At 44.8% G+C, this 144,179-nt stretch overlaps 1 protein-coding gene across 1 annotated transcript; it reads left to right on the forward strand.

Moving 5' to 3' along the window:
- Window positions 1–15,055: 15,055 nt before the first annotated feature.
- Window positions 15,056–79,963, forward strand: camkmt (calmodulin-lysine N-methyltransferase). The gene is made up of 8 exons (XM_038975384.1): window positions 15,056–15,110; window positions 16,945–16,996; window positions 18,706–18,769; window positions 23,809–23,875; window positions 31,373–31,447; window positions 51,355–51,418; window positions 69,609–69,740; window positions 78,449–79,963. The coding sequence occupies exons 1-8, from the start codon at window positions 15,073–15,075 to the stop codon at window positions 78,548–78,550; spliced, it is 594 nt and encodes a 197-aa protein (XP_038831312.1). The 5' UTR covers window positions 15,056–15,072; the 3' UTR covers window positions 78,551–79,963.
- The last annotated feature ends 64,216 nt before the right edge of the window (window positions 79,964–144,179 follow it).

Consider the following 144,179-nt stretch of genomic DNA (forward strand, 5'->3'; position numbering starts at 1 on the left):
ATTGTCAGCAGTGTTTCCATGGAATATGTACATTTGAAAACGGGGTTGGTTACATTTCGTTGGCTGAAGACTGCATCCCTGTTGGATACACTGCTGCCGTATGAGTGACGGCATGTTTCCATGGAGACAGAGGGAACGTGTCAGCACTTTGCGCTACCCGTGGGAATGCGCCTCACAGGTGTGTCGTGTCTTTGACTATGCCAGATTAATTGCTATGACATGCTATTCTATAAAATAATTTATCCGTAATTAATATTACCTGATTGAACTAATCATGTAAATATTAATTAACTAGAGAGGGACACCACGAAATAATATTTATAGAGCTGTTATCTTCCGAATAAACTCTTAAAGATTTAGTAATATTTTACATCCATAGCAGTCACATTAATCGTCATTTTATTCAGTCTCATCTGAAAGTGGTAAATCCTTGTTATCTGCAAGAATCCTGGCTAACAAGTTGAATCAGCAATATAAAATTTGGTTTAATTATTTATTTACTAAATACCTAACTAATCACACAGAATCACACATACACAATGAAATCATAACTTGATCACAAATTACGTCATACAGAAAAACGTCCCTGGCGGGCGGAATAGATATGACAGCTTGTTACACAAAGAAAAGGGGCGGGATTTTAGTGAAAGAGCGGGAGACTGGAACATAGGCGAAGCTGTACCATCGTAAATACAGTATCTTATGCATTCTATATTACCGCCCATTTGAAAAAGGAAAATGCAATAAATATTTACTCTGAGCTGCGCTTCAGTAGGTTGGTGGTAGATGGACGACCGTATCGCCAACCCGAGTCCTCTGTCCTTTGAAGAATGTCTCTGGTGGTCACTGGATTCGTTGGAGTAGCGTCGTGTGTAGTAGACGGGATACTCTAACTGTCCTTCCTAACCTGCGTTTGTAGCGGCTGTTGCTAACTCAACGGCTAGGCGGTATCACTTCTGTAGTGAATACGAGTTCAAAGTTCATACCATTTGCAACCAAAGTCCATGCTGATGTTGGCTTAGTTCTGTAGTTATTATCTGAACCATTCTGACATCGGATCGTCATCCTAGTGTCCCGGAACAGGAAGTTATATTTTTGTCAATGGCTTTTATAGTGGAGGGAGAGGGGTGTGTCTGAAAAGTTTATAACCCATGTCTCTTCACAGGGGCGGGCCCCTAGTTGAGCAGAAGCCCAAATTTATGAAAATCCAAATCTCTCATTTGGAAGCTAAAATGACATTTAATCTCTTCACAAATAATTTCATATTCAAACATTTGAATTAAACAACAATTCCATGTGAATCCGATACCTCTGACGTTTAGACTTTCCACAGTAGAGTTTATGTCATTCTATCATTGATGAGAATGTGTCAGAGGGCAACCGAACTGACATAATATACCTTAAGTACCACCGCATATGTTCAGTTGGTCGGATTACCAGAATATAGTTCATTCCCCCCCACTTTCTGATGTCCCCAGAATCTCTATGTTAACCAAGGGGTTTTCTTATGTCACATCAGGAGGGAAGAGAAAAAGGGGGAAAGAGGTATTTATGACTGTCATAAACCTACCCCCACTGCCAACGTCATGACAGGTGTGTTTGGCACACACACACACACACACACACACACACACACACACACACACACACACACACACACACACACACACACCTGTCCACATCTATTAGCTCTATGTAACTATTCAGACGTTTGTAATAATGTAATCTCATGGATGGTCATTGGTCAGTCCTTGCTTTTGTAGCTATGAATTTGAGAGTGGTTACATTTGTCCAGCCCCATTCCTCAGCTGTTTACCTAAAATATGACAGGGTGGGCGATTTGTTGTTGATTAAATCTCAGATTGCCTCTTTAACATGATGTATTCTACTTCCGGCGCCGCCCGAGATGGCCGCCTCGCTTCGCGTTCCTAGGAAAATATGCAGTATTTAGTTTTTTTATGTGTTATTCCTTACATTGGTACCCCAGGTAATCTTAGGTTTCATTACATACAGTCGGGAGGAACTACTGAATATAAGAGCAACGTCAACTCACCATCGTTACAACCAGGAATATGACTTTCCCGAAGCGGATCCAGTGTTTTGCCTTCCACCCAATACAATGGATCTGATCCCAGCCGGCGACCCTAAGGGACGCCGTAAAAGGGGCAAACGAGGCTCCTGGTCAGGCTTCGGAGACGGGCACATCGCGCTCCACTCCCTAGCATACTACTCGCCAATGTCCAGTCTCTTGACAATAAGGTTGATGAAATCCGAGCAAGGGTAACATTTCAGAGAGACATCAGAGATTGTAACGTTCTCTGCTTCACGGAAACATGGCTCACTCAAGAGACGCTAACGGAGTCGGTGCAGCCAGCTGGTTTCTTCACGCATCGCGCCGACAGAAACAAACATCTTTCTGGTAAGAAGAGGGGCGGGGGTGTATGCCTTATGATTAACGAGATGTGGTGTGATCATAACAACATACAGGAACTCAAGTCATTCTGTTCACCTGATCTAGAATTCCTCAGTCAAATGTCGACCGCATTATCTACCAAGGGAATTCTCTTCGATTATAATCACAGCCGTATATATTCCCCCCCAAGCAGACACATCGATGGCCCTGAACGAACTTTATCTGACTCTTTGTAAACTGGAAACCACACACCCTGAGGCTGCATTCATCGTAGCTGGGGATTTTAACAAGGCTAATCTGAAAACAAAACTCCCTAAATTCTATCAGCATATCGATTGTGCTACCAGGGCTGGTAAAACCTTGGATCATTGTTATACTAACTTCCGCGACGCATATAAGGCCCTCCCCCGCCCTCCTTTCGGAAAAGCTGACCACGACTCCATTTTGTTGCTTCCAGCCTACAAACAGAAACTAAAACAACAAGCTCCCTCGCTCAGGTCTGTTCAACGCTGGTCCGACCAATCTGATTCCACGCTTCAAGACTGCTTCGATCACGTGGATTGGGATATGTTCCGCATTGCGTCCAACAACAATATTGACGAATACGCTGATTCGGTGAGCGAGTTCATTAGAAAGTGCATTGACGATGTCGTACCCACAGCAACGATTAAAACATTCCCAAACCAGAAACCGTGGATTGATGGCAGCATTCGCGTGAAACTGAAAGCGCGAACCACTGCTTTTAACCAGGGCAAGGTGACCGGAAACATGACCGATTACAAACAGTGTAGCTATTCTCTCCGCAAGGCAATTAAACAAGCTAAGTCCCAGTATAGAGACAAAGTAGAGTCGCAATTCAACAGCTCAGACACAAGAGGTATGTGGCAGGGTCTACAGTCAATCACGGATTACAAAAAAGAAAACCAGCCCCGTCGCGGACCAGGATGTCTTGCTCCCAGACAGGCTAAATAACTTTTTTGCTCGCTTTGAGGACAATACAGTGCCGCTGACACGGCCCGCTACCAAAACCTGCGGGCTCTCCTTCACTGCAGCCGAGGTGAGTAAAACATTTAAACGTGTTAACCCTCGCAAGGCTGCAGGCCCAGACGGCATTCCCAGCCGCGTCCTCAGAGCATGCGCAGACCAGCTGGCTGGTGTGTTTAAGGACATATTCAATCAATCCTTATCCCAGTCTGCTGTTCCCACATGCTTCAAGAGGGACACCATTGTTCCTGTTCCCAAGAAAGCTAAGGTAACTGAGCTAAACGACTACCGGCCCGTAGCACTCACTTCCGTCATCATGAAGTGCTTTGAGAGACTAGTCAAGGACCATATCACCTCCACCCTACCTGACACCCTAGACCCACTCCAATTTGCTTACCGACCCAATAGGTCCACAGACGACGCAATCGCAACCACACTGCACACTGCCCTAACCCATCTGGACAAGAGGAATGGACAAGAGTTCATCGACTACAGCTCAGCATTTAACACCATAGTACGCTCCAAACTCGTCATCAAGCTCAAGACCCTGGGTCTCGACCCCGTCCTGTGCAACTGGGTCCTGGACTTCCTGACGGGCCGCCCCCAGGTGGTGAGGGTAGGTAACAACATCTCCACCCCGCTGATCCTCAACACCGGGGCCCCACAAGGGTGCGTTCTGAGCCCTCTCCTGTACTCCCTGTTCACCCACGACTGCGTGGCCATGCACGCCTCCAACTCAATCATCAAGTTTGCGGACGACACTACAGTGGTAGGCTTGATTACCAACAACGACGAGACGGCCTACAGGGAGGAGGTGAGGGCCCTCGAAGTGTGGTGTCAGGAAAATAACCTCACACTCAACGTCAACAAAACAAAGGAGATGATTGTGGACTTCAGGAAACAGCAGAGGGAGCACCCCCCTATCCAGATCGACGGGACAGTAGTGGAGAAGGTGGAAAGTTTTAAGTTCCTCGGTGTACACATCACGGACAAACTGAATTGGTCCACCCACACAGACAGCGTTGTGAAGAAGGCGCAGCAGCGCCTCTTCAACCTCAGGAGGCTGAAGAAATTTGGCTTGTCACCAAAAGCACTCACAAACTTCTACAGATGCACAATCGAGAGCATCCTGTCGGGCTGTATCACCGCCTGGTACGGCAACTGCTCCGCCCACAACCGTAAGGCTCTCCAGAGGGTAGTGAGGTCTGCACAACGCATCACCGGGGGCAAACTACCTGCCCTCCAGGACACCTACACCACCCGATGTCACAGGAAGGCCATAAAGATCATCAAGGACAACAACCACCCAAGCCACTGCCTGTTCACCCCGCTATCATCCAGAAGGCGAGGTCAGTACAGGTGCATCAAAGCAGGGACCGAGAGACTGAAAAACAGCTTCTATCTCAAGGCCATCAGACTGTTAAACAGCCACCACTAACATTTAGTGGCCGCTGCCAACATACTGACTCAACTCCAGCCACTTTAATAATGGGAATTGATGGAAATTATGTAAAAATGTACCACTAGCCACTTTAAACAATGCCACTTAATATAATGTTTACATACCCTACATTACTCATCTCATATGTATATGTATATACTGTACTCTATATCATCTACTGCATCTTGCCATCCTTATGTAATACATGTATCACTAGCCACTTTAAACTATGCCACTTTATGTTTACATACCCTACATTACTCATCTCATATGTATATGTATATACTGTACTCTATACCATCTACTGCATCTTGCCTATGCCGTTCTGTACCATCACTCATTCATATATCTTTATGTACATATTCTTTATCCCTTTACACTTGTGTGTATAAGGTAGTAGTTGTGGAATTGTTAGGTTAGATTACTTGTTGGTTATTACTGCATTGTCGGAACTAGAAGCACAAGCATTTCGCTACACTCGCATTAACATCTGCTAACCATGTGTATGTGACAAATAAAATTTGATTTGATTTGATTTTTGTATCTGTTGTTTGCACGCTTGGTGGTTTATGGTGATCTGTTCTGATTGTGATAATGAGTGTAGGCCTAACTGTCCACTGTTGTGACTGAGGCAGGGGACAGACGACACAAGAGAAGTAGGGATGTGCATCTTTCCCTTTCAAGACAATTCAATATGTATCTAGATACATGGGCTCCGATACGATACAGGAACGATACATTTTAGTTCGAGGCGATTCTGTTTGATGCGATACGATTCGATGCATTAACATTTGTTTTATAAACACATTCATTTTCCATTCTAAATAAAAAATATAGAGCTGATTAGATGAATATATAGCACAACTTTGGTTTTCGCCTTATCTCAAAATCAAATGGTTTTGACCGTTTGGATGTTTTTAGTGGTCGTTTCTTCTTCTGTTTTGGCCATGCAGTGCACCTCCAAATCCTAATATTGAGTTTGTCAGGGCATGGACTCTACAAGGTGTCCAAAGCGTTCCACAGGCATGCTGGCCCATGTTGACTCCAAGGCTTCCCACAGTTGTCAAGTTGACTGGATGTCCTTTGGGAGGTGATCCATTCTTGGGGAAATTGTTACACAGGGGAAATTGTTGCGTGTGAAAAACCCAGTAGTGTTGCAGTTCTTGACACAAACCGGTGCACCTGGCACCTACTACCATACCCCGTTCAAAGGCACTTAAATATTATTTTTGCCCGTTCACCTTCTGAAGTCTCAACCGTCTCAATTGTATAAAAGGCTTAAAAATACGTATTTAAAACGACCAAAACTGTTGCTGATGGTGAACCTGAACAATCAAAATCAAATCTATTGCCAGCCCCTTTCAGCAGGTAGGCTATAGCCAGATGAGAGTTGTGTCTCTGGTAGCTTACTTTTATTCTGGTAAAACACCATTTTCAACAGCGCATAGATTACAATAACCTATTAGTCAAGGGATTCATCCACTCTTTCTCCATCCCACCATCTATTTTTCTCCCTCCCTATCTATCTCCCCTTCTCTCATTTTCTCTCCATCTCTCCCTTTCCTCCAGCCTCCCTCTCTCCTCCTCTCCTCCTTAATTGTTTATATGCATTATCATTAACCAAGTACACAGCGTTGGGTCCAGGTGACAGACCTGTATTTTGAAAGCTGAGCCTTCCTTAGCCAGAGGAAGGTAAGCAATTTAAGCCCTGTGCTGAGCCCTAATCTTGGGTTGTCAAAAGGAGCCCAGCCATTCTCCCTATGCTAATCAATCAATGACGCCCTGCACCTGTTCATCTGTTCAGCTTAGCAGCCAGGCCCCAGCTCTGATATATCTATTAACTTACTGTCAGGGGCCAGGCAGAGGTCTGAGGCCTCCGCGCGCCCAGCGCAGCTAGATGAGATTCCTCCAGCCCTGGCATTTGAAGGCAGATAAGTAAGCTATCAGAACAGCGGATAAATAGCAGAATAAAGATTTGGCGCTGCCCCTGAGAGTGAGGCGACAATGCAGCCGTGGCGAGCCAGATAGCCTCCCTCATTATCCTGCCACACCAGCCCGTAATCCAAAAAGTTGTTTACCGAGAGAGGAGGCAAGTGTTATCTGCGACCGCCACAGTGTTTTCTGTGTGTGTGTGGTGGAGTTTTTTGGGGGGGGGGTTAAAAAAATGCCCTCATGTGCGCAGTTGGGCGAGACCAATGTTTTTTTTACCCTGTCAGAGGTGTCTTCCCTTTTGTAGGGGGTTGTGTGTGTGTGTGTGTGTGTGTGTGTGTGTGTGTGTGTGTGTGTGTGTGTGTGTGTGTGTGTGTGTGTGTGTGTGTGTGTGTGTGTGTGTGTGTGTGTGTGTGCGTGCGTGCGTGCGTGCGTGCGTGCGTGCGTGCGTGCGTGTGTGTACTGTACTGAAATTACCATATTCCAATGTAAAATAGAGGATGACTGTTTCTCTGTCTCTCTGTCCTCCCATGTTGTCTTCAGTCAGAGCAGACAAAGAGCTCCTGGCTCTGCCAGACAGAACGGAGATCTCTGGGGATGATCACAGGTTTACTGCTTATGGATGTGTGTATAGTATAGGATCTTATGGATGTGTGTATAGTATAGGATCTTATGGATGTGTGTATAGTATAGGATCTTATGGATGTGTGTATAGTATAGAATCTTATGGATGTGTGTATACTATAGGATCTTATGGATGTGTGTATAGTATAGGATCTTATGGATGTGTGTATAGTATAGGATCTTATGGATGTGTGTATAGTATAGGATCTTATGGATGTGTGTATAGTATAGGATCTTATGGATGTGTGTATAGTATAGGATCTTATGGATGTGTGTATAGTATAGTATAGGATCATATGGATGTGTTTATAGTATAGGATCTTATGGATGTGTGTATAGTATAGTATAGGATCTTATGGATGTGTTTATAGTATAGGATCTTATGGATGTGTGTATAGTATAGTATAGGATCTTATGGATGTGTTTATAGTATAGGATCTTATGGATGTGTGTATAGTATAGTATAGGATCTTATGGATGTGTGTATAGTATAGTATAGGATCTTATGGATGTGTTTATAGTATAGGATCTTATGGATGTGTGTATAGTATAGGATCTTGCTGGTTTTATATTTGGATGTTTTATTACAGATTGTAAAAAATTATGAGTTAATGTTGGTTTGTACTATCACTCCTTTTATCTGTTCCTCCCTCTGTCCCAGTCCAAACTAGACAGACCCCCCCCCCCCCCCCCTCACACACTCTCAACCCTTGTAAACTCTTCCACCCCCCGTACTGCAGTAATCCTGAGGAGCAGTAAACTAGAGGTGTGAGGGGACAGATTGCCAGTTGATCATGCCGAAATGCGCTCTTATCCGTTATTGGATCTGAAATGGAGGAGGCTTAAGAATGATCTGAGTCCTCAGTTAATGTGGAGATCATCTGGAGAAAGCTCCGCCGGGCTGGACTGGGTTGGCCGGATGGTTAGCTGGCTGCTACGGTTACCGACGGCGTCTGGGACTGATAACCTGAGGGTGGGGGTGTATGCTCTACCCCTCTCATTGATGTCTTTTCCTCCTCCTCCTCCTCCTCCTCCTCCTCCTCCTCTCCTCCTCCTCTAACTCCTCCTCTCCCCCTCCTCCTCTAACTCCTCCTCTCCTCCTCCTCCTCTAACTCCTCCTCCTCCTCTCCCTGGGGCCACACTAATATGCCCCATGCTGTGCACTGGCAGGGCTCTACAGTGCGACCATTGTACTCGCGTATGCGCCTAAACATTTTTCTTTGCGACCTGGAATTTGTATTTAGGAGCATCAGTGCACCTAGAAAATGAAAGATTCTAGCTTGAAATGTTTTTCATTGTGCTCCTTCATTTCTTTGTGTGTGCCTACATTTTTCAACTTAGACGCCCGCTCCTTGTTAAAAAGATCAGCGTAGAGGTCTGACTGGGGGAGCTTGGACAGAGACAGAGGTAAAGTCTTCTAGAATCTGAAGCGCCTGCAGCTTCATAGCAGTGAGATGGATCATCATTCCTTTACCCCCAGTGCATAGGGTTAATCATTTCCACTGATGTAAAGCAGCCCATTCTTCTGAGACAAGGGAGCCGGCTAGATTGTAGGACACTGGATAGGTGGGCAGTGTAAGCAATTAATATGTCTGAAACTCCACCTAACTTATCAGAGGAGCTCAGAAGTAGACGCTACGTGCCTATAGGGGCTGGGGATCATGTGATTAGTGTCGGCCACTCCCGTTGGATTAGCCCGGTGCTGCGCACCATAGTTTGTGAGGTCACAAGTTCACCCCAGTCTTACCTCTACCCCCCTGTACACCCTGCTCTGTCCATGTCTGGTAGTGTGGCTTCAATTGGATCTATGGGGATTTTCCAAGTACTAGTGGACAGTAAGAGGATCCCATTACACATTCAGAGGAAAGCTGTCTTGATGCTCGGGGAATCTATCTGTTGCATCTGTCTGTTGGCACATCCTTAGTTGGGTAAAATACATGGCTCTGGTGTCATCTGAATGTATGGATATTGTTAGAATGGCTAGTTGCCATGGCTAGCTGGTACAGTGTCCGCTTTACCATTTGTAGACGGGTTAGCCTGTGTGGTAATTGTCTAATAAATAAAATGTGAACAATTATACTGCTTACTAAGCCCAGGCCTACTGACAGAAAGCTGGTCTAGTCCTCAGAACGCCTGTGTGAGAGTGTGTGTCTACCTTCACCTCTGTTTAAGATGTCCTTGTCTTCTCTAGGTCGTTTGTGTAACACACCTACATCATGCGTGACAATGAGTCCTGTGCCTCTCTATACACTTCAGTAGATGATGGGTCTAGGCTGTATCCTGACCACAGGGCGGGCGGTGGACGAGTCCTGTGCCTCTCTATACACTTCAGTAGATGTTGGGTCTAGGCTGTATCCTGACCACAGGGCGGTGGACGAGTCCTGTGCCTCTCTATACACTTCAGGAGATGTTGGGTCTAGGCTGTATCCTGACCACAGGGCGGTGGACGAGTCCTGTGCCTCTCTATACACTTCAGTAGATGTTGGGTCTAGGCTGTATCCTGACCACAGGGCGGTGGATGAGTCCTGTGCCTCTCTATACACTTCAGTAGATGTTGGGTCTAGGCTGTATCCTGACCACAGGGCGGTGGACGAGTCCTGTGCCTCTCTATACACTTCAGTAGATGATGGGTCTAGGCTGTATCCTGACCACAGGGCGGTGGACGAGTCCTGTGCCTCTCTATACACTTCAGTAGATGTTGGGTCTAGGCTGTATCCTGACCACAGGGCGGTGGACGAGTCCTGTGCCTCTCTATACACTTCAGTAGATGATGGGTCTAGGCTGTATCCTGACCACAGGGCGGGCGGTGGACGAGTCCTGTGCCTCTCTATACACTTCAGTAGATGTTGGGTCTAGGCTGTATCCTGACCACAGGGCGGTGGACGAGTCCTGTGCCTCTCTATACACTTCAGTAGATGTTGGGTCTAGGCTGTATCCTGACCACAGGGCGGTGGACGAGTCCTGTGCCTCTCTATACACTTCAGTAGATGTTGGGTCTAGGCTGTATCCTGACCACAGGGCGGTGGACGAGTCCTGTGCCTCTCTATACACTTCAGTAGATGTTGGGTCTAGGCTGTATCCTGACCACAGGGCGGTGGACGAGTCCTGTGCCTCTCTATACACTTCAGTAGATGTTGGGTCTAGGCTGTATCCTGACCACAGGGCGGTGGACGAGTCCTGTGCCTCTCTATACACTTCAGTAGATGTTGGGTCTAGGCTGTATCCTGACCATAGGGCGGTGGGTGAGTCCTGTGCCTCTCTATACACTTCAGTAGATGTTGGGTCTAGGCTGTATCCTGACCACAGGGCGGTGGGTGAGTCCTGTGCCTCTCTATACACTTCAGTAGATGATGGGTCTAGGCTGTATCCTGACCACAGGGCGGTGGACGAGTCCTGTGCCTCTCTATACACTTCAGGAGATGTTGGGTCTAGGCTGTATCCTGACCACAGGGCGGTGGACGAGTCCTGTGCCTCTCTATACACTTCAGTAGATGATGGGTCTAGGCTGTATCCTGACCACAGGGCGGTGGATGAGTCCTGTGCCTCTCTATACACTTCAGTAGATGATGGGTCTAGGCTGTATCCTGACCACAGGGCGGGCGGTGGACGAGTCCTGTGCCTCTCTATACACTTCAGTAGATGATGGGTCTAGGCTGTATCCTGACCACAGGGCGGGCGGTGGACGAGTCCTGTGCCTCTCTATACACTTCAGTAGATGATGGGTCTAGGCTGTATCCTGACCACAGGGCGGGCGGTGGATGAGTCCTGTGCCTCTCTATACACTTCAGTAGATGTTGGGTCTAGGCTGTATCCTGACCACAGGGCGGTGGACGAGTCCTGTGCCTCTCTATACACTTCAGTAGATGATGGGTCTAGGCTGTATCCTGACCACAGAGCGGTGGACGAGTCCTGTGCCTCTCTATACACTTCAGTAGATGATGGGTCTAGGCTGTATCCTGACCACAGGGCGGTGGACAAGTCCTGTGCCTCTCTATACACTTCAGTAGATGTTGGGTCTAGGCTGTATCCTGACCACAGGGCAGTGGACGAGTCCTGTGCCTCTCTATACACTTCAGTAGATGTTGGGTCTAGGCTGTATCCTGACCACAGGGCGGTGGACGAGTCCTGTGCCTCTCTATACACTTCAGTAGATGTTGGGTCTAGGCTGTATCCTGACCACAGGGCGGTGGACGAGTCCTGTGCCTCTCTATACACTTCAGTAGATGTTGGGTCTAGGCTGTATCCTGACCACAGGGCAGTGGATGAGTCCTGTGCCTCTCTATACACTTCAGTAGATGATGGGTCTAGGCTGTATCCTGACCACAGGGCGGGCGGTGGACGAGTCCTGTGCCTCTCTATACACTTCAATAGATGTTGGGTCTAGGCTGTATCCTGACCACAGGGCGGTGGACGAGTCCTGTGCCTCTCTATACACTTCAGTAGATGATGGGTCTAGGCTGTATCCTGACCACAGGGCGGTGGACGAGTCCTGTGCCTCTCTATACACTTCAGTAGATGTTGGGTCTAGGCTGTATCCTGACCACAGGGCGGTGGACGAGTCCTGTGCCTCTCTATACACTTCAGTAGATGATGGGTCTAGGCTGTATCCTGACCACAGGGCGGTGGACGAGTCCTGTGCCTCTCTATACACTTCAGTAGATGATGGGTCTAGGCTGTATCCTGACCACAGGGCGGTGGACAAGTCCTGTGCCTCTCTATACACTTCAGTAGATGATGGTTCTAGGATGTATCCTGACCACAGGGCGGTGGACAAGCTGATCTTTCCTGGAACCTCTCTGTGCCACACATAATAGGCTAAGTCCTAGTAATGCCTGTAATTCAGTGATGATCTGCAGTGGGACATGCTGCTGAATGAGGTCCTCATATGCTCAGGTCTCCTAATGCATCTTACAGCATTGGTCATTTAATGCTACAAATAAAGAGAGAGACGTGTTGTGGAGGGGGGTTTTGGGGGCCAAACGTGGTGGAGGTAGAGTTTATCCTGCCTACAGGCCAAGGCCAAGGCAGACTCAACAACCCCTGCAGCTCCTTTTCTCATCTGGTAATTGAAGGTGAGAAATGATTTCATTATCCTCGGGAAGAGAGTAATCTGGTCTCGCCTCATGATCCGCTCATTTCCCCGAGTGCATCTCGACCTGGAAAACACATGCGCAAACTCACATGCACACGTGCACACACACACACACACACACACACACACACACACACACACACACACACACACACACACACACACACACACACTAGGGGAGTCTTTGTTCTCTTCCCCCAGGATAGGCTACACACACACTCTCCCCTCTACCTATCTCCCACGGCTGTTAGTGTTATTGGAGTGAAGGATCAGTCATCAGATTCCACATATGCTTTATTAATGTCTCAATCAAAGCTTTTCTACTTGGCTCGCTCACTCACACACCACACTGTCCAACCACACACACCATACTGTCCAACCACACACACCACACTGTCCAACCACACACACACACACCATACTGTCCAACCACACACACCACGCTGTCCAACCACACACACCACACTGTCCAACCACACACACACCATACTGTCCAACCACACACACCATACTGTCCAACCACACACACCACACTGTCCAACCACACACACACCATACTGTCCAACCACACCCACCATACTGTCCAACCACACACACCATACTGTCCAACCACACACACCACACTGTCCAACCACACACACACACCACACTGTCCAACCACACACACCATACTGTCCAACCACACACACCACACTGTCCAACCACACACACCACACTGTCCAACCACACACACCACGCTGTCCAACCACACACACCATACTGTCCAACCACACACACCACACTGTTCAACCACACACACCACACTGTCCAACCACACACACCACACTGTCCAACCACACACACCACACTGTCCAACCACACACACCATACTGTCCAACCACACACACCACGCTGTCCAACCACACACACCACGCTGTCCAACCACACACACCACGCTGTCCAACCACACACACCACACTGTCCAACCACACACAGCACACTGTCCAACCACACACACCATACTGTCCAACCACACACACCACACTGTCCAACCACACACACCACGCTGTCCAACCACACACACCACGCTGTCCAACCCCATTCAGGAAGGCCAAACTGTTAGTCAAACACTGTAAACTTCATCATGGACCTTGAAAATCTTCTATAGAGTACCAGACTACCAGAGAAAACATTTAAAATACCATACGCTGCTTCAGGTTGGCCTCTTACACTTTTAAAGTGGCGTGATACAGGCGCCTGGTAAATTGTAGCATCTCTGGCTGTCAACGAGTTCATCAGGAGACAAGCAGAGTGTATTTGCGGGGTGAGGAGTGAGCAGGCCTGTTTTTAATAGGAGAGGAATATTTGGACGTTTTATCAATAGGCATTATTAAATCCTCCTTGGTTGAGCTAATCTTTGGGCCGCCGGTGCAGGGAGAGACGAGCTGTGTCGGCCCTGAGAGGTGGAGAGAGGCTGCCTGTAAGCCGCTTATTATATCGACTGCCTTTTCTCTCTCTCTCTCTCTCTCTCTCTCTCTCTCTCTCTCTCTCTCTCTCTCTCTCTCTCTCTGTTTCTCTCTGTTTCTCTTTCGAGAACACATTCTCTCTCTGCTACCTCTCGTCTGCAAGATACACACACACACACACACACACACACACACACACACACACACACACACACACACACACACACACACACACACACACACACACACACACACACACACACACAAAGAAAGTCAACCAGAGCTGAGCAGAGCCTCAGCCTTCCCATCAAAGCCAGCTGCTAAGGCTGAAGTTGTATTCAAATGAGTGTTTACTTCTTTCACTGCCAAGGAAGTGTGTGTCTGTCTCCTTCTCTCTCTCCCTCCTGTGTGTGTGTGTGTGTGTGTGTGTGTGTGTGTGTGTGTGTGTGTGTGTGTGTGTGTGTGTGTGTGTGTGTGTGTGTGTGTGTGTGTGTGTGTGTGTGTGTGTGTGTGTGTGTGTGTGTGTGTGTGTGTGTGTGTGAGAGACAATAGCAGCTTCATGGCACTTTCTGTACCTAACAGAAGGAGCAGGCTGGTAGTGGGTGATAAGCCAGGCAGACCGGCTCGCTCCTGGTGATTATCGCCCACCGGACCCCCTCTCTCCACACACACACATTTGCCCAGCTTACAAGTCTAAGGAGCCATAGTGAGGAGGGGGAGACAGATAGACAGGGGATGCTTGTATCACAGGCAAGGTGGCAGCTCTGTGGAAGGCTTTCAGAAAACACCACACACGCACACACACACTAGGTCTACGCCGCGAGGAGAGGAGACAGGCTTTATTATGTGTTGCTGTAGTTGAAACAGACGGATGGGTGTAAGGATGCTCCACGTTGAGGAGTTCTCTGGTGTAGATATGGAGGTTGTTAGTTTGGTTGTGTTGGCTAGTTGACCCCTGGTTGGAGGTTTTGAAATGGACATGTACATGGTTATGTACGGTAAACATTCAAATGATTGAGTTCCGTACCTGTGGGTTTGATGGTGGTGGTGGACTGAGAGTGAATCGATAATGCCAGTCAATAGTTGTATGTCTTCATGTTGTCCTCTGTTGTTTTCCCCAGGTGTATGGCCCTCTGAGGAGGTGATGGCCCACTACTGCCTCAAGAAACGCCACATGTTCAGGTGAGTGGTTCTGGTCTGGTCCCTGACCTCTGTCTCCCCCCTCTGTCCCTGCCAGGCAGGCATTACAATGTAGAATAGATTGTGGGCTCTGGCTCCTGCACTGCGTTAGGCTGCTGCGGCAGAGAGTTGAAAGGTGTGTGGGATGTTTGATTTGCACTCAAGGCAGTACACGACCCTTTGATTTCCTGTTTTTACATTCAAGAGGCAGGAGGAGAGGAAGAGAGGGATATTGATCAGGGCGCTGTGCTGAAGGTCAGCTAGGCCGCAACACTCAGGGAGGGAAAACCAGGGTGCCCCTGGCTGTGTGTGTTTTTTGTGTGTGCCTGAGATAGAGTTGTGTGTTTGTCAGCCAGATTGTCACTCTCTTTCTATCTCCCTGTTATCAGCCACTCAGCAAGAAAGAACGAGGGGAGGAGGATAAAATAAGAAAAGACTGGACCAAATAGCTACCTGTCACCGCCTCCTCAGCCCACTGTAGCTCATAACAGCAGCACTGGACAGCACACTGGTTTTTAATGGACCTTCTTTACTCCAATTACTGCCTTGGTTGTGGATATTGTGTCGAGGGAGAGAGGGATTCTGTACAGTAACGGTGTGTGGGTGGCAGTAATTGTAAAGAAGTGCATGTGTGTATGTAAGGAAGTGCATCTAATTGATGGTATTGTCTGTGTCAGTGTGTGACTCTGGTGTGTGTATCCAGTACACAATGTCAGCAGCACCATGGGGAACCCAACACCCATCATTACCTTAATGTCCCTGCTGCAATACAACTCCTATTTCCACCAGGAGATAAAGGCACAACAATGTCCCTGCTGCAATACAACTCCTATTTCCAGCAGGAGATAAAGGCACAACAATGTCCCTGCTGCAATACAACTCCTATTTCCAGCAGGAGATAAAGGCACAACAATGTCCCTGCTGCAATACAACTCCTATTTCCAGCAGGAGATAAAGGCACAACAATGTCCCTGCTGCAATACAACTCCTATTTCCACCAGGAGATAAAGGCACAACAATGTCCCTGCTGCAATACAACTCCTATTTCCAGCAGGAGATAAAGGCACAACAATGTCCCTGCTGCAATACAACTCCTATTTCCACCAGGAGATAAAGGCACAACAATGTCCCTGCTGCAATACAACTCCTATTTCCAGCAGGAGATAAAGGCACAACAATGTCCCTGCTGCAATACAACTCCTATTTCCAGCAGGAGATAAAGGCACAACAATGTCCCTGCTGCAATACAACTCCTATTTCCAGCAGGAGATAAAGGCACAACAATGTCCCTGCTGCAATACAACTCCTATTTCCACCAGGAGATAAAGGCACAACAATGTCACTGTCAACAGCCTCAATTCGTCGGGGCATGGGCTCTACAAGGTGTCGAAAGCATTCCACAGGGATGCTGGCCCATGTTGACTCCAATGCTTCCCACAGTTGTGTCAAGTTGGCTGGATGTCCTTTGGATGGTGGACCATTCTTGATACACACGGGAAATTGTTGAGCGTGAAAAACCCAGCAGCATTGCAGTTCTTGACACACTCAGACCGGTGCGCCTGGCACCTAGTACTGTACCCCGTTCAAAGGCACTTACATATTTTATCATGCCCATTCACCCTCTGAATGACACATACACAATCCATGTCTCAATTGTATCAAGGATCAAAAATCCTTCTTTAACCGGTCTCCTCCCCTTCATACACTGATTGAAGTGGATTTAACAGGTGACATCAATAGGAGATCATGGTTTTCACCTGGTCAGTCTATGTCCTGGAAAGAGCATAATGTTTTGTACACTCAGTGTAAATGTACAGTATCTCTCTCTCTCTCCTAGGGGTGCGGTGTGTGAGTTGGGAGGAGGGATGACCTGTCTTGCAGGGCTCATGGTAAGTGACATTTCTCCCACACACATTCAACCATACTACCCATATGTCACATTTCTGCACAACCGTGTCTGCTCTCTCACTAATCAAGTGGACCCCGTGTGAATCCATACACACACACACACTCGCACACACACACTCACACACTCCTACTGTTACGTGTAATTCCGTGCTGTGAATCCGTGTGTGTGTGTGTGCAGGGGGAGCAGAGCAGAGAGCCCTAGGCCTGCCCCTTGTGCTGACAGGTTGAGGGATTGTTAGCCGAGGTCTTAAGAGCCCCTCCACATCGACAGGCTTTAGCGTGTCATCGATCCGCCACCGTCTTCAGAAGACCAGCCTGCCTTTATCTCCCTGGAGTCAATATCCCGTGTTGTGACATTGCAGGCTGCTGCTGGAGACCTTCCCTCACACCTCTCCCCTCCTCCCTCCTTTCTTCCCAACCTCATTCCTTACCTCCTTCCCTCCTCCTCTTCTTGCCCATTGGCTTCCTGTATCTTTTTTCCTCTCCTCCATATCCCCCGCCTTCCTCCTAATCAGTTCCTACTTCCTCCATCCACACCTCCTCTCTCCCCCCTTCTCCTTTCTACTCCTTCATCCCTCTCTCTCTTCCATCATCTTTTCTCTCCATCCATATGCATCCTTTGCATCTCATCCTCTCCCTTTCATTCTCCCCTCTCTCTCCTCTCTTTCTTTCTCCCTGTCCCTCTCTCTGTGTAGTTCCCTGTAGGCGGTCTGCCTCGGCAGGGTTTCCAGAGTGAGTGGAGTCCTGCTCTTCTCTTCTGTATGGCTGGCCTGGCCCTGTTCGGCCTGGGGCTCCTTCTCCCCGTCTGGCCAGCTGGTGGGATAGGGCTTGCTGTCCCTTTACACCCCACAGGGAGAGAGGGGGAGGGAGCGAGCAGCCCACTAGGGCGAGAGGGAGGAAAGGAGGGAGGAAGAGGGGTGAGGGAATGTTCATGGCTCTCTCTGTATTTTCTGGTGCTGAATTGGAGTGGAGGTGTGTGTGTTTTGGGGAGGGGGTGGGGGTGACTGACATCTGATGGTCTTGTCAGTGTGTCATAGAGCATTTGACAACATTGATCTTATATGAATGTGCCACACACACACACACACACACACACACCAATGATACAAAAAAGGGAAGAAAAAAGGGTGCAAACACAGAAAAGACGGGTTGTAAAGAAGCTGAAGCGTGCAGCAGCACAAAGCACTCCATCGTCTGCGGTGCAAAGTTATATGAAGGGCATCTGGCAGGCCGAGAGCAGAGAGCAGAGTGACAGCGCGCGTGATGGCTCCGCCTGATAAACACAAACCGCCAAATGAAAGGCTCTCTGCTCGCCATCATCCCCTGTCACAATGCAATTACTGAACAGACTGATAGCAAGATAGAGGCCCACAGCTAACGGGAATGATAAAAGTATTGACTGATTTGATTGAATGATTAAAATAATGCAGACATAAAATGGAGGGAAAAAAGGATGACTGAGAAAAGGAGGGAGGGGAGGGAGGGAGAGAAAAAGGGAAGATGGAGAGAGGGAAGGAGAGGGAGCTGTTGAGAATGAGGCTTTGTAGATGAGGCGATGCTTCTGTCTTGTGTGTTTGGAGAGGGAGGGGGAGTGACTAACTCTCTCTAGGGGTCTTTTGCTTTTATTTTGGGTTCTTGTCCTCTTTTTGTCTCATCTTTCACTCTCTGATTTCTCTCTCTCTCTTTTCAGATTGCCATTTGTGCTGACGTGAAGGAAGTTCTGTTATCAGATGGGAACGAGAAGGCTATTCAGAGTATCCTCCTCTCTCTCACTCCATCAGAGACCCAAACACAGCACTCAGCCCTGGGTCATTAGCAACCCCATAGAGACACTGTGTGTGCGTGAGCGTTTGTGGGCATGTTGGTTGTCTGTATATGTGTGTGTGTGTGTTTTTTTTACAAGGTCAGAGAATATTACAGTTGTCTGAGAATGTGAGGGAATGTGCATTTTCACAAAGACACACTCGGCACTCTGGTGCCCAATATCACTTAGAATCCAGCAAAATGTCCCTTCCATACCATTTCAATCCTTCTACAGTTGTGTTATATGAGTGATTGAAAGTGGTCGGTAAGACCTTGCCCCATTTGAGTGAAATAATTGCATACTATCTCAAAGTATCTCCAAATGCATGTCTTTTCAACTCCCTCTCAGGGCCAAAGCCACAATGCTAGATGACTGAGCATTTAATTAAATTAAATTCAATTCAATTCAATAAAGGGGCATTCCATACAAGATTGTCACAAAGATATTTCTAATGTTTTGGATCTTCCTGAAATGAAATCCATAGAAAGGCCATTGGTGGAAGGATGCTTGCCATACCTTCGAAATCTGTATCCAAAATAGTTATTGGGAAAGAACTAATTAAAGTTGAGAAATGTGTGACATTTTAGTCTTACCCAGGCCTCCTTTAAGACACTACAATGATGGATGACGCTGATGCTAGAAAGCCATTCTAGGTGTCATTTAAATCTGTACAGTGTGCTCTGAAATTTGAGTAGTCTTCAAATATAAATGTAAATATCATAAAATTACCCTTTTTTGATATATATATATATATTGTTATATGTAACATATACTCTACAAGAACATCACATTTCCAGAGTGGGCTCTGTGCTGCATTTGAAGTTTTGTTACATTTTTTGATGGGATCAGATCCAGGTAGGAGTTGTTGGGGCATTGTTGTTGAGCAACTGGACTGCTTCAGTGATTAATGTGACTTTCCTTCTGTTTGTCTTGCTTGGGGCAACGGAACGGCCTACCCAGAGGTAATGGGTCTCGTGCCCCTTCACCTGTACCCACACTGCCAGCTCCCTGCTCTCTCACTGGTTTGAACTGCCAGCTCGCTGCTCTCTCATTGGTTTGCACTGCTAGCTCCTTGCATTCTCATTGGTTAGCGCTGTCTACCCACCCTCCCCAGCCCTCTCTTCTCCATTGTACCAGCACGATAAAGAGAAATCTGTGGCTTTTACAAAAGCAGGAAACCTACACACACTAAGCTTGGACAAAATACATGGTTCAGATTTAGCTGAAGAACTGCTCACCACAATGAGACGTCATTGAATATCATGGAGGCAGTAACAATAGCATCGCTGGGCCTCTGATGACGGAAACGTACACAATTCAGCGTTGACTGCAGCTTTGTTTAAAGAGAAAAGAAAGAAGGTGGCAGGAAAGGCAGCCACAGAGATGGACAATCAGCTGTGTTGCCCAATAGGCCACTTTCACAACATTCACAGGCTTTTTCCTGAGAGACTATTTTTGTGTAGTCGTTCTCATAATATAAATAGATGGAATGGTGTGATAAGTGTGAGAAAAGAGAAAGAATGGAGAGAAATAGATGAGCAGATATGGCTATTGAGAGTGGATGAAATAGAATAGGAGTTTCTCTCAATCAACACAAAACATGTACAGTAAGTACCCTCTCAAAGTCGCTTTTTCACGTTCTTAGTGTAAATATGTAGCAACTAGCATATATTATTATTTAACGGGCCTCGCACGTACACATTGTGCCATACAGCCACACGTACACATTGTTCCATACAGCCACACGTACACATTGTTCCATACAGCCACACGTACACATTGTTCCATACAGCCACACGTACACATTGTTCCATACAGCCACACGTACACATTGTGCCATACAGCCACACGTACACATTGTTCCATACAGCCACACGTACACATTGTGCCATACAGCCACACGTACACATTGTTCCATACAGCCACACGTACACATTGTTCCATACAGCCACACGTACACATTGTTCCATACAGCCACACGTACACATTGTGCCATACAGCCACACGTACACATTGTTCCATACAGCCACACATACACATTGTTCCATACAGCCACACGTACACATTGTTCCATACAGCCACACGTACACATTGTTCCATACAGCCACACGTACACATTGTTCCATACAGCCACACATACACATTGGGCCATACAGCCACACGTACACATTGTTCCATACAGCCACACGTACACATTGTTCCATACAGCCACACGTACACATTGTTCCATACAGCCACACGTACACATTGTTCCATACAGCCACACATACACATTGGGCCATACAGCCACACGTACACATTGTTCCATACAGCCACACGTACACATTGTTCCATACAGCCACACGTACACATTGTTCCATACAGCCACACGTACACATTGGGCCATACAGCCACACGTACACATTGTTCCATACAGCCACACGTACACATTGTTCCATACAGCCACACGTACACATTGTGCCATACAGCCACACGTACACATTGTGCCATACAGCCACACGTACACATTGTTCCATACAGCCACACCTACACATTGTTCCATACAGCCACACGTACACATTGTTCCATACAGCCACACGTACACATTGTTCCATACAGCCACACGTACACATTGTTCCATACAGCCACACGTACACATTGTTCCATACAGCCACACGTACACATTGTTCCATACAGCCACACGTACACATTGTTCCATACAGCCACACGTACACATTGGGCCATACAGCCACACGTACACATTGTTCCATACAGCCACACGTACACATTGTTCCATACAGCCACACGTACACATTGTTCCATACAGCCACACGTACACATTGGGCCATACAGCCACACGTACACATTGTTCCATACAGCCACACGTACACATTGTTCCATACAGCCACACGTACACATTGGGCCATACAGCCACACGTACACATTGTTCCATACAGCCACACGTACACATTGTTCCATACAGCCACACGTACACATTGTTCCATACAGCCACACGTACACATTGTTCCATACAGCCACACGTACACATTGTTCCATACAGCCACACGTACACATTGTTCCATACAGCCACACGTACACATTGTTCCATACAGCCACACGTACACATTGTTCCATACAGCCACACGTACACATTGGGCCATACAGCCACACGTACACATTGTTCCATACAGCCACACGTACACATTGTTCCATACAGCCACACGTACACATTGTTCCATACAGCCACACGTACACATTGGGCCATACAGCCACACGTACACATTGTTCCATACAGCCACACGTACACATTGTTCCATACAGCCACACGTACACATTGTTCCATACAGCCACACGTACACATTGGGCCATACAGCCACACGTACACATTGTTCCATACAGCCACACGTACACATTGTTCCATACAGCCACACGTACACATTGTTCCATACAGCCACACGTACACATTGTTCCATACAGCCACACGTACACATTGTTCCATACAGCCACACGTACACATTGTGCCATACAGCCACACGTACACATTGTTCCATACAGCCACACATACACATTGGGCCATACAGCCACACGTACACATTGTGCCATACAGCCACATGTACACATTGTTCCATACAGCCACACGTACAGTAAACACACGCTCACCAACCACCCTCACTCCTGACCTTGAATTACAAACTGAAAATCATTTGAAATGTTTCCGTTGTCTGATTCATGAATGTTGGCTGCTTCCCCCCTGTGTGAAGACCCAGAAGGAACAAATATTCCTCCGCTTACACACCCTGAACAGACAAAAAAATGCACTACTACTATACAATTAGCAGTAGGAATATGAGTATCTACTTACTGTATAGATGAATGTGTTTATGTGAGAACCTGTTGAATTCTTGACTGCTTGTTAAGTGTAACGTTATTTCTGAATGCCTGTCGGTTCGAGTACTGTATTTGTGTGAGTGACTGAGAGAGTGTGTACAAGCCTGTTAGGGTTGACCTTCATTTGAATTGACCCCAACCAAACCTGTTACACCACTGTGTGTGCATGGCTGTTACAGCTCTTGGTTATAAATATATAAATATATATATATATATATATATATATATATATATATATATATATATATATATATATGTGTGTGTGTGTGTGTGTGTGTGTGTGTGTGTGTGTGTGAGAGAGAGAGTGTGTGTACACCACTTGGCAGTGTGTAGGATGACCTCTCCCCCAGTGCGGTGGTACTGATGAGATTACCCTGTAAGCTCCTCTCCTCCTCAGCCCATGATCCCAGTGTGCTGACTCTCTTACTACACAGACCTGCCCTGTGTGTGTGTATGGTGTCTGTCCGAACATTTGTGTGTGTGTGTGGTGTCTGTCCGAACATTTGTGTGTGTGCATGCATGTGTATGTGTAAGGGCCCATCCCTTTGATCTAGGATTGGCTCTCCATCCATCCAGCAGATACCTCTCCCTCTCACCCCCCTCCCCCTCTCTTTCCTCTTCCCCTCTTCACGCTCTAGATTGGATTTGCTACAGCTCTTTGCTGCTTTAAAGACAGATAAATCCTAATTGAATTGCCTCAGCACCGGCCCTCCAGACAGTGTATTAATAGACAGGTTGACATCAATCAGCCTGTGTGTCATAGTGGTGATGTGGTGAGCTCCTCTCAGGCGTAGGCTACAGGTTAAAAGCCTTCTGATTGATCTGCTGGCCTCCATTAAGCCCTGCTCTGTTCTGTTCTGCTCTGTTCAGGTCTGTTCTGCTCTGTTCTGCTCTTCTCTGCTCATTTCTGCTCTGTCCTGTCAAGCATCTGGCAGCCTCTCACTTTGCCCCCAGAGATCAGGGATGGTGTGTGTGTGCGTGCTTGCGTGACCACAGCTGATAAGTTACCACCAAAGACCCAAAACCTGCCTAATAAAATGCTAGATCATGTCAGTAGCTGCATGTGACTAATGTTAGTTGTGAACGTGAGATGTTTAGTTGTAACCTTAACCAGGTCACCAGATGTGCGTGGAGTCATCGAGAGAAACAGGCAGGCCGGTGTCTTTGGCTCCACAGATGTTTCCAGCAGGTGAGACGTTTATCTGATAACACCTCCCTCTCTCACACTTCACAAATCTCTCTATCACTATTACTTTAATGAAATCCATATATGGGTTCAGCTCATTAAGTCACCTTAGTTATCATCTTTGACCAAGACCAAGACGTCATCTTTTACTTTCTACTTCTTTGTGACAAAGAAGGTAGATTGAGGAGTTTTACAAAAAGGAACATCACTGTGGAACAGTCATTCTTATTCCCATGTAAAATAGCCTTTTGAGTGACTAAAATATCACCCATAATATTTTGGGCAGATAGAAATGTAAATAAAAAATGTAAGTAATTTTTCTCATGGCTTGCAACCATAAATGTTTGAAAAGAGGCTGGCGTTGACTGACAGCTCTTTGAAACGCCTATGTCAAGAAACTTGGATGCAGTGTTGCAGTAACATCATCTCAAGCAAATGTGGTGAAACACAAAGCAACTCAAACAACATGGAAATTGCATCAATGATGTCAACTTTTTTAAACATCCCCCATTTGGCATGTCTCTTGTGATGCCATTCACAGCAGCACTGACTGATGTGTTGACATGAAAACTGCATCAGAGTTTTGAACAAACCATCCCCCCTTTTGTTCCATGCTGGCTGAACACCTAGCTAGCCGGTAACTAGCTAACACCAGACACAGATGAAAGGGGAAACATATAAGTATCTTTGCCAGAGATGAATAGTGTAAACTTTTTATTATGCTGAACAGAATTATAAAAGCAACATGCAAAGTGTTGGTCACATGTTTCATGAGCTGAAATAAACAATCCCAGAAATGTTCCATATGCACAAAACACGTATTTCTCAACAAAAAAGATTGCACACCTTTGTTTACATCCCAGTTAGTGAGCAGTTCTCCTTTGCCAAGATAATCCATTCACCTGACAGGTGTGGCATATTAAGAAGCTGATTAAACAGCATGATCATTACACAGGTGCACCTTGTGCTGGGGACGATAAAAATCCACTCTAAAATGTGGAGTTTTGTCACACAACACAATGCCACAGATGTGTCAAGTATTGAGGGAGCATGGACTTGACATGCTGATTGCAGGAATGTCCACCAGAGCTGTTGCCAGAGAATTGAATGTTAATTTCTCTACCATAAGCTGCCTCCAACGTTGTTTTCGAGATTTTGTCAGTACCTACAACCGGCCTCACAACCGCAGACCACGTGTAACCATGCCAGCCCAGTACCTCCAAATCCAGCTTCTTCACCTGCAGGATCGTCTGAGACCAACTGATGAAACTGTGGGTTTGCACAAATAAAGAATTTCTACACAAACTGTCAGAAACCGTCTCAAGCTCATCTGCGTGCTCTTCGTCCTCACCAGGGTCTTGACCTGACTGCAGTTTGGCATCGTAACTGACTTCAGTGGGCAAATGCTCATATTCGATGGCCACTGGCCCACTGGAGAAGTGTGCTCTTCACGGATGAATCCCGGTTGCAATTGTTTGCTGATGTCAACGTTGTGAACAGAGTGCCCCATGGTGGCGGTGGGGTTATAGTATATATTTTAAAGGCATCTGTGACCAGATGCATATCTGTGTTTCCAGTCATGTGAAATCCATAGATTAGGGACTAATGAATTTATTTCAATTGACTGATTTCCTCATATGAACTGTTACTCAGTAAAAGCTTTGAAATTGTTGCATGTTGTGTTTATATTTTAGTTCAGTGTATATTTGTTGACACAGTCAAATTATGTCTCCAGTAGAGTAGCTAACTAGCGATATAAACCACGCCCCTCTGCAAACACGCCTTCTCCGATGTTGGTTACAGGGCGGTACTTATTTAAATTTGGTAAGAGAATATCATGTTACCATTGGTGTATTAAAATGAGAGTTTGGGTCATCCTATCCCCTTAATAATCCACCTCCTGAATCCAAGTGTTTGACATGGAGGAGGAGACCAGTAACTTTATGATCAAACTTTATCAATGTAGAAGTAACAGTCATTTTTCAAACTTTGGTCATTATACTGGTTTCATCCAAATATCATCCAATTTCATGAAAAATATAATTTTGACTGTTCATGACCTTTTAAGGCAAATAGTTAAGTCTGGGTTAGGGTTAGCCATGCTTAACTGCTGCTGTTGGAGAGTCAGGGATTATTACATGGTTAAGGTATGTAAACGTCAAGGTATCACCCGTCCTGATTGAGGTAGAGGTAAAGGAGGTGTGTCTGTGTGTGTAAATTTATCAAAGCAGAACGATTCGGTCTAATTGGATGTCTTCATCCAGAAACCATCAACAGAACCCCCACGTCACCAGACATTCTGTTGTACCCTGGATACAGGGATAGTTCTAGCTGAAAAACACCATTCATTACCTCCCTAAAAAGTCATTTTGTCGTTCAGCGATCTCACTTACTTGATCCCAGTCTCCCTCGCTTCCCCTCCTCTACTCTCCCTCCCTCGCTCTTTCCCTTGCTCCCTGCACCTCTTCCCTCCCTCCTCCTCGTGTATTTACACGGGGATGATGAAGTGAAAAAGTAAACGTATAATTAGCCTGCATTACTTTGATTGTTTTCTTTTCAGATTAAACCTCCTGTCAGAACGCACGGTTTGAGAGGGGTGAAGGTCGCCCCGCGATTGGATGAGGGGGGATTGCTTTTCTCAAGTCACTGAATAAAAAGCAGGCGCGGGCCCCCTGCCGGGAGATGAGATTGTATTTCCACAAGACATAATTTTTGTTTACTGAGTGTTAATAATGGTTTATTAATAATCCCATTTGGCTGTCTGGGGCCTGGGCCCGATCTCTTGAGAGAGAGAGAGACAGACAGACAGAGACAGAGAGAAAAAAAAGAGTCAAGTGTTTAACCGGCTGAAGAGATGGGGAGATGGAAAGGAGAAGGAAGGAGGACGTAGTGACCACAGGCGGGGCGAGGATAGTGTATAGGAGGGGGCTGTCAGGAGCTGGGGGCTAGAGACTGTACATTAACATTAATAGCAGGAGCTATTAGACTGGGGGCTAGAGACTGTACATTAACATTAATAGCAGGAGCTATTAGACTGGGGGCTAGAGACTGTACATTAACATTAATAGCAGGAGCTATTAGACTGGGGGCTAGAGACTGTACATTAACATTAATAGCAGGAGCTATTAGACTGGGGGCTAGAGACTGTACATTAACATTAATAGCAGGAGCTATTAGACTGGGGGCTAGAGACTGTACATTAACATTAATAGCAGGAGCTATTAGACTGGGGGCTAGAGACTGTACATTAACATTAATAGCAGGAGCTATTAGACTGGGGGCTAGAGACTGTACATTAACATTAATAGCAGGAGCTATTAGACTGGGGGCTAGAGACTGTACATTAACATTAATAGCAGGAGCTATTAGACTGGGGGCTAGAGACTGTACATTAACATTAATAGCAGGAGCTATTAGACTGGGGGCTAGAGACTGTACATTAACATTAATAGCAGGAGCTATTAGACTGGGGGCTAGAGACTGTACATTAACATTAATAGCAGGAGCTATTAGACTGGGGGCTAGAGACTGTACATTAACATTAATAGCAGGAGCTATTAGACTGGGGGCTAGAGACTGTACATTAACATTAATAGCAGGAGCTATTAGACTGGGGGCTAGAGACTGTACATTAACATTAATAGCAGGAGCTATTAGACTGGGGGCTAGAGACTGTACATTAACATTAATAGCAGGAGCTATTAGACTGGGGGCTAGAGACTGTACATTAACATTAATAGCAGGAGCTATTAGACTGGGGGCTAGAGACTATACATTAACATTAATAGCAGGAGCTATTAGACTGGGGGCTAGAGACTGTACATTAACATTAATAGCAGGAGCAGCCCTTGCGGTACACTACAGTAGTACTGATGACGCTCCTGTAGACATGGAGAGTACCTGTCAGTGGTCACAGCAGTCGTAGTACTAGCAGTGGGATTCCTGGGCTGAGACAATCGAGCTGTTGATTTCAGGTGTCATGTCAGATAGGGCTCTCTCTGAGAGGTCTGACGAGGTGTGTTTTACCTCTGTGCACTGAGGCACACACACAGTGGGGGGCGTTGAGACGCCAGGGGACAACACACTGAGAGGGGAAGAAAGGAGGGAGGAAGGGAGCAGGACAAAGGGAAAGGGAGCATAACTTATGTTTAATGGAGAATGAGCATATTTGTACCTGATTGTGTGTCCGTAAACGATAGTTAGTTACCCTACAGTATGTTACTCTCCCCTAACCCCTTTGCCATTATAAAAATACTCCAGTATCCCTGCACATTGTAAATGTGATATTGGCACTGACCCTGTATATAGCTTCCTCTCTTATTTCTCATGTTTTCTTTATTATATACAATACCAGTCAAAAATAACACCTATGGAATCATGTAGTAACCAAAAAAGTGTTAAACAAATCAAAATATATGTTATATTTGAGATTCTTCAAAGTAGCCACCCGTTGCCTTGATGACAGCTTTGCACACTCTTGGAATTCTCTCAACCAGCTTCACCTGGAATGCTTTTCCAACAGTCTTGAAGGAGTTCCCACATATGCTGAGCACTTGTTGGCTGCTTTTACTTCACTCTGCGGTCCAACTCATCCCAAACCATCTCAATTGGGTTGAGGTCGGGTGATTGTGTAGGCCAGGTCATCTGATGCAGCACTCCATCACTCTCCTTCTTTGTCAAATAGCCCTTACACAGCCTATAGGTGTGTTGGGTCATTGTCCTGTTGAAAAACAAGTAATAGTCCCACTAAGCGCAAACCAGATGGGATGGTGTATCGCTGCAGAATGCTGTGGTAGCCATGCTGGTTAAGTGTGCCTTGAATTCTAAATAAATCACTGACAGTGTCACCAGCAAAGCAGAGAGACTGGTGTTTTGTGGGTACTATTTAATGAATCTGCCAGTCGAGGACTTGTGAGGTGTCTGTTTCTCAAACTAATGTACTTGTCCTCTTGTTCAGTTGTGCACCGGGGTCTCCCACTCTTTCTATTCTGGTTAGAGCCAGTTTGCACTGTTCTGTGAAGGGAGTAGTACACATCGTTGTACGGGATCTTCAGTTTCTTGACAATTTAGATAGACTGACAAGTTTCAGAAGAAAGTGCTTTGTTTCTGGCCATTTTGAGCCTTTATTTGAACCCACAAATGCTGATTCTCCAGATACTCAACTAGTCTAAAGAAGGCCCACAAAAGAGCTTTATTACAGACATAAATACTCTTCAACTTCATCAGCTGTCTTGATGGCTGGTCTCAGACGATCCCGCAGGTGAAGAAGCTGGATGTGGAGGTCCTGGGCTGGAGTGGTTACACGTGGTGTGCTATTGTGAGACTGGTTGGACATACTGCCAACTTCTCTAAAATTACGTTGGAGGTGGCATATGGTAGAGAAATTAACATTCAATTCTCTGGCAACAGCTCTCGTGGACATTCCTGCAGTCAGCATGCCAATTCCACGCTCCATCAAAGCTTGAGACATCTGTGGCATTGTGTTCTGTGACCAAAGTCTACATTTTACATTTTAGAGTGGCCTTTTATCATCACCAGCACAAGGTGCACCTGTGTAATGACCATGTTGTTTAATCAGCTTCTTCATATGCCACACCTTTCAAGTGGATGGATTATCTTGTCAACAGAGAAATGCTCTCTAACCGGGATGTAAACAAAGTTGTCCACAAAATTGGAGAGAAATAATATTTTTGTCTGTATGGATTTTTTTTTTCAGCTCATGAAACATGGGACCAACACTTTACGTGCTGCGTTTATATTTTGTTCGGTGTATATCTACACTGCTCAAAAAAATAAAGGGAACACTTAAACAACACAATGTAACTCCAAGTCAATCACACTTCTGTGAAATCAAACTGTCCACTTAGGAAGCAACACTGATTGACAATACATTTCACATGCTGTTGTGCAAATGGAATAGACAAAAGGTGTAAATTATAGGCAATTAGCAAGACACCCCCAATAAAGGAGTGATTCTGCAGGTGGTGACCACAGACCACTTCTCAGTTCCTATGCTTCCTGGCTGATGTTTTGGTCACTTTTGAATGCTGGCGGTGCTCTCACTCTAGTGGTAACATGAGACGGAGTCTACAACCCACACAAGTGGCTCAGGTAGTGCAGCTTATCCAGGATGGCACATCAATGCGAGCTGTGGCAAGAAGGTTTGCTGTGTCTGTCAGCGTAGTGTCCAGAGCATGGAGGCGCTACCAGGAGACAGGCCAGTACATCAGGAGACGTGGAGGAGGCCGTAGGAGGGCAACAACCCAGCAGCAGGACCGCTACCTCCGCCTTTGTGCAAGGAGGAGCACTGCCAGAGCCCTGCAAAATGACCTCCAGCAGGCCACAAATGTGCATGTGTCTGCTCAAACGGTCAGAAACAGACTCCATGAGGGTGGTATGAGGGCCCGACGTCCACAGGTGGGGGTTGTGCTTACAGCCCAACACCGTGCAGGACGTTTGGCATTTGCCAGAGAACACCAAGATTGGCAAATTCGCCACTGGCGCCCTGTGCTCTTCACAGATGAAAGCAGGTTCACACTGAGCACATGAGCACATGTGACAGACGTGACAGAGTCTGGAGACGCCGTGGAGAACGTTCTGCTGCCTGCAACATCCTCCAGCATGACCGGTTTGGCGGTGGGTCAGTCATGGTGTGGGGTGGCATTTCTTTGTGGGGCCGCACAGCCCTCCATGTGCTCGCCAGAGGTAATCTGACTGCCATTAGGTACCGAGATGAGATCCTCAGAGCCCTTGTGAGACCATATGCTGACACATGCACATTTGTGGCCTGCTGGAGGTCATTTTGCAGGGCTCTGGCAGTGCTACTCCTTGCACAAAGGTGGAGGTAGCGGTCCTGCTGCTGGGTTGTTGCCCTCCTACGGCCTCCTCCACGTCTCCTGATGTACTGGCCTGTCTCCTGGTAGCGCCTCCATGCTCTGGACACTACGCTGACAGACACAGCAAACCTTCTTGCCACAGCTCGCATTGATGTGCCATCCTGGATGAGCTGCACTACCTGAGCCACTTGTGTGGGTTGTAGACTCCGTCTCATGCTACCACTAGAGTGAAAGCACCGCCAGCATTCAAAAGTGACCAAAACATCAGCCAGGAAGCATAGGAACTGAGAAGTGGTCTGTGGTCACCACCTGCAGAATCACTCCTTTATTGGGGGTGTCTTGCTAATTGCCTATAATTTCCACCTTTTGTCTATTCCATTTGCACAACAACATGTGCAATTTATTGTCAATCAGTGTTGCTTCCTAAGTGGACAGTTTGATTTCACAGAAGTGTGATTGACTTGGAGTTACATTGTGTTGTTTAAGTGTTCCCTTTATTTTTTTGAGCAGTGTATATTAGTTTTTTAAAGAATTGTTTTAATTACTTTATTAGGTATACTATTTTGATATTGATAATTGCACTGTTGTGTAGAGCTTGAAAGTTAAGCATTTCACTGTACTTTTGCATGTGACAATAAAACTTGAACTTCTACCCATCCTACAGAGTGGTCAGGTGGGACTGTGAGACAGATGTCACAGCGCTGGAGGGACACTTTGACATCGTCATGTGCGCAGACTGGTAGGTACAGCCGCCAATGACCCCTGATGCCCCTGGCGAGTTGCAAGCGGGCTCTCGGCTGGGCACACCCACGAAGTTCACAACTTACCCCTCTACACACACACACAGAGACACACACACACACACACACACACACACGTACATACATACTGTACATACATACAGACGTACACACACACACCTCGTGGCAGCCTGACGTGGCCACTTTATTATTTCTGCTCCTGTGACAGTTATCAGAAGGGCTCCATCAGACAGCCCCTCTCCCCGGGTTATTTCCCCTAGGTTGACTCCGAGAGGCATTTCCATTTTGACAAAATTGCCTATTTTTCATGCTTGGCGTCCCAGCAAATGGATGACTTAGGCAAATTGCAAATAATTACGCCTTGGCGAAAAAGAGAGAGAGACGAGGAGAGAGCGAAAGACGGAGAGAGAATGAAAGAGAAAGGGAGTGGAGGAATAGAAAGGAGCAACACAAACATCTCAATTAGCTCCAGCTCCTTAACACAGATCTTAGTGCTGATCAGGGAATGAAGAGCTCTCCCTTTCTCTCTCTTTCTCCCTCGCTCTCCTCTCGTCATCTCATCTCAGTCCCATATCTATTTCTGTGTGTTTGTTTTCCCCTCTCCTCTGTCTCTCCTGCTCTCTGTCCATCCCGTTGATGTCAACTTTTTGGGGTCAGCTTTTTGTAGAGCTCAAAACGTAATCTTGTGGTTTCTCACGTTGTTTAGTTATACAGACTGGATTCAAATATGTACAATATTTTCAAATATATGAAATGTGCTTTATGGCCCTGAGACATCTTTATCCAACATACCTCTAGATCAGCAAAGGGAGTATCTGGAATTCCTGTCGCTCAGTGTTCCTCAACCCACTCAATGGAAGGAGCGCTATAGCTAACTCAAGTGTAAATGTAGCTGTGAATAATCCAGAAGAAGAGGGGATACTCTAATGACAGGGATCCTATGATAAAGATTCTTCCTGGTTCTTACACCTCACTTTTAGTCTCCATCATCAGTCTACATCATCTGTCTGCCACTCACATAGAGTAGTACGAGCTAGAAATCCCTCCAAAAGTGTCTGAAACGCTTGACCTGTGCCCACCCAGGAGGGGAACATGGCTCTCAGCCCATCTCATTTCTATGATACGTTTATGACCTCCTAGATAAGTGGAGCATTAGGAAAGTTAGCATTATTCTAATGTCACACAGATTTCAGGTAATGGGCAGGTGAAATGAACAGCTGTACAGAGTGGGTAATAGGGGATACTTTGTGTGGTGTGTGTGTGTGTGCGCGTGTGGTGTGTGTGCGTGTGTCTGTGTGCGTGCCTCTGTGTTGATGCATAATTTTTTCATGTGTGTGTTTGCATAAGTGTGTGTATGTCAGTGTGTGTTTGTGAGTGCACCATTGTGTAAGTGTGTGTGTCTGCCTGGTGTGGAAGTGGCCGTTTCGACTGTCGCTCTGTGCACCGGGCGACCGGTGTGTAATTGTCGTGGTCAGGAACGAGAGAGAGTGATGGCTGAGCGATTAACGAGCGGAGCGCGGCAGGCTGACGATCACATGCGAAAAGGTCAACAGCCACACTTCTCCTCCAATTAATTATAGTCTTTCAGACAATGGCGCTGCAGCAGAGAGCCCACTGACTGCTGGAGGAGAGAACAGACCTCTCACATACAGATATACTGTACACACACGTATGCACACAGTCACACACGCACTTACACACACACTTATGCACACACACTCGCACAAACGCAGACAATCACACATTCACACATACATGGAGAGTGGACGCTGACTGAGGAGAGAGACATGTACAGACACAGAAACACATGGCAACATACTGCACACATGTATAGCAGGAAGAATGGCACTGCAGAAGGCATGTGGTGTTTGGTGGAGCTCGTGACCTAAGAGGTTGAAATAGAATTGGCTTTGTGGATTGTTCATTTAAGGGAGGGAATGATCATGAAAAGTAGTGAAGTATCTGTAGCCAAACATTGTCTTTAGGGTGCATAGAATGAGACACCTGCTCACACAGACAACATATGTGAAGAGGTGTGTGTGTGTGTGTGTGTGTGTGTGTGTGTGTGTGTGTGTGTGTGTGTGTGTGTGTGTGTGTGTGTGTGTGTGTGTGTGTGTGTGTGTGTGTGTGTGTGTGGCACTGTAGAAGAAGAAAATGATCACACACTGGTGTGTTGTTGTGCTGGGATTCCTGCAGAGACATAGTGGGAGGTGTGTGTGTGTGTGTGTGTGACTATGTCTGCTTGGCGACTAGGACACTGGCACGTCTGCTGGCTCCTCTAAGCTGCCCATGTGTGGGCATGAAGATAAAGCCCTTTGTGTGTTCACCATTGCTCTGTGTTTGTGTGTGTGTGTGTCATCATTGTGTCTTATACAGTCACACACACAGTCTATTTTGTATCCTTTTTGAATCTCTGTTCTCCCTGATTTACTCATTTCTATCCAATACTGATAATTGACCCTACTTTGTTATATACATCCACCTGTGAGTAAGCCAGGTGTACGTGTTTGTCTGTCTGTATCAATGTGTGCGTGCATGTGAACATGCGTGTGTATGTGTGCAGGGACTGGGGTGGGGGGCTTACTTTTTAGAAATCCCTTTCATTTCACAAAAAGCATTGCATCAGCCGCAGCCACAGAAGAATTAGTGATATGCAATAAACAAATAACACAATGCAACATCTGTAAAAAAAAAAAAAAAAAAAAAAAAAGCCTGGCTCAAAAAAGGGAGGGCTTTTACTCTAATCGTCAGTAGCGTCAATCATCTGATTAGAGTAAGCAGCTAAGCAACACCCTATGATTTTCCACCAGTCATTTAGTAAATGCCTTCCTGTCACTGTGTCCTAATGGGTCAATGGATCCTTCAGGTTTCACTGTACAGATGAAGTTAATGCTGCCAGGATTAGTCCAGATTTAGTGCGGAAGTCGGGTCAGAGCCACAGTCCCCTGCCCGTACACATACACACACGCACACACGCACGCACGCACGCACGCACACACACACACACACACACACACACACACACACACACACACACACACACACACACACACACACACACACACACACACACCTCAAGCCTGGTCAAATGACACACACCACAGGGTAACCGTCCTAGATTATCAGCAGTGAGTTTAGTCACTGTCGGGAATATCTAAGTCACTCACATTCACTTCTCAGACCATCCCAAAAGAACCCAGACTACATCATTTTTTACATTTTAGTCATTTAGCAGACGCTCTTATCCAGAGCGACTTACAGTAGAGTGCATACATTTTATTACATTTTTATTTTATTATTATTTTTTTTTCATTACATTTTACATACTGAGACAAGGATTTCCCTACCGGCCAAACCCTCCCTAACCCGGACGACGCTATGCCAATTGTGCGTCGCCCCACGGACCTCCCGGTTGCGGCCGGCTGCGACAGAGCCTGGGCGCGAACCCAGCCCAGCCTGGGCGCGAACCCAGAGACTCTGGTGGCGCAGCTAGCACTGCGATGCAGTGCCCTAGACCACTGCGCCACCCGGGAGGTACATCCTCAATTGCTACATCCTCAATTGCTCCCTGCACACACACACCCATATTCCAGTCCACCCATTCCTGCTCTGTTGTTCTCACCATGTCATCCCATTTGGCCCACGGGGCGATAAGAGATGGATCTGGGTTAATATACTTCTGTAATGCACTACTACTGCTATTTATAGAGCCTTACTAAGTGGCCTTGTTTTTCTTGGAGCATCTTGGAGTGCCGGGAGAATACCTAGGACAGGACAGGACAGCCCTGTATCCAATCCAAAGAGGCTTTAGTGACGTGTCCAAAACACACTGGAAATACTGTAGTGCCCCATAAGGAGACAGATGAGAAGTATTGAGAGTATTATCCAGTCAATGTGTGATACACAGGGACATTGTGATTTGTTCTGTCTATAGAAAAAGAATCCCAAGTAATTATGCCAAGTAATTATGATTCCATGGTTCCTTTCCTATCATGTTAAGAGAGAGAATGTGTTCCAATAGGCCCAAATTACTTCCTCTTCATGTCTCCTTTTCTCCACTGCGACTGATAGGTAAAAGCACTAAATGCCTTTCCTTTATATAGCCTTTTCATTAATCAGGTCCTCTGAGCTAAGTGATCAGGAAGGGAAGAGGACAGAGAGAGGAGGCTATTAAAGAGTATTAGTAGACATGACAGATGTTGGACTTTAATTTGACCAGTTTCTCACAGCAGGAAAATAATCCTGCAGCAACAGGAAATGTGAATTATTGTGTGGAGAATTATAATTAATGGACAGGAAATGTCCTGCAACAACAGGGTGATCCAATTAAGATTCTATACCTGTAGATGTTATACGTACATTTCTATATAATTTCCTAAATGGACACTTTACTTGATTAGTCTAAGAGAAGATTGGATTGTATGTAGTGTTTATATGTATGTATGTATGTATACAGTACCAGTCAAGAGTTTGGACACACTTACCCATTCAAGGGTTTTTATTTATTTTGACTTTTTTCTACATTGTATAATAATAGTGAAGACATCAACACTATGAAAAAACACATGAAATCATGTAGTAACCAAAAAAGTGTTAAACAAATCAAAATATATTTTATATTTGAGATTCTTCAAAGTAACCACCCTTTGCCTTGATGACAGCTTTGCAAACTCTTGGCAAACCCACTAAGCTCAAACCAGATGGGATGGCGTATCGCTGCGGTAGCCATGCTGGTTAAGTGTGCCTTGAATTCTAAATAAATCACTGACAGTGTCACCAGCAAAGCACCATCACACCACCTCCATGCTTCACGATGGGAACCACACATGTGGAGATCATCCGTTCATGTACTCTGCATCTCACAGACACGGCAATTGGATCCAAAAATCTCACATTTGGACATCAGGGCAAAGGACAGATTTCCACCAGTCTAATGTCCATTGCTCGTGTTTCTTGGCCCAAGCAATTCTCTTCTTCTTATTGGTGTCCTTTAGTAGTGGTTTCTTTGCAGCAATTTGACCATGAAGGTCTGATTTACGCAGTCTCCTCTGAACAGTTGATGTGTCTGTTACTTGAACTCTGTGATGTGCTTTTACACCTGCATTGCTTGCTGTTTGGGGTTTTAGGCTGGGTTTCTGTACATCACTTTGAGATATCAGCTGATGTACGAAGGGCTTTATAAATACATTTGATTTGAAGCATTTATTTGGGCTGCAATCTGAGGTGCAGTTAACTCTAATGAACGTATCCTCTGCAGCAGAGGCAACTCTGGGTCTTCCTTTCCTGTGGCGGTTCTCATGAGAGCCAGTTTCATCATAGCACTTGATGGTTTTTGCGATTGCACTTGAAGTAACGTTCAAAGTTCTTGAAATGGTCCGTATTGACTGACCTTCAGGTCTTCAAGTAATGGCGGTGTCACGCCCTGACCGTAGAGAGCTTTTTATGTCTCTATTTTGGTTTGGTACGGGTGTGATTTGGGTGGGCATTCTATGTTCATTTTTCTATGTTTTGTATTACTTTGTTTTGGCCGGGTATGGTTCTCAATCAGGGACAGCTGTCTATCGTTGTCTCTGATTGGGAACCATACTTAGGTAGCATTTTCCCACCTGTGTTTTGTGGGTAGTTGTTTTCTGTTTAGTGTTTTGCACCTGACAGGACTGTTTTGGTTTCGGTTATTCACTTTGTTATTTTTGTTTAGTGTTCAGTTTAAATAAAAAGTCATGAACACTTACCACGCTGCGCTTTGGTCCGATTCCTCTTCATCCGACGACGACACCCGTTACAGGTGGACTGTCATTTCGCTTTGTTTATTTGAGCTGTTCTTGCCATAATATAGACTTGGTCTTTTACCAAATAGGGCTATCTTCTGTATACCCACCCCTACCTTGTCACAACACAACTGATTGGCTCAAATGCATTAAGAAGGAAAGAAATTCCACAAATTAACTTTTAACAAGGCACACCTGTTAATTGAAATGCATTCCAGGTGACTACCTCATGAAGCTGGTTGAGAGAATGCCAAGAGTGTGCAAAGCTGCCATCAAGGCAACGGGTGGCTACTTTGAAGAATCTCAAATATAACATATATTTTGATTTGTTTAACACTTTTTTGGTTACTACAGTACATAATTCCATATGGGTTATTTCATAGTTTTGATTTCTTCACTATTATTCTACAATGTAGAAAATAGTACAAATAAATAAAAACCCTTGAATGAGTAGGTGTGTCCAAATGTTTGACTGGTACTGTATATACAGTGTATTTGGAAGGTATTCTGACCACTTAACTTTTTCCACATTTTGTTACGTTACAGCCTTATTCCAAAATTGATTTTTTTAAAATCAATCTACACACAATACCCCATAATTAGAAAACAAAAACTGTGTTTTATACATTTTTGCACTCTTATTAAATGTTTTATAACAGATAAGTATTTAAACCCTTTGATATGAGACTTGAATTTGAGCTCAGGTGCATCCTGTTTCCATTGATCATCCTTGAGATGTTTCTACAACTTGATTGGAGTCCACCTGTGGTAAATTCAATTGAATGAACATGATTTGGAAAGGCACACACCTGTCTATATAAGGTCCCACAGCTACCTCTGCATGTCAGAGAAAAACCAAGCCATGAGGTCGAAGGAATTGTCTGTGGAGCTCCGAGACAAGATTGTGTCGAGGCACAGATCTGGAGAAGGGTACCAAAAAATGTCTGTCTGGTCCCCAAGAACACAGTGGCCTCCATCATAAATGGTAGAAGTTTGGAACCACCAAGAGTCTTCCTAGAGCTGGCCGCCTGGCCAAACTGAACAATCGGTGGAGAAGAGCCTTGGTCAGGGAGGTAATCAAGAACCCGATGGTCACTCTGACAGAGCTCCGGAGATCCTCTGTGGAGATGGGAGAACCTTCCAGAAGGACAACCATCTCTGCAGCATTCCACCAATCAAAAAAACTGTCTTTGCTTTGTCATTATGGGTTATTGTGTGTAGATTGATAAGGCAGTAACGTAGCAAAATGTGGAAAAAGTCAAGGGGTCTGAATACCTTTCGAATGCACTGTATACTTAACAAAAGATATAAACGCAACTGAGTTAAAGTTCATATGAGGAAATCAGTCAATTGAAATAAATAAATTAGGCCCAATCTATGGATTTCACATGACTGGGAATATGTTGGTCAGAGATACCTTTAAAAAACGGGCCTCACAATGGGCCCCAGGACCTCATCACTGTATTTTTGGGCATTCAAGTTGCCATCGATAAAATGCAATTGTGTTCAGTGTCCGTAGCGTATGCCTGCCCAGACCATAACCTCACCGTCACCATGGGGCACTCTGTTCACAACATTGACATCAGCAAACCGCTCGCCCACACGATGCCATACACACGGTCTTCGGTTGTGAGGCCGGTTGGACTTACTGCCAAATTCTCTAAAGCAACTTTGGAGGCGGCTTTATGGAGAGAAATGAACATTCAATTCTCTAGCAACAGCTCTGGTGGACATTCCAACAGTTCCAACAATCTGTGGCATTGTGTTGTGTGACACAACTGCACATTTTCGAGTGGCCATTTATTGTCCCCAGCACAAGGTGCACCTGTGTAATGATCATGCTGTTCAATCAGCTTCTTGATATGCCACACCTGTTAGGTGGATGGATTATCTTGGCAAAGGACAAATGCTCACTAACAGGGATATAAATACATTTGTGCACACAATTTGAGAGAAATCAGCTATTTGTGCATATGGAACATTTCTGGGATCTTTTATTTCAGCTCATGAAACATGGGACCAACACTTTACATGTCGTGTTTATATTTTTGTTCAGTATACTGTATAGCACACTACATGATGAAAAGTATGTGGACACCTGATCATCGAACATCTCATTCCAAAATTATGGCCATGAATATAGAGTTTGTTCCCCCCGTTGCTGATATAACAGCCTCCACTCTTCAGGGAAACCTTTCCACTAGATGTTGGAACATTGCTGCGGGAACTTGCTTCCATTCAGCCACAAGAGCATTAGTGAGGTCGGGCACTGATGTTGGGCGATTAAGCCTGGCTCACAGTCGGCATTCCAATTCATCCCAAAGGTGTTCAATGGGTTTGAGGTCAGGCCATTCAAGTTGTTCCACACCGATCTCAACAAACTATTTCTGTATGGACCTCGCTTTGTGCACGGGGGCATTGTCATGCTTAAATAGGAATGGGCCTTCCCCAAACTGTTGCCACAATGTTGGAAGCACATCATTCTTTAGAATGTTATTGTATGCTGTTAAGATTTCCCTTCACTGGAACTAAGGGGCCTAGCCCGAACAATGAAAAACAGCCCCAGACCCTTGTTCCTCCTCCACCAAACTTTACAGTTGGCACTATGTATTGGGGCAGGTAGCGTTCTCCTGGCATCCGCCAAACCCAGATTCATCTGTCGGACTGCCAGATGGTGAAGCGTGATTCATCACTCCAGAGAAAGCGTTTCCACTGCTCCAGAGTCCAATGGAGGTGAGCTTTACACAACTCCAGCCGACGTTTGGCATTGCTCATGGTGATCTTAAGCTTGTGTACGGCTGCTCGGCTATGGAAACCCATTTCATGAAGCTCCCGACGAACATTTCTTGTGCTGACGTTACATCCAGAGGCAGTTTGGAACTCGGTAGTGAGTGTTGCAACCGAGTACAGACGACTTTTACGTGCTTCAGCACTCGGCCGTTCCGTTTTGTGAGCTTGCGTGGCCTACCACTTCGCGGCTGAGCCGTTGTTACTCCTAGACGTTTCCACTTCACAATAACAGCACTAACAGTTGACTGGGGAAGCTGTAGCAGGGCAGAAATTTGACGAACTGACTTGTTGGCATCCTATAGCGGTGCCACGTTGAAAGTCACTGAGCTCTTCAGTAAGGCCATTCTACTGCCAATGTTTGTCTGTGGAGATAGGATGGCTGTGTGCTCGATTTTATACGCCTGTCAGCAATGGGTTTGGTGGAAATAGCCAAATCCACTAGGGGTGTCCACATACTTTTGTATATATAGTGTGTATCAGATGACTGGTGGGTTAGGTTCAGATAAAGGGGAAGTAGTGGAAGTGTCTCGGAGTATGTTTAGAGGGGTGGGGTGCCCCGCTGACCAGGGGAAGGGGACAGAGAGAGGGGCAGAGACAGGGTAGACTGCCCACCCCTCGCCTCCCCTCCCTAAGGCCCAACCTCCATTGTTCAGCAGTGACCCCACCCGCACAAAACAGGGGGGGTCACCAGTTCACCATATAATGAACCTGATTTGAGGTCAGAGGTCACGACCCCAACGTATGTTAGACATCGTCATTTCTAAACTCACATTCTTACTCACCACACACAATCTGCTCCCGGTACAAAAGACAGGTCAATGGAAGCATTATGTAATTGTGGTCAATAGACTAGAAAGTGTTTTTACAAACTCAAACTTGTATAACCTTCACATCTGTGTCCTTACAATGGATTTGTGAAGTGACATTTCTTGTAAGCAAGAAAATGAGTCTGAAACCATCTTAGATAAGTGCGGGAAGTGATTAGTGGAACAATGAGACTAAAAAAGGAGAGGGAAACTAGAAGCTTTATCTCATCTGTACAAAACAGTACAAGGGCCTTATCATCACCCATCTGCATGAAATCCCTATTCTCTACAGCGGCCTATCCCCTACACATCACCAACTATACCAAAGCCCTGTTCACTACATGTATTACCTCAGCACCCCACATAACACCCACATGGACTAAGGTCGGAGTTCACTCAGGAAGCTGATCTGGTGTTTTCCCATTGGAGGGAACCAGAGATACCTCAGAGATAGCGTATTACTACTGACCCTTACTGTATCTCCTTCTGCTGGTACAGCCTGCTTCCTGTTACCAGCACGGAGAGGGACTTTCTTTCTCCATAGATGGAGGTCAATGTATCCTTCCACATACAGTACATGTCCCCGAATGTACTCTCACTGTTTCCCAAAGCATTATTAATCCCATCACACTGAGGCTAAGTGCCCACTGTGATGCACTGTCCTGTCCCCTGTTTTGTTACTGAAATCAAGTGTATTTCTTTTATTGTTTTATTCCAGTCTGGAATTCTAAACCCAGGACACAATGTTCTGTGTGTGGTAAGGGACACAGTGAGGCCCATCAGTCGGGTCAGTCAGTCAGGCCATGCTGTGCACCGCTCCACTCCTACTTGCTCCGCTCCCCTCTACTCCAGCCCGCTCCGCTCCCCTCTCCTCCATCCCGCTCCGCTCCCCTCCATCCCGCTCCGCTCCCCTCTCCTCCATCCCGCTCCGCTCCCCTCTCCTCCATCCCGCTCCGCTCCCCTCTCCTCCATCCCGCTCCGCTCCACACGGATTTCCTACAGAAGAGACAGATTTGCATAGGGAAGGTCACCAGCTAACGTGATTGGAAAGTTTCCCCCAGATTGCAGCGCTCCGAGCCAGTAGGGGCTTTGTGTTGGATTATGCTAGATCTGAGTTGTATTGTTGCATTTAGTCAAATTACTTTAGCACTCATTTGGGATAATATTGGTCCTGACAGAGGCTATTGTGATTAGAGTGACGGCTGCTTTGGGTGTGATTGGAGGGGGAGGGTGAGGGGGGTGACTGAAGCCCAGCTTGGTGCTGATCTGACCGTGAGTGCGTTACCAGGGTGATCACCGTGGGCAACGAGGCATGCATGAACACAAGTCTGTTTCCTCTTCTCATCTCCTGCTCAATGACGCTCCTGTCACCCGTCTCCCCAAAGAGAGGACAAACATGAGTGGCCACGTTAACACACACACAGTCTCTGTCTGTCAAACTCACTCACTCACTCTCACTCATATTTGAATACAATTACACTCCACTTCCTCCACTCTCTCACACAGGTTTAATCTCATAAATCTCAATATCACCTTTATATTCCTTATATTTTCATCTGTATTTAAACAATTTCTCTTAACTACTCCTACAAACAGGCAGATACAGTATACTATCTCATTCCAACCCCTCCACCTTAGTCTTGCCATCTCTTTTTAAATCTCTCATTCCGTTTCATCTAAAGGAGTTTTACATACATTGCACTAGTGTTCAATGATCTGATAATGGTCATTGCTGAGTAATGACATATGATAGCTTGTTGAGTTCCCTTAGACTTGCAAAAAACTCCAACAATTATTCAAATGTCACTAGGTTTGTACAGTTTTATATCATGTCACTGTTGAGGTTTGGGGATTAAAATGATGGTTGTTACTTGTAAATTAGATAAATTGAATGTTTTTATCATTTTCTAACATTATCATATTTTATTTATATAAATACAATGAGCTCCAAAGGTATTGGGACAGTGACATTTTTTGTTTTCTTTTGGCTCTGTACTCCAGCACATTTGAAATGAAACAATGACTGAGGTTAAATTGGAGCCCCCCCCCCCCCGTTTTGCCATCAGAACAGCCTCAATTTGTCAGGGCATGGACTCTACAAGGTGTAGAAAGCGTTCCACAGGGTTGCTGGCCCATGTTGACTCCGATACTTCCACTGTTGTGTCAAGTTAGCTTGGTGGTGGACCATTCTTGATACACACAGGAAACTGTTGAGCGTGAAAAGCCCAGCAGCGTTGCAGTTCTTGACACAAAACCTGTGCGCCTGGCACTTACTACCATACCCCATTCTAAGGCACTTCAATATTTTGTCTTGCCCATTCACCCTCTGAATGGCACACATACACAATCCATGTCTCAATTGTCTCAAGGCTTCTTTCTTTAAAACCTCTTACAGCTACCCCCCCTTCTTTCAATTTCCGCCTGAAGACATACCCAAATCTAACTGCCTCTAGCTCAGGCCCAGGAGCAAGGATATGCATATTCTTGGTACCATTTGAAAGAAAACACTCTGAAGTTTGTGTAAATGTGAATTGAATGTAGGAGAATATAACACAATAGATCTGGTTTAGATAATACAATGAAAAAAACATACGTTTTTTCTTTTTAATTGTTGTATCATCATCTTTAAAATGAACAAGATAAAACAAACATTCAGATATGAATATGGGGACAATTTCAGTGAAAAACATAAGAGGGCAACAGTACTTGTGCAAAGTTTCAGAATGATAACTTCCAAAATGAGTGTGCTACATGACATTTATCATGAAGTCACCCAGGTGTCCCACACAAGTAGCCCAAATGTACCCGAGTGGCCAAATTGGTGAAGGTATACATTTTGAAACAAATAACTATATACAAAATACCAAAATGGTATTCTAACACACCCCCCCAAAAAATGGAGAAAAAATATATATAAAGAAAAAAAATATATACATTTACAAAATAACATGGGTAACTATCTACACACTTTCAATATTTGGAAGACCCTCAGTCCTCTATCAAATCAAATCTATTTATATAGCCCTCAAGAGTAAATATGAACAGTTTACCTCCTAGATGGCCCGGGAGGTGTGGAGCCAGAGACAGCAGGGGTCCAGCTGGATGAACCAGCTTCAGAAGGGGATGGACACACGTTGGGGATGGACACGTTGGCGGCAGACACACACATCTCGACCATGCTCCCTCTAATCCATAATATGTAGACTGAGTTGAGGAAGCATGCGCTGGAGGAAGTATAGCCAATGTGTACTTTACACATTTCATTACATTTTTATATATTGCAAATAAAATGTAAAAACAATCACAAATAATATTTTATATTATTAATTTCAAACAACGGCATTAGCATGAGAAGAACTTACCAGTCCAAAACAATGTCCTCTCCGTTCAAAAAATATGCTTCCATTTGAGTCATGGTCGCTAACTGAGTCGTCTTCCAAAAGCATATGTTTCACTTTCACGATCAATTTCCTCTATAATTTTGTCTACATTCGTATATCTAGTCTTAGATTTAGCTTTCCTTGACTTATTCGCCATGATTTTCGATATATAAACATCTGAAGATGCTTGTTACCGAAACAGTGCTGTGCGTAATGAGTTTGGCTACTTCCAGTATGAAACTTCAATGGCGAATGACGATCTTTACGCCGGAGTTTACTACATGGGTTGGTCTTCCAAAACACAAACATTAGATATTGCCGTTTACCTCTGCTCATTGGCTATCTACGCAGCTAGATTTCAAGACGATCAGTGGTCATTGGGTTAAAATACAGTCAATCAACGAAACAGCGGTCATATAATTGGTGCACAATGAGGTTGTTACTTGTTGTCTTCAATCGTTTTTTTGGGGTCAATACGTCCCGCGAAATGACCCATCAAGTTTGATTGTGTTACAAACAAACAGTTGATTGCAAGGAAACCAAACATGACTGGATAAAGTCAGGTTTAGTCTGTGTATTTACGTCGAATGTTTCGTCGAAAATTGAATGACACGAAATTCAACGAGATAAGCGTTCACAAAATGTTTCGTGTTAGGCTATAAAAATGGATTTAACTGAACAAAAGACCATTCATTGTGTAACAATGAGCCTTGGGATTGCAAACAGAGCAAGATCTTCAAAGGTAAACAATTTATTTCATTGCTATCTGTGATTTTGTTATGCCTGTGTTGGTTGAAAAAGTAGTTTGGTATGGGGCTCTGTGCTCAGATAATCGCATCGTATTCTTTCGCAGTAAATCCTTTTTTAAATCTGACAAGGCAGTTGGATTAGCAAGATTCTGAGCTTTTGAAACATGTGAGACACTTGTATTTTCAGGAATGTTTAATATGACTATTTGTGGCGATCACCGTATGTTGTCGAATTCAAACCCGCATCCGGTATCCGTAGATAAGAGAAGTTAACCTGTCTCCTCCCCTTCATGATTTAACAAGTGACATCAATAAGGGATCATAGCATTCACCTAGTCAGTCTATGTCATGGACAGAGCAATGTTTTGTCAAATGTTTTGTTTTTTATTCAGTATAGCCCAATTGAGACCAGGGTCTCATTCCCAATCGTATCCTGAGTAGAAACATTTTCCACAACAGGAAGAACAATTTACATTACATTTAAAACAAGAAGAATAAAAATAACCACAAGGCACAACCTCAAGACCACAACAAATGAACCATTAAAATCAAGCCTCAATTAATTAATTAATTCAACACTAGAGTCCTAAACTGCCCTAGTGGCACCAGGGAATCATTTTGTACGTTATTCCAACAATGGGGGGCACTAAAACTAAAGGAGGATTTACCTCAAGTTAACCAATCCTACGAGTGGGTTTGGTAGCTCATTCTTTTATTCATTAGCAACGAAGTTAGGTAAGTTGGAAGCTTGTGTAGTAGGGCTTTGTAAACAAAAAGGAAGTAAGGAATTGTTATATGGGACTTTAATAAGGACCAGCCAAACTTTTTGATACAGGATGCAGTGGTGAGTATTAAAACTGTCACCAGTGATCAAACGAATGGTGCTATGGTAGACGGCATCCAAAGGTTTAAGAGTAGTGGCTGCTGCAATCTGGTAAATGGTGTCGCCATAATCAAGGACTGTCAGGAAAGTTGACTGTACAATCTGCTTCCTGCTATTTAGGGAGATACTAGATCTATATATATATATTTTTTTTTAGACACACTTTAAATCTTAGCTTTTTAACAAACTCATCCATATGCTTTTTAAACATTGAAATGCCCAGATATTTGTAGGCGGGAACCCGATCAATGGGAGGACCATCCAATGAATACATACGTTGTCCATCTGAAACATTCAGGAGAGAACTAGAGAACATCATGTATTTAGTCTTGCCCGGGCTTTCTGTAAGATAACAAGGTCAGATTGCAGCTCTAACATAGCCTGGTCAACAGGTGGCTAATGGCATACATAACAGTGTCATCTGCATACAGATGAATATTAGAAGTTGTATTAAAGTAGTCAAAAGTTTAGTATTTGGTCCCATATTCCGAGCACGCAATGACTACATCATGCTTGTGACTTTACAAACTTGTTGGATGCACATACTGTTTGTTTTGGTTGTGTTTCAGATTATTTTATGCCCAATAGGAATTAATGGTAAATAATGTGTCATTTTGGAGTCATTTTCATTGTAAATAAGAGTAGAGTGCATTCGGAGAGTTTTCAGACCCCTTCGCTTTTTCCACATTTTGTTACGTTACAGCGTTATTCTAAAATGGATAAATTGTTTATTTCCCGCATCAATCTACACACAATACCCCATAATGACAAAGCCAAAACAGTTTTTTATAAATTCAGAAATACCTTATTTACATACTGTAAGTATTCAGACCCTTTGCTATGAGACTCGAATTTGAGCTCAGGTGCTTCCTGTTTCCATTGATCATCCTTGAGATGTTTCTACAACTTGATTGGAGTCCACCTGTGGTAAATCCAATTGATTGGAAAGGCACACACCTGTCTATATAAGGTCCCACAGTTGACAGTGCATGTCAGAGGAAAAATCAAGCCATGAGTTCGAAGGAATTGTCCGTAGAGCTCCGAGACAGGATTGTGTGGAAGCATAGATCTGGGGAAGGGTACCAAAAAATTTCTGCAGCATTGAAGGTCCCCAAGAACACAGTGGCCTCCATTATTCTTAAATGGAAGAAGTTTGGAACCACCAAGACTCTTCCTAGAGCTGGCCGCCCAGCCAAACTGAGCAATCGGGGGAGTAGGGCCTTGGTCAGGGAGGTGACCAAGAACCCGATGGTCACTCTGACAGAGCTCCAGAGTTCCTCTGTGGAGATGGGAGAACCTTCCAGAGGGACAAATATCTGCAGCACTCCACCAATCAGGCCTTTATGATAGAGTGGCCAAATAATATGTTTCTAAACACTTCTACATTAATGTGGATGCTACCATGATTATGGGTTGTCCTGACTGAATGGTGAATAATGATGAGTGAGAAAGTTACAGATGCACAAATATCATACCTCCCAAAAAATGCTAACCTCCCCTGTTTTTGTAGTTGTGAGAGGTTAGCATGTCTTGGAGGTATGATATTTGTGCATCTGTAACTTTCTCACTCATCATTATTCACGATTCATTCAGGATTATCCGTAATCATGGTAGCATCCACATTAATGTAGAAGTGTTTAGAAACATATTATTTTCTTATTTACAATAAAAGTGACACATGGCACTACATTATTTACCATTAATTTATATCGGGTACAAAATAATCTGAAACACAACCAAAACAAACAGCAAATGCATCCAACAAAATTTTTTGAGTCACAAGCTTGATATAGTCATTGCGTGCTATGAATATTGGACAAATACTTTTGACTACTTTAAAACTTCTTATGGCTGCATCCCGCTAACGGGATCGATATGACCACAGCCAGTGAAAGTGCAGGGCGCCAAATTCAAACAACAGAAATCTCATAATTAAAATTCCTCAAACATACATGTGTCTTATATCATTTTAAAGGTAATCTTGTTGTTAATCCCACCAAAGTGTCCGATTTCAAATATGCTTTTCAGCGAAAGCACTACAAACGATTATGTTAGGTCACCACCAAACCACAATAAGCACAGCCATTTTTCCAGCGAAATATAGCAGTCACAAAAAGCAGAAATAGAGATAAAATGAATCACTAACCTTTGATGATCTTCATCAGATGACACTCATAGGACTTCATGTTACACAATACATGCATGTTTTGTTTGATAAAGTTCATATTTATATAAAAAAATCTGAGTTTACATTGGCGCGTTACATTCACTAGTTCCAAAAACATCAAGTGATTTTGCATAGCCACATCGTTTCAACAGAAATACTCATCATAAATGTAGATGATAATACAAGTTATACACATGGAATTATAGATATACCTCTCCTTAATGCAACCGCTGTGTCAGATTTCAAAAAATCTTTACGGAAAAAGCAAATCATGCAATAATCTGAGACGGCGCTCAGAACAATAGCCAAATTAGCCGCCATGTTGGAGTCAACGAAACCAGAAAATACATGATAAATGTTTCCTTACCTTTGATGAACTTCATCAGAATGCAGTCCTAGGAATCCCAGGTCCACAATAAATGCTTGATTTGTTCGATAATGTCCGTTATTTATGGCCAATTAGCTACTTTGGTTAGCGCGTTTGGTAAACAATTCCAAAGTCACAAAGCGCGTCCACGATAACGTGACGAAATGTCCAAAAGTTCCATAACAGTCAGTAGAAACATGTCAAACGATGTACTGAATCAATCTTTAGAATGTTGTTAACATACATATTGAATAACGTTCCAACCGGAGAATTAGATTGACTTCAGTTGAGCGATGGAACGGAGCTGCCTATCACGTGAACGCGCGTGGTCAAAGCATGGTCAGCTCGTGGCAGTGGTGACTAATTCCTGTCTCCTTCGGCCCCCCTTCACATTAGAGTCATCAGACAAAGTTCTATTGACTGTTGACATCTAGTGGAAGCCGTAGGAAGTGAAGAAAACTCATCAATATCTCGCTGTAATTTCAATGAGAGCTTGGTTGAAAATCGGCCACCTCAGAAATAATCCAAACAGGAAGTGGAACTTCTCAGGTTTTTGCCTGCCATATGAGTTATGTTATACTCACAGACATAATACAAACAGTTTTAGAAACTTCAGAGTGTTTTCTATCCAATACTAACAATAATATGCAAATATTAGCAACTATGACTGAGGAGCAGGCCGTTTACTCTGGGCACCTCTGTGCACCTTTCATCCAAGCTACTCAATACTGCCCCTGCAGCCATTAGAAGTTAATACATCTTTAAGTGAGTTTGTCCTTATACTTTTGCTCCCCAAAAATGGGGAGCATGTACAAAAAGTGCTGTAATTTCTAAACAGTTAACCTGATATGGATGAGAATACCCTCAAATTAAAGCTGACAGTCTGCACTTTAACCTAATTTCAAATCCAAAGTACAGAGCCAAAACAACAGCTAGCTCACTGTACATGAATACAGATAATTACTTTGTATATGTAACGATCGTCTGTTGAAGAAGGAGTGGACCAAAGCGCAGCGTGGTAAGTGTTCATGATTTATAAATAAAACTGAACACTAAATAACAAAACAACAAAGAGAACGAACGAAACCGAAACAGTTCTGTCAGGTGCAAAAACACAAAACAACTACCCACAAAGCATCGGTGGGGAAAAGTTATCTAAGTATGGTTCTCAATCAGAGACAACGATAGACAGCTGCCTCTGATTCGTAGCGGGCCCCGGACTGGGGACCCTCGTTGTGGGGGCCGGACTGAAGGGCGCCTCTGGAAGCTCCGGACTGAAGGGCGCCTCTGGAAGCTCCGGACTGAAGGGCGCCTCTGGAAGCTCCGGACTGTAGGGCGCCTCTGGAGGCTCCGGACTGAAGGGCGCCTCTGGAGGCTCCGGACTGAAGGGCGCCTCTGGAGGCTCCGGACTGAAGGGCGACGCTGGAGGCTCCTGACTGGAGGGCGTCGCTGGAGGATCCGGACTGGAGGGCGTCGCTGGAGGATCCGGGCTGGGGAGACACACAGGAGACCTGGTTCTGGGAACAGGCACAGGACTCACCAGGCTGGGGAGACATACAGGAGGCCTCTTCCTTGGCCGAGGCACCGGATACACTGGGCTGTGGGGGAGCACTGGAGATCTGGTGCGTAGCCTTGGCACCACTCTTCCAGGCTGAATGCCCACTCTAGCCCGGCACCTCCAGAGCGCAGGCACAGGTCGAACCGGGCTGTGGGGGAGCTCTGGTGCTTAGCACTTGCACCGCTCCTCTTGGCTGCATGCCCACCTTAGCCCGGCACGTGCGGGGAGCTGGAACAGGCCGCACTGGGTTCTCCTGGCGAACTGGGGAAACCGTACCTAGAGCCGGCGCAGGACTCACCGGGCTGTGGAAGCGCACGGGACGTCTGGAGCGCCATGCTGGCACAAGACGTGCAGGGCTGGGGAGGCGCACAGGAGGCCTGGTGCGTGGGGCTGGCACAGTCTTCACCAGACGGCTAGCACGCACCTCAGGACGAGTATGTAGAGCTGACTCGGGTGACAACTCGAGGACACGCTCCGTAGGGCGAATGTCGTGCCTCATGCACCAACACAGCAGCTCTCTCATAGCTCTCTCCTCCAATCTCCCCATCAACTCCTTCACTGTCTCTGCTTCGCTCCCCTCGCTCACCTCCAGTTTCACCCCGACTGGCTCTGGTTCCATCCTCGGCTCCGCCGACCGTCCCGTGTGCCGCCCCCCAATTTTTTATTTATTGGGGCTGCCTTTCCTGGCCACGCTGCCTGGTCCTTTGGTGGTGGGTAGTTCTGTAACGATCGTCTGTTGAAGAAGGAGTGGACCAAAGCGCAGCGTGGTAAGTGTTCATGATTTATTAATAAAACTGAACACTAAATAACAAAACAACAAAGAGAACGAACGAAACCGAAACAATTCTGTCAGGTGCAGAAACACAAAACCGAAAACAACTACCCACAAAGCATTGGTGGGGAAAAGATACCTAAGTATGGTTCTCAATCAGAGACAACGATAGACAGCTGCCTCTGATTGAGAACCACACCCAGCCAAACACAAAGAAATGCAAAACATAGAAAATGAACATAGAATGCCCACCCAAATCACACCCTGACCAAACCAAAATAGAGACATAAAAAGCTCTCTACGGTCAGGGCGTGACAGTATACTTGTGTTCAAATCATTGTTTTGAAAAATCAAGATCTGTTAGCGATTTGAGGTGTGTGTGTGTGTGTGTTTCATATGTTTGATGATATCTGTGTACATTTTAGACTTTGATGAAAATAAAGGGAGGAGAATATAAATAAAAAATAAATGAATTTTACTCATGCAAATTGTTTTTCTTCCGTTTGTGGATTTATTTGTAAACAAAGGAAAATAAATAGCCTCCTAGTTTATCTTGAGTCACTATCGCTGGAATGCATTCTAATCTATCTCTTTCTCCCCCTCTATTTCTCTTCCCCCCCCCCCCTCCCTCCCTCCCACCCTCAGCTTGTTTCTGGACCAGTACAGAGGCAGCTTGGTTGATGCAATAAGGAGATTACTGCGACCAGACGTAAGTGTGTTTCAATTCACTCTGCAGCAACGGACTCCCCCGTAATTAGGCTTCACCCAGTGATTGAGACAGTAATGGAATGGCAGGATTAATATCATGTAATACTTTAGTAGTTATTGTGTACAACTTGAATGGAGTCCTATAATCTATTTAAAGCTTTTCCCCTAATCATAAAGCGGGGAACTTCTCATATTTGCCCCCGGTGATAAGAGACACGCTACGAGAGGCAAAGTAAATGAAAAAAGGCTTCAAAGATAATGTGTGATTTCTATTTATCTGTCTGGCTTTTTCAAGTATTGGCTTTGATAGGAAATGTCTTTCTATTAAAAGGGGAGGGTGAAAGGGAGAAGGGGAGGAAGTGAGGAGGGGGTGTGAAAGTGCTGACGTGGTAACGGTGGAGGGTCCATGATCTTTGTAATCCATTCAGAGACGAGGAAGTGGTACTGATCCAAAACACTACAGTTTGAACCCCTTGCCCTATCTCTTTCCTCCCTGGGTGTCCAGAGGGTATAGATAGATACACAGGTCCCCCTCTAGAGTAATGTTTTACTTACTTTTCCTTTAAGTTTACTGTAAATCATGTATTATGGCTGGTTTACCAGATGTACACGTCTAATGTATGCCGTCCAGAGCAGGTGAAATCAGCACAGCTCTCTATCCTTTATCCTTCTATTCCCTGATATATTGTTGGTTTGGAACTTTCTCCCTCTTTTTTTACAAGACCACCGTCCACATATTGACTACGCTCCCTTCATTTGAATGCAATGGCTTTTGATGCCTTGTTTATCTCTAGTTATAATGCAGATAATTGAGATTATCTCAAAATTAGTCTTTATACCTAATTTCCCTATTTAATCTATCTCACCCTAAAACCACAGTACCACAGACTGGCCCCTGAACAGATTCCACAACAGATTGACAAAACAATTCATTTCTACTACTAATGATGTTAATTTGTTTTTCCAACATGGAGGCGTGCCATCCCCATCCTAATCAGCCCATTACAGTGGAATTGTTTTTTGTTGTTGTTTTTTTGGGCTGATGTTTTTTGGGGGCGGGGGGGATTCTGACTCCTCAAACAGATGAAAAAACAGCTGTCAAAACCAGCTCATCCCCTGTTATTCTTGTTTTTTAGGTTTATTTTGTTTGTACTGCTGTGTGCCTTCCCATCCTCCAATTTAATTAAAACAAATAATATGATCAAAAATATCAAATAATATTTAAAGCCGAAGGATTTCAAAGAAACTTTGAACCTGGAGCTAATCCCCTTACTGCTGGTGGTCTGACTGTGCTAGCTATACTGGTTCATCTAGAAAGTGTGGATGCGTTTCAGCCATTGATTGGATTAGGTGAGTTTTAATATTTTAGTTTATTATCTAATATAATACCTGGGAGAAATCAAATAGAATGGAATCACAATAATACAGATGGCCACTCACTGGCTGACTGACTGGCTGGCTCCCTGTCTGACTCCCTGGCTGGCTGATTCCCTGGCTGGCTGACTGGCTGACTCCCTGGCTGGCTCACTGGCTGGCTGACTGGCTGACTCCCTGGCTGGCTCACTGGCTGGCTGACTCCCTGGCTGGCTGACTGGCTGACTCCCTGGCTGGCTCACTGGCTGGCTGACTGGCTGGCTGACTGGCTGACTCCCTGGCTGGCTCACTGGCTGACTCCCTGGCTGACTCCCTGGCTGACTCCCTGGCTGGCTCACTGGCTGACTCCGAGGCTGGCTCACTGGCTGGCTGACTGGCTGACTCCCTGGCTGGCTCACTGGCTGGCTGACTCCCTGGCTGGCTGACTGGCTGACTCCCTGGCTGGCTCACTGGCTGGCTGACTAGCTGACTCCGTGGCTGGCTCACTGGCTGGCTCACTGGCTGGCTGACTGACTGGCTGACTCCCTGGCTGGCTCACTGACTGGCTGGCTCCCTGGCTGGCTGACTGGCTTGCTGACTCCCTGGCTGGCTCACTGGCTGGCTGACTCCCTGGCTGACTCCCTGGCTGGCTCACTGGCTGGCTGACTCCCTGGCTGGCTGACTGGCTGACTCCCTGGCTGGCTGACTGGCTGACTCCCTGGCTGGCTGACTGGCTGGCTCACTGGCTGACTCCCTGGCTGGCTGACTGGCTGGCTGAAAGGAGAGGAGAGCAGAGTGGTCAGAGCTAAGAGTTCAGCCTGGCCACAGGAGAGGCAGGCCTCAAATAACTGGGTCCACACGCACATACATAAACACACACACAAACACACACATACACTGAGTGAACGGGTGCAGGGCGTCATTGATTGATTAGCATAGGGAGAATGGCTGGGTCCTTTTGACAACCCAAGATTAGGGCTCAGCACAGGGCTTAAATTGCTTACCTTCCTCTGGCTAAGGAAGGCTCAGCTTTCAAAATACAGGTCTGTCACCTGGACCCAACGCTGTGTACTTGGTTAATGATAATGCATATAAACAATTAAGGAGGAGAGGAGGAGAGAGGGAGGCTGGAGGAAAGGGAGAGATGGAGAGAAAATGAGAGAAGGGGAGATAGATAGGGAGGGAGAAAAATAGATGGTGGGATGGAGAAAGAGTGGATGAATCCCTTGACTAATAGGTTATTGTAATCTATGCGCTGTTGAAAATGGTGTTTTACCAGAATAAAAGTAAGCTACCAGAGACACAACTCTCATCTGGCTATAGCCTACCTGCTGAAAGGGGCTGGCAATAGATTTGATTTTGATTGTTTTAAATCAAACTTTATTTGTCACATGCGCCGATTACAGCAAGTGTAGACTTTACCGTGAAATGTTAACTTACAAGCCCTTAACCAACAGTGCAGTTCAAGAAGAGTTAAGAAAATATTTATCAAATAAACTAAAGTAAAAAATAATAAAAAGTAACACAATAACATAACAATAACGAGGTTATATACAGTTGGTACCGGTACTTAGTCAGTGTGCGGGGGTACAGGTTACTTGAGGTAATTTGTACATGTAGGTAAGGGTGACGTGACTATGCATAGATAATAAACAGTGAGTAGCAGCAGTGTACAAACACATCGGGGGTTGGGGGGGGGGGGGGGGGGGGGGGGGGGGGGGGGGGGGTCAAGTGTAATAGTCCGGTGACCATTTGATTAATTGTTCAGCAGTCTTTTTGCTGGCGGGTAGAAGCTGGTACCAAAAGGAGCCTTTTGGTCCTAGACTTGGCGCTCTGGTACTGCTTGCCATGCAGTAGCAGAGAAAAGAGTCTATGACTTGTGTGAGTGGAATCTCTGACAATTTTATGGGCTTTCCTCTGACACCGCCTATTTTATAGGTCCTGGATTGCAGAAAGCTTGGCCCCAGTGATGTACTGGGCCGTACACACTACCCTCTCTAGCGCCTTGCGGTCAGATGCCGAGCAGTTGCCATACCAGACGGTGACGCAACCGGTCAGGATGCTCTCGATGGTGCAGCTGCAGACAGTTTTGAGGATCTGGGGACCCATGCCAAATATTTTAAGTCTCCTGAGGGGGAAAAGGTTTTGTTGTGCCCTTTTCATGACTGGCTTGGTGTGTTTGGACCATGGTAGTTCGTTGGTGATGTGGACAGCAAGGAACTTGAAATCCTCGACCCGCTCCACTACAGCCCTGTTGATGTTAATGGGAGCCTGTTCGCCTTGCCTTTTCCTGTAGTCCACGATCAGCTCCCTTGTCTTCTCACATTGAGGGAGAGGTTGTTGTCCTGGCACAACACTGCCAGTTCTCTGACCTCCTCCCTATAGGCTGTCTCATCGTTGTCGGTGATCAGGCCCACCACTGTTGGGTCGTCAGCAAATGTAATGATGGTGTTGGAGTCGTGTTTGGCCATGCAGTTGTGGGCAAACAGGGAGTACAGGAGGGGACTAAGTACACACCCCTGAGGTGCCCCAGTGTTGAGGATCACCGGGGCAGACGTGTTGTTGCCTACCCTTACCACCTGGGTGCGGCCCGTCAGGAAGTCCAGGATCCAGTTGCAGAGGGAGGTGTTTAGTCCCAGGGTCCTTCGTGGGCACTATGGTGTTGAACGCTGAGCTGTAGTCAATGAACATCATTCTCACATAGGTGTTCCTTTTGTCCAGGTGGGAAAGGGCAGTGTGGAGTGCGATTGAGATTGCGTCATCTGTGAATCTGTTGGCTACCGACGTGAGTGCTACGGGGCAGTAATCATTTAGGCAGATTACCTTTGCTTCCTTGGGTACAGGGACTATGGAGGTCTGCTTGAAACGAGAGGTTGAAAATGTCAGTGAAGACACTTGCCAGTTGGTCCGCGCATACTTTGAGTACACGTCCTGGTAATCCATCTGGTCCCCGCGGCTTTGTGAATGTTGACCTGTTTAAAGGTCTTGCTCACATCGGCTACCGAGAGCATTTTCACACAGTCGTCCAGAACAGCTGGTGCTCTTGTGCATGCTTCAGTGTTCCTTGCCTTGAAGCGAGCATAAAAGGCATTTAGCTCGTCTGGTGGGCTCGCGTCACTGGGCAGCTCACGTCTGGGTTTTCCTTTTGTAGTCCGTAATAGTTTTCAAGCCCTGCCACATCCGACGAGCGTCAGAGCTGGTGTAGTAGGATTCAATCTTAGTCCTGTATTGACGCTTTGCTTGTTTGATGGTTTATCTGAGGGCATAGCGAGATTTCTTATAAGAGTCCGGATTAGTTTCCCGCTCCTTGAAAGCGGCAGCTCTAGCCTTTAGCTCGATGCGGATGTTGCCTGTAATCATCTGACCACTTCCGTATTGAGCGGTCACTGGTACTTCCTGCTTTAGTTTTTTCTTGTAAGCAGGAATCAGGAGGATAGAATTATGGTCAGATTTGCCAAATGTCGGGTTTGTATGCATCTCTGTGTGTGGAGTAAAGGTGGTGTAGAGTTTTTTTGGTCCTCTGGTTGCACATGTGACATTCTGGTAAAAATTTGGTAAAACTCATTTAAGTTTGCCTGCATTAAAGTCCCCGGCCACTAGGAGCGTTGCTTCTGGGTGAACATTTTCTTGTTTGCTTATGGCCTTATAGAGTTGGTTGAGTGCGGTCTTAGTGCCAGCATCGGTCTGTGGTGGTAAATAGACGGCTACAAATAATATAGATGAGAAATCTCTTGGTAGATAGTGTGGTCTACAGCTTATCATTAGGTACTCAGAAGAGCAATAACTCGAGACTTCTTTAAAGGTTCACCATCCGCAATAGTTTTGGTAGTTTTGCTTTAAACAATCAGAGTGTACAAAACATTAAGAACACCAGGTGAGTCCAGGTGAAAGCTATGATCCCTTATTGATGTCACCTGTTAAATCCACTTCAATCAGTGTAGATGAAGGGGAGAAGACAGGATAAAGGACAATTGAGACATGGATTGTGTATGTGTCCCATTCAGAGGGTAATTGGGCAAGACAAAATATTTAAGTGCCTTTGAACGGGGTATGGTAGTAGGTGCTAGGTGCACCGATTTGAGTGTGTCAAAAACTGCAACGCTGCTGGGTTTTTCAAGCTCAACAGTTTCCCGTGTGTATCAAGAATGGTCCACCACCCAAAGGACATCCAGCCAACAGCATCCCTGTGGAACGCTTTGAACACCTTGTAGTCCATGACCCGACAAATTGAGTCTGTTCTGAGGGTAAAAGGGGGTGCAACTCAATATTAGGGAGATGTTCTTAATGTTTTGTACACTCAGTGTATATTGTACATATAAATATATACATACAGTGGGGTCCGAAATGATTGACACTCTTAAAGAGGAGCAATAATGACTGTATAAAATATATAATACTGTATTGTATGCTCCAAAAAATTGGGAAGTTATATTATTTAATACTAATACAATTGGTCAGAGAAAGAGATTTTGTTTAACAAGTAATAGCACATTTTCTCAAAAAGGTAGGGGTCAAAATGATTGACACCCCGAAAGATTCTTATAAAAAAAAGTAGTAAAAAGTTTTTAGTATTTGGTCTCATATTCCTAGCATGCAATGACTACATCAAGCTTGTGACTTGCAGTTCTTACCATGATTATGGATAATCCTGAATGAAACGTGAATAATGATGAGTGACAAAGTTACAGAGGGTCAAATATCATACCCCGAAGACATGCTAACCTCCCCTGTTATTGGTAATGCTGAGAGGTTTGCTTGTCTTGGAGGTATGATCTTTGGCCCTCTGTAACTTTCTCACTCATCATTATTCATCCATTTTATTCCCCCATTGTAAAACAATAAAATGGGAAGAAATCCAAGGGGGTGTAGTCTTTCTAAATGCACTGTAAAATAATATATCATTTACCAAAATGTTTTGCATACAGTATAACTCAGTATTTGTATTATTTATTTTATAAAGTCATTATTACTCATATTTATTAAGGGTGTCGATAATTTCAGACTCCACTCTACATACATACAGTGCTAAAACATATTCACACACCTTGACCTTTTCCACATTTTGTTGTTACAGCCTGAATTTAAAATGGATTAAATTGAGATTTTCTGTCACTGGCCTACACACACTGAACCATAATGTGAAAGTGGAATTATGTTTTTAGAAATGTATACAAATTAATTAAAAGCTGAAATGTCTTGGGTCAATAAGCATCAACACCTTTGTCATGGCAAGCCTAAACAAGTTCAGGAGTAAAAATGTGCTTAACAAGTCACATAATAAGTTGCATGGACTCACTCTGTGTGCAATAATAGTTTTATATGACTACCTCATCTCTGTACCCCACACATACAATTATCTGTAAGGTCCCTCAGTCGAGCAGTGAATTTCAAACGCAGGTTCAACCACAAAGACAAGGGAGGTTTTCTAATGTCTCACAAAGAAGGGCACCTATTGGTAGATGCTGACATTGAATATCCCTTTGAGCATGGTGAAGTTATTAATTACACTTTAGATGGTGTATCAATACGCCCAGTCACTGCAAAGATACAGGTGTCCTTCCTAACCCGGTTGCTGGAGAGGAAGGAAAACACTCTGGAATTTCACCATAAGGCCAATGGTGATTTTAAAACAGTTACAGAGTTTAATGGCTGTGATAGGAGAAAACTGAGGATGGATCAACAACATTGTAGTTACTCCACAATACTAACCTAATTGACAGAGTGAAAAGAAGGAAGCCTGTACAGAATAACAAATATTTTTAAATATGAATCCTGTTTGCAATAAGCACTAAATTAAAACTGCAAAAATTGTGGCAAAGAAATTCACTTTATACTGTATCCTGAATACAAAGCGTTATGTTTGGGGCAAATCCAACACAAGAATAATGTGCAAATATGCAAATATTGTAATAATCCAGGTATGCAAAGCTCTTAGAGACTTACCCAGTAAGACTCATATCTGTGTCAAAGGTGATTCTAACATCTTTTGACTCAGGGGTGTGAAAACTTATGTCAATTAGATATTTCTGTATTTCATTTTCTAAAAATGTGCAAAAAAATATGAAAACATGTTTTCACTTTGTCATTATAGGGTATTGTGTGTAGATGGGAGATATTTAAATATATGTAATCCATTTTGAATCCAGGTTGTAACCCAACAAAATGTGGAATAAGTCAAAGGGTATGAATACTTTCTGAAGGTACTGTACATACAGTGGGGAGAACAAGTATTTGATACACTGCCGATTTTGCAGGTTTCCTACTTACAAAGCATGTAGAGGTCTGTAATTTTTTAGCATAGGTACACTTCAACTGTGAGAGACGGAATCTAAAACAAAAATCCAGAAAATCACATTGTATGATTTTTAAGTAATTAATTTGCATGACATAAGTATTTGATACATCAGAAAAGCAGAACTTAATATTTGGTACAGAAACCTTTGTTTGCAATTACAGAGATCATACGTTTCCTGTAGTTCTTGACCAGGTTTGCACACACTGCAGCAGGGATTTTGGCCCACTCCTCCATACAGACCTTCTCCAGATCCTTCAGGTTTCGGGGCTGTCACTGGGCAATACGGACTTTCAGCTCCGTCCAAAGATTTTCTATTGGGTTCAGGTCTGGAGACTGGCTAGGCCACTCCAGGACCTTGAGATGCTTCTTACGGAGCCACTCCTTAGTTGCCCTGGCTGTGTGTTTCGGGTCGTTGTCATGCTGGAAGACCCAGCCAGGACCCATCTTCAATGCTCTTACTGAGGGAAGGAGGTTGTTGGCCAAGATCTCGCGATACATGGCCCCATCCATCCTCCCCTCAATACGGTGCAGTCGTCCTGTCCCCTTTGCAGAAAAGCATCCCCAAAGAATGATGTTTCCACCTCCATGCTTCACGGTTGGGATGGTGTTCTTGGGGTTGTACTCATCCTTCTTCTTCCTCCAAACACGGCGAGTGGATTTTAGACCAAAAAGCTCTATTTTTGTCTCATCAGACCACGTGACCTTCTCCCATTCCTCCTCTGGATCATCCAGATGGTCATTGGCAAACTTCAGACGGGCCTGGACATGCGCTGGCTTGAGCAGGGGGACCTTGCGTGCGCTGCAGGATTTTAATCCATGACGGCGTAGTGTGTTACTAATGGTTTTCTTTGAGACTGTGGTCCCAGCTCTCTTCAGGTCATTGACCAGGTCCTACCGTGTAGTTCTGGGCTGATCCCTCACCTTCCTCATGATCATTGATGCCCCACGAGGTGAGATCTTGCATGGAGCCCCAGACCGAGGGTGATTGACCGTCATCTTGAACTTCTTCCATTTTCTAATAATTGCGCCAACAGTTGTTGCCTTCTCACCAAGCTGCTTGCCTATTGTCCTGTAGCCCATCCCAGCCTTGTGCAGGTCTTCAATTTTATCCCTGATGTCCTTACACAGCTCTCTGGTCTTGGCCATTGTGGAGAGGTTGGAGTCTGTTTGATTGAGTGTGTGGACAGGTGTCTTTTATACAGGTAACGAGTTCAAACAGGTGCAGTTAATACAGGTAATGAGTGGAGAACAGGAGGGCTTCTTAAAGAAAAACTAACAGGTCTGTGAGAGCCGGAATTCTTACTGGTTGGTAGGTGATCAAATACTTATGTCATGCAATAAAATGCAAATTAATTACTTAAAAATCATACAATGCGATTTTCTGGATTTTCGTTTTAGATTCCGTCTCTCACAGTTGAAGTGTACCTATGATAAAAATTACAGACCTCTACATGCTTTGTAAGTAGGAAAACCTGCAAAATCGGCAGTGTATCAAATACTTGTTCTCCCCACTGTACATACACACACACTGTGTAAAGTGTCTGTCTTTGTGAACAACGTAACTTAACTGTACATAACTGTATGTAATGGATTATACAGTAAAGCTGCTTGAAGCTTTCCTAAATTGAAACCACCAATACGTTGTACATAATACATGAGTCCGTTTCTGTTATGACATGGACTCTTACATTTTAAACAACGTGTTGAAACTTTGTTGCTCCTTTTGCTGAAACAAGCAACAAATTAGTCATTGGTTGCCTAGGCCTCCCACAATGCAGTAGCAGCACATATTGAAATATAATGAATAGAATGACCTTGGACCCTCTACTCTCTGGCAACTTGAAGGTCTTCACTATTTACCACAGCCACAAAGTCTCTCATTTCTAAAATGTAGCTTATTAAAATGTTATTTTAGATCTAACTTTAACCCTAACCTTAACCATACTGCTAACCTTAAATTAAGATCAAAAAGCATTTTTTAAATTATATATTTTTACGATATTGCCAATTTTGACTTTGTGATTGTGCTATCTAGTGGAAACCCAATTTGACTATTTATTTCACCTTTATTTAACCAGGTAGGCTAGTTGAGAACAAGTTCTCATTTGCAACTGCGACCTGGCCAAGATAAAGCATAGCAATTCGACACATACAACAACACAGAGTTACACATGGAATAAACAAAACATAGTCAATAATACAATAGAACAAAAGAAAACAAAAAGTCTATATACAGTGAGTGCAAATGAGGTAAGATAAGGGAGTTAAGGCAATAAATAGGCCATGGTGGCAAAGTAATTACAATATAGCAATTAAACACTGGAATGGTAGATGTGTAGAAGATTAATGTGCAAGTAGAGATACTGGGGTGCAAAGGAGCAAGATAAATAAATAAATACTGTATGGGGATGAGGTAGGTAGATAGATGGGCTTGTAGATAACCTGTAGCCAGTGGGTTTGGCAACGAGTATGAAGCGAGGGCCAACCAACGAGAGCGTACAGGTCGCAATGGTGGGTAGTGTATGGGGCTTTGGTGACAAAACGGATGGCACTGTGATAGACTGCATCCAGTTTGTTGAGTAGAGTGTTGGAGGCTAATTTATAGATGACATCACCGAAGTTGAGAATCGGTGGATGGTCAGATTTACGAGGGTATGTTTGGCAGCATGAGTGAAGGATGCTTTGTTGCGATATAGGAAGCCAATTCTAGATTTAATTTTGGATTGGAGATGCTTAATGTGAGTCTGGAAGGAGAGTTTACAGTCTAACCAGACACCTAGGTATTTGTAGTTGTCCACATATTCTAAGTCAGAGCCGTCCAGAGTAGTGATGCTGGACGGGCGAGCAGGTGCGGGCAGTGATCGGTTGAATAGCATGCATTTAGTTTTACTTGCGTTTAAGAGCAGTTGGAGGCCACGGAAGGAGAGTTGTATGGCATTGAAGCTCGTCTGGATGTTAGTTAACACAGTGTCCAAAGAGGGGCCAGAAGTATACAGAATGGTGTCGTCTGCGTAGAGGTGTACCAGAGAATCACCAACAGCGAGGGCCAACCAACGAGAGCGTACAGGTCGCAATGGTGGGTAGTGTATGGGGCTTTGGTGACAAAACGGATGGCACTGTGATAGACTGCATCCAGTTTGTTGAGTAGAGTGTTGGAGGCTAATTTATAGATGACATCACCGAAGTTGAGAATCGGTGGATGGTCAGATTTACGAGGGTATGTTTGGCAGCATGAGTGAAGGATGCTTTGTTGCGACATAGGAAGCCAATTCTAGATTTAATTTTGGATTGGAGATGCTTAATGTGAGTCTGGAAGGAGAGTTTACAGTCTAACCAGACACCTAGGTATTTGTAGTTGTCCACATATTCTAAGTCAGAGCCGTCCAGAGTAGTGATGCTGGACGGGCGAGCAGGTGCGGGCAGTGATCGGTTGAATAGCATGCATTTAGTTTTACTTGCGTTTAAGAGCAGTTGGAGGCCACGGAAGGAGAGTTGTATGGCATTGAAGCTCGTCTGGATGTTAGTTAACACAGTGTCCAAAGAGGGGCCAGAAGTATACAGAATGGTGTCGTCTGCGTAGAGGTGTACCAGAGAATCACCAACAGCAAGAGCAACATCATTGATGTATACAGAGAAGAGAGTCGGCCCGAGGATTGAACCCTGTGGCACCCCCATAGAGACTGCCAGAGGTCCGGACAACAGGCCCTCCGATTTGACACACTGAACTCTGTCAGAGAAGTAGTTGGTAAACCAGGTGAGGCAATCATTTGAGAAACCAAGGCTGTCGAGTCTGCCAATAAGAATGTGGTGATTGACAGTGTCGAAAGCCTTGGCCAGGTCGATGAATACAGCTGCACAATCTGAAACCAGATTGCATAGCGGAGAAGGTACGGTGGGATTCGAAATGGTCGGTAATCTGTTTGTTAACTTGGCTTTCGAAGACCTTAGAAAGACAGGGTAGGATAGATATAGGTCTGTAGCAGTTTGGGTCTAGAGTGTCACCCCCTTTGAAGAGGGGGATGACCGCGGCAGCTTTCCAATCTTTGGTAATCTCAGACGATACGAAAGAGAGGTTGAACAGGCTAGTAATAGGGGTTTCAACAATTTCGACAGATAATTTTAGAAAGAGAGGGTCCAGATTGTCTAGCCCGGCTGATTTGTAGGGGTCCAGATTTTGCAGCTCTTTCAGAACATCAGCTATCTGGATTTGGGTAAAGGAGAAATGGTGGAGGCTTTGGCGGGTTGCTGTGGAGGGTGCCGGGCAGTTGACCGGGGTAGGGGTAGCCAGGTGGAAAGCATGGCCAGCCGTAGAGAAATGCTTATTGAAATTCTCAATTATAGTGGATTTATCGGTGGTGACAGTGTTTCCTAGCCTCAGAGCAGTGGGCAGCTGGTAGGATGTGCTCTTATTCTCCATGGACTTTACAGTGTCCCAGAACTTTTTTGAGTTAGTACTACAGGATGCAAATTTCTGTTTGAAAAAGCTAGCCTTAGCTTTCCTAACTGCCTGTGTATATTTGTTCCTAACTTCCCTGAAAAGTTGCATATCACGGGGGCTATTCGATGCTAATTCAGAACGCCACAGGATGTTTTTGTGCTGGTCAAGGGCAGACAGGTCTGGAGTGAACCAAGGACTATATCTATTCCTAGTTCTACATTTTTTGAATGGGGCATGCTTATTTAAGATGATGAGGAAGGCACTTTTAAAGAATAGCCAGGCATCATCTACTGACGGGATGAGGTCAATGTCATTCCAGGATACCCCGGCCAGGTCAATTAGAAAGGCCTGCTCGCAGAAGTGTTTTAGGGAGCGTTTGACAGTGATGAGGGGTGGTCGTTTGGTCGCAGGGCCATTACAGATGAAGGCAATGAGGCAGTGATCGCTGAGATCTTGATTGAAAACAGCAGAGGTGTATTTGGAGGGCGAGTTAGTTAGGATGACATCTATGAGGGTGCCCGTGTTTACAGATTTGGAGTTGTACCTGGTAGGTTCATTGATAATTTGTGTGAGATTGAGGGCATCAAGCTTGGATTGTAGGATGGCCGGGGTGTTAAGCATGTCCCAGTTTAGGTCACCTAGTAGCACGAGCTCAGAAGATAGATGGGGGGCAATCAATTCACATATGGTATCGAGGGCACAGCTGGGGGCAGAGGGAGGTCTATAGCAAGCGGCAACAGTGAGAGACTTGTTTCTGGAAAGGTGAATTTTTAGAAGTAAAAGTTTGAATTGTTTGGGTACAGACTTGGATAGTAATACAGAACTCTGCAGGCTATCTTTGCAGTAGATTGCAACACCGCCCCCTTTGGCAGTTCTATCTTGGCGGAAAATGTTGTAGTTAGTGATGGAGATTAAGGTATTTGGTGGTTTTCCTAAACCAGGATTCAGACACGACTAAGACATCCGGGTTGGCAGTGTGCTAAAGCAGTGAGTAAAACAAACTTAGGGAGTAGGCTTCTAATGTTAACATGCATGAAACCAAGGCTTTTACGGTTACAGAAGTCAACAAACAAATGCAGTGCTAGGTCTTAAAGCATGTTTAGACATGGACCTCATCAAGCTAGTTTTATCAGTGACAGCACCAGTAGAGACAGACAATGTACTGGAGGAGTTTGCTGATGTTTTTACAGGAATAGGATTATTCCCAGGAGAATGTACCATTCACGTTGACCCAGACGCCATCCCTGTGGTCTACCCACCGAGAAAGATTCCCCTTGCTCTCCGTGCCCGTCTGAAGAAAGAGTTGGAGAGCATGGAGCAATCTGACATAGTCACCAAGGTTACGGAACCGACTGACTGGGTAAATGCGTTAGTGGTGGTGGAGAAACCACGCACAGGCAAGCTCCGAGTATGCCTCGACCCAAGAGACTTGAACAAGGCTATCAAACGCCCCCATTATCCTTTACCGACGCTAGATGGCATCACACACAAGCTAGCGGGAGCACACTACTTCAGTGTAATGGATGCTAGATCAGACTACTGGGCTATCAAGCTCACAGAAGAGTCATCTAAGCTCACAACATTCAACACACCGTTTGGACGCTACAGGTTCCGTCGCCTGCCTTTTGAGATTATCTCAGCCCAAGACGAGTTTCAGCGAAAGATCGACGAAGTGAATGAAGGCCTCGACGGAGTTGTGGTAATTGTGGACGACATCCTTGCCTATGGTCGAACCAAAGAGGAGCGCGACCAAAACCTCTGCGCGGTGCTGCAAAGGTCCCGCGAGAGAGGAGTCCGGCTCAACCCCGAGAAGAGCACAGTCGGCGTTACAGAGGTCAGCTACTTCAGACATCTTCTCACAGCGACTGGAATCAAGCCAGATCCACAGAAGATCTCAGCCATAAAAGAAATGGAGCCACCAAAGAACCGTGCAGAGCTGGAAACAGTGCTTGGCATGGTCAACTACTTAGCCAAGTTCGCACCCAGCCTCTCCAATGCTAATGCACCCCTGCGTCAACTGCTAAAGCAGTCCAGTGAGTTTCTCTGGGACAAGCAACACGACATTACTTTCCAGAATGTGAAAGACTTGATCACGAGAGAACCAGGACCAATCCTTGCCCACTACGACCCCGACAAAGAGCTCAGACTCCAAGTGGACGCGTTGAAGTATGGACTAGGTGCAGTGCTACTGCAAGAAGGAAAGCCCATCGGCTACGCTTCCAAATCTCTCACAGACTGTGAAATCAACTACGCTCAAATCGAAAAGGAGCTCTACGCCATTCTGTTCGGATGTAAACGTTTCCATCAGTACATATATGGACGACAAGTCATTGTGGAATCCGACCACAAGCCCCTTGAGTCAATTATGAGGAAACCACTAGCCGCAGCCCCGCCAAGGCTACAGAGAATGATCCTTCAACTACAAAAATACGACTTCACAATCACTCACCGTCCAGGCAAAGTCATCCCTGTCGCAGACACACTCTCCAGGAAGTTTCTTACCTATAAGGACAGCAGCCTCAGTGAAGGCATGGACATGCAAGTGCACACTGTGTACAGCAACTTACCAGTTAGTGACACAAAACTGAAGGAGATCCAAGCAGAAACAGAAAAGAACTCGCACAGCTGAGGAAAGTCATACAGGATGGATGGCCTGAGGAGAGGAGAAAATGCCCTCAGAGCGTCTCAGAATTCTGTAACCATCGTGATGAACTATCACAGATCAACAGAATAATTTTCAAAGGAGAGAAAATCATTATTCCTACCAGTCTCAGAGAAGAGATTTTGACAAAGATCCATGCTGGACACATGGGCATGGAAAAGTGCAAACAGAGAGCACGGGACATTTTGTTTTGGCCCGGAATGTGCAAACAAATAGAGGACATTGTTGGTAAATGCGACATATGTCTTGAACGACGCCCCTCAAACACCAAAGAGCCAATGTTACCTCACTGTATCCCAGACCGACCCTGGCAGGTCATGGTAACCGATCTGTTTACCTGGAACAACGAGGACTACATCATAACAGTGGACTACTACAGCAGATACTTCGAACTCGACAAGCTTCACAGCACCACATCTGCAGCTGTGATACACAAGCTGAAAGCAGCCTTTGCCAGGCATGGCATTGTAGAGACTTTAATAACTGACAATGGGCCCTGTTACAAATCAAATGAGTTTGAATCCTTCACAAATCATGGGAGTTCACACGTCACCACAAGCCCGCATTACCCTCAAAGTAATGGCCTTGCTGAAAAATCAGTGCAGATTGCTAAATCACTCATGGATAAAGCAAAAGCAGACAAGAGAGACCCCTACCTCAGTCTCCTTGAATACCGCAACACTCCAGTTGACAACTTCAAATCACCAGCCCAGCTGTTGATGAGCCGCAGACTTCGCTCAATCCTTCCCAGCACCAACCAGCAGCTGAAACCTGAGGTCGTCAGTTACAAGGAAATGCATGGAAAACGTGCACAGAGACAACAACAACAAAAGCAATACTACGACATGTCAGCTAGACCACTGCCACCACTGATCGACGGAGAGTCAGTTAGAATCCAAGAGCATGGCCTCTGGAAGCCAGCAGTCGTCATCCAGCCAGCTGACACTGAACGTTCATATCACGTCCGCACCGCAGAAGGAGCGGTCACCTACTGAACAGAAAAGAACAACACACTGATGAGATGAACTATTCCCCTGAAAGAGAACGTGATGGACTAAACACACACACACACAGCACAACATACACCATACTTACCTGCAGCACCACAAGAACTGTTGACTGACACAGAAGCATGCTCAGCATCATATCGCACAAGGTCAGGAAGAGAGGTCAAGCCCAGAGCTGTCCTAGACCTGTGAAATGTCAAAGGGTGTAAGCGGATCGCTGCCCTAAAAGTTCCAGACTGTAAACTTGTTATTGAAAGTTCACTTGAAATGCTTTGGTATTGTATTTGTTTGAAATGTTAAGATGTATTTCTACTGTGAAAGCTGAGTTGCTGAGAATCCCTTGTTCAAAAAGTAACAGTATGTTGGATCACTGTTTCAGAGTCTATGTTGATTCAGTTGGTGTAGTATGCAATATAAATGGTTACTTACCTTGAGTTCAAACTGCAGAGCATGTTTTCAAAAGAAAGGCTTAGAATATGTAAACATTTTTCTTTTGTTTTAAAAGAAGGGGGGGTGTAATATTCATATGTGTAAACATACTGAATTATAATTCGATGCATTTTACCGCCATATCATACTGTGATATGATTGGTTAAGACAACCCAAATGGTTAGGTCATGGTCAGTTTGATCCTGGTTGGCGATACGTGAACATGCCAGTTATAGCTAGCTAATAAAGAGCTACGTTAAGAAATATCCTGTAGTACTGCATTTTATTATTTTGTACAAAGTGTGCAAAACAAGACAATGCTAACACGCTAACAGTTAGTAGGCCGGGGCTAAACAAGCTAGCAGTTAGCAGACCGGGGCTGGCAAGCTAGCAGTTAGCAGACCGGGTTAGCAAGCAAGCAGTTAGCAGGGGCTAGCAGTTAGCAGACCGGGGCAGGCAAGCTAGCAGTTAGTAGACCGGGGCTAGCAAGTTAGCCTTTGGGGGACGTCGCGATGGGGGTAAGTCTGTTTTTGCCTCTTCGTGCGGTGACGTCGATAGACCAGTCGTGGAGTTAGTAGGGTTCCAAGTAGCTCTAGGTAGCTAGCAGGCCTAGCAGGTTAGCAGAATGGGCATTCAGCGGGCATCGCGCCTGAGGGGCCTGTTGGAATTCTCGGGCAGATTATGTTGCTATTCCAGTCGTAGAGGATCGGCGTGGTTCTGGGGGTACTGTCGGTACGGGGCACGGATATTGTAGCCCAGGAGTGGGCTTGGGTGGTAGCACAGGAGCCCTGGCCGGGCTAGCTTCAGGTTAATTGGTGCTTGCTCCGGGATGGAAACGCTAGCCAGGAGTGGTCACCCGGGATTGCGGTTAGCTAGTTGCGAAGATCCAGATGAAAATGTTCAGAGTTTGCGGTAGGAATCCGTGGATATGGAGAGAAATAGGTCCGTTATGCTCTGGTTTGAGTCATGTTGCTCGAATGGGCGAGAGCTTTCCGAGCTAAAGGTTAGCGGATGACCGCTAGCAATGGTTTGCTAACTGTTAGCTGGCTAGCTTCAGTTGAGGGATTCCAGATCCGAAGTAAATATAAACACTTTAGAAAAAAGCAGATCCACGCCACATTGGGTGAGGCGAGCTGCAGGAGAGTATTTAGAAGTTGAGGTTTAGGAAAATATTTTAAAAAGATATGCGAAGAAAAAGATAAAAAAAGATATATACATGGGACACGACAGGACAAAAGACAAAGACGTCTGACTGCTACGCCATCTTGGGTACTTTTGTTAATGTAGATTGTTCATTCAAATATGTTAATGTAGATTGTTCATTCAAATGATGTTAACTGATGTGGCTCATGTAATGGAATGTATTTTTTGTAATGTCACTTGAGTTGAATCAACAAATCACAGGACATATTGATGGGTACACTTGCTGCTTTTACTTCCTGCTTTGCTCTTCTGTGTACACTCTCAATGGCCTCCAGTCCACCCATTATGCCATCATTGTCTTAAATGGGGACGCCTGTTATATATTCATTTTATGTATATGGCAGCCCATGCAGTCAGGAGCGGAGCAGAGGAGAAAATGTGCGTCTAATTATTAAAATCTTAATTGTTTGCTATTCGAACGGTTATTACGGAGACCGTGATCATTTGGCTGGCCAATTACCATCATCCAAAATTCCATGACAGTCACAACCCTAGCAAGCATATACATAAGCAGTTATAAATACAGATTAACCTGATTCAGAAACATACCATTACACACGTAAAGTACAGGTGTACTTTTGAAATACATAGGTTTTTCAATTGTTTTTTAATAAATTGATAGACTGTGTATCTCTTTCTCTGTATCTCTCTCTGTCTCTCTCGCTCTCTCTTTCTGTTCTCTTTATCTCTCTCTGTCTCTCTCTCTCTGTCTTTCTGTTTCTCTCTCTCTCTCTCTCTCACTGTCTCGCTCTCTTTCTGAGTCTCTCTTTCTGTCTGTCTCTCTCTCTCTGTCTGTCTTTGTAGGGTACAGCCCTGGTGTTTGCCCCAACTAGAGGAGACACTCTGGGGGAGTTCTGTCAGCTGGCCGAGGGGACGGGGCTCCAAGTCTGTCGCTATGAGAAGTATGATGAACAGGTGTGGGATCTCCACTTAAAGGTGAGCGAGACGCCTGGTACTGGAGCTAGAGCCCTGTCTGACAGGCCCTGTCCTAACCCTGAAGAGAAATGTATTCTGTCCTCCAAACCCTTACAGGGAGCGGTCTCTTGTCGAAAAACATCAAGGGAAGGGTGCTGTCCAAAGTTTATAAGATGTAGGTAGCCCAGGATCTGAGTATAGTGCTGTAAAGGCCTTGCACATTGAGAAAGAACAATCTCTAGTGCAGTTGCTATATAATCTTAGTGAAAGAGAGAGCGAGGGAGAGAGAAAGAGGCAGTGTTAAGAGCAGCAGTCAGTGTCCAGCTGGTTAATGGAAGAGCGTGGGCGTGGGCGGCGCCTGGCGCGTGGTGGGCATGATGGCAGGCACACTGAGTGGCCCATTCAACTGCCTGGAACCGTCAGAATGGACCGGCCTACTGAAGGGTAAAAGGGTCTGTCAACAGGACTCGGTCTTTCGCCTCTCAGGGGTATTGTATCCTACAATGGAGGTCTGGAGTACTGCTGGTTTTATGTTATACCTGATCATTTATTGCACCCACCTGGTCTCCCAGGTCTAAATCAGTCCCTGATTAGAGCAGTGGAACTGGCTTTGAGGTCCAGATTTGAATTTGAGGTCTCTATTCTATGAGTGATTGAGCTGCAGCCTTTTGAGCTCCCACCATTCTGATGGGCTGTGGGCGACCAAGGACTGATAATAATAATGTATTGGATTAATTTAGCGCCTTTCTACATACTGAGGTACTCAAAGTGCTTTACATACAGTAGTAAGCGGAAAACTCTCCTCTCTCTGACAGTCTGTGAGGTTACCTAGGCCATGAGAAAGTCATTTATACTAATGGTATAAATGGTTCAGTAGAGATTGAATGTGGTTGTGGTTAAAGCTTAAACACACCGGTAGGATTGTCAAACGTTTGCCTGGCAGCAGTACTTAGCATCTCTGAACCTAGTGTCGGCAGTCAATCTCTTTGGTGTTCATACAGCAAAGACTAAGTTGTCAGCCACTAAGCCTTGTTCAAATACTCCAAACCAGAAGGTGGCAGTAGCGTTGTTTGGCAATGCATGTCCGTGTGTGTTGCTTATGGTCTAGATTCCAATGTCAGCTAGCTGCGCTACTGTTGCTATTTTGCAGAAAGCCCTTGTTTATACTAGCCAAATAGCTACAGCTAGATAACTACCTAGCAAGATGACAAAGAAACAATTGAATTCACTCTCCATAATCCCATACTGCCAGTGCCAGCCCATAGTCAAATGTTTAGCTAGCTAACACATTTTAGCATATTCACTAGCTATCACAACATATCTAGCTAGCTTGCTAAGGACACTGCACTAACTTGGGAGTTTATACAGGCAGCTGTTTCATTTAAACTAGCTAATCCATTGTGATGAATTATAATGTCAATACTAGCTACAGTGGTTAGCTATCTTGAAGGAAGTATTTAGTGTTGTGTGCATGGCGTCTGTGCACTTAGGTAGCTACCATCCCATAACCTACATTGCGTATGAAGTATGACTAGCTCATCCGTGGATGTATGAATAAATGCCCACTTTTTGTATTATTTGTTTTTGTTGGCTCCCCCACATGGGGGTTCGTGCTCTCTGATTGGGTGAAAGTCAAGTTGTTGGCCACTGATGGGCATTGTGATTCTACAAGTAGAAACAGTAGGTTTGTTGCTACCAGGTTGGCAGCAGGTACCGTTTTTGTTCTAGCAAGAGAAGGAACGGCCTCCCACTGTGATAAGTACATACCGGAAGTCTATCAGGAGGGAGATTATCGGTGTGTTTCATGCTTTAGACGGTTAAGGTTTGTTGTCTTTGTCTCTATGGCGTCATGACAGCTATAAATTATATAGACCAACGAGGTAACAGACAGACCTACTAGGTAATAGACAGACAGACAGACAGTGGAATATAAAGTGGCACTTAGAAGCCCATTAGTCGGGGGATTAGCCAGCAGGGTGGGGCGGGGTCAGGTTTCTCTCCAATTAGCAGCCTGGTCCTGGGACTGACCTCTAGGTGGGACTTGAGTCAGGGTTCAGCAGTTAGGATGGGAAGATGCAACATTACAGAATGTTCAGGTAATGACCATGTTGTCAGGTGGGATGGGATAGTTAGTGTAGCAGGCAGCCAGTATCAGGCAGGTCCCCCGTGATCTAAGTCAGTATTCGACATCCATCCATATCTGAGGAAGTAAGGAGATGATGTGGAAACAGGCCACTAGGGGCAACAGTGAGCGCTTTTACCTTCAAGCAATGGACGGGGATGGTGGATGGGCATAAGCATCTGCCTCTGGTTCCAAAGGTGTTCGAATCCAGTGATAAAGTTATTTTTGATATTTGTGTTTTAAGCCTATCCCAAACCTTAACCCTTATTTGAACCATTCGGAGTTAATGCCTAACCTTAAGAATTCTGAGTGAGTTAATTACTAAACTTAACCTTGAAACGATACAGAGAAGTAACCAAACACTTCAAAATTTGAGGTTTGGAGCAACTTCGAAATTTGAAGTTTGAGAAACATCGATGAACGTCTAATTCTGACATGAGACTGAGAGCTTGTTGGCAAGTATATAGGGTGCCTCCCTTTATAACATGACACAGTATTTACAGTACCAGTCAAAAGTTTGGACACAGCTACTCATTCAAGGGTTTTTCTTTATTTTAAAAATGTTTCTACATTGTAGAATTATAGTGAAGACATCCAAACTATGAAATAACACATATGGAATCATGGAGTAACCCAAAAAAGTGTTAAACAAATCAAAATATATTTTAGATTTTAGATTCTTCCGTAGCCACCCTTGATGCCTTGATGACAGCTTTGCACACTCTTGGCATTCTCTCAACCAGCTTCACTTGGAATGCTTTTCCAACAGTCTTGAAACAGGTCCCACATATGCTGAGCACTTGTTGGCTGATTTTCCTTCACTCTGCGGTCCAACTCACCCCAAACCATATCAATTGAGTTGAGGTCGTGAGATTGTGGAGGCCAGGTCATTTGATGCAGCACTCCATCACTCTCCTTCTTGGTCAAATAGCCCTTACCTGGCCTGGAGGTGTGTTGGGTAATTGTCCTGTTGAAAAACAAATCATTGTCCCAATAAGCGCAAACCAGATGGGATGGTGTATCGCTGCAGAATGCTGTGGTAGCCATGCTGGTTAAGTGTGCCTTGAATTCTAAATAAATCACCAACAGTGTCACCAGCAAAGTACCCCCACACCATCACACCTCCTCCATGCTTCACGGTAGGAACCACACATGCAGAGATCATCCGTTCACCTACTCTGCCTCTCACAAAGATACAGCGGTTGGAACCAAAAATCTCAATTTCGGACTCATCAGACAAAATTACAGATTTTCACCTGTCTAATGTCCATTGCTAGTGTTTCTTGGCCCAAGCAAGTCTCTTCTTCTTATTGGTGTACTTTAGTAGTGGTTTCTTTGCAGCAATTTGACCATGAAGGCCTGATTCAATCAGTCTCCTCTGAACAGTTGAAGTTGAGATGTGTCTGGTACTTGAACTCTGTGAAGCATTTATTTGGGCTGCAATCTGAGGTGCGGAGTATAAATTCATTGAAGTTACTCTAATGAACTTATCCTTTGTGCTAGAGGTAACTATGGGTCTTCCTTTCCTGTGGCGGTCCTCATGAGAACCAGTTTCATCATAGCGTTTGATGGTTTTTGCGACTGCACTTGAAAGCACGTTCAAAGTTCTTGAAATGTTCCGTATTGACTGACATTCTCTATGCTTATTTGAGCTGTTCTTACCATAATATGGACTTGGTATTTTACCAAATAGGGCTATCTTCTGTATACCATCCCTACCTTGTCACAACACAACTGATTGGCTCAATTGCATTAAGAAGTTCCACAAATTAACTTTTAACAAGGCACACCTGTTAATTGAAATGCATTCCAGGTGACTACCTCATGAAGCTGGTTGAGAGAATGCCAAGTGTGCAAAGCTGTCATCAAGGCAAAGGGTGACTACTTTGAAGAATCTCACATATATTTTGATTAGTTTAACACCTTTTTTGTTACTGTATGATTACATATGTTATTTTATAGATTTGATGTCTTCACTATTATTCTACAATGTAGAAAATTGTTTAAAAAATAAAGATAAACCCTTGAATGAGTAGGTAGGTGTGTCTAAACTTTGGACCGGTACTGTACATTGAATGTCCTCTATTAGCCAGTAGATTCTCAGGTGCCAAGGAACTCTTAACACACTCCTTCCCCCCCCCCCACACACACACACACACACACACACACACACACACACACACACACACACAGTCTCTCTCTCCACCACCTCCTCTTCATTGTGCCCTTGATGTACCTGAAGTTTGCTGGGGTCTTTGTTGGAGCCGGACCACCTACGGTGTCTCTGTGTAGATAATGATGGGAGACCAGAGGGGGTGGGATAGCTGAGTCAAGTGTCCCACTCCCATGGTCTTTGTGCAATTACACAGAGGTGTGTGTGTGTGTTTCTGTGTCTGTCTGTGTGTGCGTGCATGTGTGCGTGTGTGTGCGTGCATCATAAGGCCAACGCACACACACACAGGGTCAGCTGCTGTGTGTGGATATAGCGGCAGGCTGAAGTGGCCTCATCATATCAGAAAGTGATTAATTCTCCTCTGCTTATCTTCTGATGAACATTCTGCCCCCTGTGTGTCAGCTGATATATGTGCACGCAGGACACACACCACACACACCACTAAGACTTCTATCACACCCAGCAGATGACTTCAACACACACATGAACGCAGACGCACGCACACACACACACACAAACACCATAAGATACACAGCCTACAGGAAGAATGTGGTCAGAGACTTAGCAGTGTGGTGCCTGGACAACAACCTCTCCCTCAAAGTTAGTAAGACCAAGGAGCTGTTGTTGACTATAGGAGGAAAAGGGGAGAGCAGCGACTGGGCTGTAGTGGAGCAGGTCGAGAGCTTCACGTTCCTTGGCGTCCACATCACTAAGAACTTAACATAGTCCACACACACCCGCACAGTCAAGAAAAGGACACCCCCTCAGGAGGCTGAAAATATTTGGCTTTGGGCTTCAGATCCTCCAAAAGTTCTACAGCTGCACCATAGAGAGCATCTTGACTGGTTGCATCACCGCCTGGTAGGGCAAATGCACCCCCCTCAACCGCAAAGCGCTACAGAGAGTGGTACGAACAGCCCAGTACATCACTGAGACTGAGATCCCTGACATCCAGGACCTCTATGTCAGGCAGTGTCAGAGGAAGGCCTGAAAAATTGTCAAAGACTCCAACCACCCAAGTCATACTGTTCACTCTGCTATCGTCCGGCAAACGGTAACAGAGCATCGGCTCTCGGGAACAACAGCTTCTACCCCCAAGCCATAAGATTGCTAAATAGCCAGGCTGCTAAATAGTCAATTAATTGTACCCAAACTATCTGTACTGTCTCTATCTTGCACTGACCCTATGCACACTCACTAGACTATATATACACACTCACTCACTCACACTACATTGACACACCCACACACATTCACATACACTACATTTGCACACACACAACACACACACGCATACTGACACAACACAAACACACACATACATGCATTTTACACACACACATACACACACTTTTACACTCATCATTTGCTGCTGCTACTCTGTTCTTTATTTTATTCTTATTATTATCTATCCTAATGCCTAGTCACTTTACCCTGCCTTTATGTACATACCTACCTCAAATACCTTATTATTATCTATCCTAATGCCTAGTCACTTTACCCAGCCTTTATGTACATACCTACCTCAAATACCTTATTATTATCTATCCTAATGCCTAGTCACTTTACCCTGCCTTTATGTACATACCTACCTCAAATACCTTATTATTATCTATCCTAATGCCTAGTCACTTTACCCTGCCTTTATGTACATACCTACCTCAAATACCTTATTATTATCTATCCTAATGCCTAGTCACTTTACCCTGCCTTTATGTACATATCTACCTCAAATACCTTATTATTATCTATCCTGATGCCTGGTCACTTTACCCTGCCTTTATGTACATACCTACCTCAAATACCTTATTATTATCTATCCTAATGCCTAGTCACTTTACCCTGCCTTTATGTACATATCTACCTCAAATACCTTATTATTATCTATCCTGATGCCTAGTCACTTTACCCTGCCTTTATGTACATACCTACCTCAAATACCTTATTATTATCTATCCTAATGCCTAGTCACTTTACCCTGCCTTTATGTACACACCTACCTCAAAAACCTCATACCCCTGCACATTGATCTCTCTGTATAAAGCTCCATTCTAGTGTATTTTATTGTGTTAGTTATTTTATTATAATTGTTTAACTGCATCGTATTCGGCGCATGTGACAACTAACATTTGATCTGATTTTTGATTTTACACAAACACTTGCTTCCAATCTGCTACGATGTCAAGTCCGATCAGGTGGTCTAATATGATGCAATAAGAAATGGGATGGTCCCTCAAATCACTATACACTAATACCGAGACCAAAATATATGCAGTCTGAAACTCTGCCAAACACGCCACTCTCAGACCTGAGCTTATAGGAAATGCACTGAGCTGTGTGGCAGAGTTTTACGGAGGTGAATGTTGTGGACGTAAGATATGGGTGTTAGCGGTGGGAAATGTGTGCGTATGAGTGTTGCTGTTAAAATTCTTTAAGAACCGTTCTCTAAGACCCCAAAGACCCTCAAATCTGCACGCCCCCCTTGTGCATGCACACCCACACACACCCGCCCCCCCTGCAGCAGGCCTTCCCTTGTCTCTCCAGGATGAGCCAGTCTCACCAGTGTGGAGCAGGGAGACGGCTTCTTTTTAGCAGGGCTGCGTGTTATCCTCTTATCCCCACTGTTCTGGAATAGAGCGCGACCAGCTGGAGGACTGTAAGGAGCCTGATAATGTGATCTATTTTCTGCCCGCCGTCTTAATCTTGTTACTCAAATGGTTGTGAAGAGAGTCATGAATTTAAATTTTGCCCCCCACGCATTAACCCCTCTGTGTCCATATCCCTATTTTCCTCTCTCTCTCTCTCTCTCCCAGCTGCCTATAAGCGAACAACCCCACCCCACCCACACGTCTCCTTCCCTTCTCTCTCTATCCACCCCATCCCTCGCTCTCTGTTACCCAATCCCACGAGAGACCACAGATGTCCGGTTCATCCTCCTCTCCCAGGAGCGCCTTCTCCTCCCCATTTCTCTCTGTCTCTCTCGCTCTCTCTCTTTCTCACTCTCTCTGTCTCTCTCTGTCTCTGCGAAAAGCTAAGGGAGGAATGAGGGAGGGATAGACGAGGACGGAGGGAGAAAAAAGCAGGGCGAAAGTGGCAATGAAATAAATGACTTGCATCTTGGCAGCGGCGCGATTAAAACGTAAGTCCCGATTTATCCAGCCACCCATGAAGCTGATTAGCAGTCTGTGATCAGGAGGAACAGCTTTGCTTGTTAAACTTTTCACCTCTGCGAGCTCGCCAGGGTTTTTCCTCCACCCCGCCCCCCAACCACACCAACCCCACCATCCTCCTCCCAGGCCAGATTTGAATGTGAATGCGGCCGTCCGTCCTTTGCAGTTGGGCTTAGTGTTGGGAGGCTGGCCTTCCCCGCATACAGGCGGGTCACGGGTTCAACCACCGGCCGGTTACGTGGAGGGGTGTGCAGAAAGATAACACACATCAAGGACACGGGAGGGGTCTTATCTGTCCTCTCAAAAGCCAGGAGAGGGAGACTGAGAGGGAGACTGAGACTGAGAGGGAGAGAGGGGATATGTCTGCTGAAAGTAGCTGGTTGTTTTAGGAGTAGGGAGGGAGCCAGGCAGGGAGAGAAAGTGTTGGTTGGTACCACTGGGTCCCAGGTGAGAGGAAGGCTGGGAGATCTGGAGGAGGAGTACTGTCTGCGATGCGTCTGTGTCTGTGATATACAGTTTTGGGCCTTGGCGCTGTCACGAACACCACTACTTCCTTTAATAAGACATGCATTATATAGAAGTAGTAAAAGTAACAAAGATGTCATAAATGAGTCTATCAGAGGCCACTTCTTTTTTTCATGTTCTCTTATTCTCTGAACCTGTCGACTGGGGTTTCTGTTTGTGAGGGAGTTGATTTATATAAACGGATTTCACATTTTGTACAAAACTCACTTTCCTAAGTCCTGGCGTGGTGCAGACACCAATCAGCGATCTGATTGGCTGGGAAAGAGACCGGCTCCTAGACCCTCAGCGCCAAGTCAGCCGAGGTGGGCACTGGTCACCACCGGGACTTAGCCCATAGAGAGACTGTAGCTTATTGTGTAGTTCATTGTGGGCATGGAGAGGCAGTATGCTAGGGGGCATACTGTACATGCTGCACTCAGTCCCTTTGTAACTGAGAGAAGTGTGAGATAAGTACCTGGGAGAGAGTCACTGTAGACTGATCCACTGTTTAAGAGAAGTCAGCTGGTAGTATCTGGGCCAGTTAGTATCATCTGAAGCAGCAAACTTCTTCCACCCCCTCTGACCTCATCCTAACTTGAAACTCCTGTGGTGTATTCACTAGGAACCAAACGGAACAAAACGGGCAGGGACGAGACCTACCAGAATTTTTTCCAATAGAAACTCTAGTTTTCCTTGCGAAACTCAACTGTTTGCGACAGTTTGGACTAATGATTACACCCCTTTCCTGTGTGTGTTTCAGATGCAGATTGAAGGGAAGGAGGCATATGATGACAACATCCACTACCCTCTCCTCATCACCCTGACCCGAGGAGCCAGCCCCACCCATCTCCATCTCCTCTGAGACCCGGCTCACCATCCTCCCCTCGCTGCCCAGCCTCTTGCCAATCAGACTCCCAGGGTTAGGGTTAGCCCGTCTAGCTTCCTGGCAGTCCTGCACACCAGTACTTATGCCACTGTGTCCCTGGCTCACATAGGAGTCGCGGTTGATGAGATACAAGCTTGGGGATGAATTGTTTGATTTGTTTCCAGTTTATATTTCTTGTATTAACTCCACTCACACTGTGGTGAGTTCAGTATTACTATTACATAACATTACAGAATAGTTTTTTCTTGACTTTTGGAAGTTTTGTGGCAACGCTTTGAAGAGTGTGTGTTGTGATGACGACATGTTGTGTGTGGCTGAATCGGTCTCTGATCACTTGCGACCTTGTTACTGTGCAATACAACAATGTGCGATGTGCAAAACCGAATGGTGGAGATTTCAGGTTTCCCTCGCAGCCTCAATGAACTGAAGCATACATATAGAATCACTAGATAATGTTCTGATGCGCTAACCAAGTAGTATGCCAACAACGTTTATGTATATGGTCATACCGGACAGTATCTTTCACTAAAAGTCTATGATGAACTTTTCATTTATTAATCAACAGGGTTCAGGTCATTTCGATCCATGCCCAATACCCATCCGAACAAGTGTTTCTGAACGCACATCAAACTGAAAATGTTCTTCTGATTTGTCATCTATGCTCTGCAGAAGTGTCTTAAACCAAAGGTTACATGGCAGGGTACCACAGAGTTGAATGGCGATATGTGGTTCACTGTGAAAAGTGCTTCTCAGCCAATACCTCTCTGGGGTTGAGTTTCCCAAAAGCTTCGTAGGACCCAGATCTTTAGTCCATTGCCTAGAAAGCTTCCAATTGCCTCCAATGTATTTTCCGAGATCTTAATGCTGCGAAGCTTTTAAGAAACTCACACCTGGTCTCTTGCTCAATGCGCTCAGCTATATAAGCCAAGACCTTCTACACTGTCTCCAGCTGAAACTGTGTTACTGTGAGATTAACATGAACAACATGATTCCACAAACTCACTGCTATATTTGACGTTTGTCCATAAAACGCAAACATCAAGTATTATTTCTACCCACCACTCAGCATTATGGTCTTCAGCTGGCTCTGGTCTACAGTTTGCTCTGACGCTGTGCTCTTTTACATCCACCAACCCGTACTCTAACCACAATTGTATTAGACATGGATTGATTGATTGTTTTATTAGAGTCTCAGGTGGTTTTAATAACTGTCCATTAAAAACATCTTGCTATATATTACAGTCCTCTGTGGCTACTTTTATAACTAATGTTCTGTTCTGTTTTAATAATAATACCCTCCGAAAATAACATTATGTCATAGTTGTTGTGATATAAAAGTTTTAACCCTTTTTGGACCCCAGGAAGAGTTCATGGGGATCCCAATAAATACAAAATATGGTAAGAACATGTCAAAGTTGTATTATTTTATCAAATGTGGTTGATTTGATTTCAACACATTTCACCTTGATCTCCTATTATGGGCCTATATAATTCCCTCCTTTCAGATGCTTGGATCAGTTGAAATGATACTCAACTCATACAATAACATTCTCTGCAGATCGTCGTCATCCTTCTTGGTTTTCTCAGACAGTGGTCCCTGCTCTCTAAGCCGCTCCCAGACAGGGTGCTGTTTTCAGTGCAGGCCACAGCCCTTCTCCAGACTACTCCTCCACAAAAATAATAGAGAGAGGGAGGGCAGCATAGAACAGCTAATCCTGAGGGTTGTGCTAGTCAGGCCGGTGCTGGGCTGCAGGGGTAGGGGGAATACAGGGGAGGGGCAAGCGAGCCCCCCTCGATCTCTCTTTTGATATTTTAAACAGGCCTGTTCTCTCCTCCCCACGCTCTGCCAGAGAGATTGAGAGAGGGAACGAGAGAGAGAGGAGCAGAGAGAGAGGGAGAGCGACTGGGAGAGCTCCCTGCTCAACACAAGGGCCCCATTAACTTGACCACTTGCCCTTTGCACACAAAGCCTGGGACGGCCCCCTGCCCCTCCCACCCAATTATGTGTGATTAGGCTCAGTGTGCTATGTCAAGATGCAGGAGGGTGGGAGAGAGAGCTCTGTTAAGGACATAGAGATAGGCATCTGTTTAGGCCTGTCAAATTAAAGTTTATTGGTCGCGTACACAGATTTGCAGGTGCAGTGAAATGCTTGTGTTTCTAGCTCCAACAGTGCAGTAATACCTAGCAATACGAAACAATACACACATAATCCCCCCAAAAATTATAGATAAATTAAGATATATCAGAACAAGCAATGTCAGAGTCCGCAATATATCATTGGAGGCTCCTCAGAGAAGGAATGGGGTGACCATCCTCCTCAGTGACTTTCAGAAGAAAAATAAATAGTGAAACACTAAAAAAGTTTACCTTTTTAGATGAAACTATATTAAATATATTCACATCACCAAATAATTGATAAAAATTAAGTTCTACAGTAGCCTCAACAGCACTCTGTAGGGTAGCACCATGGTGTAGCCGAAGGACAGCTAGTTTCCGTCCTCCTCTGGGTATGTTGGCTTTAATACAAAACCTAGGAGGCTCATGGTTCTCACCCCCTTCCATAGACTTACACAGTAATTATGATAACTTCCAGAGGATGTCCTCCAACCTATTAGAGCTCTTGCAGCTAAACTGACATGTTGTCCACCCAGTCAAGGGATCAGAGAATGAGTCTAGTAGTGAACGCATAAGCTACAGCTAGCTAGCACTGAAGTGCATACAATGTGGTGAGTAGTTGACACAAAGAAAGAGAAAGACAGTAGTTCAAATCACATTGTATTTGTCACATGCGCTGAATACAACAGGTGTAGACCTTGCAGTGAAGTGCTTACTTACAAGCCCTTAACAAACAATGCCGTTTTAAGAAAATACAAAACAAAAAAAGTTAGAGATAAGAATAAAAAATAATGGAAGAGCAGCAGTAAATAACAATAGCGAGGCTATATACAGGGGGTACCGGTACAGAGTCAATGTGCGGGGGCACTGGTGTCGAGGTAATTGATGTAATATGTACATGTAGGTAGAGTTATTAAAGTGACTATGCATAGATAATGAGGGTGGGGGGCAATGCAAATAGGCTGGGTAGCCATTTGATTAGCTGTTCAGGAGTCTTATGGCTTGGGGGTAGAAGCTGTTTAGAAGCCTATTGGACCTAGACTTGGCGCTCCGGTACAGTTTGCCGTGCGGTAGCAGAAAAAACAGTCTATGACTAGGGTGGCTGGAGTCTTTGACAATTTGTAGGGCCTTCCACTGACACCGCCTGGTATAGAGGTCCTGGATGGCAGGCAGCTTGTCCCCGGTGATGTACTGGGCCATACACACTACCCTCTGTAGTGCCTTGCGGTCGGAGGCCGAGCAGTTGCCATACCAGGCAGTGATCAATCCGTCAGGATGCTCTCAATGGTGCAGCTGTAAAACCTTTTGAGGATCTGAGGACCCATGTGAAATATTTTCAGTCTCCTGATGGGGAATAGGTTTTGTCGTGCCCTCTTCACGACTGTCTTGGTGTGCTTGGACCATGTTAGTTTGTTGGTGATGTGTACACCAAGGAACTTGAAGCTCTCAACCTACTCCACTACAGCCTCGTCGATGAGAATGGGGGCGTGCTCAGTCCTCCTTTTCCTACGATCATCTCCTTTGTTTTGATCACGTTGAGGGAGAGGTGAAAATTAAGATGACTTTCAAGTAGTAAGACATGTATAAAAGCAACAGATACCATTAATAAGAAGGGGCTAGAAGCGTCTTATATGGTGAGCTACCGAGTGGCTAGGACAGGCAAGAGATATGGCTGGGACAATGCTTGGGGAAAAGGCCAAAAAAACTATACAGACAATGCCTTCATCAAACAACACTTTCACGATGCATCAGTGACATAGCAGGAGATGTTTTGAAACAATTACTGCTTCGCATACAAGCCAGTGAGTTCTATGCGTTACAACTGGATGAGTCAACAGTCGTGGCGGGCCTGGCACAGCTCCTGGTATATGTCCGTTACGTTTATGGGGGTTAATTAAGGAAGACATCCTCTTCTGCAAACCACTGGAAACCAGGACAACTGGAGAGGATATTTTTAAAGTACTGGACAGCTTTGTGACATCAAATGGACTTTGGTGGTCAAGATGTGTTGGTATCTGTACTGATGGCACAAAAGCCATGACAGGGAGACATAGTGGAATGGTAACGCACGTGCAAGCAGTTGCCCCCGACGCCACTTGGGGACACTGCAGCATTCACCGAGAGGCTTTTGCTGCCAAGTGAATGCCTGACAGCTGTAGTGTCCAAAAAACGTTTTGGAAATGGTTAACTTTGTTAAAGCAAGGCCCCTGAACTCTCGTGTATTTTCTGCACTATGCAATGATATGGGCAGCGACCATGTAACACTTTTACAACATACACAAGTGCGCTGGTGATCAAGGGGCAAAGTATTGACATGTTTTTTAAAATGGAGTTTTCTTTACTGACCATAATTTTCACTTGTCTGACCGCTTGCATGATGACGAGTTTCTCACATGACTGGCCTATCTGGATGATGTTTTTCCTCACCTGAATGATCTGAATCTAGGGTTACAGGGACTCTACGCAAATATATTCAATGTGCGGGACAAAATTGAGGCTATGATTTAAGAAGTTGGAGCTCGTCTCTGTCTTCATTAACAAGGACCTTCCTCCATGCCCTGCCTCCAGTCCACTTACCGATATCTGAACAAGAGAGCATCATCGAAATGTAATTTAATCAGAAGCCACTGCCAGATTTCTGGATTGCGCTGCGCTCAGAGTATCATGCCTTGGCAAATCGCGCTGTTAAGACACTGATGCCCTTTGCATCCACATACCTATGTGAGAGTGGGTTCTTGGCTCTCACTAGCATGAAAACTAAATACAGGCACAGACTGTGTGTGGAAAATGATTTAAGACTGAGACGCTCTACAATACAACCCGGCATTGCAGAGTTCTGTGCATCCTTTCAAGCATACCCTTCTCATTAACCTTTGGTGAGTTATTCACAATTTTCGATGAACAAATAAAGTTTTATATGTAAGATGGCTAAATAAAGAGATAAATTATTGATTATTATTATACTATTATTTGTGCCCTGGTACTATAAGAGCTCTTTGTCACTTCCCACGATCCGGGTTGTGACAAAAACTCACACTCATTCTTATGTTTAATAAATGTAACGTATAGTGTTTGTGTGGCAGGCTTACAATGATGGCAAAAAACAAAATTTGAGAGTGCACTGACCCTGGTGCTAGAGGGGGTACGCAGCTGGAGGTTGAATGTTTGAAGGGGTACAGGACTATAAAAGTTTGGGAACAACTGCAATAGAGCATCTTTGGGATGAGATGGAACTGGCTGTTTGCAGCATGAATGTACCGCCTTCTAATCTGCAGCAACTACGCCATGCCGCGTTAGGGGGACCAACATCCCTGTTAAACGTTTCCGAAACGTTGTCCCAAAGAATTCAGACTGTTCTGGAGGCAAATGGGTCTGACCCAGTACTGAGTGTACAAAACATTAGGAACACCTGCTCTTTCCATGACATAGACTGACCAAGTGAATACAGGTGAAAGGTGTGATGTCACCTGTTAAATCCACTTCAATCAGTGTAGATGTAGGGGAGGAGACAGGTTAAATAAAGATTTTTAAACCTTGAGGTCATTGAGAAATGGATTGTGTATATGTGCCATTCAGAGGGTGAATGGGCAAGACAAAATATTTAAGTGCCTTTGAAAGGTGTATGGTAGTAGGTGCCAGGCGCACCTGTTTAAATGTGTCAAAAACTGCAACGCTGCTGGGTTTTTCAAGCTCAACAGTTTCCCATGTGTATCAAGAAAGGTCCACCACCCAAAGGACATCCAGCCAACTTGACACAACTGTGGGAGGTTTCGAAGTCAACATGGGCCAGCATCCCTGTGGAACGCTTTCGACACCTTTAAGAGTCCATGCCCTGACCAATTGAGACTGTTCTGAGGGCAAAAGGGGGTGCAACACAATATTAGAAAGGTGTTCTTAATGTTTTGAACCCTCAGTCTACTGGTGATTGCGTCGTCCGTGGATCTGTTGGGGCGGTATGCGAATGGTAGTGGGTCTAGGGTGTCAAAGCACTTCATGATGACAGAAGTGAGTCCTACGGGGCGATAATAATTTAGCTCAGTTACCGTCACTTTCTTGGGTACAGGAATAATGGACATAATAATGGACATCTTGAAACAAGTGGGGATAACAGAGATTGTCTGTAAACACTCCAACCAGCTCGTCTGCACATGCTCTGAGGACACATCTGTGTGCACGCTGCATGTGTTAAGCAGAGTTTAGGAGTGAGAGTGGCATCTGCCAAGGTCAGATGGAAAGAAATTAGTATATAGAATACATTTTCTGATTTTACTTTTTTTTTTACTTCGTCCATTTCAAAGACTAAAGGACAGCTGGCAGTAAACCTGCCTCTCAGTTATATTTCCAAGTATCTACACACACACACACACACACACACACACACACACACACACACACACACACACACACACAGCCCCAGATGATGCCATGTCACTGAGAGCTCAGTGTTGATGTAGTCAGTGTTCAGGGGTCACATGGGAGGGGGGCAGGTTGCGAGTGCTCCTGTGCTTGGCACTACCAGGTCAGTGCGTGCCCCCCCCCCCCCCCCTCTCCAGGACCTGGCCCACTTTGCCCAGACACTATGTGCCAGGTGAGCTTCTGAACCACCTACCCTCTAGCCCCCACCCCAGCCCTTACATCACTCTGATATGGACTCCTGTATGAGCCAGTGGCTTGACATTGTGACACCTGCTTTTAGCTGTAACATGGAACAGAGACAGATAAAATGTATATAATAACCTACTTTCTACAGTAAATTAAATCTGCTGGGCTGCGTGGGACACTTATAACCTAGGTGTGTTCTTGTGTTTGTGTGTTCTTGTGCGTGTGTGTTCTTGTGTTTGTGTGTTCTTGTGCGTGTGTGTTTGTGTGTTCTTGTGCGTGTGTGTTCTTGTGTTTGTGTGTACTTGTGCGTGTGTGTACTTGTGCGTGTGTGTACTTGTGCGTGTGTGTTCTTGTGCGTGTGTGTACTTGTGCGTGTGTGTTCTTGTGTTTGTGTGTTCTTGTGCGTGTGTGTTCTTGTGCGTGTGTGTTCTTGTGTTTGTGTGTACTTGTGCGTGTGTGTTCTTGTGCATGTGTGTTCTTGTGTTTGTGTGTTCTTGTGCGTGTGTGTTCTTGTGCGTGTGTGTTCTTGTGTTTGTGTGTTCTTGTGCGTGTGTGTTCTTGTGTTTGTGTGTGTGTCCAAGTCACTTGCTCGCCCCCTTTTCCCCAACATTTCCCCCTGCACTCCTCCAGTTGTTGTTGATGTGGAAAAGCCTCTAAGCCCTTTCCTTCTTCCCCCTGAAGTTGATTTCAGTATTTTAATCATCCACTTTAATTAGAAGTGGATTCCTTTTCTTGCTTTTCTGCACTTCCTAAAATAGTTTTTTCTGTGCCGGTGAAGTGGAATGCTGGAAAGTCCCTGAAAGCATTTTAAATTTAAAAAGCCATTGAGTCTGTCAGTGGCAGAAGTGGGAACAATTCCCCATGAACACCTGCTCCTGTCCTTGAGGGCCAATATGACTTTTTCCATTACATTCAGACGAAGCAGAAATGTGACGTCTACATTTTCAACGGTGCAATGTTGAAACATGGCTGTTCTTATAAGGAAATTGTATCGGCTATGGGTTGCACTTAACTTAGATGAGACCGTGTGTTCAAAACAAGGACTGTATCTCCCTCTAGGTGAGCTTGTGGCATATACTCTTACTCATACCATAGGATGACCATGGAGATGTTGTGCTCTCTATATCAGCTAGGCCTTGGGGAAGACACCTCTACGTCCACATAGGGATAGAATGGTCCAAGTGTCTAAACTCTATAGATACCTCACCATGAAACTCCATGACATAAAGTAGCGAGACTGCAGTCCCAGAGCTTAGTTGTGTTCGCCTATGAATGCATGATATGAACAATGCGATATTAATGATCTGGAGTGAAGGCAATGGAACTCATACAGTAGCCTAATTAAGCCAAATGTGATTCTACACATATCAGATCAGCCTCTTGGTCTGGAGGTCGATTCAACAAACAGCACTTTAGATATGAAATCATATACAGCACACAGAATAACGAAAAAGGTTGCTTATATCCAGAAAACTAGAATTTATATGAGAGCTGCACCTCATTTGAATGACACACAGTATTTGGCTAAAATAACACATGCACAGTGGGAGGAAATACCTCTTAATTTTTGTTCATGTATGGGACTATAGACCTAACTGCTGGCCACATTTCTGGGTGTATTGTGTTCCTTTATGCAGGACATTGATATTTCAGGAGTATCTTTAATTAAGCACTGACAGAATCTGGGCCAGGCAATGACATTTCCTCATCGTTGGATTTCAACAATGTCGGGCAGACGAGACAATTTCAGCCCATTCAAATCATAATGAAACTCATAGCTATGGTGTTAAGGTAACATAAATCCAACACTAAAAGGCTAAGGGAGCTGGTGAATTGGGAGAATTGACCTCTCCTCGCTGAAAAATATAATACATAATAAAAAGGCATATAGGTCATGGCATATTCAACTATAGACTTATAGACAAAATGCCAGACAGCAAAAATATACGAAAATATAGGATTTAAATGTCCAACAAACACACACACACACACTACAGTGTTTGAAAAGAGGCCAACATTCTACAGGAAGATTGTTGCCTTTAAACAAGCCTCTTTATCATTCAGGATGAACTCTGTTCCATCCACCTGGATATGACGTTAAGCCTCTGGGCAGAGTGCCGTGCTGGGAAAGGAGAGGCAGTTATTGTACAAATGGCTTATTGCTCTTAATTGGGGCCTTGTAATGTTGACGTAGACACTCAGCTTCACTGATTCGTTAGGGGGACGTATGCAGGGAAAATTACCGGCTCTCATTGAGAAGCACTTGTTTCCTGTAACTGTTATAGTCCTCTATATGACAGTGTTTGCTTATGTGGTAGCTGAGGAGGCAGATCATCAGTTGAATGAGCCCAGTCTACACCTGCATGTCAGCTGGGTCTGTTCTGGCCTTGGTCACACACAGACAGTTACACACACAGGCAGTCAGTCAACAGTCAGTCAACAGGTTTTATTGTCTGAAAGCCTTGCAGGAACTGGTGCCTTCAAGTCCTCTAATCTCGGCTGGGCTGCAGTCACCAGGGCAACGGTACAAACCCTCTCCGATGTTCACAACCCTTTAGGCCATTAGGATTGGTCAACGAGCCTCTTCCTGTGACAAGTGGCCTGCTGAACATCAAGAGGGTCGTTCCCTTTCTCTGAAGGTCAACAAGGCTGCAGTGTGTTCCACGATCGACCCTTAACCTGCCACGCACACAATGTTAAATCTCCTAGTATTACTTCTCTACTCTCTTGGACAAATACCAATACCCGAGCCCAATGTACATTAGATTATAGTCTTTCAATCTGCTGTACAAAAGGCATTGACTCACTTGATAATAAAAGCATAGCTTAGACTGTAGAGGTTGAGTAACATACATACTGACACACCCCCATATGTAGCCACATGTACTAGAACTGCTCTGCAATTGTCTGATTCCTTTCCCCTACTCCATTTGAGTCAATGAGTTTGAGTGTGTTTTAACTGGTCGTACAAGTCTGACTCACTAAGAGCATCCAGCTACCACTCTAGCCAATGGTTTTAGATTCAGTCATTCAGGTTTCTGTGCTGCGGTGCTGCTGGCTCATTGTCGTGAATCTGAGTGCAATCGGTAGAATAGTTAGTCTTCTAGCCTGTAGTATTGGCATGCTAGAATTTTCCTGAGTGTCTACAAGGCTGTAGTCGTTGTTGGCTTGATGGGTGAGTGAGTTCAAAATATGTGGGACCTGCAGTATTGGCATGATTCTGAGGGTCTAAAACAGGGTCTATAGACATATTGTATAGACAGGCATTTTTGCAGGGTAAACTCTCACCATAGATACGGGTGTGCTGCTCTGCGGTCTAAAACTCACACAGCTCTATTAATTAGCTGTTTGATGCTGTTAATTGAGCTCCCACAGCTGCACTAATTGATAACACCATTGCCATTGACAACAGGAAACACATATCTGCCTATTCGACAGCCCTATTCAAGCTCTTAGCAGTGTCAGAGAAGAGACTTCCAGCACGGCTATATATAAACTCAGCAAAAAAAGAAACGTCCTCTCACTGTCAACTGCGTTTATTTTCAGCAAACTTAACATGTGTAAATATTTGTATGAACATAAGATTCAACAACTGAGACATAAACTGAACAAGTTCCACAGACATGTGACTAACAGAAATGGAATAATGTGTCCCTGAACAAAGGGGGGTCAAAATCAAAAGTAACAGTCAGTATCTGGTGTGGCCACCAGCTGCATTAAGTACTGCAGTGCATCTCCTTCTCATGGACTGCACCAGATTTGCCAGTTCTTGCTGTGAGATGTTACCCCACTCTTCCACCAAGGCACCTGCAAGTTCCCAAACACTTCTGGGGGGAATGGCCCTCACCCTCCGATCCAACAGGTCCCAGACGTGCTCAATGGGATTGAGATCCGGGCTCTTCGCTGGCCATGGCAGAACACTGACATTCCTGTCTTGCAGGAAATCATGCACAGAACGAGCAGTATGGCTGGTGGAATTGTCATGCTGGAGGGTCATGTCAGGATGAGCCTGCAGGAAGGGTACCACATGAGGGAGGAGGATGTTTTCACTGTAACGCACAGCGTTGAGATTGCCTGCAATGACAACAAGCTCAGTCCGATGATGCTGTGACACACAGCCTCAGACCATGACGGACCCTCCACCTCCAAATTGATCCCACTCCAGAGTACAGGCCTCGGTGTAACGCTCATTCCTTCGACGATATACGTGAATCCGACCATCACCCCTGGTGAGACAAAACCGCAACTCGTCAGTGAAGAGAACTTTTTGCCAGTCCTGTCTGGTCCAGCAACGGTGGGTTTGTGCCCATAGACGACGTTATTGCCGGTGATGTCTGGTGAGGACCTGCCTACAACAGGCCTATAAGAGCTCAGTCCAGCCTCTCTCAGCCTATTGCAAACAGTCTGACCACTGATGGAGGGTTTATGCGTTCCTGGTGTAACTCGGGCAGTTGTTGTTACCATCCTGTACCTGTCCCGCAGGTGTGATGTTCGGATGTACCGATCCTGTGCAGGTGTTGTTACACGTCTGTCACTGCGAGGACGATCAGCTATCCGTCCTGTCTCCCTGTAGCGCTGTCTTAGGCGTCTCACAGTACGGACATTGTAATTTATTGCCCTGGCCACATCTGCAGTCCTCATGCCTCCTTGCAGCATGCCTAAGGCACGTACACGCAGATGAGCAGGGACCCTGGGTATCTTTCTTTTGGTGTTTTACAGAGTCAGTAGAAAGGCATCTTTAGTGTCCTAAGTTTTCATAACTGTGACCTTTTGCTGAGTTTATATACATACAGTACCAGTCAAAAGTTTGGACACACCTACTCATTCAAGAGTTTTTCTTTATTTGTACTATTTTCTACATTGTAGAATAATAGTGAAGACATCAAAACTATGAAATAACACATATGGAATCATGTAGTAACCAAAAAAGTGTTAAACAAATCAAAATATATTTTATATTTGAGATTCTTCAAATAGCCACCCTTTGTCTTGACGACAGCTTTGCACACTCTTCACATTCTCTCAACCAGCTTCACCTGGAATGATTTTCCAACAGTCGTGACGGAGTCCCCACATATGCTACTGCTTTTCCTTAAGTCTGCGGTTCGACTCATCCCTAACCATCTCAATTTGGTTGAGGTCGGTGGATTGTAATCTGATGCAGCACTCCATCACTCTCCTTCTTGGTCAAATAGCCCTTACACAGCCTGGAGGTGTTTTGGGTCATTGTCCTGTTGAAAAACAAATGATAGTCCCACTAAGCTCAAACCAGATGGGACGTCGTATCGCTGCAGAATGCTGTGGTAGCCATGCTGGTTAAGTGTGCCTTGAATTCTAAATAAATCACAGACAGTGTCACCAGCAAAGCACCCCCACACCATAACACCTCCTTCTCCATGCTTCACAGTGGGAAATACACATGCGGAGATCATCAGTTCACCCACAACGTGTCTCACAAATTCACGGTGGTTGGAACCAAAAATCTCCAATTTGGACTCCAGACCACAGGACAAATTTCCACCGGTCTAATGTCCATTACTCATGTTTCTTGGACTAAGCAAGTCTCTTCTTCTTATTGGTGTCCTTTAGTAGTGGTTCCTTTGCAGCAATTAGGCCAAGAAGGCCTGATTCACACAGTCTCCTCTGCACAGTTGATGTTGAGATGTGTCTATTACTTGAACTCTGTGAAGCATATATATATATATATATATATATATATATATATATATATATATATATATATATACTGTGGTATTTATATACTGTATATATTTATAATTGTGTTCTAATGCTCATCAGCTCAGGCTACCATTGCCATCATTGTTATAATTCTAGGTTTCAATGCACGTAATGACAATATCGTCCTACTATTTTCTTTCACCCACATTATTTACATAATTAGAATCTGACATCAACTGTCCTACCTTTGTATTGTAGTCTGGAATGCATTTGAAAAGCCTATTATCTTAGAGGTAGAATGTGTTTCACCTGTCATTGACTGAGATAATGATACTGAGGGAAGAAGGTTGACTAGTACAGTAGTGGAATCAGACGGCTAGGTCACAGGAATGCATACAGTGGAAGAGGAGGAGAGGAAAGGAGAAAAGAGGAGAGTGTTCTTAGTTAATGACCACACTTGTGCGTTATGGTAGCACCATACTGGGCTGAGCGCTGGTAATGGAGCGCGGCGGGGGCCAGTCACTGTGGTATAATGGAGGGGGGGGGGGGGGGGGGGGGGGTGAGAGAGTGGCGTTAGAGCTGGCTATAATCGTGACAGTGTCGTGACTACTCTAAAAATGACAGGCCAGGCACCAGGCCAGGCGGAGAGGGCTGGGGCTGGAGGCGGAGAGGGCTGGGGCTGGAGGCGGAGAGGGCTGGGGAATGGGGGACGTATTTTATTATGGTCAAAGTAATTGCCTGTAATGGCAAGGAAATATAATGACAGCATTGATTGAACCAGATGAAACATAAAAGAACAGCACCTTTGTTTAGAAATAGTCCGGAACACTTGGTGTAACTCTCCCCGTAGCCACCAGAGTTACACCAAGTGTTCCGGACTATTTCTAAACAAAGGTGCTGTTCTTTTATGTTTCTCCTGTTTCTTTACGTGCTGCCATTACATTTCCTTGCCATTTCAGGCAATTAACTTGACCAGATTAAAAGAGCTGCATTTCCCCATGCCCTTGTGTACATTAAGGTTATTAGCTTACATTTCGTCATTTTACATCCAGCACTATAGAGCCTAATTTCATGTGGTAGTGGTTTACATAGGGTTAGCGTTGTTAAGACACTATTGAAGCAGGTATAAATAGCTAATAATGTTATGATGCCTGGATGACATAGAATCACTTTTTTACCAAAATGTGAAAAGTGCACCTCAATCAAACAATTGACATTGGGGAGTTGTGCTGTGAATCAAAGTAATTTTTAATATCAGGATATCCAGAATTTGTATTTAAACTTAAGCCTGAAACATTTGATGTGATATAGAAACCAAACATGTTTTCCATGTAAAAACAGGACTATGAAAGTAAAACCTTGAAAATGGCAAATTACCAATTTTACAATTGATGAACTCAGGAACAAGTGAGTTTAACAACTTGAAAAGCTGTCATGACTGGACAAAATGGTGGATAAAGGGATGGGATTAGCTCCTACAAACTTCCTACATTTGACCCAGCAGCCAGTAGCAGTCTGCTCCCACACATCAAACAGCTCATAAGGAAATGTCCAATGACTGACAAAAACAATCTAACAGCCTTTGATGACAGGCTACTGTACAAATACATCACGCAAGGCTGTGTACTGCAGCCAAGAGGTACATGCTGGCTCTCTGTGTTATCCGTAGCTCAGCCAGCAGGAGGACTTCCTGCCAGAAGGGCTGTGGGTTTCCTGTGTTGTGGGGCAGCAGGAGTGTGCAACATTGGGCCTCATTGTAACTGGCACATTCTGGGTTTCCTCTACAACCTCTGGTGAACCAGATCACAACCCCACAACCTTCTCATCTATACCCTCTCTCTGGTCACAGCAGTGTGGGCTGATTATTCAGATTCTGATCCCCTCTTCAACAGTCCAACAGCTATAGACAAGTTATAGACACCCTATGTCCTAAGTCCAATATATCTAATTTCGTGATATCAACTCCCTTGAAAGGTCTCGTATTATTTTAGCCGGGAGAGCGAGGGAACGCCGAGGCCTTTTGTGGGAGAAATCCGAGAGGGCGTCTGTCACAGACCTCAATGCCAGCGTTATGTAAATCTCTGACTTTTCCTGATGTAAAGCTGAATAAAAACACATTAATGCCGTGTGTATATTTAAAAATCTCCCTGACTCCTTCAGATTTCGGCAGCAGATCCAGTAATCATGTTGACAAATTAATGGTAGAGAATTAGTTGTCCATTAAAAGTGTATTATGCGCTACGCTGGCATATAAAATTACTCACAAATAGTGGAGGGAGAGAGAGAGAGACGGAGGAGAGTGAGAATGAATTCCACCGGCTCTGATTCTGGGAGAATGCTTATGATTGACATCTTTAGACTGTGATAAATCAAAGCAACGTGGATGTCAGCCACAAAGGCTCTGGTTCTCTCTCTGTAACACACACACATACTATGAGGCTTTTGTACCAAATAAGTATTTTTGCCAGACAGTTGGTATGTCATTGAGTCTAGGCAGATCTCAGCAGTGTGAGGTGAGATGTAGAGTGAGGTGAGATGGAGTATAGGGCAGTAAAGTCAATTCTACCCTCTGCAAAAAAATTATGTAAATGTCAGTTTATTTGTCAGTACATGCCTTGATAGCCAGTGTTGTTGCTCAGAGCTTTGCAAGTTTTCAACATCAGGCAAATAAAGTTGAAGTTAAAATAAACATGTAAGCGGTAGTTATTTCTCCACTTTTCTTCTCTTCGGCTCTGAGAAATGTAATTCAGATGTCAACCCCCAGTCTTTCTGTCTTCATCTCAGTACACTGTCTTTTTCTTTCCATTGTTCCCTTTGTTCTCTCTGCTGTTCCTTTATCCAGCGAGACATCGACGAGTAGGGAAGAAAAGATGACACGCTTTCAGAGCCGTCTCTCCGTGTCCCGGCTCGAGTGGCTGTCATTTTTACAGCGGTGCACTGACAGCTCCCACTGTATGGGAACACCCCCGTCCCATAATGGCCCTGATGAAGCCACGTCTGTCTGCTGTCCGTCAAGCTGTCTGCCTGGCTGTCTCTCTCTGCCTTTCGTCTGCTGCTTCCCATATCACATCTCTCTTATAGTACATTATCACATTATATCCTGCTACATCTGCCCGTTACACATTTCACAGTCACATCAGCCATGACATTAGCCATATCGCTCCATAATGTAGTCACACCACCCATCACATTAACCGTATCTTATATCAGATTCTCAGCTTGACATCTCACCATGTAACTTCCATAACCCCCCTCTGATCTAAAGCAAACATCACTATGGCCAAACTCACCGCTGTGTTTATGGTGCTGGATTGGTCTAGAGTTATATTACGGCTGTTATTATTCTCCTGAATGATGAACACACAGTGATCAGCTCCTTAGAATGGATCCAGGTCTGGTCCAGGGCAGCTGGACCTCGGCTCTGGAAATTCTGACCCACGCTGAGTCTCCTAATCAGGAGGACCCAATTCTGGAGGCTGAAAGGAGAGGAAGGGGAAAGGGAGGCCACAGCACAATACTCCCAGGAAGCATTAGGACTAGCCTGCCACTGTGGCCACATTCCCTCAGCCCAGCCCACCCGACCATCTGCAACAATACCTCTCAGAGCCCTTTAGAGCAGGGCCACCAGGGCACAAAAGCACAACGGAAACGGGGCTAACTTTTGGGAGATTGGATGCCCCCACCCTCCCTCCACCCCCAGCACTGGCAGCCCTACAGGGACACAGAGGGTAGGGAGCAGGGGGCCATTGTGGAGAGGGGGAAATAAGTTCTAGTAGTTAGTAGAGGGCCAATGTTTCTCTGTACGGGCAGTGGGGGAAAAATGATCTTTTGTGACTTGTGTTCTCTAGCAGTATTCTCGTGGAAGGAAAAAAAAATGGAGCAGGGGCTATTTGGCCACCCCTTTTCCTCTCCCCTCCTGTCCAATCAATGGGATTCAGTTAGTTACTTAGGACCCCACTGTAGTGGTAGGAATGTCTTAAGGAACAAGGGAGCCACACAAATAGCGGGCCTGAGTTTGGACGTGTTTGTTCAACAGAAAAGGAGTCAGTCAGGAAGAGTCCCCTTCCATTCCATTCCACCCCTTTGCCTCCTCTTCATTCAGCCAGACTGTTGACAAAGATGTTCAGTGTTTTGGGGAAAAAGTCAGTGGCTCAACATCTCGTTCAGAGGAGAAGCCACAGACACTGGGAGGGGGGACTGTCCTTCAGAGGGCCACACAACAAGGACACATAGGTCACTGTTATACTAGGTGAGGGAGCCCAGGTATCTCAAATAGACATGGATGGTATTCTCCATTATGGTATATTGAAAGCTGCACTTGCACTGCACTGGTGGGTCTCATATAGGAAGAGGAATAACATAAATATGGCTACGGTAAGAGATGATTACCATCTCTGTCATATCCTTACAGACAGTACTCGCACAAACATAGATTGTCCAAAATACTTTCTTTAACCTAATCTGTCTGCATTCCAAGAAAAGGTAGTATTGTTTGTTTTGCAATCTCGATGACAGTTTGGTAACACAGTTTAGGCGTACACTTAGGGCAGAGGCCTCTGAACTATTGAGACATGACATATGGGATTTGAAAATAAATGACATCCATAATGGTAAACATTGACGGATGGAGTTGGTTTGTTTCCATTGGGGTGAGATTGGTACACTTGTGATAAGTGGTCCATTGCAGTAAAGACTGTGTACTGCTGAAGAATACCACTAATAATGCCCTTAAACAGGACCCTTTGTGCGACCTGCTATTCTCAGGCTGCAAAATTAGGCTTCCCTTTTTCCTTCTTTCTTTGGCCTCCTCCTTTCTTTTTCTGTAAACTACCATGTGAAGTGGTTCATTACTGCGCCTTCCCACTCCAGGTAGTGGCCCGGGCCATTCCCAGCACTCGAGCTCTGTAACTCCCCGCTGAAGGAAAACATGGCACACAAAGGTCTTGTTAGCACTTCCTATGTGAAATTAGCAGCTTTCTTGAAGGTACAACTCCAATTACCTATCATCAAGGAGGATGCGCCCATAGCCCACAATGTGGCCCCATCTCGCCATTGGCATTCTGCAGGGCCCGTAGTACCTCTCTAATTAAGACTAAGACGCTCTTCTCCCCTCCTGTGTCTGAGTGCATTTATTTACCACATACTCAGAGACTCTACCCCCTTCTCCTCTTCTCCCCTCCAGAAATACTCCCAAGATGCACCATGAAGAAGACACAGAAGGGCTCTTTTTCTCGGAGCTGCTTGGAGATGTGGGCCGTGGTATAGTTCCTCCTATACTGTTACACCCTTCAAGACCTCTGGGCCCCGCCCGCTTCGGATGCATTGTTCGCAACTTGAGAATTCTTCCTCCTGCTCAAAGGTGGCTGGAGAAGGGAACAACAGGCCACAGAACAGGAGAGGCTGGGATGGGTGCTAAGGGGGGTGGGGGGATGGAGGGGTGGATGGGGGGGGGGTTACATCCTTGGAAGCGACTAATGATGGAGGAAAGGAAAAATATTGCTGGCCTTGCTCAGGCTCCTAAAAAGCTGGGATCCTTGGGCTGGCTGAGTATTATGATGGGAGACGGTCCCCATACCCCACCCTGCTGCTCCCACCCCCAAGGCTGCACACAACACCTTAGGTGGTCAGGTCCCATTGCCTGAAATGAGAGAAGAAGTGAATTAGGAAGTGGATATGAGGCCTGCTTCGTAGTAGATATACAAGTGTTGAAGGAACCTATGTGGGATTGGAGGGGTGGAGTGGCTAAATTAGGAGATTAAAGCAATAGCTTGGATTGCTGTTTTACTTAACCCCCTCACACTACCGACTACAATCCACTACACTACAATCATACATTTCACTGGTGAGAAACCGAACAAGGCAAGACACCTGGATGAGAAGAAGCTTCAATTAATTTGTAACAGTTATAGTTAACAGGATGGACATTGATTGTAGTGAACACATACAGTATTGTCATTTGAATATGGATGTATAGTGAATGCATATTACCATTAGAACTGCATGTATAGTGAATGCATATTACCAGAATGATTGTATATTGACAGTTTGTCCAACTGTTTACATGTATAAAGACTTTTCTTGTGTTACATTTGCACACTGCTCCCTAATACAGTAGAGTAGATTGTGAACGAGATGAATGGTGTTAGTGTAACGTAACTAATGTTCGGGAGAAAGACCACACCTGAAACAATTTGCAAGTCCTCCCCTCACCAAATAATGGCTGAATATATACTCATCAAAACCAGTTTCTCTTATCGTAATATGTTGTAGCATTTTGCATCCCTCCACCAACACTCTCTCCTTCTCTTATGTTTTTCTCCCTATTTTTTAACTCAACTCAGGGCAGACGTAACATAGTAAATGAAAATCAGAGACACTCCAATGAGTGTGATATGTTAAGTTTGGTATGGTATGTATTAATTTCTGGATGTCCATCATCCATTTGGTATGATATGTCACAAATTACAATTCATAATGTATGATATGCTACGAATTGTAATTCGTACAGTAGGTTAAAAATTAACAATTTGTTGTGGCTAAAGGATTATGGTTAGGGGAAGGGTTAACTAACATCCTAAGTAGTAGCTAAAAAGTAGTAAGTAATTGCAAAGTTGCTAATTAGTTAAAAAGCTAAAGTTGTCCATGATGAGATTAGAACACACAGCCTTTGGGTTACTAGACATTCACATTATAAGTAGGTTTGTTTTTGCCTTAAGTAACCTTCTGTTTTACATAACCATAACAAACTTAACATATCATTTTAATTTGGTGTCCCATATTTTAATGTATTATGTTACGTCTAGTCTATGAGACCAGGGTGTGTTTCCCATGATCCATAAGGGGGATTTACTGCAGAGTCCACCAGGACTCACAACATAACACTCAGTCTTCATCTCCCCCTCCCGATCCTGCAGCACTGTTGAATATTCGTTTAGAAAGGCATTCTAGAGTGGGCATTACATTTATATATAAAGGATAGTTGGAAAAGACATAGGACACCTCTGAAGTAGTACCAACAATAGGCACTTTTTTACGGTTCTAAAGCAACCGTGGTAGGCTATAAGCAGCATGAACGCCTCCGCTCTGTACATTATCTGGTCGTCCATTTTTTCCAAGATAATATACAGAACTTCGGCGTTCATCCTTCCCTTACGTATAGCCTACAGCCAGAGCTGATACCACTAGACGTGCATTAGATTAATGGCACATTTATCCAATCTCAACTCCTTTCTGTGACGGTATCACTGGATGAGATTAGTGGATAGAGAACATAGCTTTCTGCTTGAATTAAACTCCCCCCACCAACCACGTTGTATGTAGACAATATCATTGATCGGATCTGCAGGGCAAAACTAATCAATAATAGCAACATGAATAACCCCCAAAAATCTGTCATTCTGTTTGACATGGGCTGCACTATTTATTAACGTTCACAAATTATATAAAGACTTTCACAATTGCAATGAGGGAGAATAGGGTCTAGCCAACAAATTAGTGTTTTGCATAATTGAGGGCTTGTGCTATAGGCCTATTGCTAAATCACTCAATAAATATGCACAATGTGTAAAGAATAATAGAGTTTATGAGCTTAGAACGAATTTAAGAACAATCCCCTGTTGATACTTCTAGGCTATAAATTGCTGAGACAATGAATAGACCTATTTTTAGTTTGCCAAGGGAACTATAATCCAGGTACCAGAATTCAGTCAATGTAGGTTATTTGAATGAGATGGTTATTCACTAATCTCGGAAACCCAGAACTAAAATCTCGCGTAATTGCATCAGATGCTCGGTTTAATTTACGTGCTTCTGTTCACCAGAGATTAGTTATTCACCAACCATGTTGTGTTGTAGACCTAGTTAATTAAAACACATTTTCCACACCTCAGAAAATACAATGTCTCTGCATCTAGGCTACATCCAAGTCGGTATATAAAAAATATTATGTGTTTCCCCACAGACATAATTCAAAGTGAAAAATTAAGTATATTTTAAAGGTCCAATGCAGCCGTTTTTATCTCAATATCAAATCATTTCTGGGTAACAATTAAATAACTTACTGTGATTGTTTTCAGTTAACATGGTAATTTAAAAAAACAAAAATAGCTTCTTAGCAATGAGCAATTTCTCATGCAAGAATTTTGATAGCACTATCTTGGAGTGGTCTAAATCGGGCGGGGATAACTGAAAACTATTATTGCAGAGAGGTATGAAACTCTATTATTGGTCTATTAAGTAATTTACCACCTGATGATGTCACCAGGCAGGCTAAAACTCCATCCCACTAAAACAGGCTGACATTTTCACAGTATTATTCCAACTTCAAAGTTTGGAAATATATATAAAACACAGGAAACCACGTTTTGACTGCACTGGGCCTTTAACAAATACATAACCTATGTATGTATTATATTTCCGCAGATGAAAATGTGTTGGATAGTCAGTAGTCAATGTGGGAACCTTGGCTGTGCAACCTGTAGGTGCCTTGTGGATGTTCTGTTTGAATTGAATTAATCTCCAGAATATATCGACTAGGCTAGGCTATAGCCTTACATAACATTTTACAGTAGGTCTACATGCATTTCTATAGTCCGTTGTACCTCAGTTTGTAGAGCATGGTGCTTGCAATGCCAGGGTTGTGGGTTTGATTCCCATGGGGGAACAGTATGAAAATGTATGCTCTCAATACTGTAAGTCGCTCTGGATAAAAGCATCTGCTGAATGACTAAAATGTAATTGTAGTAGCCTAGGTAGTCTTAAGAAAAAAACTAGACTTTTGGGAGTATTGTTCCCTCTAGCAACGATGAATGGACAGAGGCATGTGCACAAAGAGTGAGAGAGAGAGACAAAAATGTGTGCAATTTATTTGAGGTTTTACCTCGTTGTTTTACCAAAAAGCCTCAGACTTTTGTGTTTCCACCTCCATGGCCCGATTCCTTGGCCATGGTCTCAGTGGACCTGCTCTGACTTGGGGCCAAGGAAAGGCTGCTGGGGTGTTCGGCTTCATTTACATAACAATGGCTAACTGTGAACATGGGTTTACACCTTTGATGGTTAACACCTCACAAAGCAACTGTTTTGATTATGCAGAGGTTGTTGATTCTGCTCTTCACAGGTTCTCACTGTCAGTCCTAGTTATGTAAACACAATTTCCAGGGTGTATACACTAGTGTAACACTGGTGTTACAGTCGAAAAGCAGCAGTTAATAAAAAATATAAAACATTTTGACCTAGCTAAAGGACCAAGCCTATATATGACATGATGAAATCTGTCATTTCGTTTTAGCTAAGATGGCTGTAAAAAGTATTTTTGCTCTCTAGCCTATCAAATTCAAACCTGAAAGGAAATGTCTTGATAGCAATGCCTGATAGTCTAAGCTAAACTTGGAGTTGCACTTTAGGCTAGGCTACTAAGGAGTCCTATGAAGGTGAAAAAATAACAAATGATAGGATAATATTGCAATATTTCACATTAAATGTAGTCAATAAATGTTAATGTGAGAAAAAAGGCATGTCCAAGTAGGATTGATTGATTGACTGATTAAATAATTGATTGGTAGGTGACATATATGTTAGTGCTATAGGCCTACCCTACCTAATCAAAATTATTTTGGGGAAGTGTGTAAATGCACATTTCTCTCAAATTGTGTCTTAGACCCCAACCCTCATGATGATGAGGATGAATAGTAGGATTGCTATTACTAGGCTATTATTCTCATTATATGCAGTATTAGGTTAGATAAACTGTTTATTAGTCACCATAAAATATGAATATACTGTATCTTGGAGCCACCAGAATAGAAGACATCAACAAAAATGATATATATTTTTATCATGACTTAACCATCCGTTCTAGTGCAGAGCCTTATCCAGGAACTGTAGACAGGGCTCGAGCTGCAGAAGGCGTTGAAATCCATGTATTCAGCCCCTTTCCTTTCTCTCCCTCTCCCTCTCTTTCTCTCCCTCTCTTTCTCTCCTCTCCCTCTCTTTCTCTCCCCTCCCTCTCTTTCTCTCCCCTCCCTCTCCCTCTCTTTCTCCTCCCTCTCCCTCTCCCTCTCTTTCTCCTACCTCTCCCTCCCCCTCTCTTTCTCCTACCTCTCCCTCTCTTTCTCCTCCCTCTCCCTCTCCGCATCTCGAAAGCAGGTCCTGAAAGACTAGCCGCATCAGCTATTACATATTTAATCAAAACAATGAAACTATATGAAAGATTAAGGGTGCCTACAAATAATTAAGGATTATTGCAATGAAAAATGCATGCTTATTGTAACCTAGGAGTTCATGATATGAACAATACAATATTAACGATTTGAAGTGAAGGCAATATAAACCAAATGTGATTATACTGGGCAGTGCTGCGAGATACAGATCAGCCGCTATACTCACAACAAACAACACTTTAGATATGAAATCATATACAACAAGGTGAATAACGAAATATGAAGAAAACTAGTATTCAAATGAGAGCGGCACCTTATCTGAATGACAGAATTTGGCAAAAATGAGCCTACACATGCACAGACATTAAGAGGTATTTCCCCCCCATTTTTGTTCATTTATGGGACTATAGACCTAACTGCTGGCCACATTTCTGGGTGTATTGTGTTCCTTTATGCAGGACATTGATATTTCAGGAGTATCTTTAATTAAGCACTGACAGAATCTGGGCCAGGCAATGACATTTCCTCTTCGTTGGATTTCAACAATGTCGGGCAGACGAGACAATTTCAGCCCATTCAAATCATAATGAAACTCATAGCTATGGTGTTAAGGTAACATAAATTGCAACACTAAAAGGCTATGGAGCTGGAGAATTGGCCTCTCCTCTCAGAAAAAATATAATACGCAATTAAAAAAAAAAACGGCCACTGCATATTCAACTATAGACCGAGACAAAACGCCACACACACACACACGTCACAATGACACAGTAAAATGTTTGTCATATTTGTCATCAAACGCTGCTCGAGTGATTAGTTCAGTGCGCGCGGCAGTGTGGATTGCAATGCGCCCAGTACTTTGTTAAAAGATTAGTAGCAGATTCTAGGGCATTATGGATCCAGCATCAACGTGATTAAAGGAAATGATTAAAATACCACTACAAACACTACTACCAGTAGGCCTACTACTAGACTACAACAAATAGCAGGCAAGGTTACTAAGAGCTCAATTCAATCCATATCGCGAAAGTTCAGCGATACAACATGATTGAAATGTAAAGGCAATGTTAGTGGAAACTGCATTCATGGTAAACTCTGCATATGTTGGCGCAATCGGAAATGACCTTTTAATTTCTATCACGCAATCTGTTAAATTTCAGCAAAACAGATTGAATAGATCCCTAAATCTACTAGCCTGAGGCTGCGTTTACACAGGCAGACAAATTCTGATCTTTGTCCACAAATTGGTCTTTTGACCATTCAGATCAACTCTTTTGCCAATAATTGGGAAACATATGAGAATTGCGCAGCCTGCTTAAACGCAGCCTAACAGCCTGATAATGGGACACGTACACTGTAAAAAAAATATATTGGGGATTAATATAAAATCTATGATTTTCACATAAAAATGCAGGCTTCTGGTTTTACTTCAATATTTGAAAAGCCTACCTTACTTAATTTGTATGTGTTCAAAAAGCATGACATTAGAAAATGTAAATTCCGTTTAATATACAGTGTTACATTAAAAAAATATTTACTCTCAATTTAAGAATTACACATTTTTGCCATGCGGCTCCATTTTTAGAGGATTGTGTGTAATTCAAAATGTTTAGATAAGTTGTGAATAGGCTAGTAATGCTATGTGGTATTAATTTATTTATAGGCCTACACATAATGTTTTAATTCATGATTATAAAATGCGTATTTTGTTAATCGTCTTCAATTCTGGTGACTCCAAGTTGTGTCCATATTTTATGGTGTTGGGCTACATTGAAAAAAGGTTTTCAGGCCTTCTTACAATCTTAGCCTACTTTATAGCCTAGGGCAGGGATGGGCAACTTAAAATGAGTAAATTATTAGCTGGGCTAATTGAGTGACTATCACTGACTGACATAACAAGAGAAAAACTGTTGATGCACAAACAAATTTCGAAATTGCAACTTGTATATTCTACTATTCTACCTCACAACAGTAAAAATGTAATTCATCTGAGGGCCTTCAAAAGGGGGGCCACAGGCTGCCAGTTGCCCATCCCTGGCCTAGTGCCTACTGTGTGCACTTGTGGTGACAATCTAGAGACCTATAGGACTCAACATTATACTCATTGTCAGTAGTAGAGGAAGCCCCGGTATTGTTTATTAGGCCTGCAATTGAATGTATATACAATATTTATAGCCATTAATGAAATGCGTGGCAGAAATTGGCAGCCTACTGTAGCAGTTAGAGAGGCCAGCCAGGTACCAGAGGATTGCCAGTTTGAATCCCGGGTCCGACAGGAAATATCTGTCTGGAAGTGAGCTGGCAACCCAAGGGTTGCTGATATCAAATCCTAGATGTCATTGCCTGCTGTTGTGCCCTTGATCAAGGCACTTAACCCCCCACAACAACAGCTCCCCGGGCGCTCAGTGTAGCAGCCCTCCTCACCTCTACAAAACCTGTACATGCATGTGTGTCTTTCGAAGGGAATAGGCTAAAAGCGGAAGTCAAATTTCACCTAAAACTACTAATTTGAGCAGGCAGTCCTGGCTGCTATTTTTTGTAAATAACATAAGTTAGCTACGCAATTGTCAGAGTTGGTCTGTAGCCTACTTAAACATATGGAAATGAGCGGAAGGAACCACACGAACAACATCATAATTGCCAGGGATGCGAAAAAGCAGGCAGCAAGCAGGAAGCAATAAAACGCCTTTCAGTTTCAATAGGCCTACTGAGAACAGTGCAGGGATACTGAAGACAAGTGCCTCAGTCTGGGACAAAAGTATTTGGTTCTGTTTACAATTGAAAAAAAATGTATTCATAAACTGCACTTACATTTATTTGCCGTGTCATTTTAAATAAGGACTTCCAGTTTGTAATGTCAAGGGTATAGGCCAAGAACAGGGGTACTCAGTAGGCTAGGCTACAATTAAGCAATATGGTCGGATCAAAACAGAAGGGAGAGAGCACGGTAAAAAATTAGCTCTCTTTTTGTGCATAAATTCATACTAATATGTGTGCCTCATAGAATCCGTTTGCTGCGGAAAGCGATAGTTGCATTAACCCTTCAACTCTCATTTCATTGCGCATTCATTAAGGAGCTTTGGTATTTAATTACCATGAGCCAACGCGGGAAAAGGTAGGCTCTTTCGTTGTAATTGTTACCTTGTCTGTACCTAACTTAACATTTTCCGGGAATATATAATTGTCAAGCACAATTTTTAGTTATTATTTAGGGGAATTACAGCGTGGTTTTATGTTAATTGTGGAGATAGTTATGCAATAAAAAGTGCCCACTTAGGACACCTTATTTAATCTGAGCCTGGTACACAGTCCTTAACAAAAGTATTAATTACAACCAAGCAACAATATTTTCATAACACCCTTTTTTGTTTAAGGATATTGTTTTTATATAATTGTTGATTTTGGAAATGAATACTGTCTCAATAAGCTTTAAAGGGGGACTCTATCCCCAAAAATACAAAGTGTTGATTTTTATAATAGATAGTATAGATGTTATTCTTCACATAATTTGTAAATCTTGGTCAAACTCCAAGCTTTAGTCTAACTATGAAGCTGATCAGATTAACACATGATGATGTCACAAGGTTATGAACACTCCCCTTCAATTAAAGCACACTGTATGACAATGTATTGTTTAGTCTACTGCTCTATTCATTGGCTTAGAAAAGGAGGGATATGGTGTGATGGTTTAGAGGTGCATGTCTTATCCATGTCTCTTCCCACCCTCAACTCTCTCTCTCCCTCTCCTTCTCCCTCTCCCTCTCCCTCTCCCTCTCCCTCTCCCTCTCCCTCTCCCTCTCCCTCTCTCTCTCTTTCTTCTCTCCTCTCCTCCCTCGCCCCCTTATTCGGCAGCCCATTCTTCTGTCATATCTACTCTCTTATATTAATCACTGTTATGTGAATGGCAACATTTACAGTAAAAAGCCGCTCTTTATTTTCTCTCTTAAAGTTGTCTCGAGTCGATGGCAAACAAGAAATAGAGAAATCAAACGATGACAGTTGAGCCATTAAGTCCTCAGCACAAGACTCCATTAAAGTACGGCCCGCGTTATCAATCTGCAACTTTATTATTGCCAGTCCTCATTCCACATTATCAGAAAACACTGTCATTAAAAAGCATTTGACCTTTTTGAAGCGAGTATCGAGAAATTACTTTTCTTTTTTTTCTACTCTACCCTTTTTTTCAAATAATGCTTCTCAGCAAATTGTAATTCAACCTCCTTCACCATGCGAAGCTTCGCTCTGACAGCCCTGAGGAGATACCACCCTAATTAAATGTTACTTCTGCCAATTGTTTCATGGAGACAATGAGTGTGAGGAGGATGCTACGTGGGGAGAGACAGTGCTGTGCTGGAGGCGGGCGGATGGTGTGGCGTGGAGAGGAAAGGATCAACTGAGTGCCTCTTGGCCACACATTCAGGATCTAGCTAGCATAGGAATTGCTTCTATCGATCTGCAGAGGCAAGCTAGAGCAGACAGATGGGGACTGTTTGTGGTTTAACAGGGCATCCTAACACTTTGAAATCCCCACTCATCGCTATCAGCGCCTATCATCCGCTCTCAGGGTCGGCTCCTGTGTTCCCTTACTGGCACGTGGAACCAATCTCACCTGGTCTGATGTTCCACTGGGGAGTGCGACCACCACAGCCTTCCCTCCTCTTCATCTCTTGGCCGGTTTGATTTAGTCTGGATGCTCTGCTTCAAATTAACCAACATTGAACCTGTATCACTGATATTGCAATGAAGTCATGTTTGTTGAAAAATGTACTGTTAAATGAAAATAGCGCAATTATCTTTTTCTGATCCTGCAGGTGGTGCTGTCAATAAGGTCCTCCTGTTGACTGACAGACACATAGTCAGGCAGGCACACACACACGCAGGCACACTCAGAAACACACACACAAACAAGTCACAATCCACAGAAGAGGGCTTTGTTTACAAGCCTTAAACAAAAACTGCAACAGGAGTTGCTAGTCATTAAAGATCGCCCCAGGAGCAATTATCAAACTGCATGGGGGGTAATGAATAGGAGGAAAATCCAAAATGGCCCAATCCATCTTCCATCACAGCCATGTCTCAGGGTCACATTAACCTCCGCTGTGGCACCGTGGCGGATGAAGAAAAGGATAGAAAGTGTAAAACACGGCTTATGCACTGGGGGTGACTAGCATTTACATACAGCAGAAAATTGGATTTAACGCCTCATCACGACAACAATGACTGAAGATACTTGGATGTGTCAGCGCTCCCTAAACCAGGTCCAGCAATGGGGAGAGACGCCCTAAACTGCCTCATCTAAGCAGAGTATGAAATCAATCTGACCATGGCAACTTCCTCTCAACACGCGTGACTCTTTATCCGGTTAGGAGGAGATGGATAGGCCTGCCTGGAGGGGAGAGAGGATGCCATCACAGTCTCTGTATCTCAGCCCCGCCGGGCAAACTCTGAGCTGGGATGCTGATTTACCCCAGGCCCAGGCTTCTGAGGCCTACAGGAGCATGCCATAGGGATGTCTGGGATGTTTGTTGGGAGTGCTGGTCAGGCTTTAAGAGTAAGGAGAAGTGATGTAGGTGCACTGATGCACCTTCAGGAATTGTATAATGCAAACAAGGAAATATTGTAATACTTTTTTAAATGTTATTTGGGCTGGAATATGTACTGACCCCTGTGAGCCCTCTAGGTTTGTTTTTCAAATTGTATGTTTTTTCTAATGAATTAGTTTTGTTACTATATTCTTTGCTCCTTACCTTGACAAGAGGAAGCCATTGACTGTCACAAAATTACAACATTGGAAAATAGCCACACACACACCGTTGACAGCTGAAGGAAAAATCCAATAAAATGTTGAGAGTATTTTCCTTATTAGTCAATGCCAAAATAAATGCTCAGGTGTAGAGAAAAATAGAGAAATCAGTTCAAATGAAGCCCCCCCCTGCGCCCCGCAGCCAGTGATAACAAACATTCATTAGCATCTGAAAAAAAACAGACAGCCACAGTGCAAACAGATGCCTGCTTCCCTATTAGCAATGATTACCCCACTACCTTAATATCTTAGTTTTTATGGATCTCTCTCTCTCTCTCTCTCTCTCTCTCTCTCTCTCTCTCTCTCTCTCTCTCTCTCTCTCTCACACACACACACACACACACACACACACACACACACACACACACACACACACACACACACACACACACACACACACACACACACACACACACACACACACACACACACACACACACACACACACACACACACACACACACACACAAAGTCCTGAAGCAAATTCCCCTCTTCCCCCTCTCATAAACACACACACACAATAAAAAAAACACTAAGCCAATTTCCTTCGTCCCTATCCTCCCACACACTAATTTCCTCAGGCCGCTGCACTGGCAGGGAGTGTGTATTGTAGCACAAACAGTGATGTGTTTTGGGTAATTGGTCTTGCTGTGTTTGTATGGAAATCTCTGAGTGTGTGACAAGGCTAGATAGCTTCCAATGTTGTTCTGATCCACGCTTTAGGCCCACAGCCAAAGTATTTTATCTCTTAATGCATTAGAGGGATCTTCCAATTAGCCGCAGCTCATAATACCCCCATTTCTGGTGGCTGTGGCTTTGGGGGTAGAGGTAGGGGAGACAGGGAGGGTGGTGGGGGGACTCCTGTGGCTGGGGGACGGGGGCGAAGCGATAGTTCTGCTTGAGAGGTGAAATGAGGTGCTTGTTGTGAGCGGTGTGGGGGTTGCGCTGTTGCCGGGTTCCTGTTGTAAAGTTTGCTGATAAGGGGAACCAGGCCCTTGAGCATCCATTCTGCTCGGTATATTAACACTCCTTATCGGTCCCAGATAAAACTGCATGCCATTTGCCTTCGGTGGAATTAGCTCGTCTTCCTTGGCTAACCAGGCAGTGGTGATTAACCTTTACGCTGTCCAATATTCTCAGCAGACTTCAGCTCGCAGATTAGAGACTATTAGTTATGACCAACTAAATGAACCGCTCCCTCTCCCGGAGAGCACTGCGAGCTGTGTGCACTCTAAAGGGGTCAGTTCCACCTCACACACTCAGGAACTAAGTATACTCACACAAACAAACACATTAACAGCATGGCTGCATGTGCAAAGGTGGGTATAGAAATGTACATACTCATCCAGTCCTCCATACAAGTTTGTGTAACGTGCATACCCACACACACACGTTTGCACACGCACAAACATTGTGCACAATATTATATGTAATTTTGCATGCCTTCACTGCTGTTTCAATTATTTTTCAAATGTCATCTGTATTACAAAATATGCAAATATAATCATTGTTTTAATGGTCAAAAAACCTAATTATTATGATAATTGTGTTTGTAGGTATTTTTGGCTATATTTCAATTATATAATTTGGTTGAAGGGAAGTATGGTGAAAATAAATCTGTTAGGATTTGTCGCCTCAGACTGTAATCAAATGTTAATGAGTTTATTATTAACTATGGGGTATAGTTATACTGGATTTGTACATTTTACCATCAAAATATAATACCACTTTATGCTTAATATTCATTAATATTCATTGTATAAAGTAAGTCTATGTGCCCACAGGACACTTTATATAAGAGGTGGATAACCCAATCACAGACAGAATGCATCATTCCTACATACACTCCCCTTCATACCCCTCCAAAACTGCTAACCTCATTGTTAACCTTCAGACATTTTTATTTTATACCTTTATTTCACTAGGCAAGTCAGTTAAGAACAAATTCTTATTTTCAATAACGGCCTAGGAACAGTGGGTTAACTGCCTTGTTCAGAGGCAGAACAATGTCAGAGCTGCTAGGAGTACTGGGTGGAGGAGTCAAGCGCAGAGAGCAGGGATTCAAGAACGTGGATTTATTTTCCAGTAGACAGGGAAAAACGATCATGCCCTAAACACACGGGCGCATGAAAATACGAGTCCAAAACACAGGACTAAACTGTCCAGAAAAAATAATAAATCCACAATACAATCCAACACCAAATAACAGAGAAACAAGCCTGCACAAAAGCCAGCGGGCTTACTGCCCTTAAATAGCCTACCCACAAAACTAAACTCAAAACAGGTGCGCCCAATCAGCCCAAACTAACAGAAACAAAAAGAATAGAATGACGACCGCCGAGCGGAAAGGCCGGTGACGACGACCGCCGAGCGCCGCCCGAACAGGAAGAGGCACCATCTTCGGTGGGATTCGTGACAAACAACAGATTTTTACCTTGTCAGCTCAGGGATTCGATCTTGCAACCTTTTGGTTACTAGTCCAAAGCTCTTACCACCCCATATAAGTTACTAGACCTGGACTCAGGGATGGCTCAGGGATCACATTCTTTATGCCTGTTCTGGGAGGACCATGTTAAGTCCTCATTGATGTGAACACCAAGGAACTTGAAGCTCTTGACCCTCTTCACTGCGGCCCAGTCTATGTGCCCCCCCTGTTTCTTGTAGTCCACAATCAGCTCCTTGGTCTTGCTGAAGTTAAGGGAGAGGTTTTTCCCTGGCACCACACTGCCATCTCTTTCCTATAGGCTGTCTCATCACCATTGGTGATCAGGCCTGGAGTTGGAGTCATGCGTGGCCACACAGTCATGGATAAACATGGAGTACAAGAGGGGGCTAAGCACACACCCAGGGTCGCAATCTTGGAGGTCACTGTGTTGTTGAACACTGAGCTGTAGTCAATGAACAGCATTACCACATAGGTATTCCTCTTGTTCAGGTGGGAGAGGGCAGTGCAATTGAGATTGCATGTAGAGCTGTTTGGGCAGTATGCAAATTGGAGTGGGTCTATATGGGATTACGTTTACATTTTAGTCATTTACTGTAGCAGATGCTCTTATCCAGAGAGATTTACAAGTGCCTTGCTCAGGGGCACATAGACAGATTTTTCACCTAGTCGGCTCGGGGATTTGAACCAGCGAACTTTCGGTTACTGGCCCAACGCTCTTCACCGCTAGGCTACCTGAAGCCATGATGGAGGTGATATGTGCCAGGACTAGCCTTTTAAAGCACTTCATGATTACAGATGAGTGCCACAGAGCTGTAGTCATTGGTAGTCACTCTAAGGTAGCCTTAGAGTTCTTGGGAACAGGAATGATGGCGCTCAGCTTGAGACGTGGGGATTACAGACTGGAACAAGGTAGTATCCACATTAATGTAGAAGTGTTCAGAAACATATTCTATTCTTATTTACAAGTGACTTCAAAATGACACTATACATTATTTACCATTCATTTCTATTGGGCACAACATAATCCAAAACACAACCAAAACAAACTGCAAATGCATCCAACAAGTTTGTAGAGTCACAAGCTTGATGTAGTCATTGCATGTTAGGAATATGGGACCAAATACTAAACTTTTGACTACTTTAATACACTATAAGTTAATTTGTCCAAATACTTATGACACCTTCAAATGGGGGGGACTAGATACATAAAGTGCTTTAATAACCTTTTCTCAATAGGGGGTGCTGTTTTCACATTGTAAAAATTTCGTTCCCAAATTAAACTGCCTCGTACTCAATTCTTGCTCGTACAATATGCATATTATTATTACTATTGGATAGAAAACACTCTCTAGTTTCTAAAAACGTTTGAATTATATCTGTGAGTAAAACAGAACTCAAGTTGGAGCAAACTTCCTGTGAGGAAGTGAGAAATCTGAAATCAGGCAGGCTGTTCTAGGGTCAGTTTATTAATTTGCATGTCTTCTATTGGTCGACATGCACTGCATACGCCTTCCCCTAGATGTCAGCAAATAGTGAGAATTGGAATGGAGTTGCTAGGCAGATCTGAGGCCATATAAATGGTCTGGGTACGTGGGGTACACTCTTTTCAACATTCGCCATGACGCAAGACAGACCTCAGGATGGCGTTCTGGAAAGCTCCCGTTATAGGCCTTAGATATATCCGGCTCTGATTTTATTCGATATAGGTGTTAAAGACATCATAATGTAGTTATTTTAAACCGAGTTATATCAGTTTATATCAGTATATTGCGATTTTCGGATATTTCTTTGTGCTGCGTTATAGTGAGTTGGGCACGTCTTCGCCACATGGCTAATGTTTACTGCTAATTCCAAAGTTGAAGGCGACAATCTACAACCGAGCAACGATTCCTCTGGACAAAGGACAACTTGCCCAAGATTCTGATGGAAGCTCATCAAAAAGTAAGAAGTATTTATGATGTTAATTCGTTGTTCTGTTGAAAAATGTGAAACTACTATTCCGCCATTAATTTCGGTGCGGTCTCGCTTTAACGCACGCTGTATGTCGTAGTAACGTTAATTTTTAAAATCTAACACAGTGGTTGCATTAAGAACTAATGTATCTTTCATTTGCTGTCCAACCTGTATTTTTTAGTCAAGTTTATGATTAGTTACTGATTAGATTAGGTGCCTCTCCCAAGATTTCTCCCGACATTTTGTTGGCAGTTTGGCTACTATTCTCATTGTATAACCACGATTTGTGCCGCTAAATATGCACATTTTCGAACAAACTCTATATGTATTGTGTAATATGATGTTATAGGACTGTCATCTGAAGAAGTTTGAGAAGGTTAGTGAAAAAATTAATATCTTTTGCTGGTTTATTCGTTATTGTTGGCTTGAATCAATGCTGTTGTGTGGTTGGCTATTGTAGTAAGCTAATATAATGCTATATTGTGTTTTCGCTGTAAAACACTTAAAAAATCAGAAATATTGGCTGGATTCACAAGATCTTTGTCTTTCATTTGCTGTACGCTGTGTATTTTTCATAAATGTTTTATGATGAGTATTTAGGTAATTCACGTTGGTCTCTGTAGTTATTCTAGTTGCTTTGGTGAGAGTTGTGATGGTGGCTGCAATGTAAAACTATGATTTATACCTGAAATATGCACATTTTTCTAACAAAACATATGCTATACAATAAATATGTTATCAGACTGTCATCTGATGAAGTTGTTTCTTGGTTAGTGACTATTTATATCTTTATTTGGTCGAAATTGTGATAGCTACCTATGCAGGAAAAAAATGGTGGAGAAAAAAAAGTTGTGTCTTTTGCTATCGTGGTTAGCTAATAGAAATACATATTGTGTCTTCCCTGTAAAACATTTTAAAAATCAGAAACGATGGCTGGATTCAAAAGATGTGTATCTTTCATCTGGTGTCTTGGACTTGTGATTTAATGATATTTAGATGCTAGTATTTACTTGTGACGCTATGCTAGGCTATGCTAGTCAGCTTTTTTACTGATGGGGGTGCTCCGGATCCGTGATTGTAAGTTAATTTGTCCAAATACTTATGACACCTTCAAATGGGGGGGACTAGATACATAAAGTGCTTTAATTTCTAAACGGTAAAACAGATATGTATGAAAATACCCAGAAATAAAAGGTGACATTCTGTACTGTCAGCTCATATGAAACAATTGATCTCAAATCCAAAATGCTGGAGTATGAAGTCAAAATAAAAAGTTTGAGATTCACTGTCCAAATAAAGTGTCTATTAGGCAATGCTAAATTAAATATTGTGAGCACGATCCCTCTGTGTTTCAAAAAATGAATGTCAGCAATATTGTTTTCATTTGCTACTGGACACATGGGTCTGTCTTAGAGCGTAGAGCAGAGTAGAGAGAGTAGAGAGGAGGAGAGAGGAGGAGAGCGGAGGAGAGAGGAGTAGAGAGGAGGAGAGAGGAGTAGAGAGGAGGAGAGAGGAGTAGAGCGGAGGAGAGAGGAGTAGAGAGGAGGAGAGCGGAGGAGAGAGAAAGAGAGAGGAGTAGAGCGGATTAGAGTGGAGTAGAGAGGAGGAGAGAGGAGTAGAGAGGAGGAGAGAGGAGTAGAGCAGAGTAGAGAGGAGGAGAGCGGAGTAGAGAGGAGTAGAGAGGAGTAGAGCGGAGGAGAGAGGAGTAGAGCGGAGGAGAGCGGAGGAGAGAGGAGTAGAGCGGAGGAGAGAGGAGTAGAGAGGAGTAGAGCGGAGGAGAGAGGAGTAGAGCGGAGGAGAGAGGAGTAGAGAGGAGTAGAGCGGAGGAGAGAGGAGTAGAGCGGAGGAGAGAGGAGGAGAGAGGAGTAGAGAGAGGAGTAGAGCGGAGGAGAGAGGATTAGAGTGGAGTAGAGAGGAGGAGAGCGGAGTAGAGAGGAGGAGAGCGGAGTAGAGCGTAGAGAGGAGTAGAGCAGAGTAGAGCGAGATAATGAGAAGTATAGAAGTAGAGAGATATGAAGAGGTGAAGCTTCACTCCTGCCTATAGGCTTCACTCCTTGGAGGCTGTGTTTGCCAACAGATCGGGGCTGGCTGCTCTTGACAGAAGGTCACAGGAAACAATGTGATAGGAACAATATGGTGAGCAGTGTGTGTGTGTGTGTGTGTGCGTGTGTGTGTGTGTGAGTGTGTTTTCACTACGGAGATAACTGCGTGGTGGTTGTGAGGTAAAGAGACGTGGAGCACACACACTGCCATTCTGTCTGCATGACACACACACACACACACACACACACACACACACACACACACACACACACACACACACACACACACACACACACACACACACACACACACACACACACACACACACACACACACACACACACCACACACACATTAAGCCATCACATCTGGGACGAATTGACAAGAGATACGATGAGACGATTCACAAAAACCTGTGTATGACTGCAGCAGCCTCAGTGCCAAAGGCAATCCCTCCTTTCTCCTGTCTCCTTTCTCCTTTCTCCTGTCTCCTTTCTCCTGTCTCCTGTCTCCTTTCTCCTGTCTCCTGTCTCCTGTCTCCTGTCTCCTGTCTCCTGTCTCCTTTCTCCTGTCTCCTTTCTCCTGTCTCCTTTCTCCAGTCTCCTTTCTCCTGTCTCTATGGCTCCCTTCTACTCCTCTTTTGTCTTTCAGTGCAGATATGATATATCATACTACTATTACTGCTCTATGTTCAGTCGAAGCAAACATACACTAATCTGGAACTGACACACAACACATTTATGGTCCTTGGATTTACTTCATGAAGTAAATCTGATTTCTCTAGTTAAATAAAGGTTAAATAAAAATGTTAAATAAACTTTATGTACTGGCATATGTGGATAAAATTACATATTATGATTTTCAATAGTTAAACAAAGCATATTGGATATGAACTCGGAATCCGGATTAAAATGTTAGTCCACAACCACATTGTTTGTCTGCTTGTCCTATGTAAAAAGTACATTATATTAGGCTGTAACATACTGTACATTCTTTGCAGGTGCATATTGTACTTAACCAAGCCAGATCCATTTTCTGCCATAATTAAGAGCCGTTATGTAAATTTCTTTTATTATTTAGTATTTCATTACCCTTTTGAAAACATAGCCAAAAGTTAATAGGAAACTAGTTCTTTCAAAGACAGACATGGCCGTTACCACCCCTGTAGTCGTCATGGGAATATGTCCCCCCACACTGAAAACCCCTTTATCTACACAAACAATTAAGAGTGTGAAATTCCAACACGCTGCGTTAAATAAGAAACCGCTTTTATTACAAAGGAAACAAAGCCTGAGGAGAACAGAAAAAAATGAGTTTTCAGCCTTGAGCGAGAAAGACTTCCAAACCACACTGATACCCAGAATAATCAAATTTTCCCTCAAATCCAGCTGGCTGGCACTGACAGTAGCACGTTTAAGACCGTCCACAGGCAGCCACAGGAGAGAGGCAGCACAAGAGGCTGTTCCTATCACACACAGACACACTTCCTCAGTCTGCTGTGGAGCTCTGTAGCAGCCAGCCCACCCCACCCACTGTGTTCACCCCTGGTCTGGTCCACAGCAGCCCCTGGCATAGTGGGTGAGACCACCCCAACCGTCCAGCCTCTCAATGTGTTTGTTAACAGACACAGAGAGTCAATAATGACTTCCAACATTACTCAACAAATGAAGCTTCGCTCCTTTCCACCTTAAGAGAATGAGTAATCAAGAACGGGGGCCATTTGCAAACTGTCAGTCAAAAGGCGCTATCTTCCCGCCGAGGCTTCCTCCTCTAATACCAATTTAAATCATTCACGGGCCTTCCGCTGCTATTATTCAAAAGATCATAATAGTTTTCCTTGCGCCCAAAGCACAAAAAATCAATTATTTCCCCACAAAGACTTGAAAGTACTTAGCGCAGGGCTGCGAGAGAAAGCTGTGGGTTATATCAAATTGAAACTGCACTCATTACACAGCGCACAATTAGTTACCTCTGGTCTGCGAGGCTCTTTAATTCCGAATGGCATATCTGTATTATTACAGAAACAAGCATGCAAATGCTATTGTTGGGGATTTAGAGAAATCAATAGGACAGTGTCGCGAGCGTTTGGTGGGCCGTCACTCAATCTCCTGCGGCCCAGAGATAAAGGTCTGAATTCAAATGAACGAAAGCAGCCAGTGACATCACAAGTGACACCCAAAATAAAAGAGACGGCTCCATGATATACGTAATTATTCGCTGCATATTCGCACTCTTTTTTCCTCCTCATTGTATATACTTGTGTAACTGTGTTTCGCATAAAGGGATTAAGAGTATTTTAATGAGAAACTGTAATTGTTTTTTCCCGCACTCTATGGATATGTGTGTGTGTGTGTGTGTGTGTGTGTGTGTGTGTGTGTGTGTGTGTGTGTGTGCGTGCGTGCGTGCGTGTGTGTGAGTGTGTGTGTGTATGAGGAGGGAAGTGTGTTGTCTCCCATTCATCAGAGACAGTGCATTTCCATTGAATGAATACTGTATTTTTTTCAGTTGCTAGGATTGTTGGTTTGAATTGAAAGTGAGGGAGTTGGAAAATGTTATGAAGAAAACATACCACATGGAGTCCACATGACTAACATTGGGCACTGAAGACATAGTGTACTTAAAGGCTTAAGAACGGATATTACCTGAAGTAGTATAATACCTGGCATTAACAAGGTCTTTCATCAATGTATCTGACATTTCAATGCAAGGGCTCTGCACTGTCCTGTTCTTCCTGGCTCTTGTCTGCAATGGAACATGTTCGATTACAGACAATTACAGGAATAATTGAAACTCAGCAAACTACGAACAACAAGCTATTAATGGAAAAAGCTAACGCGAGATTAAGAGACAGAGAAAGCGCTCTCTCCTGGCTGACTTCACATGAGGACAGGTGAGAGCGCGGGCACGGCAGAGGGGTTGGTAGGGGGTCTGGAGGAGGAAGGGGTTAGGGTGGTGGGGGTCACCTCTGGCTGAGGATGCCGTGACCTGTCACCCAGGTGATCCCCTTCCTGCTCAGACAACCTTTATGTGGTCAAAAGACGGATAACACTTACAAACGACTCCCTCACTCCCCCCCATATACCCCCCTCCAGAAACAAAAAGGAGCTGGAATGTGTCTGCCTGCTAGCAGGGGAGGGTCAGATCCATACATTCCTCTCTTCAATAAACCCTCCATTCCACCCCACCTCCCACCTCCCACTACCCCACAACCTTGTCCCATCCCAAGTCACATTCCCCCCTCATGCCCCTGTACGAGTTTGGGGTGTCTCTCCTCTCTCATCCTCTCTCCCCTACTCTGTACTCTGATGCTCATTTTGGAATGAGAGCAATCACCAATATTCCTCTCTATTGAGTGAAAGAAAGACATGCCTTTCGTTCTGCAGGGATGAAGAGGAGCAGAATGCTGGGGAGGCAGAACATGCCCTTTGTTGGCCTCTCATTCTTCCCCTCTATATCCTGGCTCCCCCTTTTCCACCCCTCTAACATTGGGACGAGAGGGGGAGGGGTGCTCATTCAACGTCGGTTAAACGTTTTCACAACAGCACAATGCCAGACCGAGATGGCAGGTGCAAGCCAGGGAGAGAGGGAGAGTCAGGGAAAGAGAGATGGAGGGAGAGCGAGAGAGAGAGAGAGAGATGGAGGGAGAGAGACAGAGACAGATAGAGAATGAGAGAGGCCAGCCTATTAAGTGCAGTAATCACTGCTAGGTTATTATCTAAGACCCAGGTGTCTGTACTTGACCCCATGGACCAGTGCCTTTAACCCACCCGGCCCTGGGCCTGGACCCAGGTCCAGTAGTCTGGCTGTACTTAGCCCCAGCCAGCCCCCCCCCCATCTCTCTCTCTACAGTAGTATTACAGAGACCAGCCCCTCCATTGACGTCAGCAACCCCCGCCGGACCTGACCTGCTTACACCGAGCTAGTGCCTCAGCAGGCCTATCCTCAGACCTGTGCTGGACACACACACACTTATTGCACATACACACACAGACCCCTGTGACACATGTACGCTCATTAAGCATAGATGAGTACTCAAACATACAGTATACAAAAACACAAGGTCCATGCACACACACACACACAGACTCACACATGCAGAGCATATAATACACTGACAAGATAAACATTCAGACTCCCTCTCACATAATACGGACACACTCAAGCACACACACCCTGCCTTTCTCTGGAGTCAACCAAGTGAGATAAAGACCAGCAGGCTGGCTTAGAGGAGGGGTGGAGGGGGGAGGTTGCTTGGGGCTTCTGCCCTGTCATTCATCTGCTGCCAAGGAACACATTTCACAACGCCTAGTTGTGTATTCATTGTGATACATTGTGTACTGTGTGTGTGTGTGTGTGTGTGTGTGTGTGTGTGTGTGTGTGTGTGTGTGTGTGTGTGTGTGTGTGTGTGTGTGTGTGTGTGTGTGTGTGTGTGTGTGTGTTTGTGTGTGTGTGTATGCATGCGTGTGTGCGTGTGTGTCTGTGTGTGTGTGCGTACGTGTTTAAATTTTAGCATTGTATTATACTATGTGATGTACACTGTGTGGATTTATGGATTTTTGGCATTGTGTGAAATAGGGAGTTTTTGGATGTCTTTGTATGGAATGATAGCACAGTCACCCATCTTGCTATCTTATACAAGTGTGACCTTGTGTTGGCTAACAATAAAATGAAGTACTACCCAGAACACACCTTTGCACAGTACTATAAATATCCTTGAACCTTGAACTTCAGATACAATATTATCTCTTCTAAGCAAACCTATACAAAAACATTGACAAAACATATTTTTGTTCAATTACTTGAACATTTGCAGGATGCAATTTCTTGAGATGCACCATCTCGATTTCAAGTCAAATCAAATTGTTTTGGTCACAGACACATATTTTGCAGGAGTTATTGCAGGTGTAGCAAAATGCCTGTGTTCCTAGCTCAGGCAGTGCAGTAATATCTTACAATTCACAACAATACACACAGATCTAGAAGATAATGGTAGATAAAATAAAGAAAGATCAAATAAAGATCAAATAATGGAATTAAGAAATATATAAATATTAGGACGAGCAATGTTGGAGTCCGGAGTGTAAATATATATATGTGATGGGATGTATAGACATTATAGACATTATGGACAGTATGTGGTTAGAATATTTAGTATATCTATAGAATACGTAAGATAGAATAGTATATATATACAGCAATAGGATGGCATTGACTAGAATACAGTATATACATAAAGTGCCTTCGGAAAGTATTCAGACCCCTTGACTTTTCCACATTTTGTTACGTTACAGCCTTATTATAAAATGGATTAAATACATATAAATCCTCAGCAATCTACACACCATACCCCATAATGACGAAGCCAAAACAGATTTTTTAAAATTTTGGCAAATGTATTACAAATTAAAAACAGAAATACCTTATTTACATAAGTAATCAGACCCTTTGCTATGAGACTCGAAATTGAGCTCAGGTGCTTCCTGTTTCCATTGATCATCCTTGAGATGTCTCTACAACTTGATTGGAGTCCACTTGTAGTAAATTCAATTGATTGGACATGATTTGGAAAGGCACACACCTGTCTATATAAGGTCCCACAGTTGACAGTGCATGTCAGAGCAAAAACCAAGCCATGAGTTTGAAGGAATTGTCCGTAGAGCTCCGAGACAGGATTGTGTCGGGGCACAGATCTGGGGAAGGGTACTAAAAAGCTTCTGCAGCGTTGAAGGTCCCAAAGAACACAGTGGCCTCCATCATTCTTAAATGGAAGAAGCTTGGAACCACCAAGACTCTTCCTAGAGCTGGCCACTCAGCCAAACTGAGCAATCGGGGGAGAAGTGCTTTGGTCAGGGAGGTGACCAAGAACCCCATGGTCACTCTGACAGCTCTAGAGTTCCTCTGTTCCAGAAGGACAACCATCTCTGAAGTACCCCACCAATCAGGCCTTTATGGTAGAGTGGCCAGATGGAAGCCACTCCTCAGTAAAAGGCACATGAAAGCCCGCTTGGAGTTTCCCAAAGGGCACCTAAAGACTCAGACCATGAGAAACAAGATTCTCTGGTCTGATGAAACCAAGAATTAACTCTTTGGCCTGAATGCCAAGCGTCACGTCTGTCGGAAACCTGGCACCATCCCTACGGTGAAGCATGGTGGTGGCAGCATCATGCTGTGGGGATGTTTTTCAGCTGCAGGGATTGGGAGGCTAGTCAGAACCGAAAGATGAACGGAGCAGTACAGAGAGATCCTTGATGAAAACCTGGCCCAGCCAGAGCCCGGACTTGAACCCGATCAAACATCTCTGGAAAGACCTGAAAATATCTGTGCAGCAACGCTCCCCATCTAACCGGACAGAGCTTGAGAGGATCTGCAGAGAAGAATGGGAGAAACTACCCAAATACAGGTGTGCCAAGCTTGTAGCATCATACCCAAGACGACTCGAGGCTGTAGTCACTGCCAAAGATGCTTCAACAAAGTACTGAGTAAAGAGTCTGAATAGTTATGTAAATGTGATATTTTTATTTTGTAAATGTTTTGCAAACATTTCTACAAACCTGTATTTTGTTTGCCATTATGGGGTATTGTGTGTAGATTGATGAGGGGAATTTAACAATTTAATACATTTTAGAACAAGGCTCTAACGTAACAAAATGTGGAAAAAGTAAAAGGGTCTGAATACTTTCTGAATGCACTGTATGAAATGAGTAAAACAGTATGTAAACATTATTAAAGTGACCAGTGATTCCATGTCTATGTACATAGGGCAGCAGCCTCTGAGGTGCAGGGTTGAGTAACCGGGTGGTAGCTGGCTAGTGACAGTGACTAAGGTCAGGGCAGGGTACTGGGTGGAGGCTGGCTTGTGATGGCTATTCAACAGTCTGATGGCCTTGAGATAGAAGCTGTTTTCCAGTCTCTCATTCCAAGCTTTGATGCACCTGTACTGACCTCGCTTTCTGGATGATAGCGGGGTGAACAGGTCGTAACTCTGGTGGCTAAGGTCCTTGATGATTGTTTTTGTCTTCCTGTGACATCGGGTGCTGTAGATATCCTGGAGGGCAGGCAGCGTGCCACCCTTTGGAGAGCCCTGCGGTTGCGGGGGGAGCAGTTGCCATACCAGGCGGTGATGCAGCCCAACAGGATGCTCTCAATGGTGCATCTGTAAAAGTTTGTGAGGGTCTCAGGTGCCAAGCCAAATTTTTGTCGGCCTTCTGAGGATGAAGAGGCAGCGCCTTCTTCACCACACTGTCTGTGTGGGTGGATCATTTCAGGTCGTCAGTGATGTGTACACCGAGGAATTTGAAGCTTTTCACCTTCTCCACTGCGGCCCCGCCGATGTGAATGGGAGCGTGCTCCCTCTGCTGTCTCCTGAAGTTCACGATCAGCTCCTTCATTTTGTTGACGCTGAGGTTATTTTCTTGGCACCACTCCGCCAGGGCCAACACCTCCTCCCTGTAGGCTGTCTCGTCATTGTTGGTAATTAGGCTTACTACTGTTGTGTATGCAAACTTGATGATTGAGTCAGAGGCGTGCGTGACCACACAGCCATGGGTGAACAGGGAGTACAGGAAGGGGCTGAGCACGCACCCTTGTGGGGTCTCTGTGTTGAGGATCAGCATAGTGGAGGTGTTGTTGATACTTAACTAGCCTCTCAAAGCACTTCATGATGACAGAAGTGAGTGCTACAGGGCAATAGTCATTTAGTTCAGTTACCTTTGCTTTCTTGGGTACAGGAACAGTGGTGGACATCTTAAAGCAAGTGGGGACAGACTGGGATAAGGAGAGATTGAATATGTCTGTAAACACTCTAGCCAGCTGTTCAGCGCATGCTCTGAGGACGCGGTTAGGAATGCCATCTGGGCTGGCAGCCTTGGGAGGTTTAGCACCCTTAAATATCTTACCCACATCGGCCACGGAGAACGAGAGCCCACAGTCCTCGAGAGTGGCCCGCGTCGGTGGCGCTGTGCTATCCTCAAAGCAAGCGAAGAAGGTGTTTAGCTTGACCAGGAGCAAGACGTCGGTGTCCGTGACGTGGCTGGTTTTCCCTTTGTAATCCGTGATTGTCTGGAGTCCCTGCCACATACATCTCGTGGCCGAGCTGTTGAATTGCGACTCCACTTTGTCTCTGTACTGATGTTTTGCCTATTTGATTGCCTTACAAACTGCACTGTTTGTATTCAACCATATTCCCAGTCACTTTGCCGTGGTTAAATGCACTGGTTTGCGCTTTCAGTTTTGCGCGACTGCTGCCATCTATCCACGGTTTTTGGTTTGGGTAGGTTTATTTAGTCACAGTGGGAACAACATCCCCGATACACTTCATGATGAACTCAATCACCGTGTCCGTGTATACATTAATGTTATTCTCAGTGGAAACCCAGAACATATCCCAGTCCGCGTGAGCAAAACAATCTTGAAGCATGGAGTTCGATTGGTCAGACCAGCGTTGAATAGACCTTAGCACGGGTACTTCCTGTTTGAGTTTCTGCCTATAGGAAGGGAGGAGGAGAATGGAGTCGTGATCTGATTTCCCAAAGGGAGGGTGGGGGAGGGCCTTGTAGCCATCCTGGAAGGGAGAGTAACAATGGTCGAGAGTTTTTGAAGCGCGAATACTACAGGCAATGTGTTGATAGAATGTTGGTAGCGTTTTCCTCATATTTGCTTTGTTAAAGTCTCCAGCTACAATAAATGCAGCCTCAGGATATGTGGTTTCCAGTTTGCACAAAGTCCAGTGTAGTTTCTTGAGGGCCGTCGTGGTATCGGCTTGATGGGGAATATGCACGGCTGTGACTATAACCGTTGAGAATTCTCTTGGGTAGTAATAGGGTCGGCATTTGATCGTGAGGTATTCTAAGTCGGGTGAACAAAAGGACTTGAGTTCCTGTACGTTATCACAATCACACCATAAGTAGTTAATCATGAAACATACATCACTGCCTTTTTTTCTTCCCGGAGAGTTCTTTATTCCTGTCTGTGTGATGTACCTAGAACCAGCTGGCTGTATAGATGGGGACAGTATATCCGGAGAGAGCCATGATTCCGTGAAACAGAGTATGTTACAGTCCCTGATGTCTCTCTGGATGGAGATCCTCGCCCTGAGATTGTCTACTTTATTGTCCAAGGACCGAATTTTAGCGAGTAATATACTCGTAAGTGGTGGATGGTGTGCACTAGAAGTCCTCTTCGACCTCTTCTCTGTCAGTGGTGTCTTGGAGCAGCCTCTGGGATAAGTTCAATTGCCTTGGGGGTACCAACAAAGGATCCAATTCGGGAAAGTCGTATTTCTGGTCGGAATGCTGGTGAGTTACCGCCGCTCTGATATCCGAAAGTTATTTCTGTCTGTATTTAATAACACAAAAAAAATTCCGGACTAATAATGTAAGAAATGACACACACAAAATGTAATACTTCAAAGTTGCTTAGGAGGTAGAAGCAGAGCTGCCGTGTCTGTCGGCGTGATCTGTGTACTCTGTCTACTATATAAAATTGTTCAAATAAGTGTAAAAAAATATACATATATATATTAACAACACTTTTCATTGACGGCATAAAAAAGTTGTTGTACAACTACTTATAGGCCTACAACTAATAAAAACTACTGCTACAACTACTAATACCACTAATAAAAACTACTGCTACAACTACTAATACCACTAATAAAAACTACTGCTACAACTACTAATACAACTAATCAAACAAAGTACCTATACTATATACATACAGTGCCTTGCAAAAGTATTCACCCCCCTTGGCATTGTCCTATTTTGTTGCATTACAACCTGTAATTTAAATGGATTTTTATTTGGATTTCATGTAATGGACATACACAAAATAGTCCAAATTGTTATGCTGGTGAATGAGGACCCAAAAGCGACGTAATAGAAACAGAGTCTTTATTCCAGTCTTAAACAAACAATGATTCTCCTGGATATTATCAAAGGTAAATCCAAAACAGGAAACTGAAATCCTCTCGTCAGAAGAGAGGAACGACTGGAGACGCGACCACAGACTGCAGGTCGCTTCAGGAAGGCACAGGCCGTAGCTGACATAGACACCTGCTCACACGCAGCATCTGAAGAAGGCAAAAACACGACAGGGCGGAACAAGGACACAGAACAGCAAACATCAAACAAGAATCCGACAAGGACAGAAGCGGAAGACAGAGGGAGAAATAGGGACTCTAATCAGAGGGTAAAATAGGGGACAGGTGTGAAAGAGTAAATGAGGTAGTTAGGAGAATGGGAAACAGCTGGGAGCAGGAACGGAACGATAGAGAGAGAGAGCGAGAGAGGGAGAGAGGGAGGGGGAGAGAGAGGGATAGAAAGAGGGAAAGAACCTAATAAGACCAGCAGAGGGAAGCACAGGGACAAGACATGATGATCAATGACAAAACATGACAGTACCCCCCCACTCACCGAGCGCCTCCTGGCGCACTCGAGGAGGAACCCTGGCGGCAACGGAGGAAATCAATCAACGAACGGTCCAGCACGTCCCGAGATGGAACCCAACTCCTCTCCTCAGGACCGTAACCCTCCCAATCCACTAAGTACTGGTGACCACGTCCCCGAGAACGCATGTCCATGATCTTCCGTACCTTGTAAATAGGTGCGCCCTCGACAAGGACGGGGGGGGGGGAGGGAAGACGAACGGGGGCGCGAAGAAAAGGCTTGACACAGGAGACATGGAAGACAGGGTGGACGCGACGAAGATGTCGCGGAAGAAGCAGTCGCACAGCGACAGGATTGACGACCTGAGAGACACGGAACGGACCAATGAACCGCGGAGTCAACTTGCGAGAAGCTGTCGTAAGGGGAAGGTTACGAGTGGAAAGCCACACTCTCTGACCGCGACAATACCTAGGGCTCTTAATCCTACGTTTGTTGGCGGCTCTCACAGTCTGCGCCCTGTAACGGCAAAGTGCAGACCTGACCCTCCTCCAGGTGCGCTCACAACGTTGGACAAAAGCCTGAGCGGAGGGAACGCTGGACTCGGCGAGCTGGGACGAGAACAGAGGAGGCTGGTACCCAAGACTACTCTGAAACGGAGATAGCCCGGTAGCAGACGAAGGAAGCGAGTTGTGAGCGTATTCTGCCCAGGGGAGCTGTTCTGCCCAAGACGCAGGGTTTCGAAAAGAAAGGCTGCGTAAAATGCGACCAATCGACTGATTGGCCCTTTCTGCTTGACCGTTAGACTGGGGATGAAACCCGGAAGAGAGACTGACGGAAGCACCAATCAAACGACAGAACTCCCTCCAAAACTGTGACGTGAATTGCGGGCCTCTGTCTGAAACGGCGTCTAACGGGAGGCCATGAATTCTGAACACATTCTCAATGATGATTTGTGCCGTCTCCTTAGCGGAAGGAAGCTTAGCGAGGGGAATGAAATGTGCCGCCTTAGAGAACCTATCGACAACCGTAAGAATCACAGTCTTCCCCGCAGACGAAGGCAGACCGGTAATAAAGTCTAAGGCGATGTGAGACCATGGTCGAGAAGGAATGGGAAGCGGTCTGAGACGACCGGCAGGAGGAGAGTTACCTGACTTAGTCTGCGCGCAGTCCGAACAAGCAGCCACGAAACGGCGCGTGTCACGCTCCTGAGTAGGCCACCAAAACCGCTGGCGAATAGAAGCAAGCGTACCCCGAACGCCGGGGTGGCCAGCTAACTTGGCAGAGTGAGCCCACTGAAGAACAGCCAGACGAGTAGAGACAGGAACGAACAGAAGGTTACTAGGACAAGCGCGCGGCGACGCAGTGTGAGTGAGTGCTTGCTTTACCTGTCTCTCAATTCCCCAGACAGTCAACCCGACAACACGCCCCTCAGGGAGAATCCCCTCGGGGTCGGTAGAAGCCACAGAAGAACTAAAGAGACGGGATAAGGCATCAGGCTTGGTGTTCTTATTTCCCGGGCGATAAGAAATCACGAACTCGAAACGAGCGAAAAACAACGCCCAACGAGCTTGACGTGCATTAAGTCGTTTGGCAGAACGGATGTACTCAAGGTTCTTATGGTCAGTCCAAACGACAAAAGGGACGGTCGCCCCCTCCAACCACTGTCGCCATTCGCCTAGGGCTAAGCGGATGGCGAGCAGTTCGCGGTTACCCACATCATAGTTGCGTTCCGATGGCGATAGGCGATGAGAAAAATAAGCGCAAGGATGGACCTTATCGTCAGACTGGAAGCGCTGGGACAGAATGGCTCCCACGCCCACCTCTGAAGCGTCAACCTCGACAATAAATTGTTTAGTGACGTCAGGAGTAACAAGGATAGGAGCGGATGTAAAACGCTTCTTGAGGAGATCAAAAGCTCCCTGGGCGGAACCGGACCACTTAAAGCACGTCTTGACAGAAGTCAGAGCTGTGAGAGGAGCAGCCACTTGACCGAAATTACGAATGAAACGCCGATAGAAATTAGCGAAACCGAGAAAGCGCTGCAACTCGACACGTGACTTAGGAACGGGCCAATCGCTGACAGCCTGGACCTTAGCGGGATCCATCTGAATGCCTTCAGCGGAAATAACAGAACCGAGAAATGTGACAGAGGAGACATGAAAGGCGCACTTCTCAGCCTTCACGTAGAGACAATTCTCTAAAAGGCGCTGGAGTACACGTCGAACGTGCTGAACATGAATCTCGAGTGACGGTGAAAAAATCAGGATATCGTCAAGGTAAACGAAAACAAAGATGTTCAGCATGTCTCTCAGTACATCATTAACTAATGCCTGAAAGACAGCTGGAGCATTAGCGAGACCGAACGGCAGAACCCGGTATTCAAAATGCCCTAACGGAGTGTTAAACGCCGTTTTCCACTCGTCCCCCTCTCTGATGCGCACGAGATGGTAAGCGTTACGAAGGTCCAACTTAGTAAAGAACCTGGCTCCCTGCAGAATCTCGAAGGCTGACGACATAAGGGGAAGCGGATAACGATTCTTAACCGTTATGTCATTCAACCCTCGATAATCCACGCAGGGGCGCAGAGTACCGTCCTTCTTCTTAACAAAAAAAACCCCCGCTCCGGCGGGAGAGGAAGAAGGCACCACGGTACCGGCGTCGAGAGAAACAGACAGATAATCCTCGAGAGCCTTACGTTCGGGAGCCGACAGAGAGTATAGTCTACCCCGAGGAGGAGTGGTCCCCGGAAGGAGATCAATACAACAATCATACGACCGGTGAGGAGGAAGAGAGTTGGCTCTGGACCGACTGAAGACCGTGCGCAGATCATGATATTCCTCCGGCACTCCTGTCAAATCACCAGGTTCCTCCTGAGAAGAGGGGACAGAAGAAACAGGAGGGATAGCAGACATTAAACACTTCACATGACAAGAAACGTTCCAGGATAGGATAGAATTACTAGACCAATTAATAGAAGGATTATGACATACTAGCCAGGGATGACCCAAAACAACAGGTGTAAAAGGTGAACGAAAAATCAAAAAGGAAATGGTCTCACTGTGGTTACCAGATACTGTGAGGGTTAAAGGTAGTGTCTCACATCTGATACTGGGGAGAAGACTACCATCTAAGGCGAACATGGGCGTGGGCTTCCCTAACTGTCTGAGAGGAATGTCATGTTTCCGAGCCCATGCTTCGTCCATAAAACAACCCTCAGCCCCAGAGTCTATCAAGGCACTGCAGGAAGCAGCCGAACCGGTCCAGCGTAGATGGACCGACAAGGTAGTACAGGATCTTGATGGAGAGACCTGAGTAGTAGCGCTCACCAGTAGCCCTCCGCTTACTGATGAGCTCTGGCCTTTTACTGGACATGACATGACAAAATGTCCAGCAGAACCGCAATAGAGGCAAAGGCGGTTGGTGATTCTCCGTTCCCTCTCCTTAGTCGAGATGCGAATACCTCCCAGCTGCATGGGCTCAGTCTCTGAGCCGGTGGGAGGAGATGGTTGAGATGCGGAGAGGGGGAACACCGTTAACGCGAGCTCTCTTCCACGAGCTCGGTGACGAAGATCTACCCGTCGTTCTATGCGGATGGCGAGTGCAATCAAAGAGTCCACGCTGGAAGGAACCTCCCGGGAGAGAATCTCATCCTTAACCTCAGCGTGGAGTCCCTCCAGAAAACGAGCGAGCAACGCCGGCTCGTTCCAGTCACTGGAGGCAGCAAGAGTGCGAAACTCTATAGAGTAATCCGTTATGGATCGATCACCTTGACATAGGGAAGCCAGGGCCCTGGAAGCCTCCTTCCCAAAAACTGAACGATCAAAAACCCGTATCATCTCCTCTTTAAAGTTCTGATAATCGTTAGAACACTCAGCCCTTGCCTCCCAGATAGCTGTGCCCCACTCCCGAGCCCGACCAGTAAGGAGTGATATGACGTAAGCGATCCGAGCTCTCTCTCTTGAGTATGTGTTGGGCTGGAGAGAGAACACAATATCACACTGGGTGAGAAAGGAGCGACACTCAGTGGGTTGCCCAGAGTAACATGGTGGGTTATTAACCCTAGGTTCCGGAGACTCGGAAGACCAGGAAGTAGCTGGTGGCACGAGACGAAGACTCTGAAACTGTCCTGAGAGGTCGGAGACCTGAGCGGCCAGGGTCTCAACGGCATGACGAGCAGCAGACAATTCCTGCTCGTGTCTGCCGAGCATTGCTCCCTGGAACTCGACGGCAGTGTTGCGAGAATCCGTAGTCGCTGGGTCCATTCTTGGTCGGATTCTTCTGTTATGCTGGTGAATGAGGACCCAAAAGCGACGTAATAGAAACAGAGTCTTTATTCCAGTCTTAAACAAACAATGATTCTCCTGGATATTATCAAAGGTAAATCCAAAACAGGAAACTGAAATCCTCTCGTCAGAAGAGAGGAACGACTGGAGACGCGACCACAGACTGCAGGTCGCTTCAGGAAGGCACAGGCCGTAGCTGACATAGACACCTGCTCACACGCAGCATCTGAAGAAGGCAAAAACACGACAGGGCGGAACAAGGACACAGAACAGCAAACATCAAACAAGAATCCGACAAGGACAGAAGCGGAAGACAGAGGGAGAAATAGGGACTCTAATCAGAGGGTAAAATAGGGGACAGGTGTGAAAGAGTAAATGAGGTAGTTAGGAGAATGGGAAACAGCTGGGAGCAGGAACGGAACGATAGAGAGAGAGAGCGAGAGAGGGAGAGAGGGAGGGGGAGAGAGAGGGATAGAAAGAGGGAAAGAACCTAATAAGACCAGCAGAGGGAAGCACAGGGACAAGACATGATGATCAATGACAAAACATGACACAAATTGGTGAAGTGAAATGAAAAATACAACTTGATTCAAAAATAAAATAAAAACAGAAAAGTGGTGCGTGCTTATGTATTCACCCCCTTTGCTATGAAGCCCCTAAATAAGATCTGGTGCAACCAATTACCTTCAGAAGTCACATAATTAGTTAAATATAGTCAACCTGTGTACAATCTAAGTGTCACATGATCTGAAACACCACTAAGCAAGGCACCATGAAGACCAAGGAGCTCTCCAAACAGGTCAGAGACAAAGTTGCGGAGAAGTACAAATCAGGGTTGGGTTATAAAAAAATATCGGAAACTTTGAACATTCCATGGAGCACCATTATTAAAACATGGAAAGAATATGGCACCACAACAAACCTGCCAAGAGAGGGCCGCCCACAAAAACACAAGGACCAGGCAAGGAGGGCATTAATCAGAGAGGCAACAAAGAGACCACAGATAACCCTGAGGGAGGTGCAAAGCTCCACAGCGGAGTTTGGAGTATCTGTCCATAGGACCACTTTAAGCCGTACACTCCACAGAGCTGGGCTTTACTGAAGAGTGGCCAGAAAAAAGTCATTGCTTAAAGAAAAAAATAAGCAAACACGTTTGGTGTTCGGCAAAAGGCATGTGGGAGACTCCCCAAACATATGGAAGGAGGTACTCTGGTTAGATGAGACAAAACGGTAGCTTTTTGGCCATCAAGGAAAACGCTATGTCTGGCGCAAACCCAACACCTCACATCACCCCGAGAATACAATCCCCACAGTGAAGCATGGTGGTGGCAGCATCATGCTGTGGGTATGTTTTCATCGGCAGGGACTGGGAAACTGGTCAGAATTGAAGGAATGATGGATGGCGCTAAATACACTGCTCAAAAAAATAAATGGAACACTTAAACAACACAATGTAACTCCAAGTCAATCACACTTCTGTGAAATCAAACTATCCACTTAGGAAGCAACACTGATTGACAATAAATTTCACATGCTGTTGTGCAAATAGAATAGACAAAAGGTGGAAATTATAGGCAATTAGCAAGACACCCCCAATAAAGGAGTGGTTCTGCAGGTGGTGACCACAGACCACTTCTCAGTTCCTATGCTTCCTGGCTGATGTTTTGGTCACTTTTGAATGCTGGCGGTGCTTTCACTCTAGTGGTAGCATGAGACGGAGTCTACAACCCACACAAGTGGCTCAGGTAGTGCAGCTCATCCAGGATGGCACATCAATGCGAGCTGTGGCAAGAAGGTTTGCTGTGTCTGTCAGCGTAGTGTCCAGAGCATGGAGGCGCTACTAGGAGACAGGCCAGTACATCAGGAGACGTGGAGGAGGCCGTAGGAGGGCAACAACCCAGCAGCAGGACTGCTACTATGATTTGCGCTTTACTCCAACCTCATGATGTACCCTTGGAATTTTGTAATTGCAAGAAAAGGTAACATGTGGAATTGCTGACAAATATAATTGTTTTAAGATGGCCATGCCATAGATAATTTAGCTATTTTATTTTGAATTTTAGGACCCCTGTAGGTATCAAAAAATTATATAAAAAAAATATTCGATGAAACACTGAATTTGGCCTTATTGTTACTAGTCCATAGAAACGCATTGAATAACATGTTCATACATGGCAAAACAGAAGCTACAGACCTTTTTGTGAAAATACAGATTTTCGGGATGTATCCTGGTCTGACAAACACCTTAGCTCTGCAACCTTCCACTGCACATGCGGAAGGCCGACATCGGCAGATGTGGTGGATTGAGACACAGCCCATGCACAAAACTGATATCTCTAGCTTAAACAGACGGGTTTTGATTATGCTAATTAGATGGTCTCAATCAACTCCAGGGGAAATTTAAGTTGATACATAAAAATAAAAATGGTTCCAATGCAGTTGTGTTCTGTTTGTGAGTGACAGCCAATTTAGTGATCCATATATTTTGAATGATATGTCTTATAATTGCATCCAAGAACGATTCTGCAAAAAGTCTGTTATAAATGGCATCAAACTCGCAAAGTAAGATCTTGGTTGTGTTTTGGTAGATGATGTCACCATAGTCTAGGGTAGGAAGCAGCAGTTGGGTTACTAAGGCATTTTTAATGAATACAGAAAAACAGTTCTGTATAGTAACCCAAGCTTACAATATAGTTAATAGTTTTTACAATGTAATCAATATACTTTCAAAAACATAATTCAGAATCAATCCTCAAACCCAGATATTTCAAACAATCAAAACTTTCAAGCGTTGTTACATCACATGAAATTTGATATTGCCAGCTGTGGAGTTTATTATTTTCCATGTACCAAAAAGCTTAATATAGGGCTTTGTTTGATTTAAAACCAAATGATTTGCTAGAAACCATTTTTGTAAAGTGTTAAAATCATCTGGGAGACTTGCTTGTATCTGCTAAGTATTTTAACCTCATGTATAGAGCACTGTATCCAGTGGCGGTTCTAGACCATTTCAACTGGGGGGGCCAAGCTGGGGCCAGTTGTACTGTTAGAGGGGCCAGTTACATTAGATGTTATTGTTGTCATCGTTTTCTTCACTGCATTGCAGGAATTAGCAGGCAAAAGACCATGTTCATAATCATCATCGTTGCCACTGTCTAATAACGGATGTAAAAAAAGAACAATAGCAAAAATTTGTTATGTAAAAATTATTTCATACTCCACATTTAGGGCGGCCACAAGGGGGTCCAAAATTGTTGTCACAGGGGCACTGGCCCCCCCCCAGAACCGCCACTGACTGTATCATTAGCGTAAATGTGAACGTGAATTCTGACAAATTAGTGGTAAGAAAAGGGGGGCCAATACTGAACCTTGAGGTACTCCTCTACTGAGGCCAATAAGTTTGTCTCCTCCTATGAAAACACATTGTTTTCTATTGCTAAGATATGCATGGAACCATTTTAGTGATCTGTTAGTGAAACCAATTTTTTTAGGTGTTCCTAGTAAGATAGAATGATCAACTAAATCAAATGCTTTTGATAAATCAATAAAGAGCGCCCTAGATAGTTTGTCTTGGTCAGATGAAGAATGTATATCATTTGTAAGTTTTACTAATGCTGTAACTGTCACGCCCTGACCTTAGAGATCCTTTTTATGTCTCTATTTTGGTTTGGTCAGGGCGGGAGTTGGGGTGGGCATTCTATGTTTTGTTTTATGTTGTCCTTTTCTATGTGTTTGGCCTGGTATGGTTCCCAATCAGAGGCAGCTGTCAATCGTTGTCTCTGATTGAGAACCATACTTAGGTAGCCTGTTCCCACCTGTGTTTGTGGGTAGTTGTTTCCTGTTTTGTGTTTTTTCACCTTACAGGACTGTTTCGTGTCGTTCACTCTCTTTGTTGTTTTTTGTCATTCAGTGTTCAGTTTATTTAATCAAATTTACTATGAACACTTACCACGCTGCGTGTTGGTCCGATGATTCCAATTCCTCATCATCAGACGAAGAGGAGAGTCGTTACAGAACTACCCACCACCAAAGGACCAAGCAGTAGGGTAGGAAGGAGCAGCAATTGATGGACTCCTGGACATGGGAGGAAATTTTGGACGGCAAGGGACCTTGGGCACAGCCGGGAGAGTATCGCCGTCCTAAAGAGGAGCTGGAGGCAGCCAAAGCGGAGCGGCGACGCTACGAGGAGTTAGCTCAAGGAGAGGTGTACGAGAGGCAGCCCCAGAATTTGTTTTGGGGGGGCACGCGGGGAGATTGGCGGAGTCAGGTAGGAGACCTGAGCCAACTCCCCGTGCTTACCGGGTGGAGCGTCGTACTGGTCAGGCACCGTGTTATGCGGTGGAGCGCACGGTGTCTCCAGTACATGTTCATAGCCCGGTGCGCTACATCGCAGCTCCTCGCATCGGCCGGGCTAGAGTGGGCATCGAGCCAGGACGGGTTGTGCAGGCTCGTTGCTCGAGACCTCCAGTGCGCCTCCACGGCCCAGTGCATCCGGTGCCTCGGCCAAGGAGTCCTGTGCCTGTGCTAAGCCCTAACCCTCCTGCATGTCTCCCCAGCCTGGTGAGTCCTGTGCCTGCTCCCAGAGCCAGGCCTCCTGTGTGTCTCTCCACTCCAGTGATAATCCATGGCACGAAGCCTCCAGTGATGATCCATGGCACGAAGCCTCCAGTGATGATCCATGGCACGAAGCCTCCAGTGATGATCCATGGCACGAAGCCTCCAGTGATGATCCATGGCACGAAGCCTCCAGTGATGATCCATGGCACGAAGCATCCAGTGATGATCCATGGCACGAAGCCTCCAGTGATAATCCATGGCACGAAGCCTCCAGTGAGGAGTTATGGCACGAGGCCTCCAACAAAGGCCGTCAGTCCGGAGCCTCCAGCGACGCCCTTCAGTCCGGAGCCTCCAGCGACGCCCTCTAGTCCGGAGCCTCCAGCGGCCAGAGTCTCCCTCCTGTCCGGAGCAGCCAGAGTCTCCCTCCTGTCCGGAGCAGCCAGAGTCTCCCTCCTGTCCGGAGCAGCCAGAGTCTCCCTCCTGTCCGGAGCAGCCAGAGTCTCCCTCCTGTCCGGGTCCCGCTGCGAGGGTCCCCAGTCCGGGGTCGGCGGCAAGGGTCTCCGCTCCAGAGGCGCCACCTAAGTGGGCCAAGACTAAGGTGGAGCGGGATCCACGTCCCGCACCAGAGCCGCCACCGCGGATAGATGCCCACCCAGACCCTCCCCTATAGGTTTAGGTTTTGCGGCCGGAGTCCGCACCTTTGGGGTGGGTACTGTCACGCCCTGACCTTAGAGATCCTTTTTATGTCTCTATTTTGGTTTGGTCAGGGTGTGAGTTGGGGTGGGCATTCTATGTTTTGTTTTATGTTGTCCTTTTCTATGTGTTTGGCCTGGTATGGTTCCCAATCAGAGGCAGCTGTCAATCGTTGTCTCTGATTGAGAACCATACTTAGGTAGCCTGTTCCCACCTGTGTTTGTGGGTAGTTGTTTCCTGCTTTGTGTTTTTTCACCTTACAGGACTGTTTCGTGTCGTTCACTCTTTGTTGTCGTTTCGTGTCGTTCACTCTCTCTTTTCTTTATTTAATAAAATTTACTATGAACACTTACCACGCTGCGTGTTGGTCCGATGATTCCAATTCCTCATCATCAGATGAAGAGGAGAGTCGTTACAGTAGTAGAATGGTTGGGTTTCTAAAGCCAGATTGAAAGGGTGAAATTCAAATACATTTACATACCACATATCGCATATGCAATTTCAAGACCCTGTCCTTGAGGTAAATGTAACCCTATGAGTGTCATCCCAGCCAACACCCACACAGACATACAGTCACAGACTCATCACAGCCAACACCCACAGACGGCAGAGATATAAAAAATACATTATAAAATACATATCCTGCAATTCTACACATTTTGCCATGGGTCGTAGAGAAAATGTTGCTGTTTTAAAGCAAGTTGGTGCCGGAGCAGAAGGCAGACGTTTTACGTGCCCCCAACCGATTGTGTTTTTTTGTTCGTTTATCTGCATTGTTTGTAACTTACATTTGTACTCTTTTTGTAGATAATGTTGCTGCTACCGTCTCTTATGACCGAAAATAACTTCTAGACATCATGACTGCGGTTACTCACCACGGACAAGCAGAATCATTTTTCTTATTTCACGACTCTGACGAGCCGGAGGCGAAGGATATACGGCTCCCTCGGGAACAGGCCCCGACCCCAGTGATCTGCGTGAAGAGGAGGCCATCGAATAAACCCCAACTTCCCTCAATTCTGCTAGCAAACATGCAATCTTTGGACAATAAAATGGACGAGTTACTGGGAACATTAAACTACGAACGGGACATTAACCTGTTTGGGCTACAAGGGGCAGTATTGAGTAGCCAGATAAAAGGTGCCCATTTCAAACGGCCTCGTACTCAATTCTTGCTCGTACAATATGCATATTATTATTACTATTGGATAGAAAACACTATCTAGTTTCTAAAACCGTTTGAATTATTTCTCTGAGTGAAACAGAACTCATTCTGCAGCACATTTCCTGACCAGGAAGTGGAAAGTCTGAAATCGATGCTCTGTTCTTCTTCCTGCCTATAAATGGGCACGAGACCTATTAGTATACATGCACGTCATACACCTTCCCCTGGGTGTCAAGAGGCTGTGAGAGAAGAAATGAGGTGATTATCTTGGTCTGAGATGGAACACATCATCTTGGAATGACGTGTCCCCCATTTTCGGTACTCTGAAGAGCGCGAGGTGGACAGTGGGATTGCCTTTTGTTTAGCTGCCGTTATAGGCGACTATTATCTCCGGCTTTGATTTTATTTGATACATGTCACCATATCATCGTAAAGTATGTTTTTTCAATATAGTTTCATCAGATTATTGAACATTTTTCGGGAGTTTTGCCGTGTTCCGTTCTCTTCCGTTTGTTGACATGGAGAGATTCGAGCCACTTGGCTAGCGCGCGTGCTAAATGAAGAGGGAAAGTTGCCGTTCTAAATCCAAACAACGACTGTTCTGGACAAAGGACACCTTGTCCAACATTCTGATGGAAGATCAGCAAAAGTAAGAAACATTTTATGATGCTATTTCATATATCTGTCGTAGTCGTCGGCGCCCAAGTGTTTCTGGCTATTGTGGTAAGCTAATATAACGCAAAAAAAAAATGTCACTGTAAAACACTTCATAAATCGGAAATATTGGCTGGAATCACAAGATGCCTGTCTTTCATTTGCTGTACACTATGTATTTTTCAGAAATGTTTTATGATGAGTAATTAGGTATTTGACGTTGGTGCCTGTAATTATTATGGCTGCTTTCGGTGCAATTTCTGATTGTAGCTGCAATGTAAACTATGATTTATACCTGAAATATGCACATTTTTCTACCAAAACATATGCTATACAATAAATATGTTATCAGACTGTCATCTGATGAAGTTGTTTCTTGGTTAGTGGCTATTTATATCTTTATTTGGTCGAATTTGTGATAGCTACTGATGGAGTAAAAAACTGGTGGAGTAAAAAAAGTGGTGTCTTTTGCTAACGTGGTTAGGTAATAGATTTACATATTGTGTCTTCCCTGTAAAACATTTTAAAAATCGGACATGTTGGCTGGATTCACAAGATGTGTACCTTTCATATGCTGTATTGGACTTGTTAATGTGTGAAAGTTAAATATTTAAAAAAAATATATTTTGAATTTCGCGCCCTGCACTTGAAGTGGCTGTTGTCATAAGTGTACCGGCGTCGGGCTGCAGCCATAAGAAGTTAAAAACTGTAAAATCTTATGCTTCACAGAGTCGTGGCTGAATGACGACAATATCGACATACAGCTGGCTGGTTATACGATGTACCGGCAGTATAGAATAGTGGCGTCTGGTAAGACAAGGGGCGGCGATCTATGTATTTCTGTAAACAACAGCTGGTGCACGATATCTAAGGAAGTCTCGAGCTATTGCTCGCCTGAGGTAGAGTTTCTCATGATAAGCTGCAGACCACACTACCTACCGAGAGAGTTTTCATCTGTATTCTTTGTAGCTGTTTACATACCACCACAGTCAGAGGCTGGCACTAAGATAGCATTGAATGAGCTGTATTCCGCCATAAGCAAACAAGAAAACGCTCACCCAGAGGCAGCTCTCCTAGTAGCCGGGGACTTTAATGCAGGGAAACTTAAATCAGTTTTACCAAATTTCTATCAGCATGTTAAATGTGCAACCAGAGGGAAAATAACTCTGGACCACCTATACTCCACACACAGAGATGCGTACAAAGCTCTCCCTCGCCCTACATTTGACAAATCTGACCATAATTCCATCCTCCTGATTCCTGCTTACAAGCAACATGAAAGCAGGAAGCACCAGTGACTAGATCAATATAAAAGTGGTCAGATAAAGCGTATGCTAAGCTACAGGACTGTTTTGCTAGCACAGACTGGAATATGTCCCAATGACACGTCTGTCATTGGCTTCATCAATAAGTGTATCGATGACGTTGTCCCCACAGTGACCGTACGTACATACCCCAACTAGAAGACATGGATTACAGGCAGCATCCGCACTGAGCTAAAGGCTAGAGCTGCCGCTTTCAAGGAGCGGGACTCTAACCCAGAAGCTTATAAGAAATCCCGCTATGCCCTCCGACGAACCATCAAACAGGAAAAGTGTCAATACGGGACTAAGATCGAGTCGTACTACACCGGCTCTGACGCTCGTCGGATGTGGCAGGGCCTGCAAACCATTACAGACTACAAAGGGAAGCACAGCCGAGAGCTGCCCAATGACACGAGCCTACTGGACGAGCAAAACTACTTCTATGCTCGCTTCGAGGCAAATAACACTGAAACATGCATGAGAGCACCAGCTGTACCGGAAGACTGTGTGATCACGCAACCGCAGCCGATGTGAGTAAGACCTTTAGACAGGTCAACATTCACAAGGCCGCACGGCCAGGCGGATTACCAGGACGTGTACTGCGAGCATGCGCTGACCAAATAGCAAGTGTCTTCACTGACATTTTCAACCTCTCCCTGTCTGAGTCTGTAATACCAATGTCTTAAGCAGACCACCATAGTGCCTGTGCCCAAGAACACTAAGGTAACCTGCCTAAATGACTACCAACCCGTAGCATTCACGTCTGAGCCATGAAGTGATTTGAAAGGCTGGTCATGGCTCACATCAACACCATCATCCCAGAAAGCCTAGACCCACTCCAATTTACATACCTCCCCAACATATCCACAGATGATGCAGTCTCTATTGCACTCCACACTGCCCTTTCCCATCTGGACAAAAGGAACACCTATGTGAGAATGCTATTCATTGACTACAGCTCAGCGTTCAACACCATAGTGCCCTCAAAGCTCATCAATAAGCTAAGGACCCTGGGACTAAACACCTCCCTCTGCAACTGGATCCTGGACTTCCTGACGGGCCGCCCCCCCACCCCCAGGTGGTAAGGGTAGGTAACAACACATCCACCACGCTGATCCTCAACACGGGGGCCCCTCAGGGGTGCATGCTCAGTCCTCTCCTGTACTCCCTGTTCACTCATGACTGCACGACTCCAACGCCATCATTAAATTTGCAGATGACAGTGGTAGGCCTGATCACCGACAACAACGAGACAGCCTATAGGGAGGAGGTCAGAGACCTGGCCGTGTGGTGCCAGGACAACAACCTCTCCCTCAACGTGATCAAGACAAAGGAGATGATTGTGGACTACAGGAAAAAGGGGACCGAGCACCCCCCCATTCTCATCGACGGGGCTGCAGTGGAGCAGGTTGAGAGCTTCAAGTTCCTTGGTGTCCACATCACCAACAAACTAACATGGTCCAAGCACACCATGACAGTCGTGAAGCGGGCACGACAAAACCTATTCTCCCTCAGGAGACTGAAAAGATTTGGCATGGGTCCTTAGATCCTCAAAAGGTTTTACAGCTGCACCATCGAGAGCATCCTGACTGGTTGTATCACTGCCTGGTATGGCAACTGCTCTGCCTCCGACCGCAAGGCACTACAGAGGGTAGTGCGTACGGCCCAGTACATCACTGGGGCCAAGCTTTCTGCCATCCAGGACCTCCATACCAGGCGGTGTCAGAAGAAGGCCCTAAAAATTGTCAAAGACTCTAGCCACTCTAGTCATAGACTGCTCTCTCTGCTACCACACGGCAAGCGGTACCGGAGCGCCAAGTCTTGGTCCAAGAGGCTTCTAAACAGCTTCTACCCCCAAGCCATAAGACTCCTGAACATCTTGTCAAATAGCTACCCAGACTATTTGCATTTCCCCCCCTTCCGTCTCCACACCACTGCCACTCTCTGTTGTCATCTATGCATAGTCACTTTAATTAACTCTACCTACATGTACATACTACCTCAACTAACCGGTGCCCCGCACGTTGACTCTGTACCGGCACCCCTCTGTATCTATTGTTATATTTTACTGCTGCTCTCTAATTACTTGTTACTTTTATCTCTTATTCTTATCCGTATTTTTTAAAACTGCACTGTTGGTTAGGGTCTCGTAAGTAAGCATTTCACTGTAAGTATTCGGTGCATGTGACTAATAAAATTTGATTTGATTTGATTTGACTGCCACAGAGCTGACTCACATGCATAACCACTCATGCTCAGTTTGAGAGAATGAACTATTCATGGGAAACATTGTCTTGAGGAAATCTAAATATATCATGATGTGCAATTCTTCTTCTTCAAAATAAACTTTCCTGGAAAATCTCCCTCTTCTATGTGACCGATCGACAATACTTGAAGCCGAGTGACAATACTATGCTCAAAGGTTGTGAAAAAGTAACAGCCAGTTTCTTATATCAAATGAGGGAGTTTTGTTTGTCCAATGTACCATTATATCCCTGGACACTATGGTCACTATCTCAGATAGCATCAATGCCACAGAACTATCCGTGGTGAGATGAGGGCAGTGGAAAGCAGACCCTTAAATGGCAGGTAATCCAAGAAAGATAACAAGGAGGCGGCCAGTACGATGCAGAAAACTTTTGGAAAACATTTCCAGATAATATATACAATGACAACGTATAACAAGGAACAGATCAGTGTCTACCATCAGGACGCACAACTGCTGTCAGTCAAACACCCTCACCTCAGGTGCCCTTTTCTCACAGTCAGACCTATTTGGTTGTAGGTGCCCAGTCCTGGATCAGCATTCTTGTGGTAACGCATCAAGAGGATCGACTACACATCAGCCCGAAGCAGGAACATACCATGAAAACAAGGGCTGGTGTGTGATAGGGCAGGGGGAGACTGACGCCATCGCTCCGGGATACCATCGCCACGGAGACTCCGCCCTGGCAGTCAGGTGTCAAAACAACAGAGCTGGCGCATGCTGCCACGCTTCCTGGGCGGCTGGTGCAGGGCTCAACCCAAACAGTAGACTGTTAATGTGGAGAAGCCCCTGACTGATCCACACACAGCCTGCTGAGGCTGAGACGCTCTAGGCACTGTGTTCTTGTTCTCACAGCACTGTGCTGTCTGTCAGAGCGGGAAGATCATAATAATTACCCCCATTATGTAAGATGGTTCTGTTGACATCACACCCCTGGATCACCTTTCCTTGACGGTGGCACAAACAAAAATGCCTAAGCATTTGCTCTTAAGCTGTACAAATCTGTGCTCCCAATAAAAACCTATCCATGCTGAAATGACCTTGTATTACTTGAATATAATACACAGAACAAAAACATAAATGCAAAATGTAAAGTGTTGTTCATGAGCTGAAACAAAAGATCCCATAAAATGTCCATGTGCACCAAAAGCTTATTTCTCTAAAATGTTGTACACACATTTGTTTACATCCCAGTTAATGAGCATTTTACTTTGCCAAGAAAATCCAACCACCTGACAAGTGTTGCATATCAAGAAGCTGATTAAACAGCATGATCATTAAACAGGTACACCTTGTGCTGGGGACAATAAAATGGCACTTTAAAATGTGCAGTTTTGTCACACAGCCAATTTGGCAGTACGTCCAACTGGCCTCACAACCGCAGACCACGTGTAACCACGCTAGCCCAGAACCACCACATCCAGCTTCTTCACCTGCGGGATCGTCTGAGGGGGGGTTGGAGGCGGGGTGCTGAGGAGTATTTCTGTCTGTAATAGAGACATTTTGTGGGGAAAAACTCATTCTGATTGGCTGGGCCTGGCTCCAGTGGGTGGACATGGCTGCCAAGTGGGTGGGCCTATGCCCTCCAAGGCCCACCCATGGCTGCACCCCTGCCCAGTCATGTGAAATCCATAGATTAGGGCCTAATTTATTTATTTAAATTGATTGATTTCCTTATATGAACTGTAACTCAGTCAAATCTTTGAAATTGTTGCATGTTGCGTATATATATTTTTTCAGCATAATTTAACTAGTGTTAGGTTTTCATGGCGAGGAGGTTACTTCTGTTATTCTTAACTCATGTATATTCAATCAAGCAATCATATAATTTACAGGTTGATTATATGAGCCCCTAATGTCAGGACCAAAACTAGATTTATTCTCTGAAATGTTATATTTTTGTTATATGAATGATTATCACGTATTTTCAGCATGGTGGTATGGAGTCAGAAATAACAATAACCAGTACAGCTGTTGTATCCTTCCTCCTGACATTGTAGCAATGATGCCACCTGTTTCACCTTCTCTCTCAGCACAGCTCACACTCTCCTTTACCCATCCACCTCTCACCGCTCCCCTCCCCTACTCACCCCCCAACCCCTCACCCCTCTCCTCCCTCCCTCCTTACCCCCCTCCTCACCACACCCCCTCCTCATCTCTCCCCTCACCCCCCCACCACCACCCCTCCCTGGGTTTGATCGATGTCCCTGTGAACATGAAACTTCCATTAAATCTCAGGCGGGGGAGACAATCACAGAGATCCCTTACTGCTCTCGGTCCCTCTTTGCTATGAACACAACCCTATAAATATTGCATCTCCTATATATATTTATTTAGGGGAGGAATATCAGTGTTGTGTGTAATGCAATATGATCAACTTTATTCTGCAGGGGGGCTGGCCACATTTTGATTGGAGTACCGTCCGAATGTCCAGAGTCAATGGGGAACCTGAAAGAGTTCTGGAAAAGTTCAGTCAACCAGCTATCATCGTTAGCCTAATTGAGGCTATAAATCCCATGTTTCTTCCAATAGCTGAGATGTCATATGCTATTAGCATAGGCAAATCAGGCTACATCTGCCTCAACTGTGGCTTGACAAGTAGACAACCGAACAGACCATGACTTCTCTTTGTCTCTCTAAGTTCCTTTCTTTAGCCCGCTTTAGAGCTCACAGTTTCTATTCTGTGCCCAGAGATAAAGACAGCTCAAGTAACACACAACATATTTATCAGAGGTCTATTAGCATGAAGTTTCCTTTAGGCTTCTCTCACCTTTCCCAACCCCAACTCAAAGGTTGCTGTCTTCAAAGAACAGAGGGGTGTAATTCTAAGTGTCACAAAGATTGTTATTCTCAGAGCGTGTCTGAACAGTCACGACACACTGACACCATGCTTCTGAAATGTTATAACCTTCAAATGGAGAGCACAAGGGGAAAACCCCTGGATATTGAATGAGAGGTGGTGTTTTTTTTCTCTCAGAGTTGGCAGTTTACTTTGGATTGGCGTGAGGGGATTAGGGGAAGCATTCCTGTGTAATTAGTGACGGCTGTTCTGCCAGTGACACACACACAGCTGAGTGACACATCTCGTTGTGGACCTGGAGCTTAGCCCCGCCCCCAGGCAAGGCCCCCTGTCTGCCAGCTGAACCACCTGCAGCACTACATAATATTTTTGGATTATACAACTGTTAGCCTAGCGCTCACTGCTGGGAGCAGGCTAATCCAATAGCCAGCTGCAGGATACTACATTGAATGTATCATCTCAGTCTAAGTGTTTCAAACCCTATATGGGAGTGAACGGTTGCTCAATATTGACATTTGAAGAAATATGGTCTAACTGGTTTTCCTGGTTTTCCTGTAAGTTTGTCTAGATTTTTGGGCTGAGTTGACCACTTGGGTGCTCTGTTCTCTTGGATTTGCCATTCGGTTGCTCAGTCATATCTGTCCCACAACCACTGAGGGGGATGATGTCATCCGGACATCGTTGTTTCAGACAGAGAGAGAGAGACAGAGAAAGAGAGAGAGGGGGGGGGATATTTGAGAGAGAGAGAAAGAGAGATATTTGAGAGAGAGACAGAGAGAAAGAGAGAGAGAGAGAGAGGGGGGGGGGAAAGATATATTTGAGAGAGAGAGGGAGAGAGGGGGGGGGAGAGATATTTGAGAGAGAGAGAGAGGGGGAGAGAGAGATATTTGAGAGAGAGAGAGAGGGAGAGAGAGAGAGAGAGAGAGGGGGGAGAGAGAGATATTTGAGAGAGAGAGAGAGAGAGAGAGAGAGAGAGAGAGAGAGAGAGAGAGAGAGAGAGAGAGAGAGAGAGAGATATTTGAGAGAGAGACAGAGAGAAAGAGAGAGAGAGAGAGAGGGGGGAGAGAGATATTTGAGAGAGAGAGGGAGAGAGAGGGGGGAGAGATATTTGAGAGAGAGAGAGAGGGGGAGAGAGAGATATTTGAGAGAAAGAGAGAGGGAGAGAGAGAGCGATGAGACAAGATAGTAATTACTAGCGATTGGATACCACGAAAATTGGGGAGAAAAGGGGATAAAATTTAAAAATAAAAAATAATAATAATAAAAAATGTAATCTACGTGTTCACTCTGTATTGATCGTTGTTTATATGTTGTAAATGAGAAAAAGAGGAGAACATGAAATTCTTTGTAAATGTGAATGACTCAAGGTTTTACCTTGAGATCATATGAGGCCTGTTCAGAGCTGTCAATGTCTGTGAGTGAGCCATGTAAACAAAGGCCTTGTCGTTGATTCACAGACGCACTACTACCAATACATAAAAAAAGACTTGTTAGAAGAAAACATATAAATATATATTTTAAGAACTGTTTACAAATCTCATATAACAAAGAAAACCTAAATACAGAAGTTATAGGTTCAAGTTAGTCCTCCTCATATACTAACCATATATTTGATGTGAGAAAATGATTAAGAAATGCACAAATAGCAGCAAACTATCACTTGAAGTGCTGGAATTGGATTAAGCTCATTTGACGTGGAGTGTTTGTGTAAAGTTTAATTGTCTGCTTAGCGCAGGCGTCTGGTGTGCGAGGATACATCAGCTGTTTCTGAGAAGCTGAGCACTTCCTTTCAGACGGTGAACATGTGTATTGGAGGAAGGTACTGAGAGAAGAGGGGAGGAGAGGAACGTAACAGCACACTGGGGACAACAAACAAGCACACAAGGAAAGCACTAAACTAAACAGATGAACTGCAGGGAGGGAGGGGGCCGACCTACAGGAAAGACAGGGTTATTCCACCACATCTCTCCCCTTCCCCTTTCCCCTCCCTCTCCTCCCCAAATCCAGTCTAAGCTGCCCGTGGAAGGCAGGTCAGAGAGAAGTGGGTAAAATCCCTCCAGGTGATGGTGATTTCTTCCAGTACCCCCACCCTCTATCCAAACTCATCTGTAAGGGTTTAGCGCCTGTAAGGTAGGTGGGCTGCCACGGTCAGTTAGCTTACCATTATCATATCTTAAGGAGTGCTAATGAAGTGCTAATTGTCTGAGTGGCCAGTGGAGGCTTTACTGTAAAGCCTCGGACACACAGGTAGGATTGTCTACCGTTAGCCGTCCGTGAGTACTTAGAACCTCTTAACAGGGTCTCCTGTTTCCACTAGGTAGAGAGGACACAACAGGCCCGACAGTGGAGGAGCTCACACCATCTGTGTTAGATTAGGGCCTGGCCCAGACAGTGGAGGAGCTCAGATCTTCTGTGTTAGATTAGGGCCCAGACAGTGGAGCTCACATCTTCTGTGTTAGATTATGGCCTGGCCCAGACAGTGGAGGAGCTCAGATCTTCTGTGTTAGATTAGGGCCCAGACAGTGGAGCTCACATCTTCTGTGTTAGATTAGGGCCTGGCCCAGACAGTGGAGGAGCTCAGATCTTCTGTGTTAGATTAGGGCCCAGACAGTGGAGCTCACATCTTCTGTGTTAGATTATGGCCTGGCCCAGACAGTGGAGGAGCTCAGATCTTCTGTGTTAGATTAGGGCCCAGACAGTGG

This window comes from Salvelinus namaycush, chromosome 35, assembly GCF_016432855.1.
Source record: "Salvelinus namaycush isolate Seneca chromosome 35, SaNama_1.0, whole genome shotgun sequence".
Taxonomy (NCBI): domain Eukaryota; kingdom Metazoa; phylum Chordata; class Actinopteri; order Salmoniformes; family Salmonidae; genus Salvelinus; species Salvelinus namaycush.

Bases quoted from the DNA above. Each gene is read 5' to 3' on its own strand.
- camkmt (XM_038975384.1), top strand. From the start codon at position 15,073: ATGGCCCACTACTGCCTCAAGAAACGCCACATGTTCAG. The intron at 15,111-16,944 runs GTGAGTGGTTCT...TCTCTCTCCTAG, and splicing joins AAGAAACGCCACATGTTCAG to GGGTGCGGTGTGTGAGTTGG. The intron at 31,448-51,354 runs GTAGGTACAGCC...TCCCACCCTCAG, and splicing joins ATCGTCATGTGCGCAGACTG to CTTGTTTCTGGACCAGTACA.